Source organism: Gobio gobio (assembly GCF_949357685.1).
Source record: "Gobio gobio genome assembly, chromosome: 11".
NCBI classification, from domain to species: domain Eukaryota; kingdom Metazoa; phylum Chordata; class Actinopteri; order Cypriniformes; family Gobionidae; genus Gobio; species Gobio gobio.
The window spans coordinates 1,993,016-2,137,194 of record NC_137104.1 but is presented as its reverse complement, the minus strand read 5'-3'; the positions used below and the strand labels follow the sequence as shown (position 1 = coordinate 2,137,194).

The window sequence follows — 144,179 nt, the reverse complement described above, 5'->3', positions numbered from 1 at the left end:
TGCTTATACACACACACACACACACACACACACACACACACACACACACACACACACACACACACACACTTTTTTAATGCTATGGTCTATAATCATTTCACATAGCTCTTTGTAACTATTAATCAGATTATTAAAAATGTATTCAGAAACATAGGACTACACACACACACAATTTGTTGTAGATACAGACATTTGAACTATATGATGTTGCAGTAAACAAAATGTTTCCTGCAAGTCTCCTTCAAGATTCACATTTCTCAATGTGACAATTATTGTCAATGGTAATAGCTAATAGATTAATTTTGACTAAATGTGATTGTAAATGTTAAAATTGTGATTTTTTTTAAAGTCTGAATATGACTTATAGATCAATATTAGAGTGTAGTACAATAAAAAGAACAGCGGGGGGCAGCAAACGACCACTTATTGGCTTAATATACCATCATTTTCATAATTTTCAGCTTTTTAACTGTTATAGAGGCAAATATTGTCCTATCTGTCTGAAATTTTTCATGCTTGTTTAGAGGCATAGTACACATCTTCTGACTTGTTTTTAAGAATATCTGAGCATTCATTGAATAGATATAGGCATTTGGGGACACTTGGTCAAGGCCAGACACACACACACACACACACACACACACACACTTTTTTAATGCTATGGTCTATAATCATTTAACATAGCTCTTTGTAACTATTTATCAGATTTTTAAAAATGTATTCAGAAACATAGGACTACACACACACATTTTGTTGTAGATACAGACATTTGAACTTTATGATGTTGCAGTAAACAAAATGTTTCCTGCCAGTCTCCTTCAAGATTCACATTTCTCAATGTGAAAATTGTCAATAGTAATACTTAATAGATTCATTTTAACTAAATGTGATTGCAAATGTTAAAATAGTGATTTATTTTAAGCTGAATATGACTTGTAGATCAATATTAGAGTGTAGTACAATAAAATGAACAGCGGGGGGCAGCAAACGACCACTTATTGGCTTAATATACCATTATTTTCATAATTTTCAGCTTTTTAACTGTTATAGAGGCAAATATTGTCCTATCTGTCTGAAATTTTTCATGCTTGTTTAGAGGCATAGTACACATGTTCTGACTTGTTTTTAAGAATATCTGAGCATTCATTGAATAGATATAGGCATTTGGGGACACTTGGTCAAGGCCACATCATGAAATAACCCTGTTATAGCCATTCAGATGCAAAAGTTTAACTTTTTTTTAAAATAACTATTGCTCTAAAGAGTCCAGAGAATTGTACTGCACTGGTTTGGTTCTGATCAGGTTGAAAAATCTATGACTAGTTTGCAAAAGTAGGTTATTAACATAATTGTGAATGTTTAAATAACGATTTGATAGACAGTATTGGTTCTTGAGGCAAAGTTGTTCAGTATGAGGAGATCTATCATAATTTATGCATATTATGTGGATGTTTTTAACCCCACCTGATTACAGAGATGGAAAATACCATTTACAGCCAATACAGGCATTTCACCATAGGATTACATGGTTTTCAAAGCTTTTTAACAGTTATAGCGCCACCTATAGTCCGATCTCCATGAAACTTTGCATGATTTTTCAGCATGTTATGTTACATATACATAACAATTTTCGTGAAGTTTTGAGTTTTCCTTTAGGATTTATAGGCTTTTGAGTGTATTTTGCTACGCCCCTCTTCTAAATGACCCTGTTATAGCCATCCAAAGGCAAAAGTTGGACTTTTTTTCGATAATTATTGATCTAGAGAGTCCAGAGAATTGTCCTATACTGGTTTGGTTCCGATCAGGCAAAAAACCAGGGACTAGTTTGCAAAAGTAGGTTTTAAACATAATCGCAAATATTTAATGAACAATTGGATTAACAGCAATGGTTCCAGAGGCAAAGTTGTTCAATATGAGGAGGTCTATCAAACGATATGCATATTTTGTGGATGTGTTCAACACCACGTGATTACAGTGCCATAAAACTTGTTAGCGCCAACTAGTGGCTGATTTCTTTCAAAATTCTTATAGACCTCTAAGGCCATAAGTCAAACATACCCATCGAGTTTCGTTCTGATCGGCCTCCGTTAACCTTGTCTAATAGGTGCTCAAATTTAATTGGCCTTGGCGGCCATGTTTTTTGAGATACGCCAATGTCCTCATAGACATACTTGGTACCTTGGACCAAGACACTGCATACCAATTTTCAAGTCAATCGGACTAGCGGTCGGGTGGTTATAGCCATTTTCATGTTTTTTTCGTGTTATAGCGCCACCAAGTGTTCAATCATCGCGGTTTTTCTATCGTGACCAAAAACGGAGCCCATACACATGTGTACCAAGTTTGGTGAAGATATCTCATTTTTTTCTTGAGTTATAGCCATTTTAGTAAAATAGGCTCCTCCCACAACATTCGTTTTCCGCCCCTTAGCAACCGTGAATAGAAATTTCAACTTTTTTTCGATAATTATTGATACTCAGACTCCAGAGAACATTTCTGCACTGGTTTGGTTCCGATCGGGCAAAAAACCTAGGACTAGTTCGCAAAAGTAGTTTTTTGACAAAATTCAAAATGGCGGAAAATCTATCATGGCGCAAATGAAATCGGAGATATACGTTTTGTTCGTCATAAACTCACCTTTCCAATGATATAAGACACTTGAGTCTACGACATACGGTTTAGGAGTTATGAGCAGTTTCGCGCAATTGATTGCTATAGCGCCACCTATAGGCCAATCTGGCTCATAATTTGATAACCTCTCCTCGATTTGTTTACTACCATCTGACAAAGTTTCAAAGTTCCAGCCCTTACGGTTTGGGCTGCACGATGCGTTTTAGCGGAGAATAATAATAATAATAATAATAATAATAAAAATCAATACAATTACAATAGGGTTTCAGCACTTCGTGCTTGAACCCCTAATAATAAAAATCAGCACAAATACAATAGGTGTTCAGCACTTCGTGCTTGAACCCCTAATTAAAGCTGCAAGCAGCATTTAGCGGGGTTCAAGCCTTTAAGGCCTTTAAGCACACAAGCATCAAAATACATTAAGTTTTATTTAGCAAGATTTTAAACACTGAAATAATAGATGGAAAACTCAAATTACAGGCAATATAGGCAATTTACCATAGGAAACATATGGTTTTTAACAGTTATAGCGCCACCTATGGTCCGATCTCTATAAAGCTTTGTATGCTTGTTAAGGATCTAATGTCACACATGCCCACCAATTTTCCTGAAGTTTTCCTTTAAGATTTATAGGCTATTGAGTGTGTTTTGCTATGTCCCTCTTCTAAATCACCCTGCTATAGCCATTCAAATGCAAAAGTTGAACTTTTTTTTGATAATTAATGATCTAGAGAGTCTAGAGAATTGTCCTAGACTGGTTTGGGTCCGATCGGGCAAAAAACCAGGGACTAGTTTGCAAAAGTAGGTTTTTAACATAATTGCAAATATTTAATGAACAATTTGATTGACAGCAATGGTTCTAGAGGCAAAGTTGTTCAATATGAGGAGATCTATCAAATGATATGCATATTTTGTGGATGTGTGCAACACCACGTGATTACAGAGCCATACAACTCGTTAGCGCCAACTAGTGGCTGATTTCTTTCAAAATTCTTATAGACCTCTAGGGCCATGAGTCAAACATGCCCATTGAGTTTCGTTCTGATCGGCCTCTGTTAACCTTGTCTAATAGGTGCTCAAATTTAATTGGCTGTGGCGGCCATGTTTTTTGAGATACGCCAATGTCCTTATAGACATACATGGGACCTTGGACCAAGACACTGCATACCAATTTCCAAGTCAATCGGACTAGCGGTCGGGTGGTTATAGCCCTTTTCCTGTTTTTTTCGTGTTATAGCGCCACCAAGTGTTCAATCGTCGCGATTTTTATATCGAGACCGAGGAATGAGCCCATAAACATGTGTACCAAGTTTGGTGAAGATATCTTATTTTGTTCTTGAGTTATAGCCATTTTAGTAAAATAGGCTCCACCCACAACATTCGTTTTCCACCCCTTAGCAACCGTGAATATAAATTTCGACGTTTTTTTGATAATTATTGATAATCTGACTCCAGAGAACATTTTGACACTGGTTTGGTTCCGATCCGGCAAAAAACCTAGGACTAGTTTGCAAAAGTAGTTTTTTGACAAAATGCAAAATGGCGGAAAATCTATCATGGCGGAAATGAAATCGGAGATATACGTTTTGTTCGTCATGGACTCACCTTTCCAATGATATAAGACACTTGAGTCTACGACATACGGTTTAGGAGTTATGAGCCATTTCGCGCTTTTGATTGCTGTAGCGCCACCTATTGGCCAATCGGGTTCATTCTCTGACAACATTAGCCTCGATTTTTGTACTACCATCTGATTAAGTTTCAAGTCCCTAGCATTTACGCTTTGGTCTGCACGATCACAGTTTAAATATGATTGAACAATATTAGTTTAGAGGATAAGCCAATGAGTGGTCTTCTGCTGCCATCTGGTGGCAATTTTAGGTAATACGCCATAATATATTTGAAATAAATTAATTAGACAAAATGTGATTGTAAATATTGTAATAGTGACTTTATAATGTCTAAATAGGAATTATAGAACATGATAAGTAAATAGTATGACAAAATGACAATTTAAGCCCAGCAGGTGGCAGCAGAGAACCACTCATTGGCTCATTTTCATTTTAAATGTCTGTTTTTCATTTAATGGGCACATTTTCCAAGTTAATGTCTTCAAACGTGCTTAACATGCACATTTTGTTGGAGATATAGATATTTGAAATAAATGATGGGTAACAAATAGCTTATTCCAGGTTTTCCCCTTTAAAACATATTTTCAGGCATTATTTTAATTGTAATTTAATAATTATTGTAAAAACATTAATCAAATGAACAAATTAATTGATAAACATTGACAAAATGTCATTTGCAACATTTATTATAATGATTTTATAAAGTTTAAATATGCTTAGTAAGCAGAATGAACCAATGAGTGGTCTTCTGCTGCCATCTGGTGGCAATTTTAGGTAATACGTTTTTAACATAATTGTGAATAAATAAATAAATAACAATTTGATTGACAGTATTGGTTCTTGAGGCAAAGTTGTTCAGTATGAGGAGATCTACCATAATTTCTGCATATTATGTGGATGTTTTTTACCCCATCAGATTACAGAGATGGAAAAATACCATTTACAGCCAATACATGCAATTCACCATAGGGAATACATGGTTTTCAAAGCTTTTTAACAGTTATAGCGCCACCTATGGTCCGATCTCCATGAAACTTTGCATGCTTCTTCAGCATGTTATGTCACATATACATAACAATTTTCGTGAAGTTTTGAGTTTTCCTTTAGGATTTATAGGCTTTTGAGTGTATTTTGCTACGCCCCTCTTCTAAATGACCCTGTTATAGCCATCCAAATGCAAAAGTTCAACTTTTTTTCAATAATTATTGATCTATAGAGTCCAGAGAATTGTCCTAGACTGATTTGATTTTGATCGGGCAAAAATCCAGGGACTAGTTCGCAAAAGTATGTTTTAAACATAATCACAAATATTTAATGAACGATTTGATTGACAGCAATAGTTCATGAGGCAAAGTTGTTCAGTATGAGGAGATCTATCAAATGATATGCATATTTCTGGGATGTGTACATCACCACGTGATTACAGAGCCTCAAAACTCGTTAGCGCCAACTAGTGGCCGATTTCTTTCAAAATTCTTACAGACCTCTAAGACCATGAGTCAAACATGCCCATCGAGTTTCGTTCCGATCGGCCTCTGTTAACCTTGTCTAATAGGTGCTCAAATTTAATTGGCTGTGGCGGCCATGTTTTTTGAGATACGCCAATTTCCTCATAGACATATATGCTACCTTGGACCAAGACACTGCATACCAATTTTCAAGTCAATTGGACTAATGGTCAGGTGGTCATAGCCTTTTTCATGTTATTTTCATGTTATAGCGCCACCAAGTGGCCAATCGTCGCGATTGTTTTATCGTGACCAAAGACTGAGCCCATACATATGTGTACCAAATTTGGTGAAGATATCTTATTTTGATCTAGAGTTATAGCCTTTTTAGTAAAATAGGCTCCGCCCTGAACATCAATTTTAAGCCCCCTAACAACCGTGAATCCAAATTATGACTTTTTTTCAATGATTATTAATATTCAGACTCCAGAGAATATTTTGGCACTGGTTTGGTTCTGATCGGACAAAAAACCTAGGACTAGTTCGCAAAAGTAGTTTTTTAACAAAATTCAAAATGGCGGAAAAATTTGCATACCGGAAATGAAATCGGAGATATACGTTTTTTATGTCAGGTATTCAGCTTTCCAATGATATAAGACACTTGAGTCTACGACATACGGTTTAGGAGTTATGAGCAGTTTCGCGCAATTGATTGCTATAGCGCCACCTATAGGCCAATCGGGGTCATAATTTGATAACCTCTCCTCGATTTTTGTACTACCTATTGGCCAAGTTTAAAGTCTCTAGCCCTTACAGTTTGGTCTGCACGATGCGTTTTAGGTCTGAATAATAATAATAATAATAATTAAAGCTGCAAGCAGCATTTAGCGGGGTTCAAGCCTTTAAGGCCTTTAAGCACACAAGCATCAAAAGACATTAAGTTTTATTTAGCAAGATTTTAAACGCTGAAATAATAGATGGAAAATTCAATTTACAGGCAATTCACCATAGGAAACATGGTTTTAAAAGGTTTTTAACAGTTATAGCGCCACCTATGGTCCGATCTCTATAAAACGTTTAATGCTTGTTAAGGATCTAATCTCACACATGGCCACCAATTTTCGTGAAGTTTTGAGCTTTCCCTTAGAATTTATAGGCTTTTGAGGGTTTTTTGCCACGCCTCTTTTCGAAATGACCCTGTTATAGCCATCCAAATGCAAAAGTTAAACTTTTTTTGATAATTATTGATCTAGAGAGTCCAGAGAATTGTCCTAGACTGGTTTGGTTCCGATCGGGCAAAAAAACAGGGACTTATTTGCAAAAGTAGGTTTTTAACATAATCACAAATATTTCATGAACGATTTGATTGACAGCAATGTTTCTAGAGACAAAGTTGTTCAGTATGAGGAGATCTATCAAATTATATCAATATTGTGAGAATATGTGAAACATCACGTGATTACAGAGCCATAAAACTAATTGGCGCCTACTAGTGGCCAAATTCTTAAAAAATTATTACAGACCTCTAGGACCCTGAGTCAAACATGCTCGCCAACTTTTGTTCCGATCGGCCTCTGTTAACCTTGTCTAATAAGTGCTCACATTTCACTGGCCAATGGCGGCCATGTTTTTTGAGCTACGCCAATTTCCTTTATAGACATGCGTGGTTCCTTGGACCAAGACACTGCATACCAACTTTCAAGTCAATCGGACTGGCAGTCGGGTGGTTATAGCCCTTTTCATGTTTTTTTTATGTTATAGCGCCACCAAGTGTTCAATCCTCACAATTCTTTTTACCTTGACCAAAGACTCATCCCATACACAAGTGTACCAAGTTTGGTGAAGATATCTCATTTCGTTCCTGAGTTATAGCCCTTTTAGTAAAATAGGCTCTGAAACAGGCTTCAAACCAGTTGTTCCATTATGCATGGTTACACACACACACACACACACACACACACAATATTTTTGAGATATGTTATTGTGAAAATATCTTTTAATGGTCTATGAGCATGTCACATTTTTTTGTGAAATGCACCACGTTCTAGTATTATTTACTATGATTAACCATGTATCTATAACCATAGATCAATATTAGAGTGTAGTACAATAAAATGAACAGCGGGGGGCAGCAAAAGACCACATATTGGTCATTATTTTCATATGAACTCTGTCATTTTCACCTTTTTAACTGTTATAGAGGCAAATATTGTCCTATCTGTCTGAAAATTGTCATGCTTGTTTGGAGGCATATTACACATGTTCTGACTTGTTTTTAAGAATATCTGAGCATTCATTGAATAGATATAGGCATTTGGGGACACTTGGTCAAGGCCAGACACACACACACACTTTTTTAATGCTATGGTCTATAATCATTTCACATAGCTCTTTGTAACTATTAATCAGATTTTTAAAAATGTATTCAGAAACATAGGACTACACACACACATTTTGTTGTAGTTACAGACATTTGAACTTTATGATGTTGCAGTAAACAAAATGTTTCCTGCAAGTCTCCTTCAAGATTCACATTTCTCAATGTGACAATTGTCAATAGTAATACTTAATAGATTAATTTTAACTAAATGTGATAGCAAATGTTAAAATAGTGATTTATTTAAAGCTGAAAATGACTTGTATATCAATATTAGAGTGTAGTACAATAAAATGAACAGCGGGGGGCAGCAAACGACCACTTATTGGCTTAATATACCATTATTTTCATAATTTTCAGCTTTTTAACTGTTATAGAGGCAAATATGGTCCTATCTGTCTGAAAATGTTCATGCTTGTTTAGAGGCATAGTACACATGTTCTGACTTGTTTTTAAGAATATCTGAGCATTCATTGAATAGATATAGGCATTTGGGGACACTTGGTCAAGGCCACATCTTGAAATAACCCAGTTATAGCCATTCAGATGCAAAAGTTTAACTTTTTTTAAAAATAATTATTGCTCTAAAGAGTCCAGAGAATTGTACTGCCCTGGGTTGGTTCTGATCAGGTTGAAAAATCTATGACTAGTTTGCAAAAGTAGGTTATTAACATAATTGTGAATGTTTAAATAACGATTTGATTGACAGTATTGGTTCTTGAGGCAAAGTTGTTCAGTATGAGGAGATCTATCATAATTTATGCATATTATGTGGATGTTTTTAACCCCACCTGATTACAGAGATGGAGAATACCATTTACAGCCAATACAGGCATTTCACCATAGGAATACATGGTTTTCAAAGCTTTTTAACAGTTATAGCGCCACCTATGGTCCGATCTCCATGAAACTTTGCATGCTTTTTCAGCATGTTATGTTACATATACATAATAATTTTCGTGAAGTTTTGAGTTTTCCTTTAGGATTTATATGCTTTTGAGTGTATTTTGCTACGCCCCTCTTCTAAATGACCCTGTTATAGGCATTCAAATGCAAAAGTTCAACTTTTTTTTGATAATTATTGATCTAGAGAGTCCAGAGAATTGTCCTAGACTGGTTTGTTTCCGATCAGGCAAAAATCCAGAGACTAGTTCGCAAAAGTAGGTTTTAAACATAATCGCAAATATTTAATGAACGATTTGATTGACAGCAATGCTTTTAGAGGAAAAGTTGTTCAGTATGAGGAGCCCTATCATATGATGTGTATATTTGGTTGATGTGTGCAACACCACGTGATTACAGAGCCAAAAAACTCGTTAGCGCCAACTAGTGGCCGATTTCTTTCAAAATTCTTACAGACCTCTAAGTCCATGAGTCAAACATGCCCACCGAGTTTCATTCCGATCAGCCTCCGTTAACCTTGTCTTAGAGGTGCTCAAACTTCATTGGCCAATAGCAGCCATGTTTTTTGAGATACGCCAATGTCCTCATATACATATATGGTACCTTGGACCAAGACACTGCATACCAATTTTCAAGTCAATCGGACTAGCGGTCGGGTCGTTATAGCCATTTTCATGTTTTTTTCGTGTTATAGCGCCACCAAGTGTTCAATCGTCGCGATTCTTTTATCGTGACCCAAGACTCAGTCCATACACATGTGTACAAAGTTTGGTAAAGATATCTCATTTTGTTCTTGAGTTATAGCCATTTTAGTAAAATAGGCTCCTCCCACAACGTTCGTTTTCCGCCCCTTAGCGATCGTGAATAGAAATTTCAACTTTTTTTCGATAATTATTGATATTCATACTCCAGAGAACATTTCTGCACTGGTTTGGTTCCGATCGGGCAAAAATCCAGGGACTAGTTCGCAAAAGTAGTTTTTTGACAAAATTCAAAATGGCGGAAAATCTATAATGGCGGAAATGAAATCGGAGATATACATTTTTTACGTCAGGTATTCAGCTTTCCAATGATATAAGACACTTGAGTCTACGACATACGGTTTAGGAGTTATGAGCAGTTTTGCGCAATTGATTGCTATAGCGCCACCTATAGGCCAATCTGGCTCATAATTTGATAACCTCTCCTCGATTTTTGTACTACCATCTGACAAAGTTTCAAAGCTCCAGCTTCTACGGTTTGGGCTGCACGATGCGTTTTAGCGGAGAATAATAATAATAATAATAATAATAATAAAAATCAATACAATTACAATAGGGTTTCAGCACTTCGTGCTTGAACCCCTAATAATTAAAGCTGCAAGCAGCATTTAGCGGGGTTCAAGCCTTTAAGGCCTTTAAGCACACAAGCATCAAAATACATTAAGTTTTATTTAGCAAGATTTTAAACACTGAAATAATAGATGGAAAACTCAAATTACAGGCAATATAGGCAATTTACCATAGGAAACATATGGTTTTTAACAGTTATAGCGCCACCTATGGTCCGATCTCTATAAAGCTTTGTATGCTTGTTAAGGATCTAATGTCACACATGCCCACCAATTTTCCTGAAGTTTTGAGTTTTCCTTTAAGATTTATAGGCTATTGAGTGTGTTTTGCTATGTCCCTCTTCTAAATCACCCTGCTATAGCCATTCAAATGCAAAAGTTGAACTTTTTTTTTGATAATTAATGATCTAGAGAGTCTAGAGAATTGTCCTAGACTGGTTTGGGTCCGATCGGGCAAAAAACCAGGGACTAGTTTGCAAAAGTAGGTTTTTAACATAATTGCAAATATTTAATGAACAATTTGATTGACAGCAATGGTTCTAGAGGCAAAGTTGTTCAATATGAGGAGATCTATCAAATGATATGCATATTTTGTGGATGTGTGCAACACCACGTGATTAAAGAGCCATACAACTCGTTAGCGCCAACTAGTGGCTGATTTCTTTCAAAATTCTTATAGACCTCTAGGGCCATGAGTCAAACATGCCCATTGAGTTTCGTTCTGATCGGCCTCTGTTAACCTTGTCTAATAGGTGCTCAAATTTAATTGGCTGTGGCGGCCATGTTTTTTGAGATACGCCAATGTCCTTATAGACATACATGGGACCTTGGACCAAGACACTGCATACCAATTTCCAAGTCAATCGGACTAGCGGTCGGGTGGTTATAGCCCTTTTCCTGTTTTTTTCGTGTTATAGCGCCACCAAGTGTTCAATCGTCGCGATTTTTATATCGAGACCGAGGAATGAGCCCATAAACATGTGTACCAAGTTTGGTGAAGATATCTTATTTTGTTCTTGAGTTATAGCCATTTTAGTAAAATAGGCTCCACCCACAACATTCGTTTTCCACCCCTTAGCAACCGTGAATATAAATTTCGACGTTTTTTTGATAATTATTGATAATCTGACTCCAGAGAACATTTTGACACTGGTTTGGTTCCGATCCGACAAAAAGCCTAGGACTAGTTTGCAAAAGTAGTTTTTTGACAAAATGCAAAATGTCGGAAAATCTATCATGGCGGAAATGAAATCGGAGATATACGTTTTGTTCGTCATGGACTCACCTTTCCAATGATATAAGACACTTGAGTCTACGACATAGGGTTTAGGAGTTATGAGCCATTTCGCGCTTTTGATTGCTGTAGCGCCACCTATTGGCCAATCGGGTTCATTCTCTGACAACATTAGCCTCGATTTTTGTACTACCATCTGATAAAGTTTCAAGTCCCTAGCATTTACGCTTTGGTCTGCACGATCACAGTTTAAATATGATTGAACAATATTAGTTTAGAGGATAAGCCAATGAGTGGTCTTCTGCTGCCATCTGGTGGCAATTTTAGGTAATACGCCATAATATATTTGAAATAAATTAATTAGACAAAATGTGATTGTAAATATTGTAATAGTGACTTTATAATGTCTAAATAGGAATTATAGAACATGATAAGTAAATAGTATGACAAAATGACAATTTAAGCCCAGCAGGTGGCAGCAGAGAACCACTCATTGGCTCATTTTCATTTTAAATGTCTGTTTTTCATTTAATGGGCACATTTTCCAAGTTAATGTCTTCAAACGTGCTTAACTCACATGCACATTTTGTTGGAGATATAGATATTTGAAATAAATGATGGGTAACAAACAGCTTATTCCAGGTTTTCCCCTTTAAAACATATTTTCAGGTATTATTTTAATTGTAATTTAATAATTATTGTAAAAACATTAATCAAATGAACAAATTAATTGATAAACATTGACAAAATGTCATTTGCAACATTTATTATAATGATTTTATAAAGTTTAAATATGCTTAGTAAGCAGAATGAACCAATGAGTGGTCTTCTGCTGCCATCTGGTGGCAATTTTAGGTAATACGTTTTTAACATAATTGTGAATAAATAAATAAATAACAATTTGATTGACAGTATTGGTTCTTGAGGCAAAGTTGTTCAGTATGAGGAGATCTATCATAATTTCTGCATACTATGTGGATGTTTTTTACCCCACCTGATTACAGAGATGGAAAATACCATTTACAGCCAATACAGGCAATTCACCATAGGGAATACATGGTTTTCAAAGCTTTTTAACAGTTATAGCGCCACCTATGGTCCGATCTCCATGAAACTTTGCATGCTTCTTCAACATGTTATGTCACATATACATAACAATTTTCGTGAAGTTTTGAGTTTTCCTTTAGGATTTATAGGCTTTTGAGTGTATTTAGCTACGCCCCTCTTCTAAATGACCCTGTTATAGCCATCCAAATGCAAAAGTTCAACTTTTTTTCAATAATTATTTATCTAGAGAGTCCAGAGAATTGTCCTAGACTGGTTTGATTCTGATCGGGCAAAAATCCAGGGACTAGTTCGCAAAAGTAGGTTTTAAACATAATCACAAATATTTAATGAACAATTTGATTGACAGCAATAGTTCATGAGGCAAAGTTGTTCAGTATGAGGAGATCTATCAAATGATATGCATATTTTGGGGATGTGTGCAACACCACGTGATTACAGAGCCTCAAAACTCGTTAGCGCCAACTAGTGGCCGATTTCTTTCAAAATTCTTACAGACCTCTAAGACCATGAGTCAAACATGCCTATTGAGTTTCGTTCCGATCGGCCTCTGTTAACCTTGTCTAATAGGTGCTCAAATTTAATTGGCTGTGGCGGCCATGTTTTTTGAGATACGCCAATTTCCTCATAGACATATATGCTACCTTGGACCAAGACACTGCATACCAATTTTCAAGTCAATTGGACTAATGGTCAGGTGGTCATAGCCTTTTTCATGTTATTTTCATGTTATAGCGCCACCAAGTGGCCAATCGTCGCGATTGTTTTATCGTGACCAAAGACTGAGCCCATACATATGTGTACCAAATTTGGTGAAGATATCTTATTTTGATCTAGAGTTATAGCCTTTTTAGTAAAATAGGCTCCGCCCTGAACATCAATTTTAAGCCCCCTAACAACCGTGAATCCAAATTATGACTTTTTTTCAATGATTATTAATATTCAGACTCCAGAGAATATTTTGGCACTGGTTTGGTTCTGATCGGACAAAAAACCTAGGACTAGTTCGCAAAAGTAGTTTTTTGACAAAATTCAAAATGGCGGAAAAATTTGCATACCGGAAATGGAATCGGAGATATACGTTTTTTATGTCAGGTATTCAGCTTTCCAATGATATAAGACACTTGAGTCTACGACATACGGTTTAGGAGTTATGAGCAGTTTCGCGCAATTGATTGCTATAGCGCCACCTATAGGCCAATCGGGGTCATAATTTGATAACCTCTCCTCGATTTTTGTACTACCTATTGGCCAAGTTTCAAGTCTCTAGCCCTTACAGTTTGGTCTGCACGATGCGTTTTAGGTCTGAATAATAATAATAATAATAATAATTAAAGCTGCAAGCAGCATTTAGCGGGGTTCAAGCCTTTAAGGCCTTTAAGCACACAAGCATCAAAATACATTAAGTTTTATTTAGCAAGATTTTAAACACTGAAATAATAGATGGAAAACTCAAATTACAGGCAATATAGGCAATTTACCATAGGAAACATATGGTTTTTAACAGTTATAGCGCCACCTATGGTCCGATCTCTATAAAGCTTTGTATGCTTGTTAAGGATCTAATGTCACACATGCCCACCAATTTTCCTGAAGTTTTGAGTTTTCCTTTAAGATTTATAGGCTATTGAGTGTGTTTTGCTATGTCCCTCTTCTAAATCACCCTGCTATAGCCATTCAAATGCAAAAGTTTAACTTTTTTTTTGATAATTAATGATCTAGAGAGTCTAGAGAATTGTCCTAGACTGGTTTGGGTCCGATCGGGCAAAAAACCAGGGACTAGTTTGCAAAAGTAGGTTTTTAACATAATTGCAAATATTTAATGAACAATTTGATTGACAGCAATGGTTCTAGAGGCAAAGTTGTTCAATATTAGGAGATCTATCAAATGATATGCATATTTTGTGGATGTGTGCAACACCACGTGATTACAGAGCCATACAACTTGTTAGCGCCAACTAGTGGCTGATTTCTTTCAAAATTCTTATAGACCTCTAGGGCCATGAGTCAAACATGCCCATTGAGTTTCGTTCTGATCGGCCTCTGTTAACCTTGTCTAATAGGTGCTCAAATTTAATTGGCTGTGGCGGCCATGTTTTTTGAGATACGCCAATGTCCTTATAGACATACATGGGACCTTGGACCAAGACACTGCATACCAATTTCCAAGTCAATCGGACTAGCGGTCGGGTGGTTATAGCCCTTTTCCTGTTTTTTTCGTGTTATAGCGCCACCAAGTGTTCAATCGTCGCGATTTTTATATCGAGACCGAGGAATGAGCCCATAAACATGTGTACCAAGTTTGATGATGATATCTCATTGTGTTCTTGAGTTATAGCCATTTTAGTAAAATAGGCTCCTCCCACAACAATCGTTTTCCGCCCCTTAGCGACCGTGAATAGAAATTTCAACTTTTTTTTCAATAATTATTGATAATCAGACTCCAGAGAACATTTCTGCACTGGTTTGGTTCCGATCAATCAAAAAACCTAGGATTAGTTTGAAAAAGTAGTTTTTTGACAAAATTCAAAATGGCGGAAAATCTATCATGGTGGAAATGAAATCGGAGATATACGTTGTGTTCGTCATAGACTCACCTTTCCAATGATATAAGACACTTGAGTCTACAACATAGGGTTTAGGAGTTATGAGCCATTTCGCGCTTTTGATTGCTGTAGCGCCACCTATTGGCCAATCGGATTCATTCTCTGACAACATTAGCCTCGATTTTTGTACCACCATCTGATAAAGTTTCAAGTCTCTAGCATTTACGCTTTGGTCTGCACGATCACAGTTTAAATATGATTGAACAATATTAGTTTGGAGGATAAGCCAATGAGTGGTCTTCTGCTGCCATCTGGTGTTAATTTTAGGTAATACGCCATAATATATTTGAAATAAATTAATTTGACAAAATATAATTGTAAATATTGTAATAGTGACTTTATAATGTCTAAATAGGAATTATAGAACATGATAAGTAAATAGTATGACAAAATGACCATTTAAGCCCAGCAGGTGGCAGCAGAGAACCACTCATTGGCTCATTTTCATTTTAAATGTCTGTTTTTCATTTAATGGGCACATTTCCAAGTTAATGTCTTCAAACATGCTTAACTCAAATGTACATTTTGTTGGAGATATAGATATTTGAAATAAATGATGGGTAACAAATAGCTTATTCCAGGTTTTCCCCTTTAAAATATATTGTCAGGCATTATTTTAATTGTAATTTAATAATTATTGTAAAAACATTAATCAAATGAACAAATTAATTGATAAACATTGACAAAATGTCATTTGCAACATTTATTATAATGATTTTATAAAGTTTAAATATGCTTAGTAAGCAGAATGAACCAATGAGTGGTCTTCTGCTGCCATCTGGTGGCAATTTTAGGTAATAAGTTTTTAACATAATTGTGAATAAATAAATAACAATTTGATTGATAGTATTGGTTCTTGAGGCAAAGTTGTTCAGTATGAGGAGATCTATCATAATTTCTGCATATTATGTGGATGTTTTTTACCCCACCTGATTACAGAGATGGAAAATACCATTTACAGCCAATACAGGCAATTCACCATAGGGAATACATGGTTTTCCAAGCTTTTTAACAGTTATAGCGCCACCTATGGTCCGATCTCCATGAAACTCTGCATGCTTCTTCAGCATTTTATGTCACATATACATAACAAGTTTCGTGAAGTTTTGAGTTTTCCTTTATGATTTATAGGCTTTTGAGTGTATTTAGCTACGCCCCTCTTCTAAATGACCCTGTTATAGCCATCTAAATGCAAAAGTTCAACTTTTTTTCGATAATTATTGATCTAGAGAGTCCAGAGAATTGTTCTAGACTAGTTTGGTTCCAATCGGGCAAAAATCCAGGGACTAGTTTGAAAAAGTAGTTTTTAAACATAATTGCAAATATTTAATGAACAGTTTGATTGACAGATATGCTTCTAGAGGCAAAGTTGTTCAGCATGAGGAGACCTATCATATGATATGTATATTTGGTTGATGTGTGCAACACCACGTGATTACAGAGCCATAAAACTCGTTAGCGCCAACTAGTGGCCGATTTCTTTCAAAATTCTTACAGACCTCTAGGGCCGTGAGTCAAAGATGCCCACCAAGTTTCATTCCGATCGACCTCCGTTAACCTTGTCTTAGAGGTGCTCAAATTTCATTAGCCGATAGCAGCCATGTTTTTTGAGATACGCCAATGTCCTCATAGACATATATGGTACCTTGGACCAAGACACTGCATACCAATTTTCAAGTCAATCGGACTAGCGGTCGGGTGGTTATAGCCATTTTCATGTTTTTTTCGTGTTATAGCGCCACCAAGTGTTCAATCGTCGCGATTTTTTTATCGTGACCAAAAACTCAGCCCATACACATGTGTACCAAGTTTGGTAAAGATATCTAATTTTTTTCTTGAGTTATAGCCATTTTAGTAAAATAGGCTCCTCCCACAACATTCGTTTTCCGCCCCTTTGCGACCGTGAATCGAAATTTCTACTTTTTTTCAATAATTATTGATATTCAGATTCCAGAGAACATTTCTGCACTGGTTTGGTTCCGATCGGGCAAAAATCCAGGGACTAGTTCGCAAAAGTAGTTTTTTGACAAAATTCAAAATGGCGGAAAATCTATTATGACGGAAATGAAATCGGAGATATACGTTTTGTTCGTCAGGGACTCACCTTTCCAATGATATAAGACACTTGAGTCTACGACATACGGTTTAGGAGTTATGAGCAGTTTCGCGCAATTGATTGCTATAGCGCCACCTATAGGCCAATCTGGCTCATAATTTGATAACCTCTCCTCGATTTTTGTACTACCATCTGACAAAGTTTCAAAGCTCCAGCACTTACGGTTTGGGCTGCACGATGCGTTTTATGGCAGAATAATAATAATAATAATAATAATTAAAGCTGCAAGCAGCATTTAGCGGGGTTCAAGCCTTTAAGGCCTTTAAGCACACAAGCATCAAAAGACATTAAGTTTTATTTAGCAAGATTTTAAACGCTGAAATAATAGATGGAAAATTCAATTTACAGGCAATTCACCATAGGAAACATGGTTTTAAAAGGTTTTTAACAGTTATAGCGCCACCTATGGTCCGATCTCTATAAAACGTTTAATTCTTGTTAAGGATCTAATCTCACACATGGCCACCAATTTTCGTGAAGTTTTGAGCTTTCCCTTAGAATTTATAGGCTTTTGAGGGTTTTTTGCCACGCCTCTTTTCGAAATGACCCTGTTATAGCCATCCAAATGCAAAAGTTAAACTTTTTTTGATAATTATTGATCTAGAGAGTCCAGAGAATTGTCCTAGACTGGTTTGGTTCCGATCGGGCAAAAAAACAGGGACTTATTTGCAAAAGTAGGTTTTTAACATAATCACAAATATTTAATGAACGATTTGATTGACAGCAATGCTTCTAGAGACAAAGTTGTTCAGTATGAGGAGATCTATCAAATTATATCAATATTGTGAGAATATGTGAAACATCACGTGATTACAGAGCCATAAAACTAATTGGCGCCTACTAGTGGCCAAATTCTTAAAAAATTATTACAGACCTCTAGGACCCTGAGTCAAACATGCTCGCCAACTTTTGTTCCGATCGGCCTCTGTTAACCTTGTCTAATAAGTGCTCACATTTCATTGGCCAATGGCGGCCATGTTTTTTGAGCTACGCCAATTTCCTTTATAGACATGCGTGGTACCTTGGACCAAGACACTGCATACCAACTTTCAAGTCAATCGGACTGGCAGTCGGGTGGTTATAGCCCTTTTCATGTTTTTTTATGTTATAGCCCCACCAAGTGTTCAATCCTCACAATTCTTTTTACCTTGACCAAAGACTCATCCCATACACAAGTGTACCAAGTTTGGTGAAGATATCTCATTTCGTTCCTGAGTTATAGCCCTTTTAGTAAAATAGGCTCTGAAACAGGCTTCAAACCAGTTGTTCCATTATGCATGGTTACACACACACACACACACACACACACACACACACACAATATTTTTGAGATATGTTATTGTGAAAATATCTTTTAATGGTCTATGAGCATGTCACATTTTTTTGTGAAATGCACCACGTTCTAGTATTATTTACTATGATTAACCATGTATCTATAACCATAGATCAATATTAGAGTGTAGTACAATAAAATGAACAGCGGGGGTCAGCAAAAGACCACATATTGGTCATTATTTTCATATGAACTCTGTCATTTTCACCTTTTTAACTGTTATAGAGGCAAATATTGTCCTATCTGTCTGAAAATTGTCATGCTTGTTTGGAGGCATATTACACATGTTCTGACTTGTTTTTAAGAATATCTGAGCATTCATTGAATAGATATAGGCATTTGGGGACACTTGGTCAAGGCCAGACACACACACACACTTTTTTAATGCTATGGTCTATAATCATTTCACATAGCTCTTTGTAACTATTAATCAGATTTTTAAAAATGTATTCAGAAACATAGGACTACACACACACATTTTGTTGTAGTTACAGACATTTGAACTTTATGATGTTGCAGTAAACAAAATGTTTCCTGCAAGTCTCCTTCAAGATTCACATTTCTCAATGTGACAATTGTCAATAGTAATACTTAATAGATTAATTTTAACTAAATGTGATAGCAAATGTTAAAATAGTGATTTATTTAAAGCTGAAAATGACTTGTATATCAATATTAGAGTGTAGTACAATAAAATGAACAGCGGGGGGCAGCAAACGACCACTTATTGGCTTAATATACCATTATTTTCATAATTTTCAGCTTTTTAACTGTTATAGAGGCAAATATGGTCCTATCTGTCTGAAAATTTTCATGCTTGTTTAGAGGCATAGTACACATATTCTGACTTTTTTTTAAGAATATCTGAGCATTCATTGAATAGATATAGGCATTTAGGGACACTTGGTCAAGGCCACATCTTGAAATAACCCAGTTATAGCCATTCAGATGCAAAAGTTTAACTTTTTTTAAAAATAATTATTGCTCTAAAGAGTCCAGAGAATTGTACTGCCCTGGGTTGGTTCTGATCAGGTTGAAAAATCTATGACTAGTTTGCAAAAGTAGGTTATTAACATAATTGTGAATGTTTAAATAACGATTTGATTGACAGTATTGGTTCTTGAGGCAAAGTTGTTCAGTATGAGGAGATCTATCATAATTTATGCATATTATGTGGATGTTTTTAACCCCACCTGATTACAGAGATGGAGAATACCATTTACAGCCAATACAGGCATTTCACCATAGGAATACATGGTTTTCAAAGCTTTTTAACAGTTATAGCGCCACCTATGGTCCGATCTCCATGAAACTTTGCATGCTTTTTCAGCATGTTATGTTACATATACATAATAATTTTCGTGAAGTTTTGAGTTTTCCTTTAGGATTTATATGCTTTTGAGTGTATTTTGCTACGCCCCTCTTCTAAATGACCCTGTTATAGGCATTCAAATGCAAAAGTTCAACTTTTTTTTGATAATTATTGATCTAGAGAGTCCAGAGAATTGTCCTAGACTGGTTTGTTTCTGATCAGACAAAAATCCAGAGACTAGTTCGCAAAAGTAGGTTTTAAACATAATCGCAAATATTTAATGAACGATTTGATTGACAGCAATGCTTTTAGAGGAAAAGTTGTTCAGTATGAGGAGCCCTATCATATGATGTGTATATTTGGTTGATGTGTGCAACACCACGTGATTACAGAGCCAAAAAACTCGTTAGCGCCAACTAGTGGCCGATTTCTTTCAAAATTTTTACAGACCTCTAAGTCCATGAGTCAAACATGCCCACCGAGTTTCATTCCGATCAGCCTCCGTTAACCTTGTCTTAGAGGTGCTCAAACTTCATTGGCCAATAGCAGCCATGTTTTTTGAGATACGCCAATGTCCTCATAGACATACATGGTACCTTGGACCAAGACACTGCATACCAATTTTCAAGTCAATCGGACTAGCGGTCGGGTCGTTATAGCCATTTTCATGTTTTTTTCGTGTTATAGCGCCACCAAGTGTTCAATCGTCGCGATTCTTTTATCGTGACCCAAGACTCAGTCCATACACATGTGAACAAAGTTTGGTAAAGATATCTCATTTTGTTCTTGAGTTATAGTCATTTTAGTAAAATAGGCTCCTCCCACAACGTTCGTTTTCCGCCCCTTAGCGATCGTGAATAGAAATTTCAACTTTTTTTCAATAATTATTGATATTCAGACTCCAGAGAACATTTCTGCACTGGTTTGGTTCCGATCGGGCAAAAATCCAGGGACTAGTTCGCAAAAGTAGTTTTTTGACAAAATTCAAAATGGCGGAAAATCTATAATGGCGGAAATGAAATCGGAGATATACATTTTTTACGTCAGGTATTCAGCTTTCCAATGATATAAGACACTTGAGTCTACGACATACGGTTTAGGAGTTATGAGCAGTTTTGCGCAATTGATTGCTATAGCGCCACCTATAGGCCAATCTGGCTCATAATTTGATAACCTCTCCTCGATTTTTGTACTACCATCTGACAAAGTTTCAAAGCTCCAGCTTCTACGGTTTGGGCTGCATGATGCGTTTTAGCGGAGAATAATAATAATAATAATAATAATAATAAAAATCAATACAATTACAATAGGGTTTCAGCACTTCGTGCTTGAACCCCTAATAATAATAATAAAAATCAGCACAAATACAATAGGTGTTCAGCACTTCGTGCTTGAACCCCTAATTAAAGCTGCGAGCAGCATTTAGCGGGGTTCAAGCCTTTAAGGCCTTTAAGCACACAAGCATCAAAAGACATTACATTTTATTTAGCAAGATTTTAAACACTGAAATAATAGATGGAAAAGTCAATTTACAGGCAATTTACCATAGGAAACATGGTTTTAAAAGGTTTTTAACAGTTATAGCGCCACCTATGGTCCGATCTCTATAAAACGTTTAATGCTTGTTAAGGATCTAATGTTACATGTGCCCACCAATTTTCGTGAAGTTTTGAGCTTTCCCTTAGAATTTATAGGCTTTTGAGTGTATTTTGCCACGCCTCTTTTCTAAATGACCCTGTTATAGCCATCCAAATGCAAAAGTTCAACTTTTTTGATAATTATTAATCTAGAGAGTCCAGAGAATTGTCCTAGACTGGTTTGGTTCCGATCGGGCAAAAAAAACGGGACTAGTTTGCAAAAGTAGGTTTTTAACATAATTTCGAATATTAAATTAACGATTTGATTGACAGCAATGTTTCTAGAGGCAAAGTTGTTCAGTTTGAGGAGATCTATCAAATTATATCAATATTGTGGGAATTTGTGAAACATCACGTGATTACAGAGCCATAAAATTCGTTGGCGCCTACTAGTGGCCAATTTCTTAAAAAATTATTACAGACCTCTAGGACCATGAGTCAAACATGCTCACCAAGTTTTGTTCCGATCCTGTTAACCTTGTCTAATAGGTGCTCAAATTTCATTGGCCAATGGCGGCCATGTTTTTTGAGCTTCGCCAATTTCCTCACAGACATGCATGGTACCTTGGACCAAGACACTGCATACCAACTTTCAAGTCAATCGGACTAGCAGTCAGGTGGTTATAGCCCTTTTCATGTTTTTTTCATGTTATAGCGCCACCAAGTGTTCAATCCTCACAATTCTTTGTACCGTGACCAAAGACTCAGCCCATACACATGTGTACCAAGTTTGGTGAAGATATCTCATTTCGTTCCTGAGTTATAGCCCTTTTAGTAAAATAGACTCTGAAACAGGCTTCAAACCAGTTGTTACATTATGCATGCTTTCACACACACACACACACACACACACACACACACACACACACACACACACACACACACACACACAAACACACACACACACAATGTTTTTGTAATATGTTATTGTGAAAATATATTTTAATGGTCTATGAGCATGTCACATTTTTTTGTGAAATACACCACGTTCTAGTATTATTTACTATGATTAACCATGATTCTAATGTGATTTACCATGATTTACCACATTGTTAGTAATTATGTGAAGTGACAGTACAAATGAAGAGATAAAATCTGACAAAATATGAGTATGTTATAATAGTAATTGCTTTTGTCACTGTTGAAAATTATTAACTTTAAAAGGAAAGTGAGTCAATAAGTGGTCTTCTTCTGCCCTCTGCTGGACATTCTACTTATTAATAAAGTCTTTTCACAGTTGCTTTGCAATAGACATTATAAAATCACTTATATATCAAATTGGTCTTCCATGTTAATTCCATTCTGCATGCTTATACACACACACACAAACACACACACACACACACACACACACACACACACACACACACACACACACACACACACACACACACACACACACACACACACACACACACACACACACACACACACACACACACACACACACACACTTTTTTAATTCTATGGTCTATAATCATTTCACATAACTCTTTGTAACTATTAATCAGATTATTAAAAATGTATTCAGAAACATAGGACCACCCACACACATTTTGTTGTAGATACAGACATTTGAACTTTATGTTGCAGTAAACAAAATGTTTCCTGCAAGTCTCCTTCAAGATTCACATTTCTCAATGTGACAATTGTCAATAGTCATACTTAATAGATTAATTTTGACTAAATGTGATTGTAAATGTTAAAATAGTGATTTTTTTAAAGTCTGAATATGACTTATAGATCAATATTAGAGTGTAGTACAATAAAATGAACAGCGGGGGGCAGCAAACGACCACTTTTTGGCTTAATATACCATTATTGTCATATGAACCCTGTAATTTTCACCTTTTTAACTGTTATAGAGGCAAATAATGTCCGATCTTTCTGAAAATGTTCATGCTTGTTTAGAGGCATAGTACACATGTTCTGACTTGTTTTTAAGAATATCTGAGCATTCATTGAATAGATATAGGCATTTGGGGACACTTGGTCAAGGCCAGACACACACACACACACACACACACACACACACACACACACACACACACACACACACACACACACACACACACACACACACACACACACACACACACACACACACTTTTTTAATGCTATGGTCTATAATCATTTAACATAGCTCTTTGTAACTATTAATCAGATTTTTAAAAATGTATTCAGAAACATAGGACTACACACACACATTTTGTTGTAGATACAGACATTTTAACTATATGATGTTGCATTAAACAAAATGTTTCCTGCAAGTCTCCTTCAAGATTCACATTTCTCAATGTGACAATTGTCAATAGTAATACTTAATAGATTAATTTTAACTAAATGTGATTGCAAATGTTAAAATAGTGAATTATTTTAAGCTGAATATGACTTGTAGATCAATATTAGAGTGTAGTACAATAAAATGAACAGCGGGGGGCAGCAAACGACCACTTATTGGCTTAATATACCATTATTTTCATAATTTTCAGCTTTTTAACTGTTATAGAGGCAAATATTGTCCTATCTGTCTGAAATGTTTCATGCTTGTTTAGAGGCATAGTACACATGTTCTGACTTGTTTTTAAGAATATCTGAGCATTCATTGAATAGATATAGGCATTTGGGGACACTTGGCCAAGGCCACACCTTGAAATAATGTTATAGCCATTCAGATGCAATAGTTTAACTTTATTTTAAATAATTATTGCTCTAAAGAGTCCAGAGAATCGTACTACAGTGGTTTGGTTCCGATCGGGCAAAAAAATCTAGGACTAGATTGCAAAATGAGGTTATTAACATAATTGTGAATGTTTAAATAACGATTTGATTGACAGTATTGGTTCTTGAAGCAAAGTTGTTCAGTATGAGGAGATCTATCATAATTTATGCATATTATGTGGATGTTTTTAACCCCACCTGATTACAGAGATGGAAAATACCATTTGCAGCCAATACAGGCATTTCACCATAGGGAATACATGGTTTTCAAAGCGTTTTAACAGTTATAGCGCCACCTATGGTCCGATCTCCATGAAACTTTACAGGATTCTTCAGCATGTTATGATACATATACTTAACATTTTTCGTGAAGTTTTGAGTTTTCCTTTAGGATTTATAGCCTTTTGAGTGTATTTTGCTAAGCTCCTCTTCTAAATGACCCTGTTATAGCCATCTAAATGCAAAAGTTCAACTTTTTTTCGATAATTATTGATCTAGAGAGTCCAGAGAATTGTTCTAGACTGGTTTGGTTCCCATCGGGCAAAAATCCAGGGACTAGTTCGCAAAAGTAGGTTTTAAACATAATCGCGGATATTTAATGAACGGTTTGATTGACAGCAATGCTTCTAGAGGCAAAGTTGTTCAACATGAGGAGACCTATCATATGATGTGTATATTTGGTTGATGTGTGCAACACCACGTGATTACAGGGCCATAAAACTCGTTAGCGCCAACTAGTGGCCGATTTCTTTCAAAATTCTTACAGACCTCTAGGGCCATGAGTCAAAGATGCCCACCAAGTTTCATTCCGATCGGCCTCCGTTAACCTTGTCTTAGAGGTGCTCAAACTTCATTAGCCGATAGCAGCCATGTTTTTTGAGATATGCCAATGTCCTCATAGACATATATGGTACCTTGGACCAAAACACTGCATACCAATTTTCAAGTCAATCGGACTAGCGGTCGGGTGGTTATAGCCATTTTCATGTTTTTTTCGTGTTATAGCGCCACCAAGTGGTCAATCATCGCGATTGTTTTATCGTGACCAAAGACTCAGCCCATACATACGTGTACCAAGTTTGGTAAAGATATCTCATTTTGTTCTTGAGTTATAGCCATTTTAGTAAAATAGGCTCCTCCCACAACATTCGTTTTCCGCCCCTTTGCGACCTTGAAGCGAAATTTATACTTTTTTTCGATAATTATTGATATTCAGACTCCAGAGAACATTTCTGCACTGGTTTGGTTCCGATCGGGCAAAAATCCAGGGACTAGTTCGCAAAAGTAGTTTTTTGACAAAATTCAAAATGGCGGAAAATCTATTATGACGGAAATGAAATCGGAGATATACGTTTTGTTCGTCAGGGACTCACCTTTCCAATGATATAAGACAATTGAGTCTACGACATACGGTTTAGGAGTTATGAGCAGTTTCGCGCAATTGATTGCTATAGCGCCACCTATAGGCCAATCTGGCTCATAATTTGATAACCTCTCCTCGATTTTTGTACTACCATCTGACAAAGTTTCAAAGCTCCAGCACTTACGGTTTGGGCTGCACGATGCGTTTTACGGCAGAATAATAATAATAATAAAAATCAGCACAAATACAATAGGGTTTCAGCACTTCGTGCTTGAACCCCTAATTAAAGCTGCAAGCAGCATTTATCGGGGTTCAAGCAGTTAAGACCTTTAAGCAGTTAAGACCTTTAAGCACACAAGCATCAAAAGACATTAAGTTTTATTTAGCAAGCATTTAACAACTGCCATCATAGATGAAAAAGTCAATTTACAGTCTATACAGGCAGTTTACCATAGGAAATATATGGTTTTAAAGCGTTTTTACAGTTATAGTTAGAGTCTTCTTATAGTCTTGCCTGATCTCCACCACTTTTATTAGTAGTACTCAAAGTGTGCCCATACTGTATATATGTGTCAGATTTGTTGTAAATATGTAATTTTAATAAGGAGTTTAGACAATTATATTCAGTGGCGTAACGAACGAGCCAACACCGGGCCCTTAAGTAGGATTATCAAGGCAGGCCCCTTGATGACGCAATTGATGACGCAATGTCCGCGAGTAGGCTACCATGAATAGGGCAGGATATGATCATACACAGCATATAAGAGATGAGATTACTAACAAAATCATGAGTAGCCTACGCTCACCAAAAACAAAACAAAAAAACAACAAAAAAACAATGGGGACAGCGCACTATAAAACATTGTTAGGCCTAGGTCAAAATACATAAAAAAGATGCTCTCTTACATTATAGTGGGATTTTCCGGGCTTTCCTATGTGCAACTGCAAAGTTGTCGATTAGATCAGGATTGTGCGCACAGGCAATAGGCTTGTTTGAGATGCGCCTTGCCTCGCCTGAAATGTATGCTAGAGTAGGTGGCTGCAGTGAGAGGAGGAGTGAAAAAAGCACAGGCAAGCCGGACAGTTCTCTCTACTCACATACCCCTTTTCCACCAAGGCAGTGCTAGAGCTAATTCAGAGCCAGAGCTAGTCCCAGTTCATAGTTGGTTCGACTGAGGAGCCTTCTAAGAACCGGTTTGCTTTTCCACCTGCTGAGAGCCACAACAGAGCCAGGTCTTACGTCACTGTTTATGTCTCATCTCTCTCAGCAACGCTAGCGAGGCAGCGGCAGTGTTGCCAAGTATGTTGTTTTGCCGTGGGCTGTTTTTTCATGTCCGTGGGATGAAGCGACCCCAGTTATGTGATATTTAGCCCCATATTGCGAATTTTAGTTGGCAACCATGCCAAAAAACACATATTTTACCCCCAAATGTGATTTTTACTGGGGAATCCCCCCTGGAACGCGATTGGGCTTGTTTTGAGTAGCAATTGGGCAGGTTTGTTGTGAAAACCTGGCAACCCTGGGCAGCCAGCGGAAAAAACACACACACACACACACCAGGCTTGTTCGAGACGCATCGTCACTGCGCAGACCGATCCACGTATGATATAAAAAACACGCATGAGTGAATCAAAAGCATATGGAGTCATATGCTCTCGCTAGACTCGTTATCATACGGCGATCGGTCTCTGCACAGCACCGCTGCGAACAAGCCTTCCATTAACAATGCAAACGTTGCGTTACTATTCATTCACATGGCTTTGCGATCCTACATCGGCATCAAAACACAACGCAAACACAGCGAATCCAACGCATTCATGTAGTTCGCCGTAATTTGTATAGACGGAGATTACAAACGAACAGCAGCTGTTAGCTCCATTAGCTGCTATTTCAAACATGGCGGATCTCAAGTTTGTGTTGGTCTTGTTGACCCCGCCCCCAGCGCCTGACGTAATCGGTTCTTACTTCTAGCCCTGTTCTAGCCCAGCAATGTTTTGGTGCTACTTAAGAACCACTTTTCCTGGCTCGGAGCTGGGGCTTTGTGTGTGGAAACACAAAGAACCGATTTGAAACTAGGCTCTGGCTCCGATCTAGCTCTGGCTCTGCTTTGGTGGAAAAGGGGTAACAGTGGATCTGACACCTGCGAGATCAAAGATGGATATCGCGGGATTCACGCGATTCACGCTCGTGCACAGTTTTGCTAATAAACTGGATGTAATTCAAGTTATGTTGCTTTTATATGAAAATAAATAAAATGAACAAGACACCCAAAGTACTTGTTATTTAATTCCATTCCAAATACATGTTTATCAATATTTCTTTCTTTAATACAGACATGTGTTTTTATTTATTTTATTTTTTTATAAAAAATAAATTGCATAACCCAAAGAGATCGCACTGTCAAATAGTTTGGGAATATTCACAAACAACATATACACATAAAACATGATATTAGAGTTTTAAAATCAAACATTTTAAAAGAGAACAATACATCACAGTTGTTTAAACCAATGAGCATTAAGCTGTGTCGTCAGCAAGTCGTTTCCCATCATGCTTTTGATCAGCGCAGTCGGTGGAGAGCAACTGCGTGCGACTGCAGAATCCGACACGTGCGCCTTGCGCTCGCGAGATATTTTTGACATACATCAGCATGACATCAGAGCAAGGCAGACCGCACTCTGACACATTTGTAACCGGCATGCATCTCGTGCTGATCACCGGTGATCGGTTCTGCGAAGATTTTGCTCATCTCAAACAAGCCTATTCTCAATTGACCCTTTCCAGGGAGTTTTATTGACAGGCGATCTGACTAATCATAATCCGCCATTTTGTCCAACAAAGCAGTCAGGAAAGTTAGTAGATTAACATAGGAGGATTTAAATTTGAAAAACAAAGTGTACTGACGTCTTAGCACTTTAAAACAACATTCCATTTATGTTCATTCATATTTATTTTAATGATATAAATTAACTAGAAGGAAGAGATGATCGGTTCACAAGCACCTTTAACTGAGCCTCGAGTCTACAGCAATCTATCAGACACATTAAAGAGTCACAAAATGGTATTTATTGTTTAAATGTCTCTAAAAAATTACTACATTTGAAAGGTGAGACTGTTTCATATCAAAAGTACTCGTCTGTCAGCGCGCAGTCTTTTCTCTGATCCGCAATGTATTTTTCACTGCGTGAGAACTTGTTGTGGTGTGAGAGTGGCATCGCTTGTCAGACATAGCAACAGTAACTAAAGTGGGCGGGTCTTTGCGAACGGTCATTGACAGTATGGACGGGGATTCGCCAGTCTCAATTCAAAACAAATTTCATCACAATCCATCATTGTTCGTTTCAAACATGTGAGAGCATCAAAATGATCCATGGGTGAAATTGATTGGATTTAATATTTTTTTTTGTCAGTTTCTATCAAAATTTTAACATTTTGGCATTATTGTTTAGCTATTTACCTATGTTTTCAAATTTCCTTTGTTTTTTTGTTGTTGTTTCGATCAGACTAAGGGCTTTGAAGATAACCACAATTTTTTAAAGCTCTAAATGACACTTACAAAAACCATAAAGCGAAACCTGGCATGTTTGGTATTGTTGGACTCGGCAAGGATTCTTAGGAGGTCACTCCTGTGAAAAAAACACGGGCTAGAAACTTCTAAGGCTCCTTCAAGGCAAAGCCAATGACGTATACTGAGTTTTTTGAGATACCCAATATTCTCATAGACTATCATGGCACCCTGGACAAAGACACCGCATGCCAATTTTCAGTAGACTAACGGTTGGGTGCGCTTATAGCTATTTTCATGATTTTTTTCCCTGTTATAGCGCCACCAAGTGGCCAATTGTCACGATTTTTTTTCATGTCAACTCAGATTGAGCTTATGAACATGTGTCCCAAGTTTAGCAAAAATATCTCTTTCCGTTCACAAGTTATAACCATTGTATAGTGCCACCTAGTGGCCAATTGTTGCGATTTTTTTCAAATGATCTCAGATTGAGCTCATAAAGATGTATCCCAGGTTTAGCAAAAAAAATCTCTTTCCGTTCACAATTTATAACCATTTTAGTAAAAATGGCCCTAGTGCCATCAAAGATTTTGGTTCCCCTTCTCGACCGTTAATTTAAATTTTGATTTTTTTGGATGATTATTGATTGTCAGACTCCAGAGAATATTCTTGCAGTGGTTTGGTTTCAATCGGGCCAAAAACCTAGGAGAATTCAGCAAAAATTGTTTTTTCAAAAAAATGCAATTTACTCGAAATTGGCGCCTGAGGGGCGAGCAAATCGGAGATAGCCATTTTGTCTACCTTGAGCCAAGGATTCCAACGATATAAGACACTTGATCCTGGGACAAACAGTCTAAGAGTTATGAGCAATTTTGAACTTTTGGTTGCTGTAGCGCCACCTATGGGCCATTCGGGGTCATACTCTGATAGGTTGTCCCCAAACTGAGGCCTACCATCTGGCCAGGTTTCATGTCTCTAGGCCTTACGGTTTGGCCTGCACAATGCGTTTTACGAATCCTTACAATTACAATAGGGTTTCAGCATTTCATGCTTGAACCCCTAATTAAAGCTGCAAGCAGCATTTAGCGGGGTTCAAGCCTTTAAGGCCTTTAAGCACACAAGCATCAAAAGACATTACGTTTCATTTAGCAAGATTTTAAACACTGAAATAACAGATGGAAAAGTCCATTTACAGGCAATATTGGCAATTTACCATAGAAAACATATGGTTTTAAAAGGTTTTTAATAGTTATAGCGCCACCTATGGTCCGATCTCTATAAAACTTTGCATGCTTGTTAATGATGTTATGACACACATGCCCACCAATTTTCGTGAAGTTTTGAGTTTTCCCTTAGAATATATCAAATGATATGCATATTTCGTGGATGTGTGCAACACCACGTGATTACAGAGCCATAAAACTCATTAGCGCCAACTAGTGGCCGATTTCTTTCAAAATTCTTACCGACCTCTAGGGCCATGAGACTTGTCTAATAGGTGCTCAAATTTAATTGGCTGTGGCAGCCATGTTTTTTGAGATATGCCAATGTCCTCACAGACATACTTGGTACCTTGGACCAAGACACTGCATACCAATTTTCAAGTCAATCGGACTAGCGGTCGGTAGTGTTGTTTTCGTCAACGAAAAGTATGACTAAATATCTTCGTCAACGAACCTTTATAACGTGACGAAAACGAGACGAGACGCAACGTAAATGCTGGTCATGTGACGATGACGAATAAAAACGAGACTAAATGTGGTTCACAAAATAAAAACTATGCTAAAATGTCTCTTCATTTTCGTTGACGAAAATGAGACGAGACGAAAAGTCGTGTTTTTATTTTGCAGTATTTCTGTGCGTCTCAATCAGGGGCTGCATCAGGTCTCAATGCGCAGACGCAGGCCACATCACTCTCTTCAAATCCCACTCGCGCGGCGACTCCGGTGAGTGAACGGGTCCGATGGCCGGCCAGTTGGGGTTCGTAAGCCCTATTCGGACGGTAATTGTTTGTCCTGCGGTCGTAAGGTGTCTTCATTATTTACAGGAGCTAGTCAGTGATTTTATTGTCGTCTTAATGCAGAATATCAGTGTTTTTCTCCCACCACCCGTGTAAAAATCTCCGGCCGAATTACCTAACTGAATTACTGTTTGACAAACACCAAGGTCGTGTGGTGCCGTCTGAATCCACATCTCTGAGTTTTCAATCACTTCAGAATTCACGGTTTATATCCTTTTTGGCCACTGCAGAGCACCGTGCGGCTGTGCTTCGCTGTTATTTTGATGCATTTTAAAGATCTAGACTTGTATTACTGAAATATTGGCACGTATTTACAAGAGCAAGATATTTCATCACCGCTCAAACAAAGAAAGAAAGAAAAGCACGTAAACATTTGAAATGTGCCGTTATAACGGCAGCAATTATATATGTTAAAATAACCGCAGCATTATGAATACCTCATAAGCGAATAAGAGGCTATATTCACTTATTTCCACTAATTTCCATGTGGAATAAAATTACATCCTTTATTTTGAGATAAAATACAAGACAGAAAAACATTTTAACTATAATGTGGGTCTAATTTTAAACATAAATAATTAAATAATAATTTGGATATTATTTTCCTATTAAATTAAATATGAATTTATTCTTATTAAGACATTTGGAAAAACTTTTACATTGAAGTGGAAAATAAAACGGGTGTTGTGGAAATAGATGGGGAGAAATGTGGCCACAAAAATCACAGGAAAAAACACCACAAACCTTAAGAGACATCTCAATGTTTTTATTTATTTTATTTAAATGTATGTGTGTGTACTTATTTAGTTGGTAAAATAAATATGTTGTAACTTCAAATCAGAGCGTCTTCCGTGTCTGGAATGGATGTATTCTTGAGTCTATAAGGTAACAATAATATAATAAGATAACATTGTTTGAAATGGGTTTGGCTAAAAGAAGATTTTGGTTTTGTCTATAATACGTACTTATACTGTATTGACTGGGTTAAATAGAATTGCATTACTAAAAAGAGACTAAAATACAATTTTCATTGACTAAAACTTGACTAAAATGTCATTAGTTTTCGTCGACTAAAACTAGACGAAAATAGTCATAGATAATTCTGACTAAAATAAGACTAAAATGCTCAGACTTTTAGTCGACTAAAACTTGACTAGACTAAAAAGAGTATGACTATGACTAAAACTAATAAAAACTAAAATGACTGCTTGACACAAAGACTAGACTAAAACTAAAATGAAAACAGGCCGCCAAAAACAACACTAGCGGTCGGGTGGTTAAAGCTACACTGTGTGATATTTTCCCCCATCTAGTGGTGAACATGTATATGACCATCCAGTGAATTTTAGTTTCTGTTCTGTTCAATTCCGATTTCGTTTTAACTCCTACGGTGGCCGATTTAGTCCAAGATTAATATGGCTTCCTGTTCGACCTCGTCCACATTCGACACGGTGCCTGTGGGATATTCTGTGCGCAGTGGGATGGTTGGAACTCAACTGGCCTAATTATTCGGCTAGAAAGAACTGCAGCTAATCCAGAGTGAACTTTGATGATAGTAATGTTTATTCAGTCATCCAATTGCAAGACATAAACAGGTTTGCATGGATATATGTACATAAATGTGGTTTCTGTGAGAGAACAAATTAGGATGGTAAATATACATGATAATGACATGACAGAATATACACAGTTAAGAACTGTATAACTATACTTATAAGTTACATTTGTATAATGTAACCGTAAACCAGAGCTTATTGTACCATATATAGGCGCTAAATGCAGCTGCATTAAAAGGAGCGGAGCTGCCGCTGCTAACAAGCGGTGTCGGATTACAAAAGTGTGTGCGCAGGTTTAGCTCTGTATAACAAGTGTTAATATGCCGATCAGACCTGATACATATTTCCATCAATATACATTACAAGCAAATATTTTCTATAAACGAATAAACATTGTTAATAACTGAATGATTATTCAAATAGGTGAGCATTACGCTATTGTATGACACAAAAATACTTCTGAGGTGACATCAACTGAATTACGCGATGACACACTCTGAAACACATCCACAATGACAATAACTATTATTACTTACGGAGTTATTATTATTAACGCACAGAAATACCACACAAGGAAAAACAGACTTTTGAGGAATAAACAAGCCAGGAAAACTCCGTATAATTCTGTTACTGGAGCTGCTGAGATGAAAACTCTCTGCGCATGCACCAGACAAGTCTGAACAAGTTGACGCAACGCGAAAGGCGAAGCTTGAATTTACGGGTATGTCCCTCTTTGGCTAATGTACTTTCAAGATGGAGGGGCAACATGGCGACCACCGTTAGATCCCATTACCTTATGTATTTTCAATGGCATATTATAAACTTACGAGAATACTTTATTACTTGAAAGAAGTAAATATACATTAATGAGCACATATATTTTTGAAAGAACTAAGTGTTTTTAACTAAGAATAGACTAAAAAAGTTACACAGTGTAGCTTTAAAGCCATTTTCATGTTTTTTTACGTTATTGCGCCACCAAGAGTTAAATCGTCGCGATTTTTTTTATTGTGACCAAAGACTCAGCCTATACACATGTCTACCATGTTTGGTAAAGATATCTCATTTTGTTCTTGAGTTATAGCTTTTTTAGTAAATAGGCTCCGCCCTGAACGACTATTTTTACGCTCCTTAACAACCGTGAATATAAATTTCGACTTTTTTTTGATAATTATTGATAACCTGACTCCAGAGAACATTTTGTCACTGGTTTGGTTCCGATCGGGCAAAAAACCTAGGACTAGTTTGCAAAAGTAGTTTTTTGACAAAATTCAAAATGGCGGAAAATCTATAATGGCGGAAATGAAATCGGAGATATACGTTTTGTTCGTCATGGACTCACCTTTCCAATGATATAAGACACTTGAGTCTACGACATACGGTTTAGGAGTTATGAGCCATTTCGCGCTTTTGATTGCTGTAGCGCCACCTATTGTCCAATCGGGTTCATACTCTGACAACATTAGCCTCGATTTTTGTACTATCATCTGATGAAGTTTCAAGTCTCTAGCATTTACGCTTTGGTCTGCACGATCACAGTTTAAATATGATTGAACAATATTAGTTTAGAGGATAAGCCAATGAGTGGTCTTCTGCTGCCATCTGGTGGCAATTTTAGGTAATACGCCATAATATATTTGAGATAAATTAATTTGACAAAATGTGATTGTAAATATTGTAATAATGACTTTATAATGTCTAAATAGGAATTATAGAACATGATAAGTAAATAGTATGAAAAAATGACTATTTATGCCCAGCAGGTGGCAGCAGAGAACCACTCATTGGCTCATTTTCATTTTAAATGTCTGTTTTTCATTTAATGGGCACATTTTCCAAGTTAATGTCTTCAAACGTGCTTAACTCACATGCACATTTTGTTGGTGATATAAATATTTGAAATAAATGATGGGTAACAAATAGCTTATTCCAGGTCTTCCCCTTTAAAACATATTTTCAGGCATTATTTTAATTGTAATTTAATAATTATTGTAAAAACATTAATCAAATGAACAAATTAATTGATAAACATTGACAAAATGTCATTTTCAATGCTATTATAATGTTTTTTTAGAGTTTATATATATGCTTAGTGGACAGAATGAACCAATGAGTGGTCTTCTGCTGCCCTCTGCTGGACATTCTACTTATTAATAAAGTCTTTTCACAGTTGCTTTGCAATAAACACTATAAAATCAGTTATATATCAAATTGGTCTTCCATGTTAATTCCATTATGCATGCTTATACACACACACACACACACACACACACACACACACACACACACACACACACACACACACACACACACACACACACACACACACACACACACACACACACACACACACACACACACACACACAGACACACTTTTTCACAAACTATGGTCTATAATCATTTCACATAGCTCTTTGTAACTATTAATCAGATTATTAAAAATGTATTCAGAAAAATAGGACTACACACACACACACACACACACACACACACACACACACACACACACACACACACACACACACATTTTGTTGTAGATACAGACATTTTAACTATATGATGTTGCAGTAAACAAAATGTTTCCTGCAAGTCTCCTTCAAGATTCACATTTCTCAATGTGACAATTGTCAATAATAATACTTAATAGATAAATTTTAACTAAATGTGATTGTAAATGTTAAAATAGTGATTTATTTAAAGTCTGAATATGACTTATACATCAATATTAGAGTGTAGTACAATAAAATGAACAGCGGGGGGCAGCAAACAACCACTTATTGGCTTAATATACCATTATTTTCATAATTTTCAGCTTTTTAACTGTTATAGAGGCAAATATTGTCCTATCTGTCTGAAAATGATCATGCTTGTTTAGAGGCATATTACACATGTTCTGACTTGTTTTTTAAGAATATCTGAGCATTCATTGAATAGATTTAGGCATTTGGGGACACTTGGCCAAGGCCACACCTTGAAATAATGTTATAGCCATTCAGATGCAATAGTTTAACTTTATTTTAAATAATTATTGCTCTAAAGAGTCCAGAGAATCGTACTACAGTGGTTTGGTTCCGATCGGGCAAAAAAATCTAGGACTAGATTGCAAAATGCGGTTATTAACATAATTGTGAATGTTTAAATAACGATTTGATTGACAGTATTGGTTCTTGAAGCAAAGTTGTTCAGTATGAGGAGATCTATCATAATTTATTCATATTATGTGGATGTTTTTAACCCCACCTGATTACAGAGATGGAAAATACCATTTACAGCCAATACAGGCATTTCACCATTGGGAATACATGGTTTTCAAAGCGTTTTAACAGTTATAGCGCCACCTAGGGTCCGATCTCCATGAAACTTTGCAGGATTCTTCAACATGTTATGATACATATACATAACATTTTTCGTGAAGTTTTGAGTTTTCCTTTAGGATTTATAGCCTTTTGAGTGTATTTTGCTAAGCTCCTCTTCTAAATGACCCTGTTATAGCCATACAAATGCAAAAGTTCAACTTTTTTTTGATAATTATTGATCTAGAGAGTCCAGAGAATTGTTCTAGACTGGTTTGGTTCCCATCGGGCAAAAATCCAGGGACTAGTTTGCAAAAGTAGGTTTTAAACATAATCGCGGATATTTAATGAACGGTTTGATTGACAGCAATGCTTCTAAAGGCAAAGTTGTTCAACATGAGGAGACCTATCATATGATGTGTATATTTGGTTGATGTGTGCAACACCACGTGATTACAGAGCCATAAAACTCGTTAGCGCCAACTAGTGGCCGATTTCTTTCAAAATTCTTACAGACCTCTAGGGCCATGAGTCAAAGATGCCCACCAAGTTTCATTCCGATCGGCCTCCGTTAACCTTGTCTTAGAGGTGCTCAAACTTCATTAGCCGATAGCAGCCATGTTTTTTGAGATACGCCAATGTCCTCATAGACATATATGGTACCTTGGACCAAAACACTGCATACCAATTTTCAAGTCAATCGGACTAGCGGTCGGGTGGTTATAGCCATTTTCATGTTTTTTTCGTGTTATAGCGCCACCAAGTGGTCAATCGTCGCGATTGTTTTATCGTGACCAAAGACTTAGCCCATACACACGTGTACCAAGTTTGGTAAAGATATCTCATTTTGTTCTTGAGTTATAGCCATTTTAATAAAATAGGCTCCTCCCACAACATTCGTTTTCCGCCCCTTTGCAACCTTGAAGCGAAATTTATACGTTTTTTCGATAATTATTGATATTCAGACTCCAGAGAACATTTCTGCACTGGTTTGGTTCCGATCGGGCAAAAATCCAGGGACTAGTTCGCAAAAGTAGTTTTTTGACAAAATTCAAAATGGCGGAAAATCTATTATGACGGAAATGAAATCGGAGATATACGTTTTGTTCGTCAGGGACTCACCTTTCCAATGATATAAGACACTTGAGTCTACGACATACGGTTTAGGAGTTGTGAGCAGTTTCGCGCAATTGATTGCTATAGCGCCACCTATAGGCCAATCTGGCTCATAATTTGATAACCTCTCCTCGATTTTTGTACTACCATCTGACAAAGTTTCAAAGCTCCAGCACTTACGGTTTGGGCTGCACGATGCGTTTTACGGCAGAATAATAATAATAATTAAAGCTGCAAGCAGCATTTAGCGGGGTTCAAGCATTTAAGGCCTTTAAGCACACAAGCATCAAAATACATTAAGTTTTATTTAGCAAGATTTTAAACACTGAAATAATAGATGGAAAACTCAAATTACAGGCAATATAGGCAATTTACCATAGGAAACATATGGTTTTTAACAGTTATAGCGCCACCTATGGTCCGATCTCTATAAAGCTTTGTATGCTTGTTAAGGATCTAATGTCACACATGCCCACCAATTTTCCTGAAGTTTTGAGTTTTTCTTTAAGATTTATAGGCTATTGAGTGTGTTTTGCTATGTCCCTCTTCTAAATCACCCTGCTATAGCCATTCAAATGCAAAAGTTGAACTTTTTTTGATAATTAATGATCTAGAGAGTCTAGAGAATTGTCCTAGACTGGTTTGGGTCCGATCGGGCAAAAAACCAGGGACTAGTTTGCAAAAGTAGGTTTTTAACATAATTGCAAATATTTAATGAACAATTTGATTGATAGCAATGGTTCTAGAGGCAAAGTTGTTCAATATGAGGAGATCTATCAAATGATATGCATATTTTGTGGATGTGTGCAACACCACGTGATTACAGAGCCATACAACTCGTTAGCGCCAACTAGTGGCTGATTTCTTTCAAAATTCTTATAGACCTCTAGGGCCATGAGTCAAACATGCCCATTGAGTTTCGTTCTGATCGGCCTCTGTTAACCTTGTCTAATAGGTGCTCAAATTTAATTGGCTGTGGCGGCCATGTTTTTTGAGATACGCCAATGTCCTTATAGACATACATGGGACCTTGGACCAAGACACTGCATACCAATTTCCAAGTCAATCGGACTAGCGGTCGGGTGGTTATAGCCCTTTTCCTGTTTTTTTCGTGTTATAGCGCCACCAAGTGTTCAATCGTCGCGATTTTTATATCGAGACCGAGGAATGAGCCCTTAAACATGTGTACCAAGTTTGGTGAAGATATCTTATTTTGTTCTTGAGTTATAGCCATTTTAGTAAAATAGGCTCCACCCACAACATTCGTTTTCCACCCTTTAGCAACCGTGAATATAAATTTCGACGTTTTTTTGATAATTATTGATAATCTGACTCCAGAGAACATTTTGACACTGGTTTGGTTCCGATCCGGCAAAAAACCTAGGACTAGTTTGCAAAAGTAGTTTTTTGACAAAATGCAAAATGGCGGAAAATCTATCATGGCGGAAATGAAATCGGAGATATACGTTTTGTTCGTCATGAACTCACCTTTCCAATGATATAAGACACTTGAGTCTACGACATACGGTTTAGGAGTTATGAGCCATTTCGCGCTTTTGATTGCTGTAGCGCCACCTATTGGCCAATCGGGTTCATTCTCTGACAACATTAGCCTCGATTTTTGTACTACCATCTGATAAAGTTTCAAGTCCCTAGCATTTACGCTTTGGGCTGCACGATCACAGTTTAAATATGATTGAACAATATTAGTTTAGAGGATAAGCCAATGAGTGGTCTTCTGCTGCCATCTGGTGGCAATTTTAGGTAATACGCCATAATATATTTGAAATAAATAAATTAGACAAAATGTGATTGTAAATATTGTAATAGTGACTTTATAATGTCTAAATAGGAATTATAGAACATGATAAGTAAATAGTATGACAAAATGACAATTTAAGCCCAGCAGGTGGCAGCAGAGAACCACTCATTGGCTCATTTTCATTTTAAATGTCTGTTTTTCATTTAATGGGCACATTTTCAAAGTTAATGTCTTCAAACGTGCTTAACTCACATGCACATTTTGTTGGAGATATAGATATTTGAAATAAATGATGGGTAACAAACAGCTTATTCCAGGTTTTCCCCTTTAAAACATATTTTCAGGTATTATTTTAATTGTAATTTAATAATTATTGTAAAAACATTAATCAAATGAAAAAATTAATTGATAAACATTGACAAAATGACATTTGCAACATTTATTATAATGATTTTATAAAGTTTAAATATGAATTTAAACTTTATGAACCAATGAGTGGTCTTCTGCTGCCATCTGGTGGCAATTTTAGGTAATACGTTTTTAACATAATTGTGAATAAATAAATAAATAACAATTTGATTGACAGTATTGGTTCTTGAGGCAAAGTTGTTCAGTATGAGGAGATCTATCATAATTTCTGCATACTATGTGGATGTTTTTTACCCCACCTGATTACAGAGATGGAAAATACCATTTACAGCCAATACAGGCAATTCACCATAGGGAATACATGGTTTTCAAAGCTTTTTAACAGTTATAGCGCCACCTATGGTCCGATCTCCATGAAACTTTGCATGCTTCTTCAACATGTTATGTCACATATACATAACAATTTTCGTGAAGTTTTGAGTTTTCCTTTAGGATTTATAGGCTTTTGAGTGTATTTAGCTACGCCCCTCTTCTAAATGACCCTGTTATAGCCATCCAAATGCAAAAGTTCAACTTTTTTTCAATAATTATTGATCTAGAGAGTCCAGAGAATTGTCCTAGACTGGTTTGATTCTGATCGGGCAAAAATCCAGGGACTAGTTCGCAAAAGTAGGTTTTAAACATAATCACAAATATTTAATGAACAATTTGATTGACAGCAATAGTTCATGAGGCAAAGTTGTTCAGTATGAGGAGATCTATCAAATGATATGCATATTTCGGGGATGTGTGCAACACCACGTGATTACAGAGCCTCAAAACTCGTTAGCGCCAACTAGTGGCCGATTTCTTTCAAAATTCTTACAGACCTCTAAGACCATGAGTCAAACATGCCTATTGAGTTTCGTTCCGATCGGCCTCTGTTAACCTTGTCTAATAGGTGCTCAAATTTAATTGGCTGTGGCGGCCATGTTTTTTGAGATACGCCAATTTCCTCATAGACATATATGCTACCTTGGACCAAGACACTGCATACCAATTTTCAAGTCAATTGGACTAATGGTCAGGTGGTCATAGCCTTTTTCATGTTATTTTCATGTTATAGCGCCACCAAGTGGCCAATCGTCGCGATTGTTTTATCGTGACCAAAGACTGAGCCCATACATATGTGTACCAAATTTGGTGAAGATATCTTATTTTGATCTAGAGTTATAGCCTTTTTAGTAAAATAGGCTCCGCCCTGAACATCAATTTTAAGCCCCCTAACAACCGTGAATCCAAATTATGTTTTTTTTTCAATGATTATTAATATTCAGACTCCAGAGAATATTTTGGCACTGGTTTGGTTCTGATCGGACAAAAAACCTAGGACAAGTTCGCAAAAGTAGTTTTTTGACAAAATTCAAAATGGCGGAAAATCTATTATGACGGAAATGAAATCGGAGATATACGTTTTGTTCGTCAGGGACTCACCTTTCCAATGATATAAGACACTTGAGTCTACGACATACGGTTTAGGAGTTATGAGCAGTTTCGCGCAATTGATTGCTATAGCGCCACCTATAGGCCAATCGGGGTCATAATTTGATAACCTCTCCTCGATTTTTGTACTACCTATTGGCCAAGTTTCAAGTCTCTAGCCCTTACAGTTTGGTCTGCACGATGCGTTTTAGGTCTGAATAATAATAATAATAATAATTAAAGCTGCAAGCAGCATTTATCAGGGTTCAAGCAGTTAAGGCCTTTAAGCACACAAGCATCAAAAGACATTAAGTTTTATTTAGCAAGCATTTAACAACTGCCATCATAGATGAAAAAGTCAATTTACAGCCTATACAGGCAGTTTACCATAGGAAATATATGGTTTTAAAGCGTTTTTACAGTTATAGTTAGAGTCTTCTTATAGTCTTGCCTGATCTCCACCACTTTTATTAGTAGTACTCAAAGTGTGCCCATATGTATATATGAGTCAGATTTGTTGTAAATATGTAATTTTAATAAGGAGTTTAGACAATTATATTCAGTGGCGTAACGAACGAGCCAACACCGGGCCCTTAAGTAGGATTATCAAGGCAGGCCCCTTGATGACGCAATTGATGACGCAATGTTCGCGAGTAGGCTACCATGAATAGGGCAGGATATGATCATACACAGCATATAAGAGATGAGATTACTAACAAAATCATGAGTAGCCTACGCTCACCAAAAACAAAACAAAAAAACAACAAAAAAACAATGGGGACAGCGCACTATAAAACATTGTTAGGCCTAGGTCCAAATACATAAAAAAGATGCTCTCTTACATTATAGTGGGATTTTCCGGGCTTTCCTATGTGCAACTGCAAAGTTGTCGATTAGATCAGGATTGTGCGCACAGGCAATAGGCTTGTTTGAGATGCGCCTTGCCTCGTCTGAAATGTATGCTAGAGTAGGTGGCTGCAGTGAGAGGAGGAGTGAAAAAAGCACAGGCAAGCCAGACAGTTCTCTCTACTCACAGTGGATCTGACACCTGCGAGATCAAAGATGGATATCGCGGGATTCACGCGATTCACGCTCGTGCACAGTTTTGCTAATAAACTGGATGTAATTCAAGTTATGTTGCTTTTATATGAAAATAAATAAAATGAACAAGACACCCAAAGTACTTGTTATTTAATTCCATTCCAAATACATGTTTATCAATATTTCTTTCTTTAATACAGACATGTGTTTTTAGTTATTTTATTTTTTTATAAAAAATAAATTGCATAACCCAAAGAGATCGCACTGTCAGATAGTTTGGGAATATTCACAAACAACATATACACATAAAACATGATATTAGAGTTTTAAAATCAAACATTTTATAAGAGAACAATACATCACAGTTGTTTAAACCAATGAGCATTAAGCTGTGTCGTCAGCAAGTCGTTTCCCATCATGCTTTTGATCAGCGCAGTCGGTGGAGAGCAACTGCGTGCGACTGCAGAATCCGACACGTGCGCCTTGCGCTCGCGAGATATTTTTGACATACATCAGCATGACATCAGAGCAAGGCAGACCGCACTCTGACACATTTGTAACCGGCATGCATCTCGTGCTGATCACCGGTGATCGGTTCTGCGAATATTTTGCTCATCTCAAACAAGCCTATTCTCAATTGACCCTTTGCAGGGAGTTTTATTGACAGGCGATCTGACTAATCATAATCCGCCATTTTGTCCAACAAAGCAGTCAGGAAAGTTAGTAGATTAACATAGGAGGATTTAAATTTGAAAAACAAAGTGTACTGACGTCTTAGCACTTTAAAACAACATTCCTTTTATGTTCATTCATGTTTATTTTAATGATATAAATTAACTAGAAGGAAGAGATGATCGGTTCACAAGCAGCTTTAACTGAGCCTCGAGTCTACAGCGATCTATCAGACACATTAAAGAGTCACAAAATGGTATTTATTGTTTAAATGTCTCTAAAAAATTACTACATTTGAAAGGTGAGACTTTGTTTCATATCAAAAGTACTCGTCTGTCAGCGCGCAGTCTTTTCTCTGATCCACAATGTATTTTTCACTGCGTGAGAACTTGGTGTGGTGTGAGAGTGGCGTCGCTTGTCAGACATAGCAACAGTAACTAAAGTGGGCGGGTCTTTGCGAACGGTCATTGACAGTATGGACGGGGATTCGCCAGTCTCAATTCAAAACAAATTTCATCACAATCCATCATTGTTCGTTTCAAACATGTGAGAGCATCAAAATGATCCATGGGTGAAATTGTTTGGATTTAATAATTTTGTTTGTCAGTTTCTATCATAATTTTAACATTTTGGCATTATTGTTTAGCTATTTACCTATGTTTTCAAATTTCCTTTGTTTTTTTGTTGTTGTCTCGATCAGACTAACGGCTTTGAAGATAACCACAATTTTTTAAAGCTCTAAATGACACTTACAAATACCATAAAGCCAGTGCTTAATTTGTAAAGTGGGAGGTCCCGGAGCGCAGAGGGGGGGTGGATCCGGCGACTCAAAACGCAGGTTGGAGGTAACGGAACAACATTTTTTACACTGCCTATAGCAGTGCTTCTCAATCTTTTTTCAATAACGTACCCCCTATCATTTTTTTTCTCAGCCAAGTTATTAAAAATCATTTGAGATAGAAATAAAAGTTATGACTATAGTGATATGCCCAGTCAGAATTATTAGCAATAATAAACAACATTTGCAATAATAAACAATATCACTACCGATAACGAGCATCATATATAAATAAAATATAGGCCTATATTTTAAATATATATATATATATATATATATATATATATATATATATATATATATATATATATATATATATATATATATATATATATATATATATATATATATATATATGTATTCGGGTGACATTATTTTTTTTACCACTTTCATTAAATATTGCTTTGTAGAAAAAGCCTTTCTTTGAAACGAATTTCGTTTTGTATAAATTGTATATTAATTTTAGTAAATGTTGCATTAACTAATTGCTTGTATTTAATAAATAAAAAGCAAATATAACAGACAATATAATAACCGTGAAATGGAGGCACCGGTGCGCCGCGTTCAGTTGCATTGCGCGTGAACTGCAGCGCATCTAATCATACATAAATTAAACTCAGCATAGGCCTATGCATACATTAGCCATTAAATATATTTGTTGCATTGGATGGTATCCTTTCTACAACAGACCAGGGATTTCTCGCGGCTCGCATCAGAAGAGCATTGCGTCAATAGACCGCAAAACAAACAAGGCCGCCTATGTAGCCTATTCAAGGCAATTTTTATTTTTATTTCAGAACATGCACTGCACGGGTGCGAAATTTAAAAAAATACACTGCATGAATTGTTTTCACAAGCAGTTATTTTTCGGAATATTAAATTAACCAAGAAAAAAAAAGAAGAAAAACACTCCATCCAGATAAACAGCAACAGGCTATTGTGGGACTTAAATAAACACAATTAAATTTCATATAGTAGAATATTATATATATATATATATATATATATATATATATATATATATATATATATATATATATATATATATATATATATATATAAAACTACATTTCATATAAAACTATATAGTAGGCTATTTTAATGATTCACCAATAATCAACACAAACACATCAGGTCGTTATCCTATTTATCCAGAACGGCCCATACAGCATCGATAGTGCCCCCGGCCTCGATTCTGCTTCTTTCTCTACACCTCGTGTCCAGTGCATTTTTCTAACAGCGATCTCAAGACTCGACAACAAGCGCGAATAGCATGTGTCACTTTAAGCGCTTCACCTTTCGTCGTCCCTCTCCCCTCCCCTTCCATAAAAAAAACAAAAAAATGTATGGAACTTTCATAGGGAATAAATACGAACACAACCAATAACATTGAACAATACACAAATAGTATTTTTTTTTTTTTTTTAGACGATTAATTTGAATAGTGACATTTGAGGTGCCGGATTCAATAAAAAAGGTTCCGGATCCAACATCGGAGGTGCCGGAACATGTTCCGGCGTGTTCCGGCTCAAATTAAGCCCTGCATAAAGCGAAACCTGGCATGTTTGGTATTGTTGGACTCGGCAAGGATTCTTAGGAGGCCACTCCTGTGAAAAAAACACGGGCTTGAAACTTCTAAGGCTCCTTCAAGGCATTGTGCCAATGACGTATACTGAGTTTTTTGAGATACACCAATATTCTCATATCATGACTATCATGGCACCCTGGACAAAGACACCGCATGCCAATTTTCAGTAGACTAACGGTTGGGTGCGCTTGTAGCTATTTTCATGATTTTTTTCACTGTTATAGCGCCACCAAGTGGCCAATTGTCACGATTCTTTTTCATGTCAACTCAGATTGAGCTTATGAACATGTGTCCCAAGTTTAGCAAAAAATATCTCTTTCCGTTCACAATTTATAACCATTTTAGTAAAAATGGCCCTAGTGCCATAAAAGATTTTGGTTCCCCTTATCGACCGTTAATTTAAATTTTGAATTTTTTGGATGATTATTGATTGTCAGACTCCAGAGAATATTCTTGCAGTGGTTTGGTTCCAATCGGGCCAAAAACCTAGGAGAATTCAGCAAAAATTGGTTTTAAAAAAAAATGCAATTTACTCGAAATTGGCGCCTGAAGGGCGAGCAAATCGGAGATAGCCATTTTGTCCGCCTTGAGCCAAGGATTCCAACGATATAAGACACTTGATCCTGGGGCAAACAGTCTAAGAGTTATGAGCAATTTTGAACTTTTGGTTGCTGTAGCGCCACCTATGGGCCATTCGGGGTCATACTCTGATAGGTTGTCCCCAAACTGAGGCCTACCATCTGGCCAGGTTTCATGTCTCTAGGCCTTACGGTTTGGCCTGCACGATGCGTTTTACGAATCCTTACAATTACAATAGGGTTTCAGCATTTCATGCTTGAACCCCTAATAAGAATTAAGGCTTTTTGCCAGTTATAGCGCCACCTATGGTCCGATCTCCATGAAAATCTGCATGCTTCCTCACCATGTTCTGACACATATGCTCATCAATTTTGGTGAAGTTCTGAGTTTTCATTTGGGATGTATAGGCTTTTTAGTGTATTTTGCCACGCCCCTTTTCTAAATGACCCTGTTACAGCCACGCAAATGCAAAAGTTCAACTTTTTTTCAATAATTATTGATCTAGAGAGTCCAGAGAATTGTCCTAGACTGGTTTGGTTCCGATCGGGCGAAAAACCAGGGACTAGTTCGCAAAAGTAGGTTTTGGACAAAATTCAACATAGCAGAAAATTTTCCCTGCCTACATCAAAATCGGAGATAGCCATTTTGTCCGCCCTGAGCCAGGGATTCCAACGATATAAGACACTTGATCCTGGGACAAACAGTCTAAGAGTTATGAGCAATTTTGAACTTTTGGTTGCTGTAGCGCCACCTATGGGCCATTCGGGGTCATACTCTGATAGGTTGTCCCCAAACTGAGGCCTACCATCTGGCCAGGTTTCATGTCTCTAGGCCTTACGGTTTGGCCTGCACGATACGTTTTACGAATCCTTACAATTACAATAGGGTTTCAGCATTTCATGCTTGAACCCCTAATAAGAATGAAGGCTTTTTGCCAGTTATAGCGCCACCTATGGTCCGATCTCCATGAAACTCTGCATGCTTCCTCATCATGTTCTAACACATATGCTCATCAATTTTGGTGAAGTTCTGAGTTTTCCTTTGGGATTTATAGGCTTTTTAGTGTATTTTGCCACGCCCCTTTTCTAAATGACCCTGTTACAGCCACGCAAATGCAAAAGTTCAACTTTTTTTCGATAATTATTGATCTAGAGAGTCCAGAGAATTGTCCTAGACTGGTTTGGTTCCGATCGGGCGAAAAACCAGGGACTAGTTCGCAAAAGTAGGTTTTGGACAAAATTCAACATAGCAGAAAATTTTCCCTGCTTACATCAAAATCGGAGATAGCCATTTTGTCCGCCCTGAGCCAAGGATTCCAACGATATAAGACACTTGATCCTGGGACAAACAGTCTAAGAGTTATGAGCAATTTTGAACTTTTGGTTGCTGTAGCGCCACCTATGGGCCATTCGGGGTCATACTCTGATAGGTTGTCCCCAAACTGAGGCCTACCATCTGGCCAGGTTTCATGTCTCTAGGCCTTACGGTTTGGCCTGCACGATACGTTTTACGAATCCTTACAATTACAATAGGGTTTCAGCATTTCATGCTTGAACCCCTAATAAGAATGAAGGCTTTTTGCCAGTTATAGCGCCACCTATTCTCCGATCTCCATGAAACTCTGCAAGCTTCCTCATCATGTTCTGACACATATGCTTATCAATTTTGGTGAAGTTCTGAGTTTTCATTTGGGATTTATAGGCTTTTTAGTGTATTTTGCCACGCCCCTTTTCTAAATGACCCTGTTACAGCCACGCAAATGCAAAAGTTCAACTTTTTTTCGATATTTATTGATCTAGAGAGTCCAGAGAATTGTCCTAGACTGGTTTGGTTCCGATCGGGCGAAAAACCAGGGACTAGTTCGCATAAGTAGGTTTTGGACAAAATTCGACATAGCAGAAAATTTTCCCTGCTTACATCAAAATCGGAGATAGCCATTTTGTCCGCCCTGAGCCAAGGATTCCTAGGATATAAGACACTTGATCCTGGGACAAACAGTCTAAGAGTTATGAGCAATTTTGAACTTTTGGTTGCTGTAGCGCCACCTATGGGCCATTCGGGGTCATACTCTGATAGGTTGTCCCCAAACTGAGGCCTACCATCTGGCCAGGTTTCATGTCTCTAGGCCTTACGGTTTGGCCTGCACGATACGTTTTACGAATCCTTACAATTACAATAGGGTTTCAGCATTTCATGCTTGAACCCCTAATAAGAATGAAGGCTTTTTGCCAGTTATAGCGCCACCTATGGTCCGATCTCCATGAAACTCTGCATGCTTCCTCATCATGTTCTGACACATATGCTCATCAATTTTGGTGAAGTTCTGAGTTTTCCTTTGGGATTTATAGGCTTTTTAGTGTATTTTGCCACGCCCCTTTTCTAAATGACCCTGTTACAGCCACGCAAATGCAAAAGTTCAACTTTTTTTCAATAATTATTGATCTAGAGAGTCCAGAGAATTGTCCTAGACTGGTTTGGTTCCGATCGGGCGAAAAACCAGGGACTAGTTCGCAAAAGTAGGTTTTGGACAAAATTCAACATAGCAGAAAATTTTCCCTGCCTACATCAAAATCGGAGATAGCCATTTTGTCCGCCCTGAGCCAGGGATTCCAACGATATAAGACACTTGATCCTGGGACAAACAGTCTAAGAGTTATGAGCAATTTTGAACTTTTGGTTGCTGTAGCGCCACCTATGGGCCATTCGGGGTCATACTCTGATAGGTTGTCCCCAAACTGAGGCCTACCATCTGGCCAGGTTTCATGTCTCTAGGCCTTACGGTTTGGCCTGCACGATACGTTTTACGAATCCTTACAATTACAATAGGGTTTCAGCATTTCATGCTTGAACCCCTAATAAGAATGAAGGCTTTTTGCCAGTTATAGCGCCACCTATGGTCCGATCTCCATGAAACTCTGCATGCTTCCTCATCATGTTCTAACACATATGCTCATCAATTTTGGTGAAGTTCTGAGTTTTCCTTTGGGATTTATAGGCTTTTTAGTGTATTTTGCCACGCCCCTTTTCTAAATGACCCTGTTACAGCCACGCAAATGCAAAAGTTCAACTTTTTTTCGATAATTATTGATCTAGAGAGTCCAGAGAATTGTCCTAGACTGGTTTGGTTCCGATCGGGCGAAAAACCAGGGACTAGTTCGCAAAAGTAGGTTTTGGACAAAATTCAACATAGCAGAAAATTTTCCCTGCTTACATCAAAATCGGAGATAGCCATTTTGTCCGCCCTGAGCCAAGGATTCCAACGATATAAGACACTTGATCCTGGGACAAACAGTCTAAGAGTTATGAGCAATTTTGAACTTTTGGTTGCTGTAGCGCCACCTATGGGCCATTCGGGGTCATACTCTGATAGGTTGTCCCCAAACTGAGGCCTACCATCTGGCCAGGTTTCATGTCTCTAGGCCTTACGGTTTGGCCTGCACGATACGTTTTACGAATCCTTACAATTACAATAGGGTTTCAGCATTTCATGCTTGAACCCCTAATAAGAATGAAGGCTTTTTGCCAGTTATAGCGCCACCTATGGTCCGATCTCCATGAAACTCTGCATGCTTCCTCATCATGTTCTGACACATATGCTCATCAATTTTGGTGAAGTTCTGAGTTTTCCTTTGGGATTTATAGGCTTTTTAGTGTATTTTGCCACGCCCCTTTTCTAAATGACCCTGTTACAGCCACGCAAATGCAAAAGTTCAACTTTTTTTCGATAATTATTGATCTAGAGAGTCCAGAGAATTGTCCTAGACTGGTTTGGTTCCGATCGGGCGAAAAACCAGGGACTAGTTCGCATAAGTAGGTTTTGGACAAAATTCGACATAGCAGAAAATGTTCCCTGCCTACATCCAAATCGGAGATAGCCATTTTGTCTGCCTTGAGCCAAGGATTCCAACGATATAAAACACTTGATCCTGGGACAAACAGTCTAAGAGTTATGAGCAATTTTGAACTTTTGGTTGCTGTAGCGCCACCTATGGGCCATTCGGGGTCATACTCTGATAGGTTGTCCCCAAACTGAGGCCTACCATCTGGCCAGGTTTCATGTCTCTAGGCCTTACGGTTTGGCCTGCACGATGCGTTTTACGAATCCTTACAATTACAATAGGGTTTCAGCATTTCATGCTTGAACCCCTAATAAGAATGAAGGCTTTTTGCCAGTTATAGCGCCACCTATTCTCCGATCTCCATGAAACTCTGCAAGCTTCCTCATCATGTTCTGACACATATGCTTATCAATTTTGGTGAAGTTCTGAGTTTTCATTTGGGATTTATAGGCTTTTTAGTGTATTTTGCCACGCCCCTTTTCTAAATGACCCTGTTACAGCCACGCAAATGCAAAAGTTCAACTTTTTTTCGATATTTATTGATCTAGAGAGTCCAGAGAATTGTCCTAGACTGGTTTGGTTCCGATCGGGCGAAAAACCAGGGACTAGTTCGCAAAAGTAGGTTTTGGACAAAATTCGACATAGCAGAAAATTTTCCCTGCTTACATCAAAATCGGAGATAGCCATTTTGTCCGCCCTGAGCCAAGGATTCCTAGGATATAAGACACTTGATCCTGGGACAAACAGTCTAAGAGTTATGAGCAATTTTGAACTTTTGGTTGCTGTAGCGCCACCTATGGGCCATTCGGGGTCATACTCTGATAGGTTGTCCCCAAACTGAGGCCTACCATCTGGCCAGGTTTCATGTCTCTAGGCCTTACGGTTTGGCCTGCACGATACGTTTTACGAATCCTTACAATTACAATAGGGTTTCAGCATTTCATGCTTGAACCCCTAATAAGAATGAAGGCTTTTTGCCAGTTATAGCGCCACCTATGGTCCGATCTCCATGAAACTCTGCATGCTTCCTCATCATGTTCTGACACATATGCTCATCAATTTTGGTGAAGTTCTGAGTTTTCCTTTGGGATTTATAGGCTTTTTAGTGTATTTTGCCACGCCCCTTTTCTAAATGACCCTGTTACAGCCACGCAAATGCAAAAGTTCAACTTTTTTTCAATAATTATTGATCTAGAGAGTCCAGAGAATTGTCCTAGACTGGTTTGGTTCCGATCGGGCGAAAAACCAGGGACTAGTTCGCAAAAGTAGGTTTTGGACAAAATTCAACATAGCAGAAAATTTTCCCTGCCTACATCAAAATCGGAGATAGCCATTTTGTCCGCCCTGAGCCAGGGATTCCAACGATATAAGACACTTGATCCTGGGACAAACAGTCTAAGAGTTATGAGCAATTTTGAACTTTTGGTTGCTGTAGCGCCACCTATGGGCCATTCGGGGTCATACTCTGATAGGTTGTCCCCAAACTGAGGCCTACCATCTGGCCAGGTTTCATGTCTCTAGGCCTTACGGTTTGGCCTGCACGATACGTTTTACGAATCCTTACAATTACAATAGGGTTTCAGCATTTCATGCTTGAACCCCTAATAAGAATGAAGGCTTTTTGCCAGTTATAGCGCCACCTATGGTCCGATCTCCATGAAACTCTGCATGCTTCCTCATCATGTTCTAACACATATGCTCATCAATTTTGGTGAAGTTCTGAGTTTTCCTTTGGGATTTATAGGCTTTTTAGTGTATTTTGCCACGCCCCTTTTCTAAATGACCCTGTTACAGCCACGCAAATGCAAAAGTTCAACTTTTTTTCGATAATTATTGATCTAGAGAGTCCAGAGAATTGTCCTAGACTGGTTTGGTTCCGATCGGGCGAAAAACCAGGGACTAGTTCGCAAAAGTAGGTTTTGGACAAAATTCAACATAGCAGAAAATTTTCCCTGCTTACATCAAAATCGGAGATAGCCATTTTGTCCGCCCTGAGCCAAGGATTCCAACGATATAAGACACTTGATCCTGGGACAAACAGTCTAAGAGTTATGAGCAATTTTGAACTTTTGGTTGCTGTAGCGCCACCTATGGGCCATTCGGGGTCATACTCTGATAGGTTGTCCCCAAACTGAGGCCTACCATCTGGCCAGGTTTCATGTCTCTAGGCCTTACGGTTTGGCCTGCACGATACGTTTTACGAATCCTTACAATTACAATAGGGTTTCAGCATTTCATGCTTGAACCCCTAATAAGAATGAAGGCTTTTTGCCAGTTATAGCGCCACCTATTCTCCGATCTCCATGAAACTCTGCATGCTTCCTCATCATGTTCTGACACATATGCTCATCAATTTTGGTGAAGTTCTGAGTTTTCCTTTGGGATTTATAGGCTTTTTAGTGTATTTTGCCACGCCCCTTTTCTAAATGACCCTGTTACAGCCACGCAAATGCAAAAGTTCAACTTTTTTTCGATAATTATTGATCTAGAGAGTCCAGAGAATTGTCCTAGACTGGTTTGGTTCCGATCGGGCGAAAAACCAGGGACTAGTTCGCATAAGTAGGTTTTGGACAAAATTCGACATAGCAGAAAATGTTCCCTGCCTACATCCAAATCGGAGATAGCCATTTTGTCTGCCTTGAGCCAAGGATTCCAACGATATAAAACACTTGATCCTGGGACAAACAGTCTAAGAGTTATGAGCAATTTTGAACTTTTGGTTGCTGTAGCGCCACCTATGGGCCATTCGGGGTCATACTCTGATAGGTTGTCCCCAAACTGAGGCCTACCATATGGCCAGGTTTCATGTCTCTAGGCCTTACGGTTTGGCCTGCACGATGCGTTTTACGAATCCTTACAATTACAATAGGGTTTCAGCATTTCATGCTTGAACCCCTAATAAGAATGAAGGCTTTTTGCCAGTTATAGCGCCACCTATTCTCCGATCTCCATGAAACTCTGCAAGCTTCCTCATCATGTTCTGACACATATGCTTATCAATTTTGGTGAAGTTCTGAGTTTTCATTTGGGATTTATAGGCTTTTTAGTGTATTTTGCCACGCCCCTTTTCTAAATGACCCTGTTACAGCCACGCAAATGCAAAAGTTCAACTTTTTTTCGATATTTATTGATCTAGAGAGTCCAGAGAATTGTCCTAGACTGGTTTGGTTCCGATCGGGCGAAAAACCAGGGACTAGTTCGCAAAAGTAGGTTTTGGACAAAATTCGACATAGCAGAAAATTTTCCCTGCTTACATCAAAATCGGAGATAGCCATTTTGTCCGCCCTGAGCCAAGGATTCCTAGGATATAAGACACTTGATCCTGGGACAAACAGTCTAAGAGTTATGAGCAATTTTGAACTTTTGGTTGCTGTAGCGCCACCTATGGGCCATTCGGGGTCATACTCTGATAGGTTGTCCCCAAACTGAGGCCTACCATCTGGCCAGGTTTCATGTCTCTAGGCCTTACGGTTTGGCCTGCACGATGCGTTTTACGAATCCTTACAATTACAATAGGGTTTCAGCATTTCATGCTTGAACCCCTAATAAGAATGAAGGCTTTTTGCCAGTTATAGCGCCACCTATTCTCCGATCTCCATGAAACTCTGCAAGCTTCCTCATCATGTTCTGACACATATGCTTATCAATTTTGGTGAAGTTCTGAGTTTTCATTTGGGATTTATAGGCTTTTTAGTGTATTTTGCCACGCCCCTTTTCTAAATGACCCTGTTACAGCCACGCAAATGCAAAAGTTCAACTTTTTTTCGATATTTATTGATCTAGAGAGTCCAGAGAATTGTCCTAGACTGGTTTGGTTCCGATCGGGGGAAAAACCAGGGACTAGTTTGCAAAAGTAGGTTTTGGACAAAATTCGACATAGCAGAAAATTTTCCCTGCTTACATCAAAATCGGAGATAGCCATTTTGTCCGCCCTGAGCCAAGGATTCCTAGGATATAAGACACTTGATCCTGGGACAAACAGTCTAAGAGTTATGAGCAATTTTGAACTTTTGGTTGCTGTAGCGCCACCTATGGGCCATTCGGGGTCATACTCTGATAGGTTGTCCCCAAACTGAGGCCTACCATCTGGCCAGGTTTCATGTCTCTAGGCCTTACGGTTTGGCCTGCACGATGCGTTTTACGAATCCTTACAATTACAATAGGGTTTCAGCATTTCATGCTTGAACCCCTAATAAGAATGAAGGCTTTTTGCCAGTTATAGCGCCACCTATGGTCCGATCTCCATGAAACTCTGCATGCTTCCTCGCCATGTTCTGACACATATGCTCATCAATTTTGGTGAAGTTCTGAGTTTTCATTTGGGATGTATAGGCTTTTTAGTGTATTTTGCCACGCCCCTTTTCTAAATGACCCTGTTACAGCCACCCAAATACCAAAGTTCAACTTTTTTTTGATAATTATAGATCGAGAGAGTCCAGAGAATTGTCCTAGACTGGTTCGGTTCCGATCGGGCGAAAAACCAGGGACTAGTTCGCAAAAGTAGGTTTTGGACAAAATTCGACATAGCAGAAAATTTTCCCTGCCTACATCCAAATCGGAGATAGCCATTTTGTCTGCCTTGAGCCAAGGATTCCAACGATATAAGACACTTGATCCTGGGACAAACAGTCTAAGAGTTATGAGCAATTTTGGACTTTTGGTTGCTGTAGCGCCACCTATGGGCCATTCGGGGTCATACTCTGATAGGTTGTCCCCAAACTGAGGCCTACCATCTGGCCAGGTTTCATGTCTCTAGGCCTTACGGTTTGGCCTGCACGATGCGTTTTACGAATCCTTACAATTACAATAGGGTTTCAGCATTTCATGCTTGAACCCCTAATAAGAATGAAGGCTTTTTGCCAGTTATAGCGCCACCTATGGTCCGATCTCCATGAAACTCTGCATGCTTCCTCGCCATGTTCTGACACATATGCTCATCAATTTTGGTGAAGTTCTGAGTTTTCATTTGGGATGTATAGGCTTTTTAGTGTATTTTGCCACGCCCCTTTTCTAAATGACCCTGTTACAGCCACCCAAATACCAAAGTTCAACTTTTTTTTGATAATTATAGATCGAGAGAGTCCAGAGAATTGTCCTAGACTGGTTCGGTTCCGATCGGGCGAAAAACCAGGGACTAGTTCGCAAAAGTAGGTTTTGGACAAAATTCGACATAGCAGAAAATTTTCCCTGCCTACATCCAAATCGGAGATAGCCATTTTGTCTGCCTTGAGCCAAGGATTCCAACGATATAAGACACTTGATCCTGGGACAAACAGTCTAAGAGTTATGAGCAATTTTGGACTTTTGGTTGCTGTAGCGCCACCTATGGGCCATTCGGGGTCATACTCTGATAGGTTGTCCCCAAACTGAGGCCTACCATCTGGCCAGGTTTCATGTCTCTAGGCCTTACGGTTTGGCCTGCACGATGCGTTTTACGAATCCTTACAATTACAATAGGGTTTCAGCATTTCATGCTTGAACCCCTAATAAGAATGAAGGCTTTTTGCCAGTTATAGCGCCACCTATGGTCCGATCTCCATGAAACTCTGCATGCTTCCTCGCCATGTTCTGACACATATGCTCATCAATTTTGGTGAAGTTCTGAGTTTTCATTTGGGATGTATAGGCTTTTTAGTGTATTTTGCCACGCCCCTTTTCTAAATGACCCTGTTACAGCCACCCAAATACCAAAGTTCAACTTTTTTTTGATAATTATAGATCGAGAGAGTCCAGAGAATTGTCCTAGACTGGTTCGGTTCCGATCGGGCGAAAAACCAGGGACTAGTTCGCAAAAGTAGGTTTTGGACAAAATTCGACATAGCAGAAAATTTTCCCTGCCTACATCCAAATCGGAGATAGCCATTTTGTCTGCCTTGAGCCAAGGATTCCAACGATATAAGACACTTGATCCTGGGACAAACAGTCTAAGAGTTATGAGCAATTTTGGACTTTTGGTTGCTGTAGCGCCACCTATGGGCCATTCGGGGTCATACTCTGATAGGTTGTCCCCAAACTGAGGCCTACCATCTGGCCAGGTTTCATGTCTCTAGGCCTTACGGTTTGGCCTGCACGATGCGTTTTACGAATCCTTACAATTACAATAGGGTTTCAGCATTTCATGCTTGAACCCCTAATAAGAATGAAGGCTTTTTGCCAGTTATAGCGCCACCTATGGTCCGATCTCCATGAAACTCTGCATGCTTCCTCGCCATGTTCTGACACATATGCTCATCAATTTTGGTGAAGTTCTGAGTTTTCATTTGGGATGTATAGGCTTTTTAGTGTATTTTGCCACGCCCCTTTTCTAAATGACCCTGTTACAGCCACCCAAATACCAAAGTTCAACTTTTTTTTGATAATTATAGATCGAGAGAGTCCAGAGAATTGTCCTAGACTGGTTCGGTTCCGATCGGGCGAAAAACCAGGGACTAGTTCGCAAAAGTAGGTTTTGGACAAAATTCGACATAGCAGAAAATTTTCCCTGCCTACATCCAAATCGGAGATAGCCATTTTGTCTGCCTTGAGCCAAGGATTCCAACGATATAAGACACTTGATCCTGGGACAAACAGTCTAAGAGTTATGAGCAATTTTGGACTTTTGGTTGCTGTAGCGCCACCTATGGGCCATTCGGGGTCATACTCTGATAGGTTGTCCCCAAACTGAGGCCTACCATCTGGCCAGGTTTCATGTCTCTAGGCCTTACGGTTTGGCCTGCACGATGCGTTTTACGAATCCTTACAATTACAATAGGGTTTCAGCATTTCATGCTTGAACCCCTAATAAGAATGAAGGCTTTTTGCCAGTTATAGCGCCACCTATGGTCCGATCTCCATGAAACTCTGCATGCTTCCTCGCCATGTTCTGACACATATGCTCATCAATTTTGGTGAAGTTCTGAGTTTTCATTTGGGATGTATAGGCTTTTTAGTGTATTTTGCCACGCCCCTTTTCTAAATGACCCTGTTACAGCCACCCAAATACCAAAGTTCAACTTTTTTTTGATAATTATAGATCGAGAGAGTCCAGAGAATTGTCCTAGACTGGTTCGGTTCCGATCGGGCGAAAAACCAGGGACTAGTTCGCAAAAGTAGGTTTTGGACAAAATTCGACATAGCAGAAAATTTTCCCTGCCTACATCCAAATCGGAGATAGCCATTTTGTCTGCCTTGAGCCAAGGATTCCAACGATATAAGACACTTGATCCTGGGACAAACAGTCTAAGAGTTATGAGCAATTTTGGACTTTTGGTTGCTGTAGCGCCACCTATGGGCCATTCGGGGTCATACTCTGATAGGTTGTCCCCAAACTGAGGCCTACCATCTGGCCAGGTTTCATGTCTCTAGGCCTTACGGTTTGGCCTGCACGATGCGTTTTACGAATCCTTACAATTACAATAGGGTTTCAGCATTTCATGCTTGAACCCCTAATAAGAATGAAGGCTTTTTGCCAGTTATAGCGCCACCTATGGTCCGATCTCCATGAAACTCTGCATGCTTCCTCGCCATGTTCTGACACATATGCTCATCAATTTTGGTGAAGTTCTGAGTTTTCATTTGGGATGTATAGGCTTTTTAGTGTATTTTGCCACGCCCCTTTTCTAAATGACCCTGTTACAGCCACCCAAATACCAAAGTTCAACTTTTTTTTGATAATTATAGATCGAGAGAGTCCAGAGAATTGTCCTAGACTGGTTCGGTTCCGATCGGGCGAAAAACCAGGGACTAGTTCGCAAAAGTAGGTTTTGGACAAAATTCGACATAGCAGAAAATTTTCCCTGCCTACATCCAAATCGGAGATAGCCATTTTGTCTGCCTTGAGCCAAGGATTCCAACGATATAAGACACTTGATCCTGGGACAAACAGTCTAAGAGTTATGAGCAATTTTGGACTTTTGGTTGCTGTAGCGCCACCTATGGGCCATTCGGGGTCATACTCTGATAGGTTGTCCCCAAACTGAGGCCTACCATCTGGCCAGGTTTCATGTCTCTAGGCCTTACGGTTTGGCCTGCACGATGCGTTTTACGAATCCTTACAATTACAATAGGGTTTCAGCATTTCATGCTTGAACCCCTAATAAGAATGAAGGCTTTTTGCCAGTTATAGCGCCACCTATGGTCCGATCTCCATGAAACTCTGCATGCTTCCTCGCCATGTTCTGACACATATGCTCATCAATTTTGGTGAAGTTCTGAGTTTTCATTTGGGATGTATAGGCTTTTTAGTGTATTTTGCCACGCCCCTTTTCTAAATGACCCTGTTACAGCCACCCAAATACCAAAGTTCAACTTTTTTTTGATAATTATAGATCGAGAGAGTCCAGAGAATTGTCCTAGACTGGTTCGGTTCCGATCGGGCGAAAAACCAGGGACTAGTTCGCAAAAGTAGGTTTTGGACAAAATTCGACATAGCAGAAAATTTTCCCTGCCTACATCCAAATCGGAGATAGCCATTTTGTCTGCCTTGAGCCAAGGATTCCAACGATATAAGACACTTGATCCTGGGACAAACAGTCTAAGAGTTATGAGCAATTTTGGACTTTTGGTTGCTGTAGCGCCACCTATGGGCCATTCGGGGTCATACTCTGATAGGTTGTCCCCAAACTGAGGCCTACCATCTGGCCAGGTTTCATGTCTCTAGGCCTTACGGTTTGGCCTGCACGATGCGTTTTACGAATCCTTACAATTACAATAGGGTTTCAGCATTTCATGCTTGAACCCCTAATAAGAATGAAGGCTTTTTGCCAGTTATAGCGCCACCTATGGTCCGATCTCCATGAAACTCTGCATGCTTCCTCGCCATGTTCTGACACATATGCTCATCAATTTTGGTGAAGTTCTGAGTTTTCATTTGGGATGTATAGGCTTTTTAGTGTATTTTGCCACGCCCCTTTTCTAAATGACCCTGTTACAGCCACCCAAATACCAAAGTTCAACTTTTTTTTGATAATTATAGATCGAGAGAGTCCAGAGAATTGTCCTAGACTGGTTCGGTTCCGATCGGGCGAAAAACCAGGGACTAGTTCGCAAAAGTAGGTTTTGGACAAAATTCGACATAGCAGAAAATTTTCCCTGCCTACATCCAAATCGGAGATAGCCATTTTGTCTGCCTTGAGCCAAGGATTCCAACGATATAAGACACTTGATCCTGGGACAAACAGTCTAAGAGTTATGAGCAATTTTGGACTTTTGGTTGCTGTAGCGCCACCTATGGGCCATTCGGGGTCATACTCTGATAGGTTGTCCCCAAACTGAGGCCTACCATCTGGCCAGGTTTCATGTCTCTAGGCCTTACGGTTTGGCCTGCACGATGCGTTTTACGAATCCTTACAATTACAATAGGGTTTCAGCATTTCATGCTTGAACCCCTAATAAGAATGAAGGCTTTTTGCCAGTTATAGCGCCACCTATGGTCCGATCTCCATGAAACTCTGCATGCTTCCTCGCCATGTTCTGACACATATGCTCATCAATTTTGGTGAAGTTCTGAGTTTTCATTTGGGATGTATAGGCTTTTTAGTGTATTTTGCCACGCCCCTTTTCTAAATGACCCTGTTACAGCCACCCAAATACCAAAGTTCAACTTTTTTTTGATAATTATAGATCGAGAGAGTCCAGAGAATTGTCCTAGACTGGTTCGGTTCCGATCGGGCGAAAAACCAGGGACTAGTTCGCAAAAGTAGGTTTTGGACAAAATTCGACATAGCAGAAAATTTTCCCTGCCTACATCCAAATCGGAGATAGCCATTTTGTCTGCCTTGAGCCAAGGATTCCAACGATATAAGACACTTGATCCTGGGACAAACAGTCTAAGAGTTATGAGCAATTTTGGACTTTTGGTTGCTGTAGCGCCACCTATGGGCCATTCGGGGTCATACTCTGATAGGTTGTCCCCAAACTGAGGCCTACCATCTGGCCAGGTTTCATGTCTCTAGGCCTTACGGTTTGGCCTGCACGATGCGTTTTACGAATCCTTACAATTACAATAGGGTTTCAGCATTTCATGCTTGAACCCCTAATAAGAATGAAGGCTTTTTGCCAGTTATAGCGCCACCTATGGTCCGATCTCCATGAAACTCTGCATGCTTCCTCGCCATGTTCTGACACATATGCTCATCAATTTTGGTGAAGTTCTGAGTTTTCATTTGGGATGTATAGGCTTTTTAGTGTATTTTGCCACGCCCCTTTTCTAAATGACCCTGTTACAGCCACCCAAATACCAAAGTTCAACTTTTTTTTGATAATTATAGATCGAGAGAGTCCAGAGAATTGTCCTAGACTGGTTCGGTTCCGATCGGGCGAAAAACCAGGGACTAGTTCGCAAAAGTAGGTTTTGGACAAAATTCGACATAGCAGAAAATTTTCCCTGCCTACATCCAAATCGGAGATAGCCATTTTGTCTGCCTTGAGCCAAGGATTCCAACGATATAAGACACTTGATCCTGGGACAAACAGTCTAAGAGTTATGAGCAATTTTGGACTTTTGATTGCTGTAGCGCCACCTATGGGCCATTCGGGGTCATACTCTGATAGGTTGTCCCCAAACTGAGGCCTACCATCTGGCCAGGTTTCATGTCTCTAGGCCTTACGGTTTGGCCTGCACGATGCGTTTTACGAATCCTTACAATTACAATAGGGTTTCAGCATTTCATGCTTGAACCCCTAATAAGAATGAAGGCTTTTTGCCAGTTATAGCGCCACCTATGGTCCGATCTCCATGAAACTCTGCATGCTTCCTCGCCATGTTCTGACACATATGCTCATCAATTTTGGTGAAGTTCTGAGTTTTCATTTGGGATGTATAGGCTTTTTAGTGTATTTTGCCACGCCCCTTTTCTAAATGACCCTGTTACAGCCACCCAAATACCAAAGTTCAACTTTTTTTTGATAATTATAGATCGAGAGAGTCCAGAGAATTGTCCTAGACTGGTTCGGTTCCGATCGGGCGAAAAACCAGGGACTAGTTCGCAAAAGTAGGTTTTGGACAAAATTCGACATAGCAGAAAATTTTCCCTGCCTACATCCAAATCGGAGATAGCCATTTTGTCTGCCTTGAGCCAAGGATTCCAACGATATAAGACACTTGATCCTGGGACAAACAGTCTAAGAATTATGAGCAATTTTGGACTTTTGGTTGCTGTAGCGCCACCTATGGGCCATTCGGGGTCATACTCTGATAGGTTGTCCCCAAACTGAGGCCTACCATCTGGCCAGGTTTCATGTCTCTAGGCCTTACGGTTTGGCCTGCACGATGCGTTTTACGAATCCTTACAATTACAATAGGGTTTCAGCATTTCATGCTTGAACCCCTAATAAGAATGAAGGCTTTTTGCCAGTTATAGCGCCACCTATGGTCCGATCTCCATGAAACTCTGCATGCTTCCTCGCCATGTTCTGACACATATGCTCATCAATTTTGGTGAAGTTCTGAGTTTTCATTTGGGATGTATAGGCTTTTTAGTGTATTTTGCCACGCCCCTTTTCTAAATGACCCTGTTACAGCCACCCAAATACCAAAGTTCAACTTTTTTTGATAATTATAGATCGAGAGAGTCCAGAGAATTGTCCTAGACTGGTTCGGTTCCGATCGGGCGAAAAACCAGGGACTAGTTCGCAAAAGTAGGTTTTGGACAAAATTCGACATAGCAGAAAATTTTCCCTGCCTACATCCAAATCGGAGATAGCCATTTTGTCTGCCTTGAGCCAAGGATTCCAACGATATAAGACACTTGATCCTGGGACAAACAGTCTAAGAGTTATGAGCAATTTTGGACTTTTGGTTGCTGTAGCGCCACCTATGGGCCATTCGGGGTCATACTCTGATAGGTTGTCCCCAAACTGAGGCCTACCATCTGGCCAGGTTTCATGTCTCTAGGCCTTACGGTTTGGCCTGCACGATGCGTTTTACGAATCCTTACAATTACAATAGGGTTTCAGCATTTCATGCTTGAACCCCTAATAAGAATGAAGGCTTTTTGCCAGTTATAGCGCCACCTATGGTCCGATCTCCATGAAACTCTGCATGCTTCCTCGCCATGTTCTGACACATATGCTCATCAATTTTGGTGAAGTTCTGAGTTTTCATTTGGGATGTATAGGCTTTTTAGTGTATTTTGCCACGCCCCTTTTCTAAATGACCCTGTTACAGCCACCCAAATACCAAAGTTCAACTTTTTTTTGATAATTATAGATCGAGAGAGTCCAGAGAATTGTCCTAGACTGGTTCGGTTCCGATCGGGCGAAAAACCAGGGACTAGTTCGCAAAAGTAGGTTTTGGACAAAATTCGACATAGCAGAAAATTTTCCCTGCCTACATCCAAATCGGAGATAGCCATTTTGTCTGCCTTGAGCCAAGGATTCCAACGATATAAGACACTTGATCCTGGGACAAACAGTCTAAGAGTTATGAGCAATTTTGGACTTTTGGTTGCTGTAGCGCCACCTATGGGCCATTCGGGGTCATACTCTGATAGGTTGTCCCCAAACTGAGGCCTACCATCTGGCCAGGTTTCATGTCTCTAGGCCTTACGGTTTGGCCTGCACGATGCGTTTTACGAATCCTTACAATTACAATAGGGTTTCAGCATTTCATGCTTGAACCCCTAATAAGAATGAAGGCTTTTTGCCAGTTATAGCGCCACCTATGGTCCGATCTCCATGAAACTCTGCATGCTTCCTCGCCATGTTCTGACACATATGCTCATCAATTTTGGTGAAGTTCTGAGTTTTCATTTGGGATGTATAGGCTTTTTAGTGTATTTTGCCACGCCCCTTTTCTAAATGACCCTGTTACAGCCACCCAAATACCAAAGTTCAACTTTTTTTTGATAATTATAGATCGAGAGAGTCCAGAGAATTGTCCTAGACTGGTTCGGTTCCGATCGGGCGAAAAACCAGGGACTAGTTCGCAAAAGTAGGTTTTGGACAAAATTCGACATAGCAGAAAATTTTCCCTGCCTACATCCAAATCGGAGATAGCCATTTTGTCTGCCTTGAGCCAAGGATTCCAACGATATAAGACACTTGATCCTGGGACAAACAGTCTAAGAGTTATGAGCAATTTTGGACTTTTGGTTGCTGTAGCGCCACCTATGGGCCATTCGGGGTCATACTCTGATAGGTTGTCCCCAAACTGAGGCCTACCATCTGGCCAGGTTTCATGTCTCTAGGCCTTACGGTTTGGCCTGCACGATGCGTTTTACGAATCCTTACAATTACAATAGGGTTTCAGCATTTCATGCTTGAACCCCTAATAAAAATCAGCACAAATACAATAGGGTTTCAGCACTTCGTGCTTGAACCCCTAAAAATCAGCACAAATACAATAGGTGTTCAGCACTTCGTGCTTGAACCCCTAATTAAAGCTGCAAGCAGCATTTAGCGGGGTTCAAGCCTTTAAGGCCTTTAAGCACACAAGCATCAAAAGACATTAAGTTTTATTTAGCAAGATTTTAAACACTTAAATAATAGATGGAAAAGTCAATTTACAGGCAATTTACCATAGGAAACATGGTTTTAAAAGGTTTTTAACAGTTATAGCGCCACCTATGGTCCGATCTCTATAAAACGTTGCATGCTTTTTAGGGCTATAATGTCACATATGCCCAACAATTTTCGTGAAGTTTTGAGCTTTCCCTTAGGATTTATAGGCTTTTGAGTGTATTTTGCCACGTCTCTTTTCTAAATGACCCTGTTATAGCCATCCAAATGCAAAAGTTCAACTTTTTTTGATAATTATTTATCTAGAGAGTCCAGATAATTGTCCTAGACTGATTTGGTTCCGATCGGGCAAAAAACAGGGCCTAGTTTGCAAAAGTAGGTTTCTAACATAATCACGAATATTTAATGAACGATTTGATTGACAGCAATGTTTCTAGAGGCAAAGTTGTTCAGTATGAGAAGATCTATCAAATGATATCAATATTGTGGGAATATGAGAAACATCCAAGATTACAGAGCCGTAAAACTCATTGGCGCCTACTAGTGGCCAATTTCTTAAAAAATTATTACAGACCTCTAGGGCCATGAGTCAAACATGCTCACCAAGTTTTGTTCCGATCGGCCTCTGTTAACCTTGACTAATAGGTGCTCAAATTTAATCGGCCAATGGCGGCCATGTTTTTTAAGATACACCAATTTCCTTATAGACATACATGGTACCTTGGACCAAGACACTGCATGCCAACTTTCAAGTCAATCGGACTAGCAGTCGGGTGGTTATGGCCCTTTTCATGTTTTTTTCATGTTATAGCGCCACCAAGTGTTCAATCCTCACAATTATTTTTACCGTGACCAAAGACTCAGCCCATACACATGTGTACCAAGTTTGGTTAAGATATCTCATTTCGTTCCTGAGTTATAGCCCTTTTAGTAAAATAGGCTCTGAAACAGGCTTCAAACCAGTTGTTCCATTATGCATGCTTTCACACACACACACACACACACACACACACACACACACACACACACATGTTTGTTTTTGTGAAATGTGAGGACATTCCATAGGCGTAATGGTTTTTATACTGTACAAACCGTATTTTATATCCCCTTACACTGCCCCTGCCCCTAAACCTAGCCCTCACAGGAGACTGTGCAGTTCACTTTCTGTGAAAAAAAACTTGTTCTGTGTGATTTATAAGCATTTTGAAAAGTGAGGACATGGGGAACGTCCTCATATTTCACCCTCTTTTTGTAATACCTGTGTCATACCTATGTCATTATACACATTTGTGTCCTGATATTTCACAAAAACATGCCCACACATATACACACACACACACACACACACACACACACACACACACACACACACACACACACACAATGTTTTTGTAATATGTTATTGTGAAAATATATGTTAATGGTCTATGAGCATATCACATTTTTTTGTGAAATGCACCACGTTCTAGTATTATTTACTATGATTAACCATGGTTCTAATGTGATTTACCATGATTTACCACATTGCTAGTAATTATGTGAAGTGTCAGTACAAATGACGAGATAAAATCTGACAAAATATGAGTATGTTATAATAGTAATTGCTTTTGTGCAAAATACTGTTGAAAATTATTAACTTTAAAAGGAAAGTGAGTCAATAAGTGGTCTTCTGCTGCCCTCTGCTGGACATTCTACTTATTAATAAAGTCTTTTCACAGTTGATTTGCAATAGACATTATAAAATCACTTATATATCAAATTGGTCTTCCATGTTAATTCCATTTGTTGTAGATACAGACATTTGAACTATATGATGTTGCAGTAAACAAAATGTTTCCTGCAAGTGTCCTTCAAGATTCACATTTCTCAATGTGACAATTGTCAATGGTAATAGCTAATAGATTAATTTTGACTAAATGTGATTGTAAATGTTAAAATTGTGATTTTTTTCAAGTCTGAATATGACTTATAGATGAATATTAGAGTGTAGTACAATAAAAAGAACAGCGGGGGGCAGCAAAAGACCACTTATTGGTCATTGTTTTCATATGAACTCTGTCATTTTCACCTTTTTAACTGTTATAGAGGCAAATATTGTCCTATCTGTCTGAAAATTTTCATGCTTGTTTAGAGGCATATTACACATGTTCTGACTAGTTTTTAAGAATATCTGAGCATTCATTGAATAGATATAGGCATTTGGGGACACCTGGTCAAGGCCAGACACACACACACACACACACACACACACTTTTTTAATGCTATGGTCTATAATCATTTCACATAACTCTTTGTAACTATTAATCAGATTATTAAAAATGTATTCAGAAACATAGGACTACCCACACACATTTTGTTGTAGATAGAGACATTTGAACCATATGATGTTGCATTAAACAAAATGTTTCCTGCAAGTCTCCTTTAAGATTCACATTTTTCAATGTGACTGTTGTCAATGGTAATAGCTAATAGATTAATTTTGACTAAATGTGATTGCAAATGTTAAAATAGTGATTTATTTAAAGCTGAGTATGACTTATAGATCAATATTAGAGTGTAGTACAATAAAATGAACACCGGGGGGCAGCAAACGACCACTTATTGGCTTAATATACCATTATTTTCATAATTTTTAGCTTTTTAACTGTTATAGAGGCAAATATTGTCCTATCTGTCTGAAAATGGTCATGCTTGTTTAGAGGCATATTACACATGTTCTGACTTGTTTTTAATAATATCTGAGCATTCATTGAATAGATATAGGCATTTGTGGACACTTGGTCAAGATCACATCTTGAAATAACCCTGTTATAGCCATTCAGATGCAATAACATAACTTTTTTAAAAATAATTATTGCTCTAAATAGTCCGGAGAATTGTACTGCACTGGTTTGGTTCTGATCAGGTCGAAAAATCTATGACTAGTTTGCAAAAGTAGGTTTTTAACATAATCATGAAAATTTAATGAACGATTTGATTGACAGTATTGGTTCTTGAGGCAAAGTTGTTCAGTATGAGGAGATCTATCATAATTTATGCATATTATGTGGATGTTTTTTACCCCACCTGATTACAGAGATGGAAAATACCATTTACAGCCAATACAGGCAATTCACCATAGGGAATACATGGTTTTCAAAGCTTTTTAACAGTTATAGCGCCACCTATGGTCCGATCTCCCTGACACTTTGCATGCTTCTTCAACATGTTATGTCACATATACATAATAATTGTTGTGAAGTTTTGAGTTTTCGTTTAGGATTTATAGGCTTTTGAGTGTATTTTGCTAAGCCCTTCTTCTAAATGACGCTGTTATAGGCATCCAAATGCAAAAGGTCAACTTTTTTTCAATAATTATTGATCTAGAGAGTCCAGAGAATTGTCCTAGACTGGTTTGGTTCCGATCAGGCAAAAATCCAGGGACTAGTTTGCAAAAGTAGGTTTTAAACATAATCGCGAATATTTAATGAACGCTTTGATTTACAGCAATGCTTCTAGAGGCAAAGTTATTCAGCATGAGGAGACCTATCATATGATATGTATATTTGGTTTATGTGTGCAACACCACGTGATTACAGGGCCATAAAACTTGTTAGCGCCAACTAGTGGCCGATTTCTTTCAAAATTCTTACAGACCTCTAGGGCCATGAGTCAAACATGCCCACCGAGTTTCATTCCGATCAGCTTCCGTTAACCTTGTCTTAGATGTACTCAAAATTCATTGGCCGATAGCGGCCATGTTTTTTAAGATACGCCAATGTCCTCATAGACATATATGGCACCTTGGATCAAGACACTGTATACCAATTTTCAAGTCAATCGGACTAGCGGTCGGGTGGTTATAGCCATTTTCATGTTTTTTTTGTGTTATAGCGCCACCAAGTGTTCAATCGTCGCGATTGTTTTATCGTGACCAAAGACTCAGCCCATACATATGTGTACCAAGGTTGGTAAAGATATCTCATTTTGTTCTTGAGTTATAGCCATTTTAGTAAAATAGGCTCCTCCCACAACATTCGTTTTCTGCACCTTAGCAACCGTGAATCGAAATTTCAACTTTTTTTCGATAATTATTGATATTCAGACTCCAGAGAACATTTCTGCACTGGTTTGGTTCCGATCGGGTTAAAATCCAGGGACTAGTTCGCAAAAGTAATTTTTCAACAAAATTCAAAATGACGGAAAAATTTGCATACCGGAAATGAAATCGGAGATATACATTATTTACGTCAGGTATTCAGCTTTCCAATGATATAAGACACTTGAGTCTATGACATACGGTTTAGGAGTTATGAGCAGTTTCGCACAATTGACTGCTATAGCGCCACCTATAGGCCAATTTGGCTCATAATTTGATAACCTCTCCTCGATTTTTGGGCTACCATCTGACAAAGTTTCAACGCTCCAGCACTTACGGTTTGGGCTGCACGATGCGTTTTAGCGGAGAATAATAATAATAAAAACCCTTACAATTACAATAGGGTTTCAGCACTTCGTGCTTGAACCCCTAAAAATCAGCACAAATACAATAGGTGTTCAGCACTTCGTGCTTGAACCCCTAATTAAAGCTGCAAGCAGCATTTATCGGGGTTCAAGCAGTTTAAGGCTTTTAAGCACATATGCATAAAAAGATATTGTTTTATTTAGCAAGCATGTAACCACTTCGAAAACCAAAAGTAACTTATAAACGATCATATAAGAGATTCAAAGGGTACAGCCAACAGAACTGGGAGGTCAATTGCAAATTACGAATTTAAGTAATGAAAATTAATAGGAAAAAGAAAATAATGTTTTATGTTGCTTTAAAATAAGTGAATGTTAATATGATCAATAAGTTTGCTAATGGTTCTTAGCAAAGTGTTGGAAACAATAGTTTGTGAGCAAATGTAAGTCTTTAGTAATTTTCAGCATGCACATTGAGAGGGACCTCAACACGAACAGCATTAACACAGATGACAGATGATTGCTTAATACTGCTCCTAATTTATTTTCCTCAATCTGTGCTGTTATATTTTATATCACAATTACTTTTCATACTGTACATTGATTTGAAAGTAATCTGTTTAATAGGGTATTATATTGGAAGTTCTCAGTTGTGAAAGAGTTGCAGTGTGGTGTACCTCAAGGAAGTTGACCATTACTATTTTCTATTTTACCAATAAACTTCCTCTTGTTTTAAAGTGTGCATGGACAGTCACTGACAGTGTATTTTGTTACTTGTTGGGACCTCAGGAAGAGTAACCACTGCCTAGGTATTGGCTAATGGGGATCCAAAGAAATAAATAAACTTAGATCATAGATGAAAAAAGATAGTTTACGGCCAATTTACCAATGAATACTTTTTTAATAACCATTTTAAAACGTTTTTTTGCAGTTATAGCAAAAAAAATTGGTCTTGCCCAATTCGTCTTGCCCAATCTCCACTACTTTTTAAAGTTCGTCTTGCCCAATCTCCACTACTTTTAAAAAAAGTCCTTAGAGTGTGTCCATACATATGTGTGTCAAATTTGTTATAAATATCACACTTCATTTTGAGGTTATAGACCAGGGGTGTCCAAAGTCGGTCCTCGAGGGCCACTGTCCTGCAGAGTCTAGCTCCAAGTTGCCTCAACACCCCTATCTGAAAGTTTCTAGTATGCCTAATAAGACCTGTTGAATTGGAGTTGGAGCTAAACTCTGCAGGACAGTGGCCCTCCAGGAGCAGAATTGGACACCCCATTATTGTAGACACTTACAGTATATTTATAAGAGTATAAAAATGACCCTTGGGCATCATTGATTGGATTTCACTTCCTATCATAGTTTTGACATTTGGACATTGTTGTTTAGCTATTGACATATGTTATCCAAATTCCTGTGATGATTTTGTCTCAATTGGACTAGCAGTTTCGAAGATAATAGCAAAAGTTTTGAAAGTCTAAATACACTGTTACACAAACCATAAAGAAAAACCTTCCATGTTTGGTATCGTTGGACTCGGCAAGGATTCAGGAGCCTAAAGGTGGTGACTTTTGTGAAAAACATTGGCTTGAAACTTCTTAAGCTCCTTCAAGGCATTGTGCCGATATGCAAACTGAGTTATTTGAGATACACCAATGTTCTCAGACTATCATGGCACCCTGGACAAAGATACTGCATGCAAATAATTATCAAACTAATGGTTGGGTGTGGTTATAGCCATTTTCATGACAATTTTTTCTTCTTACAGCGCCACCAAGTGGCCAATCATTGCAATTTTTTTAAAGTAATTGAAGTTTGAGCTCATAGACATGTGACCCTAGTTTAGTGAAAATATCTTGTTCCGTTCAGAAGTTATAGTCATTTTAGTTAAAGTGGCCCCTAACATGTTGAACATTTTGGATCCCCTTTTTTTTTTTTCATAATTATTAATAATCTCTCTCCAAAGAACATTCCTACAGTGGTTTGGTTCTGATCAGGGAAAAAATGTGGGAGTAGTTGGCAAAAGTAGGTTTTTCAAAAAACTCAAAATTTCTCGAAATTGGCGCCTGAAGGGCGAGCCAATCCGAGGCCTGCATGTTGTCCGCCTTGAGCCAAGGATTCCAAGGATATAAGACACTTGAGCCCACGCCTAACGGTTTAGGAGTTATGAGCCATTTTGTACTTTTGCTTGCTGTAGCGCCCCCGTCAGGCCGGTCGGGGCGTGCCTCGGTGACGCTGGTAGTCGTTGTGAGTACTACCAGCCCTGAAAGTTTCATGTCTCTACAACTTATGGTTTGGTCTGCCCGATCAGTTTTAGATGGAGAATGATGCATCATGGGAAAATTAACAATTACAATAGGGTTTCAGCCTTTCAGGCTTGAACCCCTAATAAAAGAGGGCATAAAAAGGGCCTTCAAAAGCCTATAAAAAATAAAGTATAGGGTCTCAGAGCTTGATTTTTGAGCTGCTGGTTACAAAAACTTTATCAAGCGCTTTGACATGCGCGTCGGAGAGGTCAGAGGTCAATTTTCGCATTTTCAGCTCATTTAGCATGGAAATGCTGTGTTTTTTTAAAAACCTTTTAAACTGTAGTACCTCTACTGGTGGCCCGATCTCCACAAAAGTTTGCACGCTTCTTTAGAATAATATGGCGCACGTGCCCAGCTAATTTGGTGAAGTTTTGCGCAGAGCAGACCCTTTTTCAGTCATTTAATGGTCATTTATAGAGCATTTTTTCACCTTTATAAGAGTTAAACCACCATTAATGGCCATAGCAGTTGGCAAGCTTCTTTGGGATCACGTGACGCATGTGCATGCCCGATTTGGTGAAGGTGTATGCAAATCAGGCCGGAAGAGGGCCGCTTTCAGCCATATAATGGGATTTTCCATTGAAATGCATCATTTTGACCCCTTTTTAACCTTTATAGCGCCACCAAGTGGCCAGTTGCTGCGTCCTTTTTCACGTAGCCACAAAATGAGCTCATACATAGGCGTGCTGAGTTTGGTGCAAATATCTCGTTCCGTTGACGAGTTATGGCCAGTGAAGTAAAAGTGGCTCCTCCCACCTCAAGCGTTTTGGCAGCCCTTAAGGACCCTGAACCCAAATTTGCACTTTTTTTTGATAACTTTTGACACTCAGACTCCAGAGAATCTTGCTGCACTGGTTTGGTTCCGGTCGGGCCAAAAACCTAGGACTAGTTCGCAAAAGTAGGTTTTTGGAAAAAGCCAAAATACCCAACATTTTTCCCAGGGTGACGAGCCAATCCGAGGCCTGCATGTTGTCCGCCTTGAGCCAAGGATTCCAAGGATATAAGACACTTGAGCCCACGCCTAACGGTTTAGGAGTTATGAGCCATTTTGTACTTTTGCTTGCTGTAGCGCCCCCGTCAGGCCGGTCGGGGCGTGCCTCGGTGACGCTGGTAGTCGTTGTGAGTACTACCAGCCCTGAAAGTTTCATGTCTCTACAACTTATGGTTTGGTCTGCCCGATCAGTTTTAGATGGAGAATGATGCATCATGGGAAAATTAACAATTACAATAGGGTTTCAGCCTTTCAGGCTTGAACCCCTAATAAAAGAGGGCATAAAAAGGGCCTTCAAAAGCCTATAAAAAATAAAGTATAGGGTCTCAGAGCTTGATTTTTGAGCTGCTGGTTACAAAAACTTTATCAAGCGCTTTGACATGCGCGTCGGAGAGGTCAGAGGTCGATTTTCGCATTTTCAGCTCATTTAGCATGGAAATGCTGTGTTTTTTTAAAAACCTTTTAAACTGTAGTACCTCTACTGGTGGCCCGATCTCCACAAAAGTTTGCACGCTTCTTTAGAATAATATGGCGCACGTGCCCAGCTAATTTGGTGAAGTTTTGCGCAGAGCAGACCCTTTTTCAGTCATTTAATGGTCATTTATAGAGCATTTTTTCACCTTTATAAGAGTTAAACCACCATTAATGGCCATAGCAGTTGGCAAGCTTCTTTGGGATCACGTGACGCATGTGCATGCCCGATTTGGTGAAGGTGTATGCAAATCAGGCCGGAAGAGGGCCGCTTTCAGCCATATAATGGGATTTTCCATTGAAATGCATCATTTTGACCCCTTTTTAACCTTTATAGCGCCACCAAGTGGCCAGTTGCTGCGTCCTTTTTCACGTAGCCACAAAATGAGCTCATACATAGGCGTGCTGAGTTTGGTGCAAATATCTCGTTCCGTTGACGAGTTATGGCCAGTGAAGTAAAAGTGGCTCCTCCCACCTCAAGCGTTTTGGCGGCCCTTAAGGACCCTGAACCCAAATTTGCACTTTTTTTTGATAACTTTTGACACTCAGACTCCAGAGAATCTTGCTGCACTGGTTTGGTTCCGGTCGGGCCAAAAACCTAGGACTAGTTCGCAAAAGTAGGTTTTTGGAAAAAGCCAAAATACCCAACATTTTTCCCAGGGTAACGAGCCAATCCGAGGCCTGCATGTTGTCCGCCTTGAGCCAAGGATTCCAAGGATATAAGACACTTGAGCCCACGCCTAACGGTTTAGGAGTTATGAGCCATTTTGTACTTTTGCTTGCTGTAGCGCCCCCAGACTCCAGAGAATCTTGCTGCACTGGTTTGGTTCCGGTCGGGCCAAAAACCTAGGACTAGTTCGCAAAAGTAGGTTTTTGGAAAAAGCCAAAATACCCAACATTTTTCCCAGGGTGACGAGCCAATCCGAGGCCTGCATGTTGTCCGCCTTGAGCCAAGGATTCCAAGGATATAAGACACTTGAGCCCACGCCTAACGGTTTAGGAGTTATGAGCCATTTTGTACTTTTGCTTGCTGTAGCGCCCCCGTCAGGCCGGTCGGGGCGTGCCTCGGTGACGCTGGTAGTCGTTGTGAGTACTACCAGCCCTGAAAGTTTCATGTCTCTACAACTTATGGTTTGGTCTGCCCGATCAGTTTTAGATGGAGAATGATGCATCATGGGAAAATTAACAATTACAATAGGGTTTCAGCCTTTCAGGCTTGAACCCCTAATAAAAGAGGGCATAAAAAGGGCCTTCAAAAGCCTATAAAAAATAAAGTATAGGGTCTCAGAGCTTGATTTTTGAGCTGCTGGTTACAAAAACTTTATCAAGCGCTTTGACATGCGCGTCGGAGAGGTCAGAGGTCGATTTTCGCATTTTCAGCTCATTTAGCATGGAAATGCTGTGTTTTTTTAAAAACCTTTTAAACTGTAGTACCTCTACTGGTGGCCCGATCTCCACAAAAGTTTGCACGCTTCTTTAGAATAATATGGCGCACGTGCCCAGCTAATTTGGTGAAGTTTTGCGCAGAGCAGACCCTTTTTCAGTCATTTAATGGTCATTTATAGAGCATTTTTTCACCTTTATAAGAGTTAAACCACCATTAATGGCCATAGCAGTTGGCAAGCTTCTTTGGGATCACGTGACGCATGTGCATGCCCGATTTGGTGAAGGTGTATGCAAATCAGGCCGGAAGAGGGCCGCTTTCAGCCATATAATGGGATTTTCCATTGAAATGCATCATTTTGACCCCTTTTTAACCTTTATAGCGCCACCAAGTGGCCAGTTGCTGCGTCCTTTTTCACGTAGCCACAAAATGAGCTCATACATAGGCGTGCTGAGTTTGGTGCAAATATCTCGTTCCGTTGACGAGTTATGGCCAGTGAAGTAAAAGTGGCTCCTCCCACCTCAAGCGTTTTGGCGGCCCTTAAGGACCCTGAACCCAAATTTGCACTTTTTTTTGATAACTTTTGACACTCAGACTCCAGAGAATCTTGCTGCACTGGTTTGGTTCCGGTCGGGCCAAAAACCTAGGACTAGTTCGCAAAAGTAGGTTTTTGGAAAAAGCCAAAATACCCAACATTTTTCCCAGGGTGACGAGCCAATCCGAGGCCTGCATGTTGTCCGCCTTGAGCCAAGGATTCCAAGGATATAAGACACTTGAGCCCACGCCTAACGGTTTAGGAGTTATGAGCCATTTTGTACTTTTGCTTGCTGTAGCGCCCCCGTCAGGCCGGTCGGGGCGTGCCTCGGTGACGCTGGTAGTCGTTGTGAGTACTACCAGCCCTGAAAGTTTCATGTCTCTACAACTTATGGTTTGGTCTGCCCGATCAGTTTTAGATGGAGAATGATGCATCATGGGAAAATTAACAATTACAATAGGGTTTCAGCCTTTCAGGCTTGAACCCCTAATAAAAGAGGGCATAAAAAGGGCCTTCAAAAGCCTATAAAAAATAAAGTATAGGGTCTCAGAGCTTGATTTTTGAGCTGCTGGTTACAAAAACTTTATCAAGCGCTTTGACATGCGCGTCGGAGAGGTCAGAGGTCGATTTTCGCATTTTCAGCTCATTTAGCATGGAAATGCTGTGTTTTTTTAAAAACCTTTTAAACTGTAGTACCTCTACTGGTGGCCCGATCTCCACAAAAGTTTGCACGCTTCTTTAGAATAATATGGCGCACGTGCCCAGCTAATTTGGTGAAGTTTTGCGCAGAGCAGACCCTTTTTCAGTCATTTAATGGTCATTTATAGAGCATTTTTTCACCTTTATAAGAGTTAAACCACCATTAATGGCCATAGCAGTTGGCAAGCTTCTTTGGGATCACGTGACGCATGTGCATGCCCGATTTGGTGAAGGTGTATGCAAATCAGGCCGGAAGAGGGCCGCTTTCAGCCATATAATGGGATTTTCCATTGAAATGCATCATTTTGACCCCTTTTTAACCTTTATAGCGCCACCAAGTGGCCAGTTGCTGCGTCCTTTTTCACGTAGCCACAAAATGAGCTCATACATAGGCGTGCTGAGTTTGGTGCAAATATCTCGTTCCGTTGACGAGTTATGGCCAGTGAAGTAAAAGTGGCTCCTCCCACCTCAAGCGTTTTGGCGGCCCTTAAGGACCCTGAACCCAAATTTGCACTTTTTTTTGATAACTTTTGACACTCAGACTCCAGAGAATCTTGCTGCACTGGTTTGGTTCCGGTCGGGCCAAAAACCTAGGACTAGTTCGCAAAAGTAGGTTTTTGGAAAAAGCCAAAATACCCAACATTTTTCCCAGGGTGACGAGCCAATCCGAGGCCTGCATGTTGTCCGCCTTGAGCCAAGGATTCCAAGGATATAAGACACTTGAGCCCACGCCTAACGGTTTAGGAGTTATGAGCCATTTTGTACTTTTGCTTGCTGTAGCGCCCCCGTCAGGCCGGTCGGGGCGTGCCTCGGTGACGCTGGTAGTCGTTGTGAGTACTACCAGCCCTGAAAGTTTCATGTCTCTACAACTTATGGTTTGGTCTGCCCGATCAGTTTTAGATGGAGAATGATGCATCATGGGAAAATTAACAATTACAATAGGGTTTCAGCCTTTCAGGCTTGAACCCCTAATAAAAGAGGGCATAAAAAGGGCCTTCAAAAGCCTATAAAAAATAAAGTATAGGGTCTCAGAGCTTGATTTTTGAGCTGCTGGTTACAAAAACTTTATCAAGCGCTTTGACATGCGCGTCGGAGAGGTCAGAGGTCGATTTTCGCATTTTCAGCTCATTTAGCATGGAAATGCTGTGTTTTTTTAAAAACCTTTTAAACTGTAGTACCTCTACTGGTGGCCCGATCTCCACAAAAGTTTGCACGCTTCTTTAGAATAATATGGCGCACGTGCCCAGCTAATTTGGTGAAGTTTTGCGCAGAGCAGACCCTTTTTCAGTCATTTAATGGTCATTTATAGAGCATTTTTTCACCTTTATAAGAGTTAAACCACCATTAATGGCCATAGCAGTTGGCAAGCTTCTTTGGGATAACGTGACGCATGTGCATGCCCGATTTGGTGAAGGTGTATGCAAATCAGGCCGGAAGAGGGCCGCTTTCAGCCATATAATGGGATTTTCCATTGAAATGCATCATTTTGACCCCTTTTTAACCTTTATAGCGCCACCAAGTGGCCAGTTGCTGCGTCCTTTTTCACGTAGCCACAAAATGAGCTCATACATAGGCGTGCTGAGTTTGGTGCAAATATCTCGTTCCGTTGACGAGTTATGGCCAGTGAAGTAAAAGTGGCTCCTCCCACCTCAAGCGTTTTGGCGGCCCTTAAGGACCCTGAACCCAAATTTGCACTTTTTTTTGATAACTTTTGACACTCAGACTCCAGAGAATCTTGCTGCACTGGTTTGGTTCCGGTCGGGCCAAAAACCTAGGACTAGTTCGCAAAAGTAGGTTTTTGGAAAAAGCCAAAATACCCAACATTTTTCCCAGGGTGACGAGCCAATCCGAGGCCTGCATGTTGTCCGCCTTGAGCCAAGGATTCCAAGGATATAAGACACTTGAGCCCACGCCTAACGGTTTAGGAGTTATGAGCCATTTTGTACTTTTGCTTGCTGTAGCGCCCCCGTCAGGCCGGTCGGGGCGTGCCTCGGTGACGCTGGTAGTCGTTGTGAGTACTACCAGCCCTGAAAGTTTCATGTCTCTACAACTTATGGTTTGGTCTGCCCGATCAGTTTTAGATGGAGAATGATGCATCATGGGAAAATTAACAATTACAATAGGGTTTCAGCCTTTCAGGCTTGAACCCCTAAAAATCAGCACAAATACAATAGGTGTTCAGCACTTCGTGCTTGAACCCCTAATTAAAGCTGCAAGCAGCATTTAGCGGGGTTCAAGCCTTTAAGGCCTTTAAGCACACAAGCATCAAAAGACATTAAGTTTTATTTAGCAAGATTTTAAACACTGAACTAATAGATGGAAAAGTCAATTTACAGGCAATATAGGCAATTTACCATAGAAAACATATGGTTTTAAAAGGTTTTTAATAGTTATAGCGCCACCTATGGTCCGATCTCTATAAAACTTTGCATGCTTGTTAAGGATGTTTTGACACATATGCCCACCAATTTCCGTGAAGTTTTGAGTTTTCCCTTAGAATATATCAAATGATATGCATATTTCGTGGATGTGTGCAACACCACGTGATTACAGAGCCATAAAACTCATGAGCGCCAACTAGTGGCCGATTTCTTTCAAAATTCTTACAGACCTCTAGGGCCATGAGACTTGTCTAATAGGTGCTCAAATTTAATTGGCTGTGGCAGACATGTTTTTTGAGATACGCCAATCTCCTCATAGACATACTTGGTACCTTGGACCAAGACATTGCATACCAATTTTCAAGTCAATCGGACTAGCGGTCGGGTAAAGCCATTTTCATGTTTTTTCAAGTTATTGCTCCACCAAGTGTTCAATCGTCGCATTTTTTTTATCGTGACCAAAGACTCAGACTATACACATGTCTACCAAGTTTGGTAAAGATATCTTATTTTGTTCTTGAGTTATAGCTTTTTTAGTAAATAGGCTCCGCCCTGAACAACTATTTTTACGCTCCTTAACAACCGTGAATATACATTTCGACGTTTTTTTGATAATTATTGATAATCTGACTCCAGAGAACATTTTGACACTGGTTTGGTTCCGATGGGGCAAAAAACCTAGGACTAGTTTTCAAAAGTCGTTTTTTGACAAAATTCAAAATGGCGGAAAATCTATCATGGCGGAAATGAAATCGGAGATTTATGTTTTGTTCGTCATGGACTCACCTTTCCAATGATATAAGACACTTGAGTCTACGACATACGGTTTAGGAGTTATGATCCATTTTGTGCTTTTGATTGCTGTAGCGCCACCTATTGGCCAATCGGGTTCATACTCTGACAACATTAGCCTCGATGTTTGTACTACCATCTGATAAAGTTTCAAGTCTCTAGTATTTACGCTTTGGTCTGCATGATCACAGTTTAAATATGATTGAACAATATTAGTTTAGAGGATAAGCCAATGAGTGGTCTTCTGCTGCCATCTGGTGGCAATTTTAGGTAATACGCCATAATATATTTGAAATAAATTAATTTGACAAAATGTGATTGTAAATATTGTAATAGTGACTTTATAATGTCTAAATAGGAATTATAGAACATGATAAGTATATAGTATGACAAAATGACTATTTAAGCCCAGCATTTATCATTATTAACATTAATCAAATTAACAAATTAATTGATAAACATTGACAAAATGTTGACAAAATGTCACAGTTGGTTTGCAATAGACACTATAAAATTACTTATATATAAAATTGGTCTTCCATGTTAATTTCATTATGCATGCTTATACACACGCACACGCACACTTTTTTAATGCTTTGGTCTATAATCATTTCACATAGCTCTTTGTAACTATTAATCAGATTTTTAAAAATGTATTCAGAAACATAGGACTACACACACATTTTGTTGTAGATACAGACATTTGAACTTTATGTTGCAGTAAACAAAATGTTTCCTGCAAGTCTCCTTCAAGATTCACATTTCTCAATGTGACAATTGTCAATAGTAATTAATTTTGACTAAATGTGATTGTAAATGTTAAAATAGTGATTTTTTAAAGTCTGAATATGACTTATAGATCAATATTAGAGTGTAGTACAATAAAATGAACAGCGGGGGGCAGCAAACGACCACTTATTGGCTTAATATACCATTATTTTCATAATTTTCAGCTTTTTAACTGTTATAGAGGCAAATATTGTCCTATCTGTCTGAAATTTGTCATGCTTGTTTAGAGGCATAGTACACATGTTCTGACTTGTTTTTAAGAATATCTGAGTATTCATTGAATAGATATAGGCATTTGGAGACACTTGGTCAAGGCCACATCTTGAAATAAACCTGTTATAGCCATTCAGATGCAAAAGTTTAACTTTTTAAAATAATTATTGCTCTATAGAGTCCAGAGAATTGTAATGCACTGGTTTGGTTCTGATTAGGTCGAAAAATCTATGACTAGTTGCAAAAGTAGGTCTTAAACATAATCACGAATATTTAATGAACGGTTTGATTGACCGCAATGCTTCTAGAGGCAAAGTTGTTCAGCATGAGGACATCTACATGGGGCCTTGGACCAAGACACTGCATTCCAATTTTCAAGTCATTCGGACAAGCGGTCGGGTGGTTATAGCCCTTTTCATGTTTTTTTCATATTATAGCGCCACCAAGTGTTCAATCATCGCAGTTGTTTTATCGTGACCAAAGACTGAGTCCATACACATTTGTACCAAGTTTGGTGAATATATAAAGTATAAATATATAAAGAATATATATTAGTATAATTGGCTCCACCCTGAACTTCCATTTTTACGCCCTTTAACAACCATGAATCGAAATTTCACCTTTTTTTCAATGATTATTGATATTCAGACTCCAGAGAACATTTCTGCACTAGTTTGGTTCCGATCGGGCAAAAATCCAGGGACTAGTTCGCAAAAGTAGGTTTTGGATAAAATTCAAAATGGCGGAAAATCTATCATGGCGCAAATTAAATCGGAGATATACGTTTTGTTCGGCTTGAGTCAAGGATTCCAATGATGTAAGATTTGAATCTGGGACAAATGTTTATTGAGATATAAGCAAAATAGTGAATTTCTTTGTTTTTTGCGCTATAGCGCCACCTATTGGCCAATCGGGCTCATATTTTAATAACCTCTCCTCGATTTTTGTACTACCTTGTGGCCAAGTTTCAAGTCTCTAGCACTTACGGTTTGGGCTGCACGATGCGTTTTACGGCGGAATAATAATAATAATAATAATAATAATAATAATAATAATAATAAAAATCAATACAATTACAATAGGGTTTCAGCACTTCGTGCTTGAACCCCTAATAATAATAATAATAAAAATCAATACAATTACAATAGGGTTTCAGCACTTCGTGCTTGAACCCCTAATAATAATAATAATAATAATAAAAATCAATTCAATTACAATAGGGTTTCAGCACTTCGTGCTTGAACCCCTAATAATAATGAAAATAGGGTCGATAACTTCATGGGAGTGCCTGGCCAAAATAACTAACAAAACAAAAAACTAACCCAGACACTCTACTAGACAGTAGATCAGAATCAGAATTCATGGCAATTCAGGGAAGGATCAGCCTCCGTGGCCTAAACCCGTTAGGTTCGGCCACTGTGGACGGGGGCGAGCAAAGAGAAAATGTATCAGATGGAGAAACATGTCACAATGAGGCCATCTGCTGATTAACTTCCAGTACTGTGATTCTATCAGTCATTCATGCAACTGGTGGGCAGGGTTAGTATCCTTAAACTGTTTAAGAGATTTCTGTTAATTGAAATTAAGCTGAAATAAAATATTAGTTTATAAAAGCAACATATCTATTTCCGTTTAGTTTGAATTAAAGCACTAAATAAATAAAACCAAAACAGAAATAAAGGAAATAAAATCTTTTTCAAGCTGTGGATTTCTGCGGGGAAAGTCACTTTAAATATAGTTCACATTTATTTGTATAGCGCTTTTCACAATACATGACGTTTCAAAGCAGCTTTACAGAAAATGTATATCAAAGCTGACAGTGTCAAAGTTATGGATTTCAGAAATCTACATATACAAATGACGCAATTAGCTAACAATATATTAATTTAAGGCAGAAACAATGAGCTCATTGAAGTAATGAATACATGTTAACAAATGATTAGGATATATAGAAAATGTAGCCAGCTTGTAATCCATTACAGTAATCGAGTCTCGAGTCTGTATGCTAGACCCTATACTGACTAAGCTACTGAAAGAGATGCTACCAGAGATCACAAATTCTTTTCTTAATATCAGTAATTCATCTTTGTCATTAGGATATGCACACAAAACCTTTCAGTTGGCTATTATGAAACCCCTTTTTTTTGTTTTTAAATGCTACTTGATCCTACAGAATTATTCAGTTACAGACAAATCTACCCTTTCTGTCCAAAATACTAGAAAAGGCAGTGTCCTCACAACCACGCTCCTTCTTAGAAAGAAATGGTATCTGTGAGGATTTCCAGTCAGGATTTAGACTGTATCATAGTACTTATCGCAACGATCACAAGTTCAGTATGGAGTACCGCAGGGCTCAGTGCTAGGACTGTTGCTCTTCAACAGAGACAACAGAGAAACTGCCAACAAGCTCAAACCCTCAGCTGACCACCCACCAATCACACTCTCCTCCACAGATGTCTGCAAGGCACTGAGCCGGATCAGCGCGCACAAGGCTGCTGGACCAGACAACATCCCTGGTCGTGTTCTCAGGGCATGTGCGGAGCAGCTCGCTGGGGTTTTTACAGACATTTTCAACCTGTCTCTTGCCCAAGCAGCAGTACCAACATGCTTTAAACGCACTTCCATTGTGCCAGTGCCGAAACACTCTAGCCCGAGGTGCCCTAATGACTACCGCCCTGTAGCACTCACACCCATCGTTATGAAGTGCTTTGAGCGGCTGGTCCTAGAACACCTAAAAGACTCTCTACCATCCACATTGGACTCCGGTTCTTCCTGTTGTTTGTCCTGTCCTTTTTCTGCAGCTCGTGATTGGATTATCAGTTTGATCACGAGCTGATCTCCCGCACCTGTCGCTCGTTCCCTTTACCCTTTATATGCCCAGCTGTGTCTACCTCTTGTTGTCAGTTGATCACTTCACGTCGCATGGATGTTTTATGTCTGCACTGTGTTCTGTGTCTTACCTGTTTGACTTTGTGCTCAGGACCCTTAGACGAGGAGTTGTAGTAAGCCCTGTTTCCCTTGCTGGCTCGGTATCGTCTAATGCTGGGTCATCCTGCCTCCTGTGTTCCCCGGTGGTCTCTCCAACCAGTGTGTCTGCAGTTGTGTGTGCAGATACAGCGGGAGCCACCATACAGTTTCCTCAAACTGTCACCAGTCACATTGTTTTGCTTTTGCTGTCTCAGGTTGGCCCTGAATAAACTTGTTTTCATTTTTCACCGCAACATGAGTCCTCCTTTAATCCACAGTCCAGACACCAGCCTTCTTGTCCTACCACTGCATTTTGCATCAGGAGCAATTGTGCAGCAAGCTTAAAAGTGGACAGCTCAAAATGACAATGGACACTGTGACACGAACAGTAAATGTTATTCTTGCTCATGCCCTGAAACACAGACAGTTCCGTTCCTTGGTCAAAGAGTTTGAAAACGCATACCCTGACTTGGCAATGCACGCAGAGGTCAGGTGGCTTAGACGCGGGAATGTCCATGATCGCTTCGTAGAATTACTTCCAGTTGTGCGCATATTTTTAAAAGAGAAGGGCTGACATTGATTTACTGGCACCCCTCTAAGACAACACCTTCATGCAAAATGCAGCTTTTCTGACTGATGTTACGCGACATTTAAATGCCCTCAATCGTTAGCTTCAAGGGAAACAAAAGATTCTTCCGATGATGCTGAGCGATGTGGCTGCATTTGAAGCAAAACTGGATCTGTTTGCGCAGCAACTTCAGGAAGGAAATTTCACTCACTTTTCTGTTCTGCAGTCAGAAGTGGCAGGCTCAGTTGTACCCAGTGCTTACTGCTCATATCTCAGGGAGCTAAAAAACGAGTTTTCCTCCCGATTTGCGGATGTTAAATCTCTCACACCTGTACTGGCATTCACAGAGAATCCATTTGCTTGTGACATACAGGCTATGTCTGTCGCAGTCACATCAGAACACTTCAGTGTGAAAAGGGCAGTGTTTGAGGAGCAACTCATAGAGCTGAAGCACAACAACGTCCTTAAAGAAAGACATAAAGAAGAAAGCATTGACACATTCTGGACCGAGAAAGACACATACCCTGCATGAATCCAGTGTGCTGAAAAAATCTTGACCTGCTTTGGATCTACATATGTGTGTGTGAAAGTGCTTTCTCTGCAATGGGAATACTCAAAGCAACGTTCTCGTCTAACTGACAGACATTCCCATACGGAAAAAATATTTTTTTTTTCTCTGGCCAAAATATATTTTAAATATATGGTAAATGTATGTTGTAAACAGTGAAATATATTCGAAGTTCGATAAAATATAGTTTTGAAAGTGAAAATATATTTTGTTCTAGCCTTCATATACCAAAATATATTTCAAAATGTTTTTCAGCGGCAAGAAAATACATTTTCAATCGCCTACATAGACAAAATGCAAATGTGGATGGAACATAGCATATTAGCGATCAAAACCTAAACTATATTTTGTATCCATCATTTAAAATGTGTTCGAAGTATTTTAAACCCTTACTGGAAAAAACACATGAATTATCTGTGTTCCCTTTCAAGGGAACTCGCGCTGCGTCAAGCGCTGTGGGAACGCCTCTGCGTTTGCGTCATGAAGCACTCGTAAAATCAGTCCAATGGCGTGACGGGATGTCATAGGCGGGTGACGTCATCGACCAGGAAACTATAAAGCACCCCTGAACCAAACAGTGTCAGCTTCTGTGTCTTCACAAGCGCTCCATGTGAAATCGTTTGTCCTATATGTGTGTGTCTCTCTAAAGCAATATAATGGCGAATCAACAACAGTTCAGACAGTGTGTTTCTCCCTGCCCCCGTTACATTACGGGTGGGGATACACATCTCCTGTGTGTTGTATGTTTGGGATCGGAGCATGCACAGTCAGCTCTCGAGGGAGCTGGCTGTGAGCATTGTGAACAGCTCCCCATGAGAACTCTCCGATCCAGCCGAGCGCTCTTTGAGGAGGGCGCTTCAGCTCGCGTTCCCCAGGGTGCAGGTCCAGCGAAGGCTTATGTCCTGGGGTTCACTGAAGGATCTAGCTGAGGAGTTAGATCTGACGCTTCAGTGGCCGAGTTAGAAGCACGCTCTGCGGTTTCTTCTGCTCGCGCTGAAACGCAGGCTCAGCATCATTCCAGCTCTGAGGAGTTGGATGAGGTGAGCCTGGATTATTTAGATGAGGTTTCGCCGCCTCATTCACACGCTAATGAGGAGCTGTTGGAGGTGTGACTCGCGCTGTTGCCAGGCTGCAAATAGACTGGCCAGCCGAGACGCAGGTGGTTCGTCAGGCGAGCAAATTAGACGAACGCTTCCTACCATCTACATCGCAACCTCCAAAGCGGGGCTTGCCGTTTTTTCCTGATCTCCACACTGAGGTGTCGAGATCATGGATTAAACCGGCATCATTTCGTCCATTTAACCCTACAACTGCTGCATATTCCAACATTGTGGGGTTGAAAAAGCACGGTTATGCGGTGATGCCTCGGGTAGAAGAGACGCTTGCGAGCTATTTCTCTCCCGAGTCTGCATTATCGCTAAAAGCCCCGCAGCTGCCCACTAAGCCGGTCAGAACAACATCGGCTATAGTGGGTAGGGCATACTCGGCAGCAGATCAGGTGGCCGCCTGTTTACACACTATGGCGGTGCTTCAAGCATATCAGGCTGACCTGCTGAAAGACATTGATGACGAATGTGAAGAAGTGGGGAGGGAAACGATCGCGGAGATCAGAAGAGCTGCAGATTTGTCTCTTCGGGCTACCAAGGAGACGGCCAAATCCACCGGCCGTTCTATGGCAGCCCTGGTAGCCACGGAGAGACATTTGTGGCTGAATTTATCAGACATCACAGAAAGAGATAAAAAATTTCTGTTAGATTCTCCGATATCCCCTGCTGGCCTCTTCGGCGACTCAGTTAATGCGGTCGTCGAGAGGTTCCAAGAGTCAAAAAAGCAGGCGGCGGCGTTTCAGAGGTTCCTCCCCAGGAAGTCTCATGTCTCTGGGGCTGCCGGGCGGGAGCAGCCCCAGCCGAGTACGTCCTCCTCATACAGAGCGCAACAAAAAGAGAGTGTTGCTACCCGCGCTCCCCCACAGAGAGACCTGGGGCCGGGGCAGCGCTCTCAGCCGAGGTCTTCCCGAGGTAGAGCGGATCTGAGGACCGTTATTATCTCTAGGAAGGCCTCGGCGAAGAAGTCCTGACGCCAGAGGTGTCAGGCTTCTGATGGTAGTCCCCTCCGAGGGGAAGCGGTGTGCCGAGGCACCCGTCTCCTCTCTGTGCCATCGGGGGCCGTTCTGCCAACCCTGCCACTTCTGGTGCTTCAGGGCGCAGCGGTTCTCGGCGAGTGCATATCTCCACGTCCGCCCGGAAACGTAGCGACGCGGGGATGCTCGCTCCCTCCAAGGAGGGTTCAAAGTTGGTCAGTTCGGTTGCCTCCTGCCGGCGCGCCGTTTCAGGACACCGGGCTGCCCACGCAACAAAATCCAGAGGCCAGCCTCGAGAGGCTGGTTCCCTTAGTAGATTTTCTGGCAGCGTAGAAACTTCTGCCAAATATCTCAGAGTGGGTCCTGCGTACTATAGAAAAAGGGTACAGAATAGAATTCGGGTCACACCCGCCCAAGTTCAATGGGGTACTACCCACAGTAGTAAACTTTGAGCAGGCTCTGGTAATGGAACAAGAGGTCGCTCGCGCCGGCTTTGGAAGTTGGCTCATCGAGTCTTAGTTTGGGCCCAGGGCAAACTGTTATCGCTACGAGCAATATACATTCCGGGGTACCTGAACACGATGGCAGACTCCCTGTCGAGGCAGGGAGTGGTGCCAGGGAATTGGAGACTCCACCCCGAGGTGGTGGAGCTCCTGTGGAGTCACTTCAGCCAGGCTCTGGTGGATTTGTTTGCATCTCAAGAGACAACGCACTGTCCCCTATTTTATTCCCTCACACATCCAGCCCCTCTGGGGTTGGATGCTATGGTGCAGACGTGGCCGAGGCTGCGTCTGTACGCCTTTCCCCCTCTGGCGTGGCTACCAGGAGTGCTGGAGAGAGTACGCTGGGACGGGGTTCGTCTGTTGCTAATAGCCCCATTCTGGCCGGGCCGAGTATGGCTTTCGGGCATTGTGTCCCTTCTCGAGGGTCCCCCGTGGGAGATTCCCTTCAGGAGGGACCTTCTCTCCCAGGCGTCGGGGTCGATTCTGCCCCCGAGGCCAGAGTTATGGAAACTGTGGGCTTGGCCCCTGAGGGGGATCAGTTCACAGACTCAGGTCTCTCTGCCGAGGTAGTTGAGACCATGTTGCACTCCAGAGCTCCTTCTACGAGGAGGCTGTATGCCCTTAAATGGAGAGTCTTTGTTGCATGGTGTTCCAACCATTCTCTAAATCCAGTTAACTGCCAAGTCAACTCAGTGCTGGATTTCCTACAAGAAAAATTATCTTCGGGTTAATCCCCTTCCACCTTGAAGGTATATGTGACGGCAATATCGGCATCTAGATCATCTAGATGGTGCATCGGTGGGGAGACACCCATGGGTTACTCGCTTCCTTCGTGGTACTCTGAGGCTAAGGCCTGCGGCACGCTCGAGGGTGCCGACCTGGGATCTGGCCGTGGTGCTAGAAGGTCTAGCATTGGCCCCCTTTGAGCTGATCGAGGAGGTGCCAGAGAAATGTCTCACACTAAAACTGTGTTTCTCTTGGCTATTTCTTCTCTAAAGAGAGTGGGGGATTTGCAAGCATTGTCGGTTGCCCCCTCCTGTCTTGAGTTTGCGCCAGGTATGGTGAAAGCATTCTTATTTCCAAAAGAAGGATATGTCCCCAAAGTTCCCACGAACGTGGCAGGTCCTATAATGCTGCAGGCCTTCTCTCCGCCTCCCTTTCAGAATTCAGACCAGGAGAAATTAAATCTGCTCTGCCCAGTGAGGGCACTAGATGCTTACGTCCACAGAGCTGCACTGTGGCGAAAATCTGAGCAGTTGTTTGTCTGTTTCGGGTCCCCAAATAAAGGGAAACCCGCATCTAAGCAGACGCGAAGCAAGTGGATAGTCAAGGCTATTTCACTCGCATATGAGTCGGCCGGCCAACCTTCACCACTAAAGGTCCGAGCCCATTCTACTCGGAGTATGGCTGCCTCTTTGGCTCTTCTGTCAGTAGTCTCCCTGCAGGAGGTGTGTGATGCGGCAGGGTGGTCCTCTCCGCACACTTTTGTGAGGTTTTACAACCTAGATGTAGCCTCTACTCCAGGTTCTCGGGTGCTTGTAGCTTAATGTGCGCTATGACTTCACATGTACGGGCACTTGAGAATTATGGCGGCGTGGGTATTGAGTTCTCACAGTGCTTGACGCAGCGCGAGTTCCCTTGAAAGGGAACATCTCAGGCATGCCCGTGACCGACTTGTTCGACTTTTTCAGAAGCTGACACTGTTTGGTTCAGGGGTCCTTCATAGTTTCCTGGTCGATGACGTCACCCGCCTATGACGTCCCGTCACGCCATTGGACTGATTTTACGAGTGCTTCATGATGCAAACGCAGAGGCGTTCCCGCAGCGTTTGACGCAGCGTCTCGTTCCCTCTCAGGGAACCATGGTTACATACGTAACCTGAGACGTTTTCCACGTTATCCACTTTTGTCCACATATGATTTTCCCAAAATACAGATTGATCACTGTGCAGTCAGAAGAATTAAATCTTTTGAATATACTGTATTATTGTAATTTTTTTGAACATTGTAAAGTATGTTTCTTGGAAATTTTTATTCAAATGTTCATGTGTAGCAGACAAATAAAGTTTCTCTTTAAATGTGACATGTGAATGTATTTTCCTGGATTTAAATAAATGGAGGGCAAAACATATTTTTAAATGCTTTTGAAAAATATATGTATATTTTGAAAATATATTTTAAAAATGGCCAAAAAATATATTGGTAGAAAATATATTTAAAAAATGGCCAAAAAAATATGTGCAAAAATATATTTTAAAATATAAGTAAATACATTTTTGCAAATATATTTTTTGGCCATTTTTTGTATATTTTGAAATATATGTGAAAATATATTTTAAAATATATTTTTTTACAGACTGCCTTACCAGTGAGCAACAGCCAGACCTGAAATCACTGGTGAAATAGACTCAGATTTCCCACTAGGAAGTGAACTTCTTTTCAGCAGGGCTAGAGAAGTAGCTCATATTTGTTTTTCTTTATACATTTTTGAGATTTTTAATACTCTGTTTGAGTATGAACTCTTTTTGCATTAATATTGCAAGAAATTGTTAACACACTTTGTATTCCAGATTACATTTTTTATTTTCATGTTCAGTATGAATTTAAAAAGGAAAAAGACAAGCAAGACTACCTGGCAAGATAAACTGCGTTTCTGTGAATATTGTCTTAAATAAAGTATTTCGATGCAAATTTGTGGCCCTTCACATTTTAAATGTGGCCCCTTGGCCTCTGAACTTGAGTACCCCTGCTCTATGTGATAATATCTAGGTGAAGGAGTCTCTATGTGCTGGGATTTATCTGACTCCAGTGACGTGAGACTGTTTAGCCAGTTTGTCTTCTTCCTGACCTGAGCTCTCCTTCACCTTCTCCTTCTCCTTCTCCTTCTCCTTCTTCTTCTCCTTCTCCTTCTCCTTCTCCTTCTTCTTCTCCTTCTCCTTCTCCTTCTCCTTCTCCTTCTCCTTCTCCTTCTTTAAACCCATTTATCATAGGCTGGTCTGTCTTGAGTATGCTGGTCACATGATTTGTTTCAAGTTTTGTGTGATCAATTAGTCAGCCTGACCTAAACCCAACATGGGCGCCATTGGTGCAGGACATTCAGATTTTGTGATAAATATATTCATCTTAATTCTTTCAGAAAAAAATGCAAAACAACTGCTAATATTAATTGTGAACATTGTCTTAAGATAAGAAAAAGAAAAAGAAAATGTAATTATATGTTGCTCAAGCTGTTATTTGCCACATTTTGAAAGGTATGTAACTCCCAGTTGTCTGTTTAGGGTATTAAAAAAAGGTCAACTGGGCTCCCTGTACTGGTCATTGCATTATTGTGAATTCCAGGGTGACTAGTGAAGGGTCGTTTGTGAGTGGTGGAAGGGGCAGTAGCAAACTTGTTCAAGGACCGGGGTCCTTAGGGGAGACCCTTATAGGCCCTCTGGGCCCACTGTACACAGCCCCGCTTCTCAATCGATGTAGTTTGAGTTAAAACAAAAAATTGCAAATGTTAATATTCACTGATATTATTACTTTTTATTGACTACAACTTTGCATATAAGGGTCTTCCCTAAGGGCCCGGTCCTTGAACAAGATTTCTACTGGCCCTCTCAACCGGCCCCTCACTCGTCCCCCTGGAATTTCGCTTTGTGTGTCAGATGTTCAAACTCCAAAGTAATGTTTGAACTAGAGCTGTCACAATATCAGATCACAAAAACACGGACTCTTTTGAAATAGTTCCATTTAATGTTGATTTTACTGATATCAGATCAGACTTATTTGGTTGGGAGGGCCTTTTTTCACCAATAAATAGAGCATCATTTCTGAGCATAATATTATTCAACTAGACCCTCTTCACAGACTGCTGGTGAGTATTAATATTCATATCCATGTTTAATGGCACATTTCTGGTTTGTAATGTTTTGACGGGGCATAATGTTCCTCATCTGAATAACATTGGATTAATAATAAATATAGCAATTGTTTATATATAAATATTAACAATATAATTTATTTATTATATAAAAACATATTATTTACTATTTATTATTTACAGATAACGGCTGAATTGTGAAGGTCTTCTGTGAGGCTGATTCATTGATGATTTCCAGGTGAGTTATGAATGTTTATGAACTCTCTACACCAGAGTACAATTATAATAGGAATGAAAATGTATTGAATACAGTTGATCAGTTTTATTAGTGGTAAATATGCAAAACTCTTGGCACTAAACTCTAAGACATTCACTCTTGTAATGCTGTTCTTTAATTTAATTATTTAATGTGGAGATCATAATATAGATTTGATTAATCCAAATAAACATAACATAACAGATGAATTTGTTAACAGGATGTACAGTATGAGCTTATACCCAACCATCACTAGACCCAGTAGAATTACTTCACATAGTGCCACACTCATTGATAATATTTTCACAAATAACATTGAATGACATAACAGACCATCTGCCAGTCTTCACACTGTATGATGACAGTTATACAAATAATAAAACCGCCCATATATATATGTGTGTGTGTGTGTGTGTGTGTGTGTGTGTGTGTGTGTGTGTGTGTGTGTGTGTGTGTGTGTGTGTGTGTGTGTGTGTGTGTGTGTGTGTGTGTGTGTGTGTGTGTGTGTGTGTGTGTGTTTGTGTATATATATGTATGTGTTTGTGTATAATTACTATGGGTATGTGGATGTATATGTATATAAGGGAGATAAACTATTATATTTTTCTATGTTTAAAGTATGGAGGGCCAAACAGGAAATAAGTATATGTGAATCTGAATATATAGTTATAACTCTGAATACATAAATGTAAATATTGAATATATATTTATAACTCTGAATACATAAATGTATATATTGAATATATAGTTATAACTCTGAATATATAAATGTAAATATTGAATATATATTTATAACTCTGAATACATAAATGTATATATTGAATATATAGTTATAACTCTGAATATATAAATGTAAATATTGAATATATAGTTATAACTCTGAATATATAAATGTAAATATTGAATATATAGTTATAACTCTGAATATATAAATGTAAATATTGAATGTATAGTTATAATTCTGAATATATAAATGTCAATCTGAATATATAGTTATAACTATTAGTATATAAATGTAAATATTGAATGTATAGTTATAATTCTGAATATATAAATGTCAATCTGAATATATAGTTATAACTCTGAATACATAAATGTAAATATTAAATATATATTTATAACTCTGAATACATAAATTTAAATCTGAACATATAGTTATAACTCTGAATATATAAATGTAAATATTGATTATATATTTATAACTCTCTCAATCAGAGCATATATATATAAGAAAAACAGCAAAATGACAATTATACATGATGTCCACATGAGCTACATCTACTCACACAAACTCTGATCATATTCTGAATTAGGAAATCATAATGTATCAAATATAATCTATATATTAAAGTATTTAACCCTTTCATGCATGAATTATGGAAAACATTATCTAGATTTTTTTAAGATTCTTTTTATTACTTTAATATGATGTGAACATTGAAATCCATTTTAATTTTTACAAAATGCAGTTTTATTTAAAAATTGTTTAACTGTCCACGTATGTGGACACCATGCAATAAAGGCGTAAAATGGGACAAAAAGCCACAAATGACAATGTGGAATATTATGCTTTTTATTATGTCATTTTATGCTATGCATAACAGCTCAGATATTTAAAACATTAATATTACAATATAGCAACAATAAAACACATAGTGTAGGAACTATAATGCTATTACATATATATGTGGAAACCTAATAGCAATATGAGCTGGGCTTTGCTGGCACACACTCCTTATCAGTGCGGTCATGGTCACACACACTGACCTCTGGGATATTCTCTGTTATTCTGAACTGAGTGCTTGACCTGTGCTGTCCCTGTTTGGTAGGCAAAATGCAAATTTGTCTCGGTATGTATGTGTAAAGTTGCCATTTAATGCCATAATATGTTTATTGTTAATGGTTATTTATGTTGATATATTTGTTAAATGTCTGTTTTATTGCAATATAAGACAATTCAAAACATATTTGCAAAAACAGAACAGATATACTAGCAGGTTACAGAAATCAGACTTTATGCAATCTGACTCCACTGTTGCATGACGTCCACATACGTGGACAGTTCGTTTTTGGTGTATAAAAACTGCTCGGGTTACGACTGTAACCCTTGTTCCCTGAGTAGGGAACGAGCACTGCGTCTGGTTAGACACTTTGGGGATACTCCCTAAGCACTAGCGAATCTGAAGTCCGTATAGCCACTAAACCAATCTGATTGGCGTGCGTGATGACGTCATCGTGACGGCGTACCCGGAAGTATAAAGCGGGAGCCGGCGCACAGAAACGGCAGCTATTGCTCTGAAGCATGCGCTCCAGGCGTGCCGAGGTGTGGTGACGAGACGCAGTGCTCGTTCCCTACTCAGGGAACAAGGGTTACAGTCGTAACCCGAGCAGTTCCCTTTCGAGGGAACTCTCACTGCGTCTGGTTAGACACTTTGGGGAACGAGTACACACTAGCCCACACCGAGGGTAGCGCCTGCCCTAGTGTGAAACCGGAGACCGGGCACAACTAGGACTTGAGTACCCTAGCGCCAGCACCGTAGGGAGATACTTCTCCACTCCTTTTCCTTCCGTGCCCCAGCCGATGAAGGGAGGCGTCTGTTGAAACGGTTTCCCGGCAACAAGACGCTCCCAACACTGGCCCTTGGGACCTTACCGAGGGTAGTGCCTGCCCTAGTGTGAAGCCGGTGACCGGGCACAACTAGGACTAGGGAAAACACAAGCGCCTTCGTCGCCCCAGCCAATGAGGGAGACGTCTGTTGAAACGGTTTCCCGGCAACAGGACGCTCCCAAGACTGACCCTTGGGACCTTACCGAGGGTAGTGCCTGCCCTAGTGTGAAGCCGGAGACCGGGCACAACTAGGACTGGGGAACCCAAGCGCCATCTGCGCCCCAGCCAATGAGGGAGACGTCTGTTGAAACGGTTTCCCGGCAACAGGACGCTCCCAACACTGACTCCTGGGACAGAAACCAAGGTTTCTTCCATATAACTAGGGAACGAAGGCATCTGTGCGTTACCCTGATCATACGAAAAAAGATTCCCTCTGGGGGAAACCCCTTGGTTTCCAACCACCACTGTCAAGGTCTCACGTGCAGCAGGTCAAAAGGTCTCCCTTGGACGCTGCTGAACTGAGCCCCAGCACTCAAAAGTGCTTCACAGTGAAGGTCTCTTACTCCGCCGTCACGTGAGGCGGGGGATGTAATGCCTGAAGAACCAAGGAACTGACCAATCCTAAGTTCCCTGGTTCCTCCGACTCCAATGGTCCAAAGGGGGCCTCAGCCAGCCTTCGAAAACCACTGCCAGATCCCAGGCTGGGAACTCTGGAACGAGCCACAGGCCGCATCTTCCCAGCCCCACAGGGTAACTGTACAACAGATGGTGTCTACCCGAGCCCATCACCCAAAGGAGTGTGGAAAGCCTATGGCAGCCACGGACACCCTGAGTGTGGACGGGGTTGGACCCGCAGAGAAACGATCTTGGAGTAACTCCAGCACTGAAGCCACCGGCCAGTTAACTGGGTCCACCTCACGCTCCCTGCTCCAAGTGTCTCACCACTTGGGGCTGTACAGTCTCCTGAAAGATGGAGCCCTAGAACTGAGTAAGGTCTCTATCACCTCTGCCGACAAGCCAATATCTAGGTACCTGACCCCCTCAAGGGCCAGACCCAAAGGTTCCAAACCTCCGGCCGGGGGTGAAATATAGTGCCCCCTGCCTGAGATAGGAGATCCCTCCTCAGAGGAATCTGCCATGGAGGACCTGCCAGCAACGCTATGATATCCGAGAACCAAACTCGCGTCGGCCAACGGGGTGCTACTAAAAGTAGGCTGACCCCCTGTTGGCGGACTCTGTCCAGGACTTCCGGGAGCAGAGCAATCGGGGGAAAAGCGTACAGACGCAGCCTCGGCCACGTCTGAACCATGGCATCTAAACCCCAGCGGGGCTGGATGCGTGATGGAACACCACAGTGGACAGTGGGACGTCCCTCGAGACGCCACCACCCCTGGGTGGAGTCGCTACTCCCCGGGCCTCAGCCCCTGCCTCGACAGGATGTCTGCTCTTCTACAGTACGCAGGACCCATGTAGAAATATTCGGAAGGCATTCCATGCGCCGAGATAATCTACTGAGGGAACCAGCCTCTCAAGGCTGGCTTCGGGTGTTACACGAGCCTCCTCCCCAAACCCTGAAGCGGATGACCGGCAGGAGTGGTTGGGAACGATTCTCTATGTGCGGACGCGTTAGCCGCCCAGCCGCAAGTCCCTCCGGAGGCGGCTGGAGCAGCCTGCGTTCGCGGGAAATCGATGGGGCCCGAAGCGTCATAGACGGCGGGATTACCTCGATTTCCCCGGAGCGCAGCAGAGGAAGCAACCTCGGTTGGCACTCTACGGGGGAAACCGCTCTCGGAAGTCCAGCCAAAGCTAGGACTTTCCCCCAAAGCGGCCGTCCATGACCGCACCCCAGCCAGTGAGAAGGCGTCTGTTGAAGCGGATTTCCGGCAACAGGACGCTCCAACACTGGCCCCTGGGACAGAAACCAAGGTTTCTTTCATGTAACTAGGGAACGAAGGCATCTGCGCGTTACCCTGATCATACGGAAAGGATTCCCTCTGGGGGAGACCCCTTGGTTTCCAGCCACCACTGTAGAGGTCTCATGTACAGCAGGCCAAAGGATATCCCGTTGGACGCTGCTGCCCTGAGCCCCAGCACTTCCTGAAAGTGCTCTACGGTGATGCTGTGGCCTAGCCTAATTTCTGAGACCATCGCCAGTATGGTCTCGACTCGCGCGGGAGACAATTGTGCCCGCACCGTCGTCGAGTCCCATACGATCCCTAGAACCGTAGTCCTCCGGGACGGCGTCAACACACCTGTTGTGTTGAGTCTCAGCCCCAAGCACTTTATATGGGCCAGAGCGTCACCTCAATGCCGAACTGCCATCCCGTACGACTGGGCCAATATGAGCCAGTCGTCGAGATAATTCAGCACACGGATGCCCTGGAGTCTAAATAGAGCCAGAGCTGCATCCATGCACCTTGTGAATGTGCGTGGGTGAAGAGCTAGACCGAAGGGAAGCACTCGATATTGGTACGCCTCGCCCCCGAAAGCGAACCTCAAGAACTTCCTGTGACATGGAAGGATGAAGATATGGAAGTATGCGTCCCTCAGATCTATAGTGACGAACCAGTCCTCGAACTGGATCTAACTCACGATGATGGAGACCATGAGCATTTTGAAACCGAGCCTCCTCAGAGACCGATTCAAATACCTCAGGTCTACCGGACGCCACTCTCCTTCCCTTCCGAGAACTATAAAGTACCAGCTGTAGAACCCGGACTCCCTCTCTGGCGGAGGAACGCACCCTAAGGCTTCCTTCGCCAGCAAGGATTTTACCAGTTCCCTTACCCGACCCTGCTCTTTGTCTACAGTACGCAGGACCCATGTAGAAATATTCGGAAGGCATTTTCATGCGCTGAGATACTCTACTCAGGGAACCAGCCTCTCGAGGCTGGCTTCGGGTGTTACACGAGCGTCGTCCCCAACCCCCTGAAGCGGAAGACCGGCAGGAAGTGGTTGGGAACGATTCTCTATGTGCGGACGCGTTAGCTGCCCAGCCGCAAGTCCTTCCGGAGGTGGCTGGAGCAGCATGCGTTCGCGGGAAATCGATGGGGCCCGAAGCGTCATAGACGGCGGGATTACCTCGATTTCCCCGGAGCGCCGCAGAGGAAGCAACCTCGGTTGCTCCCCCGTGGGGGGGACCGCTCTTGGAAGTCCAGCCGAAGCTAGGACTTCTTCCCAGCAGCCTCCCTCCCTGGAGTATGTTCCTCAGATCGTCTCCAGGAGCGAAAAACCGCTGCTGGGACTGCTGGTGAGAATGACACCTCTGTTGCCAGGCTCCTGGAGGAGGGGCTCTAGAGGCGACGCTCTCCTTCTGCACCTGCCGGTGCGAGGAGCTGGTAGACGGCTGAGGCTGCCCCTTAGGGGCCGCTTTCCCCGGCTCTGAGTGGCGAGGGAGGCACTGACGGAAGGCCGCTGACTGCATCTTCGCCTCCTGGTACCCGGCGACAACGGTCTCAACCGCGTCACCAAATAGACCAGATGGCGAAATCGGGGAGTCCAAGAGGAAGGTCTTATCCTTCTCCCTCATCCCCGATAGATTCAGCCAGAGATGCCTCTCCACCATCACCACGGAGGCCATGGCCCAGCCGATAGCACGGGCCATCTCCCTGGTGATGCGGAGAGACAAATCTGAAGCCCTCCGTAGCTCCAGCACATCCTCCGAAGAAGGACCGTCGCCCTCATTGAGCTCTTTCAGGAGGTCAGCCTGGTAGACCTGCAAGACAAATAATGTGTGCAGGGAACTACCAGCCCGCCCAGCCGCCATATAAGCTTCGCCCACCAGCGATGAGGTGTCCCGACAGGGTTTGGTGGGCAGCTCCGGGGTTTTAAGGGACAACACAGAATCGGGGAAAAGATAACTCGTGAGAGCCTCTTCCACCTGTGGCATCGTCCCCTAGCCCGCCTCGCGCGCCCCCAGAACATTGGAATAATCCAATACTGGAGGAATACGCGAGGAATAGGGCTTCCTCCACGACCTACACACCTCGATGTGTAGGTCCGGGAAGAAAGGTAAACCCCGGCGAGGTGTTTGGACCTGGCGAGAAAGAAACCGGTCGTCCAGCCTACTAGGTGGCTGAATTTCCGGCACTTCCTGTGGCCAATTGATTTTCAATTCGGCCACCGCACGAGTCAAAAACCTCAATTAGCTCCTCTTGGGCGAGTGGATGAAGCGATGAAACACTTCCTGCTTCTCCACCTGCCCTGATGCACCACTCATCCGGCTCCTCGGAACCGGAGAGAATAAACATCAGATCCTCCACCCCGGGGGAAGAAGCCGCAGTGCGGGCTTCCACACGGGGAGGAAGATATTTAGAACTGTCAGACAAGGATTGGGAAAGTGCCGCAGCAGTCCCAGATCCCGCTGACAAGTCCTTCTGTGAACCCCATGGTCTGTGACACCGAGACGCCTCAGCGATCGCGGGTCCAGAACCCTGGGGCTCACAAAGCTGGCCGGCCTCATCGAACACGGCCAGCCGAGAGTGGAGCAGTCTGAGTGTGAGCAGCTTTTCCACTGACAGGCAGTTCCCTCGAGAACTGCCCGAGCATGCTCAACACCCAGACACTGCACACAAAGCAGGTGTGCATCTGAGCCCGAATAAAGCAGGGACACAGATGCACACACTGCTTAAACTCTCTCACATTCTTTTCCATTCTTTCAACAGCCTGCAACTGTGACAAACAACAGTAAATAGACAGACAATTTCAACAGAGAGCGTTATGCTGAAGAGCAATAACTGCCGTTTCTGTGCGCCGGCTCCCGCTTTATACTTCCGGTACGCCGCCACGATGACGTCATCACGCACGCCAATCAGATTGGTTTAGTGGCTATACGGACTTCAGATTCGCTAGTGCTTAGGGAGTATCCCCAAAGTGTCTAACCAGACGCAGTGAGAGTTCCCTCGAAAGGGAACCACATTTTACTCTAAATTTTAATTTTTTTAAATACTAACATATTCATCATACTTTACTGTACATACTAATATTTTTTTTAGCTCAATTGACCTCCTTATGTAAAAAATATGCCTGGGGCATTTGGCACATGGCTCTCGCTGTCAGCCATCTCGAATTAATGATGTCATCAAGCAATGAATGTTTGGGATGTAGCCACTGTTAAAATATTGCTGTCAATCTACTGACACTGCCCTCAAGTGGTTTGGAGAGAATTACCAAGATAAATGAACCCTAAATGGAGTTAAATTAACTGTACCCAAATGTGGACACCATGCATGAAAGGGTTAAATAAAGACACGTGATCAAATTACAAGCAATAGCACAAATACATCAAATATAGATCGAATAGAATAAAGATAAAGAATTATTCATCATTGTGCAACACATGACAAGGAAACTTCCACTGCTCGACTTGATCGGGAAAAAGGAGTGAAGGGTTTTTGACATTTTTCAAACTCTGACTTTTTCATCTGATGAATAATTATCAAGCTTTTATGGTCAATTGCAATATCCACCCTTGACAAACATGCACTTGTTTTTTGTTTATTTTTAATTAATATAAGTTATATATAGCATATATTATATGAGTATGAACGTTAAAAAATATATAAGATAGAAATAGAGAAAACTCAGCAAGGCATTTAAAACCCAAAGAACGGAGGCAGGTTAGTCACATTACACTGACTTTAAGTCTTGGGCTTCTTCTACTATTTTATCATCACAGTAGCAATATATATGTTTCTTTGTCTGAGAAATTGAAAATGATTCCTTCATATGCTGAGATGAGGCGATGTGTTGTTGTGTCTTATATCAGGATGGCCGTACGTGTGATTTTGTTTCTGACACTTTTTACTGGGCTGTGCGTCGCTGATCCCACAGGTACGTTTAGAATAATACAAGCAAAAATGCCTGGATTTAAAAATCTGTAATCGTTTTGTATCGTTACATTTCAATCAGATTAAATTATTAAAATTATATGATGACATATGGTCATTGAAAGCTTGTGATTTGTTTATATATGAAGACTATGTGATAGATTTTGTTCATGCACATTAAAGTAAAAAAAAGGTTCTTGTTTATTATTTTATGTTAAACAGGGAATCTCGCTCTTGAAGCCACAGCTGTCCAGTCTTCCACATACGAACGGTTTGGGCCTCAATATGCTGTCGATGGCAACAAGGGTTTATGCAGTCATACTAAAGATGACAAGGACCCCTGGTGGAGAGTTGACCTGCTGCACGTCTACAAGGTGACCAGGGTTGTCATCACTAATCGAGGAGATGTTTATGCAGAGAGGATAAATGGTACTCAGATCCGTATCGGCAACAGCCTGGAAAATAATGGCAACAATAATGAGCTGTAAGTATTGGCTCTCTCTAAATACATACACAAATGTTAGAAAATGAGGAAAAGATTAAATTACTTTGAATATGCACTTTGACAGAAGTATATTTAATATGTATGTATCTATTTCTCTGTTACTGTGTGTCTTCACAGGGCTGCAACTGTTGAGTCCATCCCACCTGGAGTCACAAAAACATTTGAGTTTCAGGCTATTAGGGGCCGATATGTCAACATTGTTATCCCTGGACGCAGTGAATATCTCACACTGTGTGAGGTCGAGGTGTTTGGTGGTGAGGAACAGAGAGAGAAGACTCTTTGATAGAATGGGTTTATGAACTTATTAATGTGTGTCTAACTGTTTAGTTTTTTTTTACAGAAAAGTACACATCATCGTACACTTCTGTTCCAGGTGCGTATTCTTCATTACTTTGAATGTTGTCAGTCACACACACATAATATTTTTATTGAACATTTAATAACCAATAAAGGATAAAGTACATCAAGACATTTTTTTAATCGCAATATAAACCAGACAGGCTGATCAGGACCCCGGCTTATTACAGGGCTACTAGCCACAAATAAATCATCTTGGACACAAAATATTGATTTAAAATAATAAAATAAAAAAACATTCCTAGCAAGACAAACATTCAAGGGATAATGTACAATCATGTACACCAAATAAATAATTACATTTAAATTCTTACCCGTTGATTAGAATCCATTACAGTGTACGAAAACAATCATTCTGGCAACAAGACGAACACTACAGTACTCTTAATGTCCTAGCACACTGAGTCCCACATTTTCACGTGTTAAAAATAAATACGACCTCAGGTTGTGTCAATCAAGTTTACACTGAAACTTTCATCTGTCATATAAAAATTTCAGTTTCTGCATTTTTCGCATCCATAGCAAACATGTTTTAAGGTGTTTTGACAAGTCAGAGCCACCGGATGACAAATATGGGAAAAAAAACTCGGCAACGCTTTAGATTTTGGCCCGGAAAGTACTGCGTAATTAAGGGCAAATTTACAGCATATTTTTCTGTAATTATAATGTAACTACGTGTAGGTATAAGGGAACAATATGTAATATTGGGATAACTATCAGGAACATTAACAAATGATTTATACTGTAAGTATTTTTTAATTAAGGGGTAATTATCTGTGTAGTTACAGAATCTGCGGGCTGTAAATTAAAGTGGTGCTTGTTCCCCTCTTGTTTCATGAAGTTACAAGATAAGTGCAATAAAAACACATACACAATCTGATATCACTCGGAAAACTTTTATTTCAGATTTACAACACTTATTCGTTTCTCTTCCTCTTGTTTCTCTTCTTTTCATCCTTGCCACAGATGAATCTTAAGAAGGAATCCCATGTCTCTAGCTAGTATTCTGTTTTATGTAACTGTTACACTGAAAATACAGTGCACGCAGAAATGTCCTCCTCGGTTACTCGTCTTTCACCCTCATGCCATCCGAGATGTATACGACTTTATTTCTTCATATGAACACAGATAAATAAATAATCTCTGCCAATGAAAACTCATTTGGGTTCCTAAATGTTACATAACTACAGTAATCCATACGATCCCAATGGATCGATCAATGTCTACTGAAGTGAAACGAACAAAAGTGTTTGTAAGAAAAATATATACATTGTGACGAGTCTCTCTGGGCATATCAGCGTCGCCCTGGTAACCAAGGCACGGCACCTGCACGACCTCATCACGGGCTGATCGGTCACAGCTGCAACCGATCAGCGAGAGGGTGTAAAAGCCGCTGCCGCTCTCACTTGGGCAGACACCCGTCTCATGCTGAACGTGCTGGAACTAATCCTTTCTCTCCTATCTCACAGAAGGCAGCGAGTGACCGACAGCCCGACTGAGCACGTTTGGACACCCACCTTCACGAGCACGAGAACTTCACAGGAACACCAGCCACGACGACAGCACGCACCTTTGTCTCACCGTTTTGCACCGATTCCCCAAAGTACACAATAAATCCACCCTCCGGGGTTCACTTTGCACGAGCAACCTTGTTGTGTGATTTCTCACCCGTGACATCTGGTGGAGAATGCAGGCAACTGCATGAGAAATCACACACAAGTGTTTGCAGTCTTCACCGCACTAATATATTTTTTTGTTCTCTTTCTGTGCACCACCCCAGCACCGATCGGCGCTCTCTCTTCCTTTGGAGATGGAGGAAATACTGCAGCGCCTCACTGAAGTCAGCATCCGCCAGCAGCAGATTGTAGAGCATCTGGCCACTTGGCAGGGCAGAGCGGAAGAAGAGATCGCCGCCCTTCATGCCCGGGCGGCCCAGTCAGTTCCACTACCTGACCCCCGCATGCGAGCGACTCGGCTGCTGCCTAAGATGACGGATCACGACGATGTTGAAGCATACCTCCAAATCTTCGAAACAACGGCCAATCAGGAAGAATGGCCTGCCGACGACTGGGCTACCGCGCTGGCTCCTCTCCTAACCGGCGAAGCCCAGCGAGCTTATTTCTCCCTTCCTCCTGCGATCACGAACGACTACAAGGAAGTGAAACGAGAGATCCTTGCCCGGTTGGGGCTTTCTCCCATCTGCGCAGCGCAACAATTCCATGAGTGGGAGTATCGTCTATGTCCGCCTCACCCTGGCCAAAAGAGTTACCTCCCGATCACGTGTGTGCATGGAGACACCAAACAAGTACCCGCTCGCCGTGTGAACATCGCTGCCGCCCATGGCACCTGGACCGTCGAAGCCGGATTGGTAAAGAACCTTCCGGTCCCGCTAGTGCTTGGAAGAGATTGGCCAGGGTTTGGCCGCCTGCTCGCCGCCATCGCTCAGCCCGCCAGCCCGGAACGGAACTGCCGCCGTCGTCGCCGGCCACAAAGACGCCGTCGCCGGCCGGCGCTGCTAGCTTCGGACAGCGGGAGAGATGGTGAGTCCCCCTCGTTAAACTCTAACCTATTCTATGATGTGTTCCAGCAGGCCAGCGAGGGGGGCTCTTTTGCCAAAGAACAGCGGGAGGACGATCGCCTAAAGCACTGCTGGAGTCAGGTCAGGACGGTGGACGGAAAAGACGTCCTCCCACGGCCCCATCCTCTCCCGCACTTTGTGGTCCGAAGCGGTCTGCTATACTGCGTGGCTCAGCGAAGGGGGGAGGAGAAGGAACTTCTGGTCGTCCCGCGGACGAAAACGGAGACCATCCTCGAACTGGCCCACTCCCATCCAATGGCAGGTCACCTCGGAGCGGCTAACACCATCCAGAGGATCCGGGATCGCTTTCACTGGCCGGGCCTGGAGGCGAATGTGAAGGGATTCTGCAAGGCCTGCCCGACCTGCCAACGCACGGCACCCAGGACTCCTCCCCCCAGCCCGCTGATTCCTTTACCCATCATCGAGGTGCCCTTCGAGCGCATTGGAATGGATCTGGTGGGGCCGTTGCCTAAGTCTGCCCGAGGGCATGAACACATCCTCGTCATCGTGGACTACGCCACCCGGTATCCGGAAGCAGTCCCCCTGCGGAAAGCCACAGCGAAAGCCATCGCCCAGGAGCTGTTTCTGTTGGCCAGCCGGGTCGGCCTCCCGACCGAGATACTGTCTGACCAGGGAACACCGTTCATGTCCCGGCTAATGGCAGACCTCTGCAGGCTGCTGGGGGTGAAACAGTTGAGGACCACTGTGTACCACCCGCAGACCGACGGACTCGTGGAACGCTTCAATCAGACTCTCAAACAGATGCTTCGAAGGGTAGCGGCGGAGGACAAGCGGGACTGGGACCTGATGATCCCCTACGTCCTCTTCGGCATCCGTGAGGTCCCACAAGCCTCAACTGGTTTCACCCCCCTTCGAGCTCCTCTTCGGTCGCCAGCCCCGGGGCCTGCTGGATGTGGCTCGGGAGGCCTGGGAACAGCAGCCTGCCCCTCATCGCACGGTCATCGAACACGTCACCCAGATGAGGGAGAGGATCGACCGTGTCATGCCATTAGTCCGGGAACATCTCAGCAAGGCACAACAGGCCCAACAACGCCATTACAACCGGGCAGCCCAACCACGGGAGTTCCAGCCGGGAGACCGAGTGATGGTCTTGGTCCCTACGTCCGCCTGCAAGTTCCTGGCGTCGTGGCAAGGGCCGTACACCGTGGTGGAGAAGGTTGGCCCGGTGACGTACCGGGTACGCCAACCGGGAAGAAGACGGACGGAGCAGTTATACCACATCAACCTACTGAAGAAGTGGCAAGGGACCCGAGACCAGCTCGCCGCCCTCAGTCTCACCGATCCCGTGGTTGTGGACATGGACCCCCACCTGTCGGCTGCCCAGAAGACCGAGCTGCAGAACCTGGTCAGACAGTTCACGGATGTGTTCTCCTCTAGGCCCGGGCAGACCAACGTCATCCACCATGACATCAGGACCGCCCCTGGAGTCATCGTCAGGCAACGGCCCTACCGAGTCCCAGAAGCTCGTCGGAAGGCTATAGAGGAGGAAATCAAGGAAATGCTGAAGTTGGGGGTGATAGAACCATCGCGCAGCCCATGGTCCAGCCCCATCGTGATGGTACCCAAGCCGGATGGCACCCTTCGCTTCTGCAATGACTTCCGCCGGCTCAACGAAGTCTCCGAGTTCGACGGCTATCCCATGCCTCGGGTCGATGAGCTGCTAGACCGCCTGGGGAGGGCCCGGTACATCTCGACCCTGGACCTCACCAAGGGATACTGGCAGGTACCACTCACTCCCTCCGCTAAATCAAAGACTGCTTTTTCTACCCCTAGTGGACACTGGCAGTACCGGACCCTCCCCTTCGGCCTGCACGGGGCCCCTGCGACGTTCCAGCGAATGATGGACATCATCCTACGGCCCCACCAAGCGTACGCGGCCGCGTATCTGGATGACGTCGTGGTGCACTCCGAGGCATGGGAGGAACATCTGGAACGTCTGCGGAGGGTGCTCTCGGAGCTCCGGCGGGCTGGACTGACCGCCAACCCCCGCAAATGCCACCTTGCGCTCTCTGAGGCGAAGTACCTGGGATTCCAGGTTGGCCGGGGCCTCATCAGGCCCCAGGAGAGGAAGGTGGAAGCCATTCGCAACGCACCAAGACCACAGACAAAGTCCCAGGTACGCACCTTTTTGGGGCTGGCGGGCTGCATCGTACACCAGCACGTCCCACCTGCAGCTCCAGAGACGGACGTGCAGCTGAATGGTCACCCCATCCGGGCGCTTCTGGACTCGGGCAGCGCAGTCACCCTCATCCAGGCTCGTCTATGTCCGCCTCACCCTGGCCAAAAGAGTTACCTCCCGATCACGTGTGTGCATGGAGACACCAAACAAGTACCCGCTCGCCGTGTGAACATCGCTGCCGCCCATGGCACCTGGACCGTCGAAGCCGGATTGGTAAAGAACCTTCCGGTCCCGCTAGTGCTTGGAAGAGATTGGCCAGGGTTTGGCCGCCTGCTCGCCGCCATCGCTCAGCCCGCCAGCCCGGAACGGAACTGCCGCCGTCGTCGCCGGCCACAAAGACGCCGTCGCCGGCCGGCGCTGCTAGCTTCGGACAGCGGGAGAGATGGTGAGTCCCCCTCGTTAAACTCTAACCTATTCTATGATGTGTTCCAGCAGGCCAGCGAGGGGGGCTCTTTTGCCAAAGAACAGCGGGAGGACGATCGCCTAAAGCACTGCTGGAGTCAGGTCAGGACGGTGGACGGAAAAGACGTCCTCCCACGGCCCCATCCTCTCCCGCACTTTGTGGTCCGAAGCGGTCTGCTATACTGCGTGGCTCAGCGAAGGGGGGAGGAGAAGGAACTTCTGGTCGTCCCGCGGACGAAAACGGAGACCATCCTCGAACTGGCCCACTCCCATCCAATGGCAGGTCACCTCGGAGCGGCTAACACCATCCAGAGGATCCGGGATCGCTTTCACTGGCCGGGCCTGGAGGCGAATGTGAAGGGATTCTGCAAGGCCTGCCCGACCTGCCAACGCACGGCACCCAGGACTCCTCCCCCCAGCCCGCTGATTCCTTTACCCATCATCGAGGTGCCCTTCGAGCGCATTGGAATGGATCTGGTGGGGCCGTTGCCTAAGTCTGCCCGAGGGCATGAACACATCCTCGTCATCGTGGACTACGCCACCCGGTATCCGGAAGCAGTCCCCCTGCGGAAAGCCACAGCGAAAGCCATCGCCCAGGAGCTGTTTCTGTTGGCCAGCCGGGTCGGCCTCCCGACCGAGATACTGTCTGACCAGGGAACACCGTTCATGTCCCGGCTAATGGCAGACCTCTGCAGGCTGCTGGGGGTGAAACAGTTGAGGACCACTGTGTACCACCCGCAGACCGACGGACTCGTGGAACGCTTCAATCAGACTCTCAAACAGATGCTTCGAAGGGTAGCGGCGGAGGACAAGCGGGACTGGGACCTGATGATCCCCTACGTCCTCTTCGGCATCCGTGAGGTCCCACAAGCCTCAACTGGTTTCACCCCCCTTCGAGCTCCTCTTCGGTCGCCAGCCCCGGGGCCTGCTGGATGTGGCTCGGGAGGCCTGGGAACAGCAGCCTGCCCCTCATCGCACGGTCATCGAACACGTCACCCAGATGAGGGAGAGGATCGACCGTGTCATGCCATTAGTCCGGGAACATCTCAGCAAGGCACAACAGGCCCAACAACGCCATTACAACCGGGCAGCCCAACCACGGGAGTTCCAGCCGGGAGACCGAGTGATGGTCTTGGTCCCTACGTCCGCCTGCAAGTTCCTGGCGTCGTGGCAAGGGCCGTACACCGTGGTGGAGAAGGTTGGCCCGGTGACGTACCGGGTACGCCAACCGGGAAGAAGACGGACGGAGCAGTTATACCACATCAACCTACTGAAGAAGTGGCAAGGGACCCGAGACCAGCTCGCCGCCCTCAGTCTCACCGATCCCGTGGTTGTGGACATGGACCCCCACCTGTCGGCTGCCCAGAAGACCGAGCTGCAGAACCTGGTCAGACAGTTCACGGATGTGTTCTCCTCTAGGCCCGGGCAGACCAACGTCATCCACCATGACATCAGGACCGCCCCTGGAGTCATCGTCAGGCAACGGCCCTACCGAGTCCCAGAAGCTCGTCGGAAGGCTATAGAGGAGGAAATCAAGGAAATGCTGAAGTTGGGGGTGATAGAACCATCGCGCAGCCCATGGTCCAGCCCCATCGTGATGGTACCCAAGCCGGATGGCACCCTTCGCTTCTGCAATGACTTCCGCCGGCTCAACGAAGTCTCCGAGTTCGACGGCTATCCCATGCCTCGGGTCGATGAGCTGCTAGACCGCCTGGGGAGGGCCCGGTACATCTCGACCCTGGACCTCACCAAGGGATACTGGCAGGTACCACTCACTCCCTCCGCTAAATCAAAGACTGCTTTTTCTACCCCTAGTGGACACTGGCAGTACCGGACCCTCCCCTTCGGCCTGCACGGGGCCCCTGCGACGTTCCAGCGAATGATGGACATCATCCTACGGCCCCACCAAGCGTACGCGGCCGCGTATCTGGATGACGTCGTGGTGCACTCCGAGGCATGGGAGGAACATCTGGAACGTCTGCGGAGGGTGCTCTCGGAGCTCCGGCGGGCTGGACTGACCGCCAACCCCCGCAAATGCCACCTTGCGCTCTCTGAGGCGAAGTACCTGGGATTCCAGGTTGGCCGGGGCCTCATCAGGCCCCAGGAGAGGAAGGTGGAAGCCATTCGCAACGCACCAAGACCACAGACAAAGTCCCAGGTACGCACCTTTTTGGGGTTGGCGGGGTACTATCGCTGTTTCATCCCCAACTTCTCCTCTGTAGCCGCCCCCCTGACAGACCTGACCAGGAAGGGGCAGCCCGAGAAGACCTGCTGGACGTCGGCCGCCGAAGAGGCCTTCGCCCAACTCAAGACGGCCCTGACAGCGTCTCCGGTACTCCGCGCCCCTGATTTCGGCTGTCCCTTCCTGCTGCAAACGGATGCTTCCGACACCGGACTGGGAGCCGTCCTCTCTCAAATCCAGGAAGGTGAGGAACATCCCATACTCTACATCAGCAGAAAGCTGTCCCCGGCAGAGAAGAACTACGCCGCCGTCGAGAAGGAGGCCCTGGCCATCAAGTGGGCAGTCCTGGAGCTGCGGTACTACCTCCTCGGCCGTAAGTTCACCCTGCTGACCGACCATGCTCCTCTCCAATGGATGGCCCGGGCGAAGGATACCAACGCCAGGGTGACCCGCTGGTTCCTCGCGCTCCAGGACTTCCACTTCGAAGTACGACATCGGGCCGGGGCCGCCAACGCCAACGCTGATGGACTCTCGCGGATGTGGGCAGCTTTTTCAGGTCTGTCAGGGGTCATTCCCCACCCACCCCTTGTTTCACCCCTACTGTCTCCTCTCGTTCCCAGGGCCAGAACGACGCTTAGGGGGGGGGAATGTGACGAGTCTCTCTGGGCATATCAGCGTCGCCCTGGTAACCAACGCACGGCACCTGCACGACCTCATCACGGGCTGATCGGTCACAGCTGCAACCGATCAGCGAGAGGGTGTAAAAGCCGCTGCCGCTCTCACTTGGGCAGACACCCGTCTCATGCTGAACGTGCTGGAACTAATCCTTTCTCTCCTATCTCACAGAAGGCAGCGAGTGACCGACAGCCCGACTGAGCACGTTTGGACACCCACCTTCACGAGCACGAGAACTTCACAGGAACACCAGCCACGACGACAGCACGCACCTTTGTCTCACCGTTTTGCACCGATTCCCCAAAGTACACAATAAATCCACCCTCCGGGGTTCACTTTGCACGAGCAACCTTGTTGTGTGATTTCTCACCCGTGACAACATAATATATGATAATAGCAATGAGAAACAAACAAGACTAGAAGGCAGAGACGTCAGTTGAAACACACGTGAGAACGTCATGAAAGCTTGAAGCTTCTTTACTCATGCACGCGCTGGTAACAGCTGATCGGATGCGAAAAGATTAGTCAATTATGAGAGCATTTCTTGGTGTACTTTTTCTTTTAATAAATAATAATACAAAATATCAAAAGACATGGGATGTATCTTAAAGGGTTAGTTCACCCACAAATGTAAATTCTGTCATTAATGACGTCCCCTCATGTCATTGGACACCAGTCAGACCTCCTTTCATCTTCGGAACACAAATGAATATATTTTAGTTGAAATCCGATGGCTCAGAAAGGCCTCCATTGGCACAATGCAATAAGCTTCGAAGCGTTATGAATCAGTGAGTCGATTCATGATTCGGATCGCGTGTCAAACAGCCAAACTGCTGAAATCACGTGACTTTGGCGATTCAAACCGCTGAATCGACTCACTGATTCATAACGCTTCGAAGCTTCATGATGCCGTGTTTTGAAATCGGACAACACAATATAAGACGTTATTTAGGTTTTTTTTATGAACAAAAACTATTCTCATCGCTTCATAAAGTTATAGTAGAGCCACTGTAACGACGTCTTTAGTGGCTTTTATGGGTCTTGAGAGTGTGCAGTGCATTGAGCCAATGGAGGCCTTTCTGAGACATCGGATTTACACTAAAATATCTTCAGTTGTGTCTGAAGATGAACGGAGGTCTGATGGGTGTCCAACGACACGAGGGTCAGTCATTCATGAAAGAATTAGCATTTTTGGGTGAACTAACCCTTTAAGATCCATCAGTGGAAATAACGATAAAGAAGAAGAGGAAAGCAAGCAAGAGAAACAAAAAAGGGACAAAACGTGCCTCTTTCTGTCCGGACGTTATTATTTGAAATGAAAAGTTTATATAAAAAAATGAATAAGAAGTGTCAAATCTGTTTCGGATTAAGTTGTTTTTCAAATAAATATTTCTTAGTGATATCCGATTTTGTAATTGCACCTATCCTGTAACTTCATGAAACAAGAGGGGAACAAGAACCACTTTAAAATACAGCCCGCAGATTCATACTTACCCTGTAACTACACAGATAATTACCCCTCAATTAAAAAATACTTACAGTATAAATCATTTGTTAATGTTCCTGATAGTTACCCTTTATTCCCCCGATATTACATATTGTTCCCTTATACCTACACATACTTACTTTATAGTTACACTACAATTACAGAAAGTTATGCTGTAAACTTTGCATGACAACAGGAGCCATGACAGTGAACACAACAAAATAAGAACATAAGAAATATGAACATGAAACCAAAACTATACATGAAAGGCCGGCTTCAGAAACCCAGATGAGCTGTCTGTTGTACAGCATTGCTATTGATGACGCTCATTATCTGGATTATTTTGCCCATTATATTGGGTTTATACTTTTGCACATTAAAGTAAAAAAAGGTTATTGTTTATTATTTTATGTTAAACAGGGAATCTCGCTCTTCAAGTCACAGCTGTCCAGTCTTCCACATACAAACAAGCAGGAGCTCAAAAGGCTATCGATGGCAACATGAATTCAATTACGGCTGGTGGGTCATGCAGTCATACTAATAATGACATGAACCCCTGGTGGAGAGTTGACCTGCTGGAAGAACAAGCGGTGACCAGGGTTAGCATCACTAATCGAGGAGATGGTTATGCAGAGAGGATAAATGGTGCTCAGATCCGGATCGGCAACAGCCTGGACAATGATGGCAACAATAATGAGCTGTAAGTATTGTCTCTCAATATTTTCCTAAATGGTTCTGTTAATACAAACTTGTCTTTGACAGAAGTATATTTAATATGCTTCATGCTGTTTTGATACGCTCATCTCTATTTCTCTGTTACTGTGTGTCTTCACAGGGCTGCAACTGTTGAGTCCATCCCAGCTGGAGCGACAAAACCATTTGAGTTTCAGGCTATTAGGGGCCGATATGTCAACATTGTTATCCCTGGGCGCAGTGAATATCTCACACTGTGTGAGGTCGAGGTGTTTGCAGGTGAGGGACAGAGAGAGAAGACTCTGTGATATAATGATATAGTGTTTATGAACTTATTAAAGTGTGTATAACCATTATCATTTTATCAACAGAAAAGGACAGACCACCGTACACTTGTTTTCCAAGTGAGTGTTCTTCATTACTTTGAATGTTGTCAGTCACACATATATAATATTTTTACTGAACATTTGATAACCAATAAAGGGTAATGTACATCAAGACTGTTGTTATTGCAAAATAAACTCGTCTTTTCCTCCTCATTGTGACGTATATCTGAGTGAAACGGCTTCTGAAATTAGAAAAAATTTAGGGCGGGGCTTGATTTCGTCCTTCGGGAATTGATTGGATCGTTGTAAATTGGGCGTTGCTAACAGTTTGCACTCAGTTGTGGAGAAAAACTCGATCTAGCTCTTAAATTTATTTTCTCTCTAAATCTTTTCTACATGTATTAATGAGCAGGCTAATGACAGGCTGATCAGGACCCGGCTTATTACAGGGCTACTACACTCAAAAAAAAAGGTTCTATATGGCACCAAAAATGGTTCTTGGCTCGTAATCATAGGGGAACCTTTTTGTAGTGCTATATAGCACCAATTTTGGCGCTTCAGTGGTTCGTCAGCGGTTCTTCAGAGGTGCTATACAGCACCTTAGTCAAAGAACCAGTGAAGAACCTCTGAAGAACCTCTGAAGAACCGCTGAAGAACCACTGAAGCACCAAAATTGGTGCTATATAGCACTAAAAAAGGTTCCCCTATGATTACGTTAACATTTTTTTTTTTTACTTACTTACTTGTAAAAACACGCAAAGCTTCCGTGAAGAAAAAAATATCCCTATAAAGACAAAATTAAGGAATAATGTACAGTCATGTACACCACATAAATCATTACATGGACATATTGATTTAAGATTAAAAAGTTTTCAATTCTTCCCTGTTAGTATCTTAGAATCCCGTACAGTGTACAAGGACAATCATTCAAATAAATAATTACATGGACATACTGATTTGAGATGAAACTTTGTACCTGTTAGTATCTTAGAATCCATTACAGTGTACAAGAACAATCATTCTGGCAACCAGACGAACACTACAGGACTCTTAATACTCTTAATACTTCAATACAATCTGTAACTATATCAGAGCTGGCACCAGTTGTGTTTGAATGAAACAAGAGAGAGCGGGTCCATGTGTGACACAAGAAACATCAAAGAAAGCCCGGCTTCAGAAACCGGGTGAGCTGTCTGTTATACAGCGTTGCTATTGATGACGCTCATTATCTGGAAATATCTGAGTGTCACGACTGACCAATCAGAATCAAGTATTCCAGAGAGCCGTGTAGTAATCATTTGCGTACATTACATAGCTTAGCTTTATTTTGCCCGTTATATTGGGATTATACCTTAGCACATTTTTAGCACCAAAAAAAGTTATTGTTTATTATTTTACAGGGAATCTTGCTCTTGGAGCCCCAGCTGTCCATTCTTCCACATACGAAGATTCGTGGTTCGTGGCTCAAAAGGCTGTCGATGGCAACAGGGATTTTTGCAGTCATACTAAAAATGACATGAACCCCTGGTGGAGAGTTGACCTGCAGGAAGTCTACAAGGTGACCAGGGTTGTCATCACTAATCGAATAAATGGTTATGCAGAGAGGTTAAATGGTGCTCAGATCCATATCGGCAACAGCCTGGACAATGATGGCAACAGTAATGAGCTGTAAGTATTGTCTCTCTCTAAATACTTAAAGTCGGCATGAAATCAAATTTTACAATTTGTTTTTTTTTTATATTTAATATTGTAGTGTTTACTAGGGATGCCACAATTCTCAATATAATATTGAACCGTTCGGTACGGAATTCCCGGTTCAATACGCGCTTGTGAATTGCGTTTTTTTCGGTTTTGCATTGAATTAATTATTTTTCTACAAATTCTATCATTTGCCTCCATCCCAATACTTTCACATCACACGTTAGTGGTAGAGTTATACTCACGGAATACTATAGTTATTCACAATCAAGAAAGTTTATTATTTGCATGCATTTTAAAGCTTTGCCGGCTCATTTGCGTGCGCGGTTTTAACATGCGCTTTTCCGAGCGCGCGCAATAAACGCCTGTCAAACACGTGATTACTGAAGTAGTAGTCTTACTGCGCTAATACTGTCAAATACAAGGTTAACATAAACACAGTCGGTTATGTCTAAAGTGAAAGTAAAATCGGTGTGTGTCTGTATATTAGATGCACGCAGGTCTTAAATTGACAGCAGCGCAGCCTATAGTGAACACGCTGTCCTTAAAGGGACAGTTCACCTCTAAAATTATGTTATTATTTACTAATCTAATATTGTTCCAAACCTGTATTCATTTCTCGATGACATCATTTTCATTTTTGAATGAACTATCCCTTTAATGTTAATACAACAACAAAAGACTAAGAGAAAATCACTCTCTGCTCTTGGCTGAAAAACTTTAATACAGTAGCTTTAATAAGAATCTATGTTATAGTGAAGTCTATGTGTTATGAACTGCTCTGAGACAGAAGGGTTGAGAATCCACTCGCAGCTTTATTTGAGGGCAATCCAGAGGCGTAATCCAAAGTACAGGCAATGGTCATACACAGACAGGCAGTCCAAACAAAGAAACGAACAAACAAACAAAACAGGCAGGGACCAGAGGCAAGAGAGTAATCCAGGGAACAGGGCAAGAAATCCAAAACAAGAAAACCAGGAGACAAGAAAACAGGAGAATGCTCGGAATTGCAGCGTAACACTAAACAAGACTTCGCGGAGTGTGAATGCATGACCATGGTATAAATAGACAGATACTAGCAGGATGGTGAGACACAGGTGAATGCAATCAGTGAATGAGGGACAGGTGAATGTGATTAGTGATAAGTGATGATGAGTCCGGGCAGTGAGTTATGGGAAATGTAGTTTGTGAGTGATAATAGTCTTATGTGTGGAGTGCCCTCTGGTGGCTCTCAAGGGCACTCCAGCTGGTAATCGTTACATAGCCCCCCCTTTAAGGAGCGGATTCCAGACGCTCCTAAAACTGTCACGGAGGGAGGAGGAGCGGAGGCGGACCCGGGGGCGGGATGGAGGGCCAGGCCCGTGGAGCGGATAACGACCTGGAGACTGCGGCAAGCTGGGAGGCCACGGCGGATCAGGCTGTGCAGGTGACCAGGGCGGATCAGGCTGTGCAGGCGACCAGGGCGGATCAGGCTGTGCAGGCGACCAGGGCGGAGACGACCCTTCAGGCGGCCAGGGAGGAGACCATGGCACAGGAACAGACACCGGCTCAGAAACAGGACCAGACACCGGCTCAGGAACAGACACCGGCTCAGGAACAGACACCGTGTCAGGAACAGGAACAGACACCGTGTCAGGAACAGGAACAGACACCGGCTCAGGAACAGGAGCAGACACCGGCTCAGGAACAGGAGCAGACACCGGCTCAGGAACAGGAGCAGACACCGGCTCAGGAACAGGAACAGACACCGTGTCAGGAACAGGAACCGACACCGGCTCAGGAACAGGAGCAGACACCGGCTCAGGAACAGACACCGGCTCAGGAACAGACACCGGCTCAGGAACAGACACCGGCTCAGGAACAGACACCGGCTCAGGAACAGGAACAGACACTGGCTCCGCGAAGACCATCTTGTCCTGGGACACTGGTTCGGCGAAGACCATCTTGTCCTGGGACACTGGTTCGGCGGTACGAGACTCTTGACGGGCAGACGTGACGTGAAGCTCAGTCCCTTGACGGGCAGACGTGACGTGAAGCTCAGTCTCTGGATCGGCAGACGTGACGTGAAGCTCAGTCTCTGGATCGTCAGAAGTGACGTGAAGCTCAGTCTCTGGATTGGCAGAAGTGATGCGAAGACCATCTTGTCCTGGGACACTGGTTCGGCGAAGACCATCTTGTCCTGGGACACTGGTTCGGCGGTACGAGACTCTTGACGGGCAGACGTGACGTGAAGCTCAGTCCCTTGACGGGCAGACGTGACGTGAAGCTCAGTCTCTTGACGGGCAGACGTGACGTGAAGCTCAGTCCCTTGACGGGCAGACGTGACGTGAAGCTCAGTCCCTTGACGGGCAGACGTGACGTGAAGCTCAGTCTCTGGATCGGCAGACGTGACGTGAAGCTCAGTCTCTGGATCGGCAGACGTGACGTGAAGCTCAGTCTCTGGATCGGCAGAAGTGACGTGAAGCTCAGTCTCTGGATCGGCAGAAGTGACGTGAAGCTCAGTCTCTGGATCGGCAGACGTGACGTGAAGCTCAGTCTCTGGATCGGCAGAAGTGACGTGAAGCTCAGTCTCTGGATCGGCAGAAGTGACGTGAAGCTCAGTCTCTGGATCGGCAGAAGTGACGTGAAGCTCAGTCTCTGGATCGGCAGAAGTGACGTGAAGCTCAGTCTCTGGATCGGCAGAAGTGACGTGAAGCTCTGTCTCTGGATCGGCAGAAGTGACGTGAAGCTCTGTCTCTGGATCGGCAGAAGTGACGTGAAGCTCTGTCTCTGGATCGGCAGAAGTGACGTGAAGCTCTGTCTCTGGGCTTGACAGGACCAGCGGTGAAGAGGGCTTTGAGCTGGACAGGACCAGCGATGAAGAGGGCTCTGAGCTGGACAGGACCAGCGATGACGAGGGCTCTGAGCTGGACAGGACCAGCGATGACGAGGGCTCTGAGCTGGACAGGACCAGCGATGAAGAGGGCTCTGAGCTGGACAGGACCAGCGATGAAGAGGGCTCTGAGCTGGACAGGACCAGCGATGAAGAGGGCTCTGAGCTGGACAGGACCAGCGATGAAGACTCTAGCTTGGCGGGCATGACGCAAACTGCCTTGGCTTCGGCAGATTTGGCGTGAAGTGCGGGCTCGGCTGGACTGGTGTGAATTGCAGGCCCGACTGGACTGGTGGCCATGTCGTCCGAAGACACATGCATAGCAGATGCAGTGGGTATGTCACTATCCTTCTCCATTATACCCACTGTAAAAGCAGAACCGCTCAGTTGCAATGCAATGTCAATGTACTTTTTTAGAGAGCAATTAGGATCATGCAAAGGCATGATAGAACTGAGTGGCTCAGATAGTCCTCCTCTGAAAAATATCATGAGGCATACCTCGTCCATTGAAGTCAAATGGGCCAGCTCAATGAAGTCCTCTACATAGTCCTCGATGGGGCGATCTCCCTGACGGAGACGCATTAACTGTGCTGCTGGATTCATAGTGGCGAAGTCTTCTGTTACGAACTGCTCTGAGACAGAAGGGTTGAGAATCCACTCGCAGCTTTATTTGAGGGCAATCCAGAGGCGTAATCCAAAGTACAGGCAATGGTCATACACAGACAGGCAGTCCAAACAAAGAAACGAACAAACAAACAAAACAGGCAGGGACCAGAGGCAAGAGAGTAATCCAGGGAACAGGGCAAGAAATCCAAAACAAGAAAACCAGGAGACAAGAAAACAGGAGAATGCTCGGAATTGCAGCGTAACACTAAACAAGACTTCGCGGAGTGTGAATGCATGACCATGGTATAAATAGACAGATACTAGCAGGATGGTGAGACACAGGTGAATGCAATCAGTGAATGAGGGACAGGTGAATGTGATTAGTGATAAGTGATGATGAGTCCGGGCAGTGAGTTATGGGAAATGTAGTTTGTGAGTGATAATAGTCTTATGTGTGGAGTGCCCTCTGGTGGCTCTCAAGGGCACTCCAGCTGGTAATCGTTACACTATGTAGTGTTTTATTTTTACATTTATTCATTCAATTTCATACTTAAATGCTGCTGTACTGCTCTGAGCTGCCAGTGTAAATCTTTATATATATTTATTTTATATTATACAATACACTAGGAATGTGTACAAGGGTTTTTTTTAAAGTAAAGTTTTATGTTTAAGGAAGGCTTTTCAATTCTTTAAGTAAAAGAAAGAAAGAGCATTGCAATAAAAAAGTTTTTTTTTTCTTTTCCTTAACCTCTTGCGGTTCCTGTCGCCTAAGAATAGAATAAAGCTGATGTGACAAGCCATCAGAACTGAACCGAACCGAAAACCGTGGTTAAAAACCGAGGTATGTATTGAACCGTGGACTAACTGTATTGTTGCATCCCTAGTGTCTACTATAACTGATTTATCTGTGCACTTCATTAATTAAAAAAAAATGATTTCCCCTTATAATCTTTAATCAAATACGTTAGCTTTCCCTCCCCCATCGAAACGACTTCTCTTCTCTTCCTGTCATGTGCTATTGCGCGAGGTTCGCCCCCTGTCTCGTTTCTGTACCGCCTCTCAGAAACCTGTCACTGATCGTGGTGGTTAGGTGCATTTTTTTTTCGGTGTACACAATACCATCTTCAGGAAGGACTTGAGTCAAAAGGAGATAAATATATGAGAAATAAAAGCTTTTTTTATGTAAAAATTACTCAATATAGTCGGTCAGCTTGTCGTGACGGCTCGCACTTAGGAATGCAGCGTGTGAATGCGCTTATGGCGTGCCCCCCTTATAAGGGAGAGCTGACAAAAAAGTTTTACAGAAATAAAGCCATAAAAGGCTAAAAATGAGTGAAATCTGTAGCATAAACCAGTGAAAAGTGAGGAAATCTGATCATTAATACATGTAGAAAAGATTCAGAGAGAAAATAAATTTAAGAGCTAGATCAAGTTTTTCTCCACAACTGAGTGCAAACTGTTAGCAACACCCAATTTACAACGATCCAATCAATCCCCGAAGGACGAAATCAAGCCCCGCCCTAAATTTGTTCAAATTTCAGAAGCCGTTTCACTCAGATATACGTCACAATGAGGAGAAAAAGAGGATCTCAACTTCCGTTTCACCCCGACTTTAAACAAATGGTTAGAAAATGAGTGTGACAAGCCGGAGCGGGCGAGAGAGTGGCACGAGGCCAGTGGCGTGATTGCACTCCGGTCTCGAATTCTCTCATGGAGGAGCTCGGAGGCATAAAGGGAGGAGCGACGACAGTGAAGGACGAGAGAGGACCAGGCCTGGATTTTATGTTGTGTTTTGTTTGCATTTTATTATTTGTGTTTTTACTTTCAGTGTGTTTACTTATTAAAGTCTTTTGAACGTTAGCCAGTTCCCACCCCATTTTATAAACTGTGTTACAATGAGTAAATAAGATAATTAATAAATCATTTTAATACAAACTTATATTCTATATGCTTCATGTTGTTTTGATACGCCCATCTCTATTTCTCTGTGTGTCTTCACAGGGCTGCAGCTGTTGAGTCCATCCCACTTGGGGAGACAAAAACATTTGAGTTTAAGCCGATTAAGGGCCGATATGTCAACATTGTTCTCCCTGGACGCAAAGAATATCTCACACTGTGTGAGGTCGAGGTGTATGCAGGTGAGCGATAAAAGGAGAGAGACATTGTGTGTATATGTTTGCACTCTTTCTGCTATGTGTACATTGTCTTAATGATTTTTGTTCTGTTTTCATTGGCAGATTGAGTGGAATGAGATGATGTTACACCACAGTCCACTGATCCTATCAGCAAAATACCAAACTACTCTTTTATGAGCAATACTAATATTGCACTTCTTTCTTTGCTTTCATTTTACCTCTGCAGATTTTATCCTTAAGATAAAAGATCAGTTTCAGTGCACATTCAGTAAAGGCTTGAAATGGTTTTTAAAATGCACCTGATTCTTAACCCCAGTTTGATCCAGAGGGGTGTGTATTTACCCTTCTTTATCATTGCTATCTTTTGCTTTGCTATCAATAAATTACTACAGCATCACATGTTGTATTGTGTGTTTCTGGATCAAAAAAGTTTCATTTGGATATGTTGGAGGAGGTATAGTGTTACAGCTAGATAAAGTTGAATATTTAGTGTCCCCAACTAAGCAGCCAAAGGCCAAAGGTGACGGAGGTGAAGGTGACAAGGAAAACCTTAGGAGAAACCAAGCTCAGTCACTCAGTTCTCCTGTGGCCAACAAACAAAAGGGAGTATGATTATGATTTAGGCAACATTACAAGTCAGATTAGATCGGAATATTCAGAACATTTGTCCAGTTCCATCAGGTTGAAGATCGTAGTCCTCATGCAGGAGATGGGCTTGTTGAGGATCAGTGCCCCTGGATGTCGTATCGACGAGGCCTTCACAAGTTAGAGTCTAGCTGACGCAATCTCTGAAGGCACTTCAGTGCTGCACTGTGGTCGTGTCTAGGTGAAGGTCCACCATCTGATCTAGATCCGGCTGACTGCAGTAAACCTTGGGATAAACGGAGACTAATATCAAGTCAAGTCAAGTCAACCTTATTTATATAGTGCTTTTAACAATGCAGATTGTTTCAAAGCAGCTTTACAGTGTTAAACAGGAAAATAATGCAACAGAATTTTATTCAGCCGTATAGTATGGGGGTAGATTTGTTGCGTTATTCCAAACAAATAGATTGTTATCCACAAATAAATGTAAATAGATTCACAAAAATTAAATAAATTCACAATTAAATAGAATGAGATCCACAAATATATGCAGGAGTTTCACAAAAATGAATTAGATTCACAAATAAATACAATGACATTTGTGAATAAAAAAAATATCCACACATATGTTTTTATGTCACAAACACAACTCTGCCTTGCATTCATTTGTGAATCGCTTCCTGTGCATTGGTGGATCTCTTCTTGCACATTTGTAAATCGCAGCACAGCGCGTGGATTTTGAAACATTTCTAGCTCCTACACTCACACAAATCCACAAATAGGTGGACTCCACCCACCGTCTACTTAAGCCAATCAGATAACGGCCATATTGTGCTGACCAATCGTAGCACATTCTCGCTCCATCCAATCACGTTTTGGCCAGAGCCGTTGAAAAACCACTCCCATAGACTTAATGCGTAAGTAAAGCGTGTCATGGAGTGACCAATAATAGTTCCAGCATTGAACCCCATTCATTTCAGTGTGGGCTATCTCAAGCACACTCCTGGCAAATTGACGAAATTACTGCATATTTTGGGATTTTATGGCATTAGTTGACCTCTCAGGAATGTTGATAGAAGATGTATTTTATGAAGCACGTTAGAGTTAATGTTTAGTGTTATATAATATATCGTTAGACTCTGCTGCATCAGCTACTAATTGGTAAGTTTCTTCAGGGCACGAAGAAATATAGAGCTGAGTATCGTCAGCATAACAATGAAAACTAACGCCATGCTTCCTAATGATATCTCCCAGTGGTAGCATGTACAGGGTGAAGAGCAGCGGTCCTAGCACTGAGCCTTGTGGTACTCCATACTGAACTTGTGATCGATGTGACATCTCTTCATTTACTGCTACAAACTGATAATGGTCACATGGGTATGATTTAAACCATGATAAAGCAATTCCACTAATGCCTACATCATTTTCGAGTCTATTCAAAAGAATGTTGTGGTCGATAGTATCGAATGCAGCGCTAAGATCGAGTAACACTAATAGAGAGATACAGCCACGATCGGATGATAAGAGTAAATCATGTGTAACTCTGATGAGAGCAGTCTCAGTGCTATGATACGCTCTAAATCCTGACTGGAAATCCTCACAGATACCATTTCTTTCTAAAAAGGAACATAATTGTGAAGACACTGCCTTTTCAAGTATTTTTGATAATTGCCTGTAATTGACTAATTCTGTAGGATCAAGTTGCGTTTTTTTAATAAGTGGTTTAATAATAGCCAGCTTAAAGGTTTTCTGTACAAATCCTAATGACAAAGATGAATTAATGATATTAAGAAGAGGATCTATGACCTCTGGAAGCATCTCTTTCAGTAGCTTAGTCAGTATAGGGTCTAGTATACTTGTTGTGGATTTAAACGATTTAATGAGTTTAGCCAATTCTTCTTCTTCAATAGAGTTGAATGAGTGTAATTTTTCATCAGTGACACTATAATACTCTGTCTGATGTGATACTGTAGTAGACGGCTGCATGGTTATAATTTTCTCCCTAATATTATAAATCTTGCACGTAAAGAAGTTCATAAAGTCATAACTGCTGTGCTGATTAGAAACGTCAGATGTTGAAGCTTTATTTCTTGTTAATTTAGCCACTGTATCGAATAAATAGGGTTGTTTTTTTTCTTCTAAGAGAGTCGAAAAATAAGCAGATTTTTATACAGGTCTTTTTGTAAGCAATCATGCTCTCTTTCCATGAAATGCGAAAAACCTCCAGTTTTGTTTTCTTTCAGCTGCGCTCCATATTTCTGGAGAAAACGAGGATGTCCAACCTTCTGTGGCATGTGTGTGCATTACTAGTTTCGTTTTGACACTTTGTGTTTGTTGCTGCCGTGTGGTATGAGTTTGGAACTCCATCAAGTTTATTCTTAATTATCAGTTATAGAATGCATGTATAACGTGTGTGTATTTTTCTCGTAGCTCTCTCTTCTTAACCTGTCACTTTTTCTGGCCTCATGTTACAAACAGATCTGTCTCCACCTTGGTGCAAATCATCCACCTTATTGTAATTTGTTTGCCCAGAATCTACATCTATTTTAGTAAAAATCAAAGTATACATTTTTAAGACAAAAGTTGTTTTAATGTTAAAATTTAATTAAATATCCAAAATTTTGCAATACTATATTGCGTACAATATGTAAAAAAAGAGAAAAAAGTTTCTTATTTTGCTTCTACTCCCTGCCTGGCTGAATCTGATGTGTGATCACTGCACCACAGTGAGTGCTAGGTTGACTATCTCCACCTTCATTTGATTAAAAAAGTTTTAAACCTCACAAATGGGCAGACATAAGGTGCGTCTCAATCAGATCCCTAGTTCAGTAGTCATCCCACGGAGTAATTCCCTGATCAGTGCCCTGCCTACTGAACTAGGGAGCTGACTGAAATGCATCCATACTTACTTTTCTAAATTGTCTAAATATCAAAAAATGTATTCAGTAATAATCTACATATACTACAGTATATTTAGAAAAATCCTAATAAAATGGTATTGCATTATTTTTTGTTGATGTCTGCACTTTTGCTCCTGTCTCCCTGCTCCCAGTACCGACCATATAAATGTGAATATTTGTCTGCTAAATTACTAATGTAACTTTACACTAAATAATATTAATCTCCTTTAGCATACAGTATTTTAACAGTAATAGGAGCGCTACCGCTAACATTCCCTAGGAGTTCAATACTAATTTAACAAAGAACAAAAGTACAGTATTTACAGATGAAACTGACCTGCACTTGAAGCCCTGAATAGGTCAGTCATTTTGCAATGTTTCGCTGCTTCTTCTTTGAGTGCTTTCTTTTTCTTTGCCCGTTTGACTGAGGCATAAAGTCGAATCATAGCCTTGCCAGTCTGGTCAAGACTAACAGATTCATGATTTATTTTTATTTGTATTACTATTAAGAATTTTATTGAATACCGAATTCGAAAATTATCACTTTAGTAAAGACAATAATATAAATTAATAATTATTTTAAAAATCTATAAAAGGAATTCTCCTGGTGCTCCCGATGGCCAGTCAAGGGCCTGCAGTAGACCAATGCTCATTCAGTGAATGCGCAGCTAAACAGATGTGTTTTGAATGTGCCTACTCTTGGAGCACATCTGATCTCTTCTGGAAGCTGGTTCCAGCTGCAGCTGGAATAGTAGCTAACTTACTTCTATAATTGACATGATTACCTCACAATTCAGTTGTATTTTCAGTTTCAACAAAAGAAAAAATAACACTGTAAACATCATTTTGTAACATTGATCAAACTAATTTAGAAAATGTTATATGTTTTGTTCATTTTAGTGTTGATGCAACAGCAGTGATGTAGAATCAATCATAGTGTAATGTTGATTCAATAGCATTACCGCTGATTTGTTGTTGTTGTTGTTGTTTGAACAGTAACTGAAAAAAGATCACTTTCTAATGTTAATTCAGTGCAATTAGCATTGACACATCAACACTCAACATTGTTTCAATCATTACATGCTATCTGAGTTATGTTAATTATTTTTCTGGATTATCTTTCTCCAATTAATTAAGAGATTTTTGTGTTAGTTTTTTGTTTTGTTATTTTGGCCAGACTCTCCCCTGAAGCTATCGCCTCTATTTTCAATTATTATTTTGCTATTGATATTTCTGTTACGGTTATTGTTACTTTTATGCATTTTTTTACTCTTTATAACATCAAATCAAAAGTTAAAATTGGTTGAATTGGTGGTTGTGTTGTTGATTCTGGGACAGAAGTTTGGACATCCTCGTTCTGTCTATGTTTTGTTACCAGTTACTTAAATCTAACTACACCTCCTCCTCCTCCTCCTCCTCATTGTGAATATCTAAATGAACCTTTTTTGATCCAGAAACACACAATACAACATGTGATGCTGTAGTAATTTATTAATGAAGTAAGCAAAGATAAAGAAGAGTAAATACACACCCCTCTGGATCAAACCGGGGTTAAGAATCAGGTGCATTTTAAAAACCATTCCAAACCTTTACTGAATGTGCACTGAAACTGATCTTTTACCTTAAGAATAAAATGTGCAGAGGTAAAATGAAAGAAGTGCAATATCAATCGTGAAAAAGGAGTGAAGGGTTGTTTGAGCTCATTGTGACTTCTCTGAATGTTGGATAAAGCGCGGGTATGAGCATGGGTATGACAATGTGAGTGACCGGTTGTCATGGAAATGTCAGGTAATGTACTGTATCTCGTCTCTTTGAGTTTAAAATCTTGATTTATACCAACCCGGTCTCACTCCCAACTCATCATATATTGATGCTTGGTAAAGACCCTTCGGCGTAATTTTTCGACACGCAGGGTTTATTTATTTTTATTTACACTATACCAAACCGCATCCCTAAACCTACCCATTTGTGTATTATTATATAATATAAAACACAGGATATAACAGGCAGATCCGACTGCAGGCACAATTTATTAAAAAAGTACAAATATTCCAAGTGTTCCGAGGCCAAACGATTGATTTGTGTGATCAGCATCTCCATCGGCCAAAGATCACAATCAAAGATTGGCGCCAGAAGAAACATTACGTCAGCTTTGATAGTGAAATTGCATTGGCTCTCGGATGTCTCGTGACCAATTTCGTCAACAATGGACTTCCCTGCAGAAAATGACGCTAAAGGGGTACCCTGTGCATTAAAAAGTGACACCAAAGGGATCCTGACCAAGCATCAATATGTGACGAGTTGGAGTGAGAATGTGAAGTTTATACATACACATTGCCCCATGAAAACCTCTGTGAACACACTTGTCCAATGAAAAAGTGTAGGGCACGAATTCACGTTTTATTAAAAGTGCATTTTAAAAAAGTGCACTTTATAATACTGATCCAAATAATCAGTCATTCCTTTAGAATGATTTGGTAATTGTCAGGAGGGAACGGAGACGTACGTCGGACGTCTCTGACGAATTGGGATCAATTCAGGGAGCCCCTATCAGCTTCGAGATATAGAGAACAGGCCAATGGGCCATTGGTGTGCGAGATTTGCATCTCACGCTCCGCCCTGCACTGCGGGTATAAACAGGAAGCGAGACCAGCTCACTATTGTTTTTCACTGAGGAGCCACCAAGTTCCACCAATGCATACGAGTGTTAAAACTGGCGTCGGATGCTCCGCCACATCCGACTGCCGCGGGTTGCGGAGGACTCAACAGGGTTCGCCTATCCTTAGGGGAACTCGACTGGAGCAGATAAGCGCACGTATCCGTTCCATGGGGAAGGGAATGGCGCAACAAGCCGACACTAGAACGGGCACTCCGGTGTTACTGACTATGGGAAGCGAGCACACGGGAAGGCTGCATGAGAGCGGCGAGGCTTTGTAGCGTCACACACTGCCATTCTCGCCCTCTTGTGGGGGGGGATGAGAGCGGCGAGGCTTTGTAGTGTCACACGCTGCCATTCCCGAACTCCCGAGACCCAGAGGTATTGGAACTGCTCTTAAGAATTTGGGTATCACTGGCTGAACACCAGTGGCAGAACAGAATTACCAATGGTTTTCCACCTGGCCCTCCTGCAGAGTTTAGGCGGCCAGGGTGGCCCGCAGGGTTCAGCTGGCCCAGGCGGCATGCAGAGTTCAGGCGGCCAGGGCGGCACGGGCAGAGGCAGGAGCCTGGGTGGCACGTCCGGCACAGCAACGATCCACCGAAACTGGGACCACCGGAACACGATCCACCACCGGAATTGGGACCACCGGAACACGATCCACCACCGGAATTGGGACCACCGGAACACGATCCACGGGAACTGGGACCACCGGAACGCGATCCACCGGAACTGCGACCATCAGAACACGATCCACCGGAACTGCAACCACCGGAACACGATCCACCGGAACACGATCCACCGGAACACGATTCACCAGAACTGGGAACACTGGAACGGAGTCCACTGGAACAAAGTCCACCGGAACTGGGACCACCGGAACACGATCCACTGAAGCTTTGGAGAAAGCCCTGTGCTCCTCCCAAACACGCAGGACTGCCACCACGAAACATCCCATCACAGCCCTCCAGGCCGTGTCCGGACTCGAGACCACCGGAGCACGATCCACCAGAACACGATACACCGGAACTGGGACCACCGGAACAGGGACCACCGGAACTGGGATCACCGGAACAGGGACCACCGGAACACGGATCACCGGAACACGGTCCACCGGAACACGGTCCACCGGAACACGGTCCACCGGAACACGACCGGACCATGGTCATAGGAGGACCGGAGTCCAGACGGTCCACAAACCCCCAGAAACCCAGAGTCCCCATTTTCTCTAACTCCTTAGGGCTGAGAGGCATGTCCAGGCAGAGGTTGAATACCTCTGCCTTCTCCATCTCGTTGAGGAAAAGGTGATGCACCTCAATGAGGAATTGGCAGGTGAACTCTCTTACATCCGCCCCCTGCTGATTGATGTACTTTGAGTTCACCTGCCGCATCACCTGTAGCGTCTACTGAATTCCATGGCAAGACGGGAAACAAACAAAAACAAACTTCTCCTGCTGAGTCCTCTAGTTGGTGGTATCGTTCTGTCATTGTCTGTCACGTGAAGCAGAGAAACTGAGGTGAGGACTCAATTGCGGGTGAAAGAGGATTTATTATAAAGCAAAACATAAACACAAAACAAAAGCCCATGGGGGGATTGGGACACATAATCAGAAATATCAAAATACCAACTAAAAACAAACCAACGGTGATCACGGGGAAACGGGGGACGTAGACAATACAACGATACCACACAGACTGCAAACACAAAGAAACTTATGAAGGGGACAAATGAGGCAGGTAATGAGGGAACACAGGTGGGGCAAATGAAACCAATAACAAGAGGGGGTGGGAACTAGACAGAGACACCGTTGGTTTGTAGCTTACGTTCTGCCAGTGAACGACGCCTTGTGGTGCCATACCAAAGAAGCATGAAATCACTCTCACGGACCTTTTCCTGGACCGCCCCCACCTGGTGGAATGACCTGCCTATCTCAATTTGTGCGGCCGAGTCTGTAGCCATTTTCAAAAAACAGCTAAAGACACATCTCTTCCAGCAGCACCTGACCAATTAAGAATAGCACTTAACATTCTATTCATTTTCTGTCTGTCTAATTTATTTTAAAAAGTTTTTTTATTTTTTTAAAGTTCTGTCCTGTGTGTTCTGTGCTAGATTAACTGAGACTTGTTACAGCACTTACATACTGTTGCCCTTTACTGTTCTAGCTGCTTCTATTGCTGTCATTTGTAAGTTGCTTTGGATAAAAGCGTCTGCTAAATTACTAAATGTAAATGTAAAAATAACAAACCACCACATGTGCTACACGAGACAGGACAGGCATGTGACAGTAACACTTGAGTCATTACTAGTGGGTTATCATGATCTTCACTTTAGAATGAATCATACATTATGCATTATTCACATTAATTATGGACCTCTATACAGTAGTTATTAGTAGTGCTCTGGGAGGTGTGAAAAAATAGTAGTTACTGATGAGCTAATAGTGAACTACCACATTCAACTGAGCACTATTACTTACTATTACTAGTAGTTTGAGTTTCTTGTTAGTTAATAGTTGTTACTAGAGTGTTAGTTGAGCATTACTCTTTTTTCCTGTGTAGTTATTCATTAATGATGGAGCTACTGTAATCTTTCTCTTTTTAACAAAACGCTGTGTTACAAGTGTGATTGGTTTAGAGTTTTGTGCCAAGAGTTTTGCAGACGTATAATGAAAGTGATACCTATTTATTTTAATAATCTGTATTCAATATATATATATTTTTTCATTCCAATTCTAATTCTACTCTGGTGTAGAGAGAGCAGAAACATTCAACTCACCTGGAAATCATCATTGAATCAACCTCACAGAAGACCTTCACAATTCAGCCGTTATCTGCTTTTAAACAAAATACAGTTTTTATATAATAAATAAATTTAATTAATCATAATTTATTTATTTATCTAATATATTATTCATATGAGGAATAATATGCGTATACCTGTTAAATTAAACTATGGCATATGAAGAGATATAATGACAATTAACGGTCAGATGTTCAAATGTATGTGCGTGTCTTAAGTTCCCATTTGCGTGCGAGTGTATAAGTGTGTCCAAGGCCTAGTTCTTGTTTTGTCTAGGTATGTCTATGATGTTTACATAAGATAACAGAAAGAAGTTACACAAATGCAGTTTCACAAGAATAGTCAAACGTGAAGCCTAAAAAATAAGACATTATTAACAAAGCCAAAAATGTGCCATTAAACATAGATATGAATATTAATACTCACCAGAAGTCTGTGAAGAGGAATAATATTATGAATCACCAATCGGGTGAAGTCTGAGCTCTGGCTGGGCCACTCAAGGACATTCACAGAGTCATCCCGTAGCACTCCTTTGTTATCTTGGCGCTCTGGAGCAGGTTTTCATCCAGGATGTCCCTGTACATTGCTGCATTCATCTTTCCCTCGATCCTGACTAGTCTCCCAGTTCCTGCCTCTGAAAAACATCCCCACAGCATGATTCTGCCACCACAATTCCTTGGACTTCTGGCTTGGTTTGACCTCTGACATGCACTGTTAACTGTGGGACCTTATATAGACAGGTGTGTGCCTTTCCAAATCATGTCCAATCAACTGAATTTACCACAGCTGGACTCCGGTCAAGTTGTAGAAACATCTCAAGGATGATCAGTGAAAAAGGAGCACCTGAGCTTAATGTTGCGTGTCATGGCAAAGGCTGTGAATCCTTATGTAGGTCTGTCTACATGTGTTGTTTTTTATGTTTTGTTTTGTTTTTCATAAATTTGCAAAGATTTCTGTGCTGGACTTTAAACTTTGGTTTATACAAGGACTTTTATTTTGATACTTATTTCTGAGTTTTCCTTAGTTTTCCAATGGTTTCCTGTTTAAAAGAGGAAGTAGGCCATATTTATTGATTGCTTTAGTTGTGCAAGATGGTTGCAGACCTCCAGCTTCATCATGCCTATCACAGCCCTTTGGAACGCAATATCTGTAAGTGACTTCCTTTGATTTTGTGTAGTCAGAATTGATTACTTTATTGGTGTGTTGTGTTATAATTTGTGTTATATGCTTACGAATGTGTGTGGCTCGTGACGACACATTGATGTCTTAAGACACGAAACCGATGGATAATTAAAAAAACAACAAACAAGAAAGAAAATATATTTTTTAATTCAAAGCATAAACTGATGCGCTGCTTTAAATACAAGTTCAATTCAATTCAATTCAAATTTATTTGTAAAGCGCTTTTCACAATACACATTGTTTCAAAGCAGCTTTACAGAAAGTGCATTTCATAAATGTACAGTAAAAATGTTAGAAAGACAATGTTAAAGAAAAATGTTCGAAAAAGTTAATCCATCGTGTATTAATTTAGGCCATAACAACTCTGGCGTTGAGTCGTCTCTTCACAGGCGTGGAGTCGTCTCATCACAGGTGTTGGGGCATCCGAAGTCTCCATGAGCGGCTGGATACAAACTGGAGCTGACAAACTATTTACCCCCGAGTGTTTACTAGTGTTTACTAGTGTCCCGAGGTAACAGAAAAGCAGATGGGAATTAGCATAGCTGCTGTTCAGAATATTATATTAATGCTTTTGATCCGATTTAACTGTAGTATAAAAGGTAATTATAATGTGAATGCTTGGCTAAAGAGATGCGTCTTTAATCTAGTTTTAAACTGGGACAGCTAGTCTGAACCTCGGACAATATCAGGAATACTGTTCCAGAGTTTAGGAGCCAAATGTGAAAATGCCCTCCCTCCTTTAGTGGACTTAGATATCCTAGGAATGACCAGAAGCCTAGAGTTTAGTGACCTTAAAGAGCGCGGCGGATTGTAGGGCGATAGAAGATCCGTCAAATACACTGGAGCTAAACCATTTAGGGCTTTATAGGTCAGTAGCAATACGATCTAAACCAGTTTAATGCCTGTCCCTGAACACCAGTATAATTTTGAAGTCGATCTAAGAGTATTTTATGATCTATAGTATCGAACGCAGCACTAAGATCGAGTAGAACTAGTATTGAGATACAGCCTTGGTCAGAAGCTAGAAGTAAATCATTTGCGCAGTTTCTGTGCTATTATGCGGCCTGAATCCTGATTGGAATTTTTCATAGATATCATTTTCTTGCAAGAAAGAGCACAATTGAGCGGACATAACTTTTTCTAGTATTTTAGACATAAATGGAAGATTTGAAATTGGTCTGTAATTTGCTAGGTTATTATGATCTAATTGTGGCTTCTTAATGAGGGGTTTTATGACTGCCAGCTTGAATATTCTTGGAACATGACCTAAAGATAAAGACGAGTTAATAATATTGAGAAGAGGCTCTTCCACTACAGGTAACAACTCTTTTAAAGGTAAAGGTGTGTGTGATTAATTAAATCATATCACGCAATAATGTAACATGCTTTTTCAGTGTGTAGACTATATGAAGTATAGAGAGAGAGCAGGGGAGATGCTATGTAATAATATTTATAACCTGTGCACAAGCGATTGGATTTCGGGTGTCTTCGCCACTATTAAAAACGGCTGCGATTTGCCACTTTGTGTCTGTCATTGAAAATGAACTATTACTTGCGCTTTATAGATCCCGCGTAAAACCATCTTTATGTTGAGTGGTACGACCGGCCAAACTTATGAGTGGCCCACCTGGAATTCTCCCGATGACCACTCCAGGCCTGCTATCGCCCCTATTTTCATTATTATTCTGTTTAATATTTAGATTTCAGTTATATTTATTGTTACTTTTGTGCCTTATTTTTACTCTTTATAAAATTTTTAAATGAATATTGGTTGTTAGTGGTTGTGTTGTTCACTCTGGGACAGAAGGTTGGACATCCTTGTTCTTTCGATGGTTTTCTTTCTCTTTTTCTTCTTTACTTTGTTATCAGCTCCTCAACCCTAGATGGGTAGCTCTCACACTACACGTCCTTCTCCTCATTGTGAATATCTAAATTAACCTTTTTTATCCAGAAACACACAATACAACATGTGATGCTGTAGTCATTTATTTATGTAGAAAGCAAAGATAAAGAAGAGTAAATACACACCCCTCTGGATCAAACTGGGATTAAGAATAAGGCGCATTTTAAAAACCATTTCAAACCTTTACTGAATGTGCACCGAAAAAACTGATCTTTTATCTTAAGGATAAAAGCTGCAGAGGTAAAATGAAAACAATGAAAGAAGTGCAATATATAACAATAATAGAATTGCTCAGAAAAGAGTAGTTTGGTATTTTGCTGATAGGATCAGTGGACTGTGGTGTAATATCTCATTCCACTGAAAAAAGAAGAAAAAAAATCAAGATAATGTACACAGTATAAATAGTACAAATGTCTACACACCATGTCTCTCTCCTTTTATCACTCACCTGCAAACACCTCAACCTCACACAGTGTGAGATATTCATAGCGTCCAGGTATAAAAAAGTTGACATATCGGCCCTTAATAGCCTTAAAGTCAAATGTTTTTGTCTCTCCAAGTGGGATGGACACAATAGTTGCAGCCCTGTGAAGACAAACAGGGAAAGAAAACAATACTCAAGCACTGTAATAGGCTAATGAACCCACCATTCAAACAATCAGCCCCAAAATTGGCGCTAATTCTAAACTGAAAGTAAAATGCACACGGCCGTAAACCGTGCTAAATCCGCACTCATTCGTTCACAGCCGCACAGTCATTCACTTTCCACTGGTCTGTTTGTTTTTAGTTAATTGAAAACACTCGCTTTGCTCCACACTATGACCGAGCGGCCCGTGCGCATTTTACTTTCAGTTTAGAAATAGCCACATAAAATCCCCTGTTGGTAATACCGGTGTTAACGGGCGGCTAAATGGTGGGAAAATGTCCTCACCGTCACATCCCTAGTTACGTCTTAAGTAAAATGTAAACAGTTGAGAACGACGTGTTCATGCGCTGTATGTACTGGATCCATGCATTATGTCTTAAAAGGAAAGACGCCTATTACTTCTCTCTGTGGTTTTACTGTTAATCAAACATCAAATGACAAAGAAATCACTCTTGACTGCTCTTGACTGAATAACTTCTGTAACTTCAATAATGATTCATCTTTATTAAATTTATGCAGTAAAGATTATGACATACAATTTTATTTTATATTTGATTACTTTATCAATTTCAAAAAAAGAGGACAAAATTGTACCTTTTAAGTTAAAAGTGGCCGTCACTGGGGTGGGACTCTTAAGAATACATTTTTGTACCTCTAAGTCAGGGATAGGCAAGTGCAGTCCTAGAGAGCTGATGTCCTGCAGAGTTTAGCTCCAACCCTACTAAGCCATCACAGTATAAAACTAATGGCTCCCAGCATGCATTGCAGCATTAAGTATGTCACCATTGTTGAGATTCATATGCTGATTCTTGATATCTGTGTGCATCTAAATACCCCCCCCCCTAAGAATGTATTTAAAAATCAGAATTCAGAATGTCTGATCTGCAAGAAAGTATTGTTGTATTGTGAATGTTATTTATTCATATTTTATTCAGTGATGAGTTTAGTCAAACATTTTTATTCATGGCAATTTTTCTTTATGGCTTCTTTTGATTTGAACAGATTATGTGTTTTGTCACCCAACTAAAGGAAACACTGATAACCATAATGGTGACCAAACCTTTTCAATAAAAAATCAACATCTAAACCTTTGTTAATTCTCAACAAGAGCATCTATAGATATCTGTTAGGGTTGGAGCCAAACTCTCCAGGACATCGGCTCTCTAGGACCGAACTTTCCTACCCCTGCTCTAAGTAGAGGAAACAATCGTTTTTAGCTTAGAAGCCAATCGCCTTTGAGATCTAACAAAACGAGCCAATGGCATGAAAATGCCATGGGTCTGCAGAATTTGCATAATGCAAGCCCGCCTCACCGCGTGGGTATAAAGGGCGTCGCATAGCAATCTCGCATCATGTTACCTGCTGAAGAGCCGATGCCTGAGCGGACACAATGCAACACAATGCCTACCCTAAGGGGGGGGACTTACCAAATACACATGTGACCTTTACAAGGAACTGCATATGGAGTATACCGGGGTATCTAGCCGCAGGTGGAAAACATTTTAAACCCCAGGCGTGGCAAGGTGTCTTGCCAAGGGAAGACTAGTGCTCAAAGAGACTTACCATGGAGATACACATGTGGGGGTTACCCAATGGGGGAACCATGCATACGGCGGCACCTAGCCGAACGCGAAAACTGGGGTCTCAGGAAGCATGTGAGAGTTATCCAGCTCGAATCCCAGGCACACTTGTCACCGACAATGCCCCCTTGAAAGGAGCCATGCCATCAAGAGTGTCGCTTTCATTGAAAGGAACTTACCTTAAACTCAAATTTAGGACTGCGAAGGCTCAAAAAGGGGCATTCAGCAGTGTTATAGCAACGCTGTGAGGTCCCAAGAGGGCATGTAAGACCTGCGGAATAGGTTGTACTGTTAAAGTCCACCAGGTCGAGGTGGGCCAAATAGCACCTAAACCCCTAGGGCAGAGGAGACAGACAATGCTCCGCCCAACTTGTGGAAGGTACTAACCCAAAGGCATTTTCTGGGGTCTTCCCCAGAAGAGGCCAAGTGACAAGAGGTTCCACTTCAGCGCACAGGCCTGTCACATAGACAAGGCCATGGTGGAAGTGAAGTAGCCACCACCGTGCTTAGGATTACCGCACCACGTTGAAACGCTCTGCGGACACAGTTGCATCACAACAGACCGTTCAACAGGGGGAACCCCAATGTACCCTTTCACCGCGCCACCGTCAAGGGCAGTAAAGGCGGAGGACGATGACGAGTGATCGGGAAAAGTCAGGGGAGACTTCCACGATTTCGTCACCTCCTCATGCACCTCCGGGAAGAATGGTATCGGAGGTTGGCAGGCGCCTTCGGTGTGGGCAGCCCCCAGATACCAATCATCCAGCCTCGAGCGCTCAGGACATGGCGGAGGATTCCACGCAAGCCCAAGGCTCTCAGCTGCCCGGGAGAGCATGGCTGTAAGCTCCGGATCTGACTCGGGCAATGCTGGCACTCCTGAGGGAGGCAGCACAGCCGAATCGTCATTTCCCTAGGAGTCCAGCCCAGCCTGTGATGCGGCGATCGACATGACGTCATCCGCCGGCACGCTGAATGACACGCTGGGCCCAGGACGGGAAACACCAGAGTCAACATCCGGCAACACCACGGGTTGCAGCGTGCACGAGGGGGGTGCGGCCCGAGGAATATTCGTCAGGTTGTTCCACACCATAACCCTCAAGTCACACTGACCACCAGCCAAAGTGGTCCCACTCACGGTGGGAACAGATTGGGGTGTGGTAGAGGGGACTCTCCCTCCAGCACGGAGATCATTGAGTCTCGATCGCAGCACTGCGATGGTCATGTTCCCGCAGTGAGAACATGAGACATCCACGAACGCACGCTCAGCATGCACGAGGCCCAAGCATGCTAAACAGCGTCCGTGCCCGTCAAGTGGAGAAACCATACGACCGCACCCAGAAATGTTGCAAGGGCGAGCCATCTTTAAAAAGACGTGCCACTTGCGCTCTTTTTGTGAGGAGTTTTTCTGCGCAGAGATGCTGAAGCGCCCAGGGAGAAACGCACGCTGTGCTAATCACTGCACAGATCAGACAGGAATACGAGTCTCGCTGGAACGCGGCATCACACCAACACTCTGGGGAGCTGCTCGTCTTGAAAGAGGTAAACACGCTCAGGCTGTAATTTCGGCTCTGAAGCAGAAACATAATGCGAGATTGCTATGCGACGCCCTTTATACCCACGCGGTGAGGCGGGCTTGCATTATGCAAATTCCACAGACCCATGGCATTTTCATGCCATTGGCTCGTTTTGTTAGATCTCAAAGGCGATTGGCTTCTAAGCAAAACCCCCATTCGTCAGTCACTGACATTACTCGGAGTGACTAAACAAAGGGAACTAATGTTAGATACCTGAAAAACCTGAAAAGCAGTTTTTTATATTCATATTTGATATATAGTATGTGTATAGTATGCTGTTGCTTGTAGTTTGATTATTTGTTCTTATTTTCTTTATTTTTGTTCAACAGTTGTCCTTGTTCCCTCAACATAGCACATACCGAACCGTACTTAAACCGTGACCCTAAAATGTGCTGATAACCGAATCGAACTGAGTAATTTGAACAGTTACACCCCTAAGTGGAAAGTATGCACATTGGGATACAGAGATAAACAGGGAAATAGAGAGGGGCAAATCAAAACGGCATGAAGCATATAATTATGTCAAAAGCAAGTTTTTATTAAAAGGATTTATTCAAAGTAATTTTATATTATTTACTCTTTTCTACCATTTATGAAAGTATCAAGAGAGAGAGACAATACTTACAGCTCATTATTGTTGCCATTATTTTCCAGGCTGTTGCCGATACGGATCTGAGCACCATTTATCCTCTCTGCACAACAATCTCCACGATTAGTGATGCTAACCCTGGTCACCTTGTAGACTTCCAGCAGGTCAACTCTCCACCAGGGGTCCTTGTCCCCATTAGTTGCACTGCATGACCCAAGATTGAAATTTGAATTCCTGTTGCCATCAACAGCATGTTGAGCTACTGATTGAGCGTATGTGGCAGACTGGATAGCTCTGGATCCAAGAGCAAGATTCTCTGTTTAACATAAAAAAACAATAACTTTTATTTCTTACTTTAATGTGCTAAAGTATAATTCCAATATAATGGGCAGAATAATGCTAAGCTATATATATCAATCCAAATGATTATTACACGGCTCTTTGCAATACTTGATTCTGATTGGTCAGTCGTGACATTCTGAGGTCAGATATTTCCATATAATGAGCGTCATCAATATTAACGCTGTATAACAGACAGCTTATGTCTTTCTTTGATGTTTCTTGTATCACACATGGACCCGCTCTGGTGCCAGTTTCATCTATCACTACTACTGTTATATTTATTGATTGTACTGAAGTATTAAGATTGCATTTAAGTGTTTTTAGTATTAAGAGTACTGTAGTGTTAGTCTTGTTGCCAGAATGATTGTTTTTGTACACAGTAATCCAGCCAGTCATCCATCCATCCATCCATCCATCTTCTTCTGCTTAACCGGGTTGGGTCGCAGGGGCAACAGTCTAAGCAGAGATGCCCAGACTTCCCTCTCCCTGGACACTTCCTCCAGCTCTCCCGGGGGAATGGGGGAATGCCGAGGCCTGGTTTGATGATGCCAACACAACAACATCATCCACAAAAAGCAGACACGAAATTGTGTGGTCCCCAAACCGGCCCCTGGCTGTGTCTAGAAATTCTGTCCATAAAAATTATGAACAGGACTGGTGAGGGTATAGTGCTGGCCCAGTGTTCCACGCGACCGGGATGAAAACCCACACGGTTCCTCCTGAATCTGGGGTTCCATTATCGGCCGAATTCTCCTCTCCAGTACCCTGCCATTGACTTTCCCTGGGGAGGATGAGAAGTGTGATAACACTGTAGTTGGAACACACCCTCCAGTCCCCCTTCTTGAAAAGTTGGGACCACCACCCCGGTCTGCCAGTCCAGAGGTACTGTCCCCAACCGCTACGCGATGCTGTAGAAGCGTGTCAGCTAAGACAGCCCCACAAAATCCAGAGACTTGATGTACCTTGAGATACTCAGGGCAGATCTCATCCACCCCAGTGCCTTGCCACGACGAGCTTTTTGACTACCTCTGTGACTTCAGCTTGGGTGATGGACGAGTCCACCTCAGAGCCCTCTACCTCTGTTTCCTCAATGGAAGATGTGTCGGCGGAATTGATGATATCCTCAAAGTATTCCTTCCACCGTCCGACAATGTCCCCAGTTGAGGTCAACTGCTGTAAACAGTGTTTGTAGGGCACTGCTTCCCCCTCCTGAGGGGTTGAACTGCTGAGCTGCTTCCTTCTCCTGAGGTTTGCCAGAATCTCTTTGAGGCCTCGCCGAACTCATCCCAGGCCTGATTTTTTTCCCTCCACAACTACCCAGGCTGCAGTCCGCATGCCTCAGGAGTCGCACAAACCAGCCAGGCCTGATAGGACTCCTTCTTGAGCTTGACGGCATCCCTTACTTCTGGTGTCAACCACCGTGTTCGGGGATTGCCGCCTCATCAGGCTCCAGAGACTTTACGGCCACAGCTCTGCGTCGACAATAGAGTTGAAGAACAAGGTCCACTCATACTCAATATCTCCAGACTCCCTCTGGATCCGGTCGAAGCTCTGCCGGAGGTGGGAGTTGAAGATCTCTCTGACAGGGGACTCGGCCAAACGTTCCCAACAAACTCTCACGGTATGTTTTGGTCTGCCGAGTCTGTCCAGCTTCCTCCCCCGCCATTGGATCAAACTTACCACCAAGTGGTGATAATTTTACAGCTCCGCCCCTCTCTTCACCAAAGTGTCTTAGACATACGGCTGGAGGTCAGATGAAACAACCACAAAGTCGATCATCGATCTTCGGCCTAGGGTGTCCTGGTACCATGTGCACTGATGGACACCCTTTTGCTTGAACATGGTGTTCGTTACGGACAAGCTGTGACTAGCACAGAAATTCAATAACAGATCACTGCTCGGGTTCAGATCGGGGGGGGCCATTCCTCCCAATCACGCCCCACCAGGTGTCACTGTCATTGCCCACGTGGGCGTTGAAGTCCCTCAGTAGAAAAACAGATCCTCCAGTCGGAGCACTTTCCAGCACCCCTCCCAGAGACTCCAAGAGGGCTGGGTACTCTGCACTGCCGTTTGGCCCATAGGCACATACGACAGTGAGAGACCTGTCCCTGACACAAACCTCTCGTTCCCCAGGGTGAACTCCAACACATGGCGGCTGAGCTGGGAGGCTATAAGCAAACCTAGACCAGCCCGTCTCTTCTCACCTTGGGCAACTCCAGCGTGGTAGAGAGTCTAACCTGTCTCAAGCAGTGTGGTTCCAGAGCCCAAGCTGTGTGTGGAGGTGAGCCCGACTATCTCTAGTCGGTACCTCTCAACCTCACGCACAAGCTCAGCCCCCACCCCCACCCCAGTGAGGTGATGTTCCACGTCCCTAAAGCCAGTTTCCGTGTCCAGAGATTGGGTCGCCTGGGCCCTCGCCTTCGACTGCCCCTCCTCTACAAGTGAACTAATAAAATATTTAAACTCAAATCAATATTTGATAAGTAATGAAGAACACTCACTTGGAACACAAGTGTACGATGGTCTGTAAATTTCTGTTAATAAAATAATAACAGTTATACACACATTAATAAGTATATAAACAAATTCTATCATAGTTTTCTTTTCTCTCTGCCCCTTACCTCCAAACACCTCGACTTCACACAGAGTGAGGATTTCATCATTTCCAGGTAAAAAAATGTTGACATAACGGCCATTAACAGGCTCAAACACAAATGTGTCTGTGCCATCGAGAACAGTGAGAATAGTTGCAGCCCTGCAAATACATAAAGAACAGTGTTAAAATGAAAACCAGAAGACTCACAACACAATGCACATGTCTAACAAATTAAATTCAGCTGTATTGAAATCAAATGGTTTTGTATAGCACTCTTCACAATACAAATTAGTGTCCATGTTTTATTACATTGCTACAAGAAACAATAGTCTAAACCAGTGGTTTTCAAACCCTGGGTCGCAAACCTCGGGTGGGTCGCGAGACTAAAAAGATGGGTTGCCAGGATGATAAAAAGAAAATGTAGTTACATTTTTTAAAAAAATCATAAAATCAGCCTATATGCCTTTATAAAAGTAATAAATATGTGAAATATATTTGACTTAAATAATTAACAGATTAACAAAAAGAAAGAAAAAACTGCGACAGTTGCTGCTGAGTTTGGTTCATTTTTGTAAGGCGTGGCGCTCATCAAACAAGTTCACAGAAAGGAAACCAGATGACAGAAAGCACATCTTGTTTTCTTTGTTTTACAATAGCACAATGTAAGTAAACACATTGCAATTCTGACTGATGTCCTACTCTTATTATCTGTATGACCAAAATGACGGAGTATTTTATGTTTCCTCTGCTCGTTCGCGCCGGCACGCCTCATGCGCACACACATCATATTCCAGCATTGCAAACTTGACATTGCAGTCAGTTCATTATCAACTTAAAATAATCAACCTAACATATAAAAAGTTACACAGCTACGTTCAAATAGTCAGTAGTAGCCTACAATTGGTGCCATTCAGCATGAGACCCGCCACTGTGGTGTTTTCAAGCACATTTTTGCGCATGTGAAGAGGATGATTTTTTCCATCAATATTGGGACGCAAATCGCGAATATGCAAACATTTGAATTGGAATGAGAGAGTTAGGCTACGTGAGCCTAACGCTGGTTACTTTCAGTTTCTCATTCAATTATTTTGTTTTGGCTTTATAGTTATATACTTATATTTTGTAATTATTGATACGTTCTGAATACCGTTAAATTTAAAGGATTTTCTAACGCGTTGTGTCCAGAGGAAAATAGGGATAGCTCACTTAACTGGAGTTATTGCAGACATGGAGACAATGGACATTTCACAGCTCGCACTTTATTTCCTGTGAAACTCGCATAACAGTCCGTCACAAACGCTATACCGTCCACAGTGTTACTTAATAAACAAAACAACTTGATTTGAGCAACAGAAAACACCCCGCATGCATGGGAGTGCTCGAGGCACAGTGCGCACAAACAATGTAGACAGTTCAACAGGGAGCGTGCAGCTCTTAAAGGGGCAATTAGTTGTGGAGTGAGGGGAACTAAAATAACCTATAGCTATGTTTGTAGTGTTTGTTTGTAGTACATTATAACATTTTGCTTTATTTACCTGTATTATTTCTGAATGCAATCAAATGCATACTTTTATTTTCAAATGCATGCTGAGCTGAATTTTTGTGCCATCTAGTGGTTTAATGGAGAAAAGAGTCAAATTGCCAATTGTATTTAAGTATTCTTATGCTTGGCTTGACTTGTTTGAATGTAAATGGATGTAGGCCTATAGTATATGGGTCGCGACAACAACAACAACAAAAAAAAGAGGGTCGCTCTAAACAAAGTTTGAAAACCACTGGTCTAAACTTACAAATGTCTAATCACAATCTGAATAAAATATGTTCAAGTAAAGTGCATCTCCATGGCTGTGGCTCGCTGAGAACTTGGTTTGTGGAGGAGGTACAATTTTGCCACCAGATTGAATATCATAAACATGGGAAGATTATAGAACAATGTAAACATTTCTTACAGCAAGTTGTTGTTTCCGTTGTTTTCCAGCTTGTTCCCAATACGAATCTGAGCTCCTCTAAGCCGCTCTTTGCAACAGTCTCCACGGTTAGTGATGGTAACTTTGCTCACACTGTAGACATTTCCAAGATCAACTCTCAACCATGGATTAAACTCAGTTTTAGTGTGAGTGCATGATTCCTTCGCGTAGTTTGAGTCTCTTTTTCCATCGACTGCATGTTGAGCATCTCCCTGTGGGTGTCCTAAGGACGACTGCACAGCCACAGCATTAAGAGCAAGATTCCCTGTTCAATATGATATGACAGAAATGATAAGACAGCTTCAAAGCAACACAAATAAATACATACATCACAAGCTTTCAATTATAATATTTCAGCCTATAATTTAAATTAAATAGTCTGATTTATATGTAATGATACACAATTTTTTACACATTTTTAAATCCAGGCATTTTTATTAAACATACCTTTAGTTTGAGCGAAGCACAGCCCAGTGCAAAGTGTCAGAAACAAAATCACCTGTACGGCCATCCTGATACAAGACACAACAACACATCACCTCATCTCAGCATATGAAGGAATCATTTTCAATTTCTCATCCTCATTTAAACAAAGAAACATATATATTGCTACTGTGATGATAAAATAGTAGAAGAAGCCCAAGACTTAAAGTCAGAGTAATGTGATTAACCTGCCTCCATTCTTTGGGTTTTAAACGCCTTGCGGAGTTTGCTCTAGTTTTAACTCAAGGTTTGCTAATTATTCATCAAGAGAAATAGACAGAGTTTAAAAAAGATGTAGAGAATTATTCATCATTGTGCAACACAATCTGGACACAAGGCAACTTCCACTGCTCGACTTAATCGTGAAAAAGGAGTGAAGGGTTGTTTGAGCTCATTGTGACTTCTCTGAATGTTGGATAAAGCGCAGGTATGAGCATGGGTATGACACGCAAGTATGAAGTATGTGATCATAATTAATAATTGACGTGAGTAGTTAAAATATTTTGTGAGTTAACTTTTTAAGCCTTAAGTTGTGTTCGGGGTCTCTGAGACCCCAGCTATAAAACATGAGTAAACGCAATAGAGGTGTAACGTGAATTCAGTTTCATTAACATGCTCTACTATTGACTCTAAAACTATTCTACTGAATTCCAAATAAGTCTACACACACACACACACACACACACACAACCAAGTCAATGTGAAGTCAAAAACAAGGATTATGAGATTAACTTTTGCTACAGCCCTCAAAGTGACAGGATTATCATTTCCCTTTCATGCATCAGGTGGGGCTGCGAAGCGCTATTTAATTTTTTTTTGTTTTTGTTCTATTAATAGTACATGTTGTATTAAATTACAAATGTATTCAATAGGCAATTTAGTGATATAGTATAAGTGAGTACATTCAGTCCATTCAATAGACTGAACAACTGCCACCTTATCAAACTCATTGAGCGATAAGTAACTGAGATGTTTTAAAGTAATTTAATCTAGATGACCTTAATCAGCAAACTCACTTGGTTTATTATCAAGTGTTTTTGCAAAATAACGTGACATTTGGTCTGATATTATGTTTTTTTGTGAAAGGTAACGCAACAATAATTAAAGAACAGAAGCACAGTTGTGTTACAAGAGTGACTGGATTTTTGTGCAAAGAGTTTTGCAAATGTATCACTAATGAAAGTTACACCTAATTTATTTATTTTTTTAAAAATTCAATAAATTACTCTCTTTTTTCATTCCAATTATAATTCTACTCTGGTGTAGAGAGAGCATAAACATTCAACTCACCTGGAATTCATCATTGTTTCAACCTCACAGAAGACCTTCACAATTCAGCCGTTATCTGTTTTAAACAAAATAATACAGTATATAATACATAAATGGCTTTATTAATATTTGTTGATAAACAACTGTTATATTTATTATTTATCCAATATGTTATTCAGATGAGGAATATTATGCACTGTCAAAACATTTCAAACTAAAATGTGCTATTAAACATAGATATGAATATTAATACTCACCAGCAGTCTGTGAAGAGAGTCTAGTTGAATAATATTGTGCTCAGAAATGTTGCTCTATTTATAGTGAAATTAAGTTTCAAACATAGGTACAGGAGGAGCTTAAACATTCAGTCCCGTCAATCATCATTACTAGTGTATATAAGCAGCAGACACTGAGTCATCCCATCAACAAATTCATCGGGCATTCAACTCCACCCTAATGAAATACAGCTCTTTATCTCTGACATCTAATTTTCCAGGATCATCCAACTCCGACTCATATTCTGGACAAAACAACGGCATCCTCCAGCTAATTTACCAAGGCACCGCCATGGACTTTGCTCCTTGCCCACACACCTCAGTCACCTCGAATTCCAACTGTCCTCGAATTGGACAGTTAACAGCATTCATTTTATTCAAAGACAAACCAAAGCCCAATTTTATGCTCTTTACATTAGTTCACAAACCGGCCAGACTCAACCCAATGCTCCACCCAAAAAGGCCACCAGTTGCCCATGCAAAAACCTCGAGCTAGGATACCTCAAGCTCCATCAACATTTCCCCCATGCCCGACGCACACGCACTGTCTGCCACCATGGCTTCCAACCCCGTCTCTAGCAGAGGTTGCATGGCCATAGCGCTAAGCCCCTTTCTTCCACCAACAAACTTAGCCCATCAAACCTACACCTTCCTAGTACCCTCAGCTACCTCTGTTTACAAAATGGTTCCCCCATACAGCCCCACCTGCCACCCACCTCAGATTTGCTCAGCCTTTCCTTGCCCTTCCAATTCCCCTCCTGCTTCCTTTACAACCATCAGATCTCCGCAACCAGGAACCGCTCCAGGGCCTTCTCTGCATCCTGCCTTTCTCTTCTTTTTCCCATTCCTCAAAAAGATTGCCTTCACTTCTTAGACCAGTGTTTCCCAACCCTGTTCCTGGAGGCAGACAAACAATGCATATTTTGGATATCTACCTTATCTGACCCATCTGTTTCTGGTCTTGGAGTTTATATTAATGAGCTGATGATTTGAATCAGGTGTATTTTGATTAGGAAGAGTTTGAAAATGTACTACACATTTTCAAACTCTTCCTAATCAAATATACCTGATTCAACTCAAATGAAGTCAACTCATCAGTGGCCCTGTCCCAAATGGCACACTTCATTTGCACTTTCGGTCTTGTGGACTTACAATGGTTGCCGCATGCACGTGTCAATTACGTCCACGAGACCGCAGGGTGTCCAATTTGTTATTTTAGGTCTCAGAAGGGTGCTTGTGAGCACCCTCGATGCACACTTCTGCACTGATGCGGGCTCCACAGTGGACTTCTTCCCGACAGTCAAAGCGGCATTACGTTATGAAAGTGCGGACTCGTAGGAAGACCGTGAGGGTTTAGGAAGCCATTTGGGACAGGGTCAGTGTGCGTCCAGGAACCGGGTAGAGGAAACACTGCCCTAGACTGTGGCACATTTTCTGTTATTCTCAAGGATTCACCGTCTAAGGCCTAGTCCACAAGTACACAGGTATTTTTATAAATATTTTTTCCCTCCTCCGTTTAAAAAAAATTGCATTGACATGAAAATGCAAATCACGCTATGAAGCGCTGTCAAGAGCATGCCAAACCAACAAGTGGCAATATAACCCTAACCATAAGCCATGTTGGCCAATCAGAAAAAGCTGCGGTTTTGAAAATACCTGCGTTCGAGTGGACAGGGCCTAATTCAAATTGTTTACCTATCCATCATTGCTGATTTATCATTTTCATTCTGTGGCAGCCATTTCTACACTTATCATTTATTAATTATTAAGCTATTTTCTGCAAAATGTGCAATGGGAGTCATGCATTGGAATCATTGGCCATGTTTAGTAGCCCGGGACTTTGAACTCTACAATACAGTTTTCCTGGGCTGTCGCAATATTTTGCGTGCCATCTGCAGGTCCCTCAATCATCATTCCCCATCTTGCCCTCAAACCCTCAGCCAACCTCCAATTGTGTTAAATCCACCTCATGCTAGTGTAAAGGAGGCCAGTTAGTACTTTCTGTGCGAGTAAACCTCACTCCTTTGATCTCAAGAGACGCTCTAGGGGTTGCAGCCTTTAGCCTCCTTGTTAAAGCGCCCGACTCTCATGCTGGCGGACCTGTGTTCTAATCCCGCTTAGAGTGGGGCGGTTCGAACAGGCGGGGTTACATTGGTGCCATGACCCGGATGGGAGTGAGTTTTAGGGGGAAGAGTGTGACGGAGGCCAGCTAGAAGTTGCTGTGCAAGTAAACCTCACTCCTCTGATCTCAAGAGACGCTCTAGCGACTGACGCTAGGGGTTGGAGCCTTTAGCCTCCTTGTTAGAACGCCCGACTCTCATGCTGGTGAATCCATGTTTGAGTCCCGCTTGAAGCGGGGCGGTTCATACAGGAGGGGTTACACATCCCAGAGTCTGGGTTCGATCTAGTGTTGTTTTTGGCGGCCTGTTTTAATTTTTGTTTTAGTCTAGTCTTTGTGTCAAGCTGTCATTTTAGTTTTTATTAGTTTTAGTCATAGTCATACTCTTTTTTAGTCTAGTCAAGTTTTAGTCGACTAAAAGTCTGAGCATTTTAGTCTTATTTTAGTCAGAATTATCGATGAATATTTTAGTCAAGTTTTAGTCAATGAAAATTGTATTTTAGTCTCTTTTTAGTAATGCAATTCTATTTAACCCAGTCAATATAATATAAGTACGTATTATAGACAAAACCAAAATCTTCTTTTAGCCAAACCCATTTCAAACAATGTTACTTATTATATTATTGTTACCTTATAGACTCAAGAATACATCCATTTCAGACACGGAATACACTCTGATTTGAAGTTACAACATATTTATTTTACCAACTAAACATGTTAGAAGTACACTCACATACATTTAAATAAAATAAATAAAAACATTGAGATGTCTCTTAAGGTTTGTGGTGTTTTTTCCTGTGATTTTTGTGGCCACATTTCTCCCCATCTTTTTCCACAACACCCGTTTTATTTTCCACTTCAATGTAATAAAAGTTTTTCCAAATGTCTTAATAAGAATCAATGCCTATTTAATTTAATAATAGGAAAATAATATCCAAATTATTATTTAAATCTGTTTAAAATTAGACCCACATTATAGTTAAAATGTTTTTCTGTCTTGTATTTTATCTCAAAATAAAGGATGTAATTTTATTCCACATGGAAATGAGCGGAAATAAGTGAATACAGCCTTATGAGGTAATCATAATGCTGCGGTTATTTTAACATAATTGCTGCCGTTAACGGCACATTTCAAATGTTTACGTGCTTTTCTTTCTTTCTTTTTTTTTGAGCGGTGATTAAATATCTTGCTCTTGTAAATACTTGCCAATATTTCAGTAATACAAGTCTAGATCTTTAAAATGCATCCAAATAACAGCGAAGCGCAGCCGCACGGTGCTCTGCAGTGCCAAAAAGGATATAAACAGTGAATTCTGAAGTGATATAATATTTAAAAAACAGAGATGTGGATTCAGACGGCACCACACGACCTTGGAGTTTGTCAAACAGTAATTCATTTAGGTAATTCGGCCGGAGATTTTGACACGGGTGGTGGGAGAAAAACACTGATATTCTGGATTAAGACGACAATAAAATCACTGACTAGCCCCTGTAAATGATGAAAACACCTTACGACCGCAGGACAAACAATTACCGTCCGAATAGGGCTTACAAACCCCGACTGGACGCCCATCGGTCCCGTTCACTCACCGGAGCTGCATCTTCTAAAATGCCACGGGGCTTGAAGAGAGGGATGTCGCCTGCGTCTGCGCAGTGAGACCTGATGCAGCCCCTGAATGAGACGCACAGAAATACTGCAAAGTAATAATAAAAACGCGACTTTTCGTCTCGTCTCATTTTCGTAAACGAAAATGAAGAGACATTTTAGCATAGTTTTTATTTTGTGAACCACATTTAGTCTCGTTTTTATTCGTCATCGTCACATGACCAGCATTTACGTTGAGTCTCGTCTCGTTTTCGTCATGTGATAAAGGTTCGTTGACGACGATATTTAGTCATACTTTTCGTTGACGAAAGCAACACTACTGTAGTTCGATCGCTCTCTTCCGGGAAACCAATAACAACATTTTTGTCCAGTTCAAAACATCAGTTCTGTAACAATTTCAATGAATTTTGATGTTTCAGAAAAAGATTTCATTTGTAAAAATGTACAATCTGCTCTGACAGATCCGGACACCGTAGATTCCCTCCTTGTAAAGGAGGTGGATTCTAACTTTATGATCGGCTCATTTGATTCCCCCCATCTGATCAACTCCATTGGGACAGCAACCAAGAAAGTTTTCAGGAAAAAACGTCACTATCAATCTCTCCGCTCTACTTAGCACTCGCACCACCGCCCTGCTTGCCACCGTGTACTGTGTAAACAGTCATATTTACTCTTTTTGAAATTCTTAGGGTGTAATCAAACACTTTATGTGTGATAATCTTGTGATCAATGTGTACTCAGTGTTAACAGTCATATTTACTCTGAAATGTTTATGGTGTAATCAAACACCTTATGTGTGATCATCTTGTGATCAATGTGTACTCAGCGTTAACAGTCAAACAGTCATCGTTCTTTCATTTCTAAGGCTGGGTAAAGGTTGTTTAATCTCATTATGAAAATTGAGAGTGGAATCTGCCCAGAGTAATACACAGGTTTACTAACAGGGAAACCGTAGTGGAAGAATACACGTATGGGACTACTAAGAGGGAATCATAACATATGGGGCATCTAGTCCAGTACAGGGGCTGACCGAATGGACATGTTATAATTTGTTACATTTGTATAGCGCTCCTCAACCACCACCAATGTGCAGCACCACCTTTCAAATACACTTTCAACTAAACTACTGATCTGCCCGCATTGTCACTATATGATAATTTAAATGAGCTGGATAACATCACCGTAAGAGTGGCTGTACAGCTGTGAAGCTGCTTTGAAACAATCGGTATTGCTATATAAATAAAGTTGACTTGTCAAATAGGTCACACAGAAATATGTTGAAATGCCATTTTGGTAATTATCCTTGTAAACACAGTCAGTTATACATAAACACTGAGAAAGAGCATGTGTGTAACAGTAT

At 41.4% G+C, this 144,179-nt stretch overlaps 2 protein-coding genes across 2 annotated transcripts; one reads left to right on the top strand and one right to left on the bottom strand.

The window, feature by feature from the left end:
• The first annotated feature begins 88,523 nt into the window (after positions 1-88,523).
• LOC307133861 (uncharacterized protein) lies at positions 88,524-116,143 on the top strand. The gene is made up of 11 exons (XM_079829166.1): positions 88,524-88,578; positions 96,972-97,036; positions 97,255-97,516; positions 97,655-97,791; positions 97,878-97,910; positions 107,838-108,117; positions 108,253-108,389; positions 108,482-108,514; positions 109,837-110,104; positions 115,614-115,750; positions 115,850-116,143. Exons 1-11 carry the CDS (start codon positions 88,568-88,570, stop codon positions 115,852-115,854), a joined length of 1,368 nt encoding a protein of 455 aa, XP_079685292.1. The 5' UTR covers positions 88,524-88,567; the 3' UTR covers positions 115,855-116,143.
• A 9,855-nt stretch (positions 116,144-125,998) lies between these two features.
• Positions 125,999-140,066, bottom strand: LOC307133681 (uncharacterized protein). Its single transcript, XM_079828870.1, has 9 exons — positions 139,077-140,066; positions 138,841-138,895; positions 137,515-137,579; positions 137,050-137,332; positions 135,126-135,259; positions 135,006-135,038; positions 132,199-132,478; positions 128,222-128,358; positions 125,999-128,130 (listed from the first exon to the last, which is right to left on the bottom strand). The coding sequence occupies exons 2-9, from the start codon at positions 138,852-138,854 to the stop codon at positions 128,123-128,125; spliced, it is 954 nt and encodes a 317-aa protein (XP_079684996.1). The 5' UTR covers positions 138,855-138,895; positions 139,077-140,066; the 3' UTR covers positions 125,999-128,122.
• Positions 140,067-144,179: the final 4,113 nt, after the last annotated feature.

What these genes read in the sequence shown, in the direction of transcription:
- LOC307133861 (XM_079829166.1), top strand. An exon ending in AATGGCAACAATAATGAGCT is followed by an intron (nt 97,517 to 97,654) that starts GTAAGTATTGGC and finishes GTGTCTTCACAG; the next exon opens with GGCTGCAACTGTTGAGTCCA. An exon ending in GATGGCAACAGTAATGAGCT is followed by an intron (nt 110,105 to 115,613) that starts GTAAGTATTGTC and finishes GTGTCTTCACAG; the next exon opens with GGCTGCAGCTGTTGAGTCCA.
- LOC307133681 (XM_079828870.1), bottom strand. An exon ending in GTGCTTCGCTCAAACTAAAG is followed by an intron (nt 137,333 to 137,514) that starts GTATGTTTAATA and finishes CATATTGAACAG; the next exon opens with GGAATCTTGCTCTTAATGCT. An exon ending in TGAAGTCGAGGTGTTTGGAG is followed by an intron (nt 135,039 to 135,125) that starts GTAAGGGGCAGA and finishes TTTTATTAACAG; the next exon opens with AAATTTACAGACCATCGTAC.